Here is a 144179-nt window from a genome sequence, read left to right on the forward strand (position 1 = left end):
AGCAGCAGAGCATTAGTTATGGAAGTGCTGAAAGTACTGAGGTTCCCATGCTCTCTGCCATGGGCCACCTGAGCCTTAGTAATTTAATGAAGCAAGAAACTTCTAAGCTGACAAAACTTCTACCACAGGACACATTTGCATGGCCTCTGGCTCTTAAAATCTGACCAATTATTAAAATTATTAGAAACAAGCCTCTGCCTGACTAAAGGTGCAAGCGAGACCATATGCCAAAGGCATTAGTAGAGATTTTTATTTAACAGTAAATGTGAGGTAGAGAGAGATAGGAAAAAGACAGGTGGAGGAGGAGAGGGAGAGAAGGGTGAAAGAGAGACTGAGAACAGACTAAATATTGCAGCATTGGCTTTTGTTCTCCGCAGCTGCACGCAGCTCTTGGGAGCCCGGCTGTGGTGTAGCTTCCACGTGTTGCCGGGGTTTCTGCCGCAGGTTCCCGGACACGTCCTCCATGTCCCAGGCACGTGGGCTGGCCAGCCTCGGTTGCCGTGTGCTAGGGATCCGGTAAAGAAGTAAGGAATTGTCCATTTACTCCATGCTGGGCTGGAACGGTTTATTGGTCACGTGGCGCGGTTCGGTGGAAATGCGCGACCGCTTCCAGCACTCACATGGAGAAAATGGCGCCGGGGCTTGGATGGTGTAGGATTTTATGGGGGGGTGGGACAAGGTCCCTGGGCTAGTGGGGATGCGGGATCAGGGTGACTTGCGGGGAACTCTCTGGCCAGGGTGGGGAGTGGTCACAGGAGTGGCGGCAGGGACACTCCAGTGGCAGGCAGCCTCGGAGCGAGTAACTGCAGAGGGGGGAAACACAGGGGGTGCGTGGGATTACAGAACTTGGCTATCTAACATAAATTAAAAACCCCTAATCTAAACCCGAACCCCAGGATGCAACAAAATATCAGAAGTATCACCATAGGTTCCAATGACAGCCTGTTGGTTCTCTTACCTTGTTGGCGGTTGCAGTCCTGTTGCTGTGGTGGTTGCAGACTGTATCCATCAAGTGGGGAGGAAAAAGCCCAGGTCTATGGGGTTTATATTGGCTAAGGCTAGGTGGAAAGGCCCCTGTAATTCCCTTGGATGATGTAGTACTGGATCATGGGACATTTCATGACATCCAGTGACATCATCTAAGGTGCTGCAGATGTTGCTTACCCAGTATAGCTCAATTAATCATGGCCCATCAGCCAAGATAAATACCTTCATCCTATGGTACTTCAGAGGGGAGTTCTCACAGCTGAGCCATTATGTAAGGGAAGGTACTGGCATGGTAAGAAGGACTATCCCCACTTTGCAGGATTTGCCTCTTATCAGCCTCTTCCCTTATCTGGAAACCCCATTTGTAGCCTCATGTGCACACCCACCTGCAGCAGGGAGGCCACTCTGCATCACTGGCCAAGCACCCAGCTGATTGTTTGAGCCAGTCCAGTCTCTTGCAGCACCTGGGCAGTTACTGCAAATGGTCCAGTGTTTGAGTCATTCATCTGCAGCAGGTCAGTCTCTTACAGGGGGACAGGCAAGGTGCATCTGTGAGCACAGGAGAGCTCTGCAGAGTTCTATGAGCAGGGAAGGGGTGGAAAGCAGTGTCAAGAAGAGGAACAATAAAACAAAGCCATGTTCTAGACTACAAAGTTTATTAAATATCAAGTTCAATTAAATATAGTGTAATAGCTTCACAAAAATGTATTCATATAAAAAGGAAGAGTGTTACAGCAGCATTTAATGCTTTTCTCACTATCTGTTTACTCAAGTCTGTAAAATAGTGGGTAAAACCCTAAAATTCTTTCAGTCTTGATTCATCTCAGTACAGTCACTCTTAGTTTTCCAGAACTGGGACTTCATTCTTTACTCTGTTGGTGACTTTTGCAGATGGGAAATGACAACACACATCTTAATGAAAGACTGGTAACTCCCTGAAATAAGTAAAACTGCTTATATGGTTGCTATCAATTTTCCACCACATCTGGGCTACAGACACCGTATCATCAGCTGCTAGCAACAACAAAAAGATTGGGTATCCTATCACACAAGTTCTGTAGAGTACTGAGGAAAGTTGTTAATATTAACATTCCTTTTTTACCCCTCCCACTGGAAGTGTTTTCAGGTGTACCCTAAGTGTTTAAGCAAGAGCTGCAAAAGTCTGAAGCTGCAGCAATTTTTTAATACAGAAATCAACACCAATACCATGAGAGGTACTGAGTTTGAATACCCCTCATGATATTCAAGCGTATTGTGACTGTGGCTGATCATGAGGCCAGGTTGCCCATGGAGGCTTTGCAGTCTCCATTTCTGAAGTAATTAAAAAACCAACACAGACCTGGGAAACTAGCTAAAGGTGGTCCTCCTGGAGCAGGAGGGCTAGAACAAATAGCCTCCAGAGGTCCCTTCCAATCTCACTCATTCTGTGATACAAAATAAAAATACCAAAAAGACCATAAAACAAGTCTTGGCACTACTACACACTCACCGTCATTTTAAACTTAGGTTGCATAAAGTGACAACAATGTAAAGTGCCCTTTTCTCCAGCTTGAACACCACTTTAAGTTAATTAGCAGAACTTAGTCACTGCATCAGGATTGAAGCACTGGGCTCAAAGCACATCAAATGATGTCCTAAGCATTGAAATAATACTGGAGAACTTACAAACACATTGAGTGAACGGATTAAACAGAACAAAGGGAATGCTTTGTTAAAACACAGAACATGAATAATGCAACATAATGAAGCTACTGTAAGAGGAAACATTTCTGACAGTTTTGTCAAGCTCAAGAATCCAGATCAGTCAATCTGCTGGTCAGAAAAAAATGAATGTGGTTCTTACTGTGAGTGCAAAAGAAGCCAGCTATGCAGAAAAAACCCAACAGATGAGTGCACTGTGCTTGACATACATTTAATAGAATTTATACTCAGACTGCAATGAACAAGTTTTCACATCTGAACAGGGGAGAAGGGAAACCATAGATGTGCTTTCTATAAAAGCAAAAAATGTTCAGCGCCTTTCCACAGCATTTCACTCAAATCATGTAATTTTTGGTTAAAACATCACGGTACTCCTCTATTGCTCTGCAAAGGGGATCCTGGTCCACATGAAGATTTTTGGAAGATGCAGCACATCCAGTTTCAAGTTCAGCAGTGGCTGAGGGGAAAAGAGATGAGATTCCTTATGTTACTTCTACAGCAGACAGGGAGAAATAAGGCACTGTAAGAATCAAGAGTCTGCATAACTCGAGAGTCTGCAATCCTGAACAAGACTTTAAAATTTCCAAAGACACCTACTAAGGAAAGAGCTGGGCACAAAGGAAGAAACACATTTCGTGCACATTGCTCATCAGTCAACAGCATTTCTAAAGCTAGTGACAGACATTCCAGAGGCTACACAATGAACATCGTGCAGGACTAGCAGTGCTTCTTAATGTAGCCCGTGCAGAGCTCTTCAACCTGAAGTCTTTGCTTTCCTTTAACGTTCAAAGCTGTGCTTTATTGGAACACTGCAACTACATAGCTGCAGTCCCTGCAAAGCAGTGACTCTGGAGGACCAGCTATCATGAAGCAAGTAGATTTCCTCTTTGGATGCCTGGCCTCAAGTTACAGAGCCTGTTTTAGGCTCCATGTTGCAAGAATTGAACTCATGTTTGCCTAAGCACTACTGAACAATCTCTTCCTAAAGAAATGTTGCCTTTTATCCCTGATCATGTTCGTCTTACTTGTTCAAAACAAGACTGACTGCAACACCTAAGCTACAAAGATGACAAACCATGAATCATAGCAAGAAAAATCCAGATCTAACAGTAGAGAATATGTATGGTATGGTTCAGTACTGAATGCAACCCATGAACAGGGAAAAAAGGGATGGCTGAAGTCTATAAAGATCTATAAAAAATCTGGGGCCTTCTCTGATGTTTTTGCTGGAGATTAACTCTAGTGAATAGCAACTTCATCTTAAGTCAAGTGTTTCTGAGTGGAGCAGTGGGTGAATTTTCTTTTTGCTTGTTTTCTCCTAAGCAAGTGTGTAACATTCTATGTAAAATTTTGGGAAGCAGGTATTTTTCACATTCAAGTCTAAACTGGAGAGCTTGCAAAAAAAAAAAATCGCTGTTCTTAGCAGAATAAGTTGAAAATAATGGCTTGAAAGCTGTCAAGACTTAAAAACAATCACTTTTTTCCTTAATAACCTTACAAATGTAATTACACATTACCTTCTTTCAGTTCCTTAGTGATTTTTTCATCCAGTTCCTGTCGTACCTAGAATTATACATTAAATATACAGTTAAGACATCATATGACCTGCTAAAACTCCTAAAACATTCTTATACCCCACAGACAACGAGATAAAATCTAAAAATATCATCCCAAGTAGAGATGATGGCCTGTGATGGCCAAGAAGATGCTGAAGGCCCTGGACCACATGAGCTTTGTGGAAAGGCTGAGAGAGCTGTGACTGCTTCTTTCCTGGAGCAGACAAAGCTCGGGTGACCTTGTCTATGTGTATTACTTACCAGGGGGGTGGAATAACAGAGATGGAGCCAAACTCTTCTCAGTGGTACCAAAAGAACAACTCCCCCCAAACCTTAAATTTTTTTCAAGTGTGGAAATAAAGCCAACACATGTATTTCTCTGAAAAGGAAGGAAAAGGCCTTTGAATGAAAACACACCTCTGAGGACTGACAATGTCTCCACTGTCCTCCTGGCTCCTCTGGAGAAGGCATGAAGTACCAAGGCTTCAACAACAGGCCCTAATGAGGCCTGAACAATAGGCCCAGAGTCAAAGTTGACCTTATATGAACCTTCCAACCAAATCTTATCTATATATATCTGCTCATTAACAAAGTATTGTTATATGTGTGCATTTATTGGCAGAACATGTATTTACCTTTCCACACCTAGAAACTAGATGAGGCCACATCTGGCCTAACCAAGGGGGTATAGGATCAAAGACTACTCCCTTGGTTCCTCCTCGAGCCCTGGCCAGGCTTTGGGAAAAAGCCAACAGAATGAAATTACACATTATGTCAGATTGTTTGTTTAACAGTATAAAAGCTGGGCTATTTTCACAGTCAAGTTGGGGGAGCCTGGTGGCATGAAAGGTGGATGTACCACAGGAGTTCCCAGTTACCTTGGTTCTCCATTCCTTCACTGTGACACCTTCCCCTGACAGCTGAGGTATCTCAGACTTGGATTATGGCAAAGTACTGGAGTAATTGGTGATGTATCTTTCTTTATCACTATAGGCATTCTTTCGTAGTAATCATTAGGTTATCCTTTAGCTTATCCTTTATATTCTTAAATATAAAGCTTAGCTTAGCTTATCCTTTAAGCTTAGCCTATCCTTTATATTCTTTGCTAATGATTATATGCTTTGCTTAGCTTAGCATATCCTTCCAGAATTCTCTGCAGTTTTACATTATAGTAAATTCCACTACTCCTCAAGCCGGTGTCTGTGTCCTGAGCAGGTACCTCTCACTGCTTAGCTCTTCAGGCAGTAACATATGGGGTCACTTGCAGTGACCATCTCAGTAATTCTGTTTCAGGAGGTGATGTTGACTTACTACTTACCCATGGAGCTTCTTGAGCACAGAGTATGCTGGATCCTCTAATACACCATGAGATGATACTCAGGATCTAGGAACTCAACTGCAATACTGCTACTACACACACAACTGCTGTTGCTACCCAGAACTTTCTGACTGCCAGAGAAGGCAAGGGTGGTAAAGAGCCTTCTTCTCTAGTTTAACCAAGTTCCATCATAAGAGGTGAAATCCATACATACGGTGCCATCTTACAGAAGCTGAACTACCACAGAAGCCATAACTTCGCAAAGACATAAAGCACAGAACTACTCAGCAGCAAGTCGGTCTTTTACTCAAGTAAAACCAGCAACTTCAAAGTGTCTCCAGGTTTAGGCCAATGTGAAGGCATCAGTAAGTTTGAATCAAAACCTAGCAGCATAAATAACCAAAACATTTGCAATAGCACCCAAGGTTAAACAGTATGGGCTACAAACCTTGTCACATATCTGGCTGCAGAGAAGAGAGAGATTTTTGATTAAGGGTCTGAAGAAGAAAGAAAAACAGCCTTAAGTTCAAAGGTCTTCAGTGAGACACAAGAACATGGCCTACATGTAAGGAAAAAAGCTCACAACAGAAAGATCACTAAAATACAAGAAGGCATTTGGAAAATGAAACCAGAAAAGGAACAGAAGTTGAGAGAGCGTAGGGAGCTGACATTCCCTTTCTCACATTATGTAGGGAAACTGGTTTCATAAATCCACCAATTCACACTGGTTGCAGCTAGCAGAGTTCACTATTCTTTTCCATGTCAAGACACCCACATTCATTTGCAGCAGCTTTTGGCACAGCTGTTAGGATGGAAGCTTGACAGTTTGTAAATATAACAAGTGGCCTTGAGTCCCAAAATCTTCTTGAAATACTTGCAGCAGACATTCCCTGCCTTGAGCTATGTACTACATTTCCAAAGTCTGGTACACAGACCACTAACAGTACTTCCTACTCAAGACTCAGAGAGGGAAGACCAGGTTTTAAGACTTCCCTGAATACACTGAACATTGAGGTACTTGAGGCTACAGGTGGTGCCATGACAGTCTCAGTTGCTCCCTAATTGGTGATTTCAGGAAGACTTATCACAACAGAATGTGCAGCTCACTTTAGTATGAAGGCAGATAAATTCACAGCAGGAAATCTGAGTCCCAGACACCACCCTTCTGCTTTCATTGAGAGAAATCTGGCATGCTGATATTTCCATCTTTCTCTTAAAAGACCCTGGTTGAAATAGTAAGAAATAGGTAAGTTTTCTGTGGGTATAGCAGTTATTTGACTCACCCTTATTCAAGGAAGAAAACTTCAGAGTTTGATACAATATTAGAGCTCAAAGGGAATCCTAAGAAGACAATCTGTGTATAGTGAGAGTGAATTATTCTCAGCTCCTCTGGTGACAACAACCATAGGTTTTGATCAAGAGCAGAGAGAACTTCAGGGGACAAAACCTACCAACAAAACTGCACTAGGAAGGAAAAATGTTAGTATCAAAGAAAGCCCCCAAATTAAGAAAAAAATACTGGACATCAGTAATTGAAAACTGGGAAAACGTCATACATAATTGTTCAACAACTTCCTTGAGAGTATGCTCAAAGCTGTGAGACACACATGCTCTGGCAAGAAATTCTGTGAGTGCTCTTGAAGTCAGGACACCATGAGGGAACAGTATCACCATTCACAGATCTAATGCAGACTTGTCTTGGAATTGGCTCAAATGTTTTTCACATGTGGATTTGGAAGCATTTTTTAAAAAACATTGAAGAGGCCAACACAGCAGTTTGAACTATACATCTGTATTTATTAGCAGCTGTATAAAACAATGAGCCATAAAATAGCCTGGAGAAAAATTTAATTTCTGTAATTAAATTTCCCTACTTAGGGGAGGGCAGCAAACCTGTGAAGGTGTCTATCTTGATACTGACAAAACTTTGAAATTCTCAGAGAGTTCCAATGTCTTCTGGATAATGAAAATGGAAAGCACTACCTGAAAACTGCTGCTGCAATTGAGTTTTAAGAAGCACCAAGGACTTCCACTTTCTTTCCCTTCACTGTCTGTTTTCCTTTTCTTCTCCAAAAAGCCACAATTGTTAAGCTTTTCCTTTTAACCTAGGGCAGTTTTTTTTTTGCCTAGAAGAGGAATGGTTTCCTCTTTTGCCTTTTTTTTAATGTCTTGCTCCCATCTCTCTCTTCCCTCTCTTGTTCTATGCTCCCTATCCCTCCTGGTCTCCTCTTTATTTCCCTTTTGCAGTGGGTCCCCGAATTTTTCTTCCTTTCTAGTGCTTGTATGCAGAATAGCCCCTGCAGATGATAGCGTACTAATGTTCTCATGAGTTCTTCCAGTAATTCTGTCCACCTCTCTGCCCTCAAAAGAGAGGTTCATCTCTGTAACTGCCACAGCTACACCATTTCCTATGCTGCTTTGGCTCCATCTGCTCTCTTTGGCTTGTTTTTGTAAAACAGGTACTCTATGTAGACACATGGTCTAAATGGGTTCTTTCCAATGAGGGGGGACCATCAAACTGAGATGGACTTAAAAGTGAAGAAATACTTGTCACATTCCCTTGACAAAAGAATACAATGACTCAACAGAGAAGCTTGGCTGTGCCTCGATCCCATGTTAAGTGGGTCTCTCACTGATTACAACTATTGGTGTGGGGTTTTCACGGTATAATGTTCAGCCTTCTGTGAGGGATGTGCTATCACAGTGACTGCTAATTACAAGGCATACTTGGACCAGAGGTATTGCAGAGGTTGCAGCATTGCTGTAAAATCAGAAAGCTGTGAAGACTTGCCAAAGAGTAGGTAATTTTACCATTTTGTGAAATAACACATGGCAGGACCTACAGAACAAATGTCTCCTATGTGTAGTATGTGTTCTGCACTGAAGTGTAAGAGCAAAGTTATGCCATCCCGTTCATATAATCCTATTTTTGAAGCATCCTTTTGTTGGTATTAACATACTAACGCAAGTTCTGTGAAGAAACTGCTGGAGTGAAGAACAAGGAAGAAGAAAATAGTGTCTCAGATGTCTGATAGAATTTGTCACTCAACATAATGTTAGCCATTTTAAACAGGTTAGCCAAATCATACACTGAAATTTCATTATGAGCTTAGCTGGGAACTGCCTATGCCACAGTACTCCTTGTCACAGTTGCTCTTGTAAAAGAATATAACGACAAAGCTCACTGCTTTGACTTAAATATTTTATGGCCTTTTACCCCCTTGAAAATTTTTACAACCTTTATGACAAAAAATCTTCAGCCTTACAACATTCAGCTGTGCACTGTTCTGAGGATTAGCCATTCCTTTGGCCTATTAGACAATATGGCATAGAACAATAAATGGATTCTAACTTCAGGCTAAAAGGGAGAACCTAGCAAATGGCTACTCTTCAGCAGGAGTCAAGAATGGTATTTCAAAATGCTTACCTTGGCCACAAAGGCTGCAACCCTGTTTCTTGAGGATAATGTGTTCTCAGCTGGGGTGAGGAAGCTTCCTCCTAGACTGAGACTTCTGCTCAGTCCCAAATTGTTGCCAAGATGTCCCAGTGCAGTTGAATACAGAACTGGAGTTGCAGCCAGACCTCCACTGACAATGCTGCTTGTGATTAATGATTTGCTTTTATGGCGCTCCTGGAGGAGCTTAGCATTGGCTTCTTCAAGTCTCTCATTAGCTCTGAAACATTTAGAAACACACAAAAAGTTACCTTTGGTAGTAACACTTTCCCAAAGTTACTCTCCAGGTCCTTAACTATTATTTAACTTCTGAGATGAAGAACCTCCAACAACAACACATCATTTGACCTGAGCTTGTTTGGAGGGCCTGTGTCTAAGATGTCACACTAGGGGCAAGGAGCAGTGTCACCAACATTTAGGACTGCTCAGCATGAGGGCTTCAAAGCCATCTGTGAAAGCCATGTGTTCACATAGCTTCTTCTGGAAGGTACGTCACCTCTGAAACAACTCTGGGCTGGATCCCTCTTCCCAAGGAAAGCTCAAAGCTCAGAGCCACTGCTTAAACAGAAGCCAAAAAAAGATAATTTCTATTTTTTCTTCATAGAACAGAAATCTGTTCTCTGAGAGGCCTACCCTTATTCAAACAATAATGGACATGAAATTCATTTTTTTCTATTGTACAGAGAATGAGATTATAGAGACTGGCAAAAAAAGCTACCAGTTAAAACAATATCAACTTGAAAAGTCTCCTGTTATTGCCATGATCAGTTGTGTTCCTGCTGAAACACTAAAGAGAAATGAAGGCCTGCTAAACGTTTGTTTTCCCACACATGTCATCATAGAAGAGGAATTAACAAGAAATATGCATGAGGAAAAAGGAGTCTCTTATTACAAATCCAAAAAAAAGCATAGACTTACCTTTCCAGTTTCTTTGCTAGGCATCGTCTAGTTTTCACTTCTTCCAGATACAGCTCCTTGTACTTTTCCACTTCTGCCTGTACACATTCTTTTGGAAATGTACTCTCTTGTTGAGTATTTTTTATCTTGTCCAATTCACATTCAAGATCTCTAATTCTGTCTTTTAGCTGGTTTCTCAGAGAAGCATGATGACTTGCTCTGATGTGTTCTAGTCTGTCCTGGGAGGCTGCCTGTGCCTGAAGGAGACAGTGCACCTTCAACCACTGCAAAGAAAAAGAGAACTCTCCCCACCTGTCAATTGCATGTACTCAAGGTCATGGGCCCTCCTTGGCTTAGAGAGGCAGCTGTACCTCCTCAATACCAGCAGCAGTTAAGGCAGAACCCTGGAGCTACCACTAGGGTAAATAATTCTTTTCACTTAGGATGAAGCCCAAATCAGAACCACTATTCAAAGCTACTAGTGAAAGGGCATTATCTCTGTAGGACAGGTCATGGATTCCTCAAAGACCTTAGCAGAATGCCTCACCTGCTCCTGATCTCCACACCTACAACTGCAGTCACTTGTTTTCTGAGTGCTCTCCCCCATACAAGGACAAAACCAGACTTGTAGGTCTGGCCATGACAGCTGGAAGGTGCAAAACCACTTGAAGCATGAACAGTGAGAAGCAGACCAGCTGACAGAGACAGCCTCAAGCACTGCAAAATGGAAACCTACCTTGGGCAAGATTTTGATTCAGGGGCCTGCCAGCAAATTACACACTATAGGAGCACTCCTGCCCAACCATATACCCTTCTCCCACTGCCCTTAGGCACAGACACAAGTACAGCATTAACACACAGAATTGGGCACCCAAAGCCAAACACTAAAAAATGGTGACCACAACCAAAGTCTACGGAGTGCCTACAGAGACACATCAGAAAGTCACTCACTTGCAAAAACAGATTGACTTCTTGTAGTTTTTGTCTTATTTCTTGGCCTGCTCGTTCATCAACCTCTCTTTTATACTGTTCTATTTGGCTGTGATCCACCATGTTAGTCTCCAAGTGATGTTGGAGTTTTGCCACTTCTTCTTTCAGCTGGCATTTGCTCTTCTCCAGTTTTTCACAGGTCCCATGCAGGGTAGATAGCTCTTCTCGCAAATCCCGGTTTTGGGCTTCTAGCTGCATGCTTTTTTTAGACTCCATGTCCAGCTGCTGGGAAAGTTCAGCAACCTGTATGTAGGGAAAAAAAAAAGAAACAAAACAAAACAAAAACCCTCAGAGGCATCTAAAGGCACTAATTCTGTTAAAATTGCTAAAAAGGTCATCCATGAAGACTGTATTTATCATCTGCATACTCAGCTCTGATCCTCACCCATGGACATGACGTCCTGGTAGGACAGCAGAACTGCCCATCCCTCAGGCCCAGCCTGAGGATCTGCACTCTTGGCTGACTGGGCCTGCTGTCACCAGACCTGTTCTGTTCTTCTTGGTGAGTGCCTGTGGGATGGCTCCTTGGCCCATAAGGTCATAGACCCGGCCAGCCTTGCGGCCACTCTTGGCTTGCCCTTCCTCTGCCTTACAGTCTGCCCTTCTGGTGCCATTGCAGATGCTGCTTTGCACTTAAGGACTGCATCTTTATCCATAAGGACAACTACATCAGGTATTAGTTATAGTCACCTGCTTCTCTAACAGTAGAAAAACCATTGACAGAGACCAATCAAATCTAAAATACAGCCAAGGAAAGCAAATCATCAACATGACAAGAAATATAGGCAAGGCTTCACACAGGTTTGAAAAGTAGTAACACCACAACCAAACAAACCCCAAATTAAGCAGAGCTCACCTTTGTTCTCAATCTATCAACTTCACTGACCATTTCAGAATATCTGCTCTTCATTTCTCCCTTCAAATTAAGCTGTGACTCCATTTCTCTCTCCTCATACACCTTTATTTTCTTTGTAGCTCTACTGAGAAGTCTCTTCAACCTAAATAGCAAATCAGTTCGGAAAACAATGAAACACAGGAATAAGCAACCTTTTCCATATGCTCTCCAGTAAGGTGTACAGTCATAGCTTTCTTCATCTTCAACATACTTGAATGTACCAGGAATTGCTGATAAAAAACCTGCTGTTCCTGTGCTATCACTTTCTTGGGGTCGGGATTGAAGGCACTTGAGACAGTATTTCATGTTTGGACTCAGGTGTTTATTACCTCTTATCTATGTTACAGTCTCACTATCGTGAGTTTGGCAGCTTTTTCATTAGCACAGCACAAAATGGCTAACTATCTCTTGTTACAAGGTCTTTTTAAGACTAAACTATCCAACTAAGAAATGACACCTAGATTATTTTCCCTTTCAACCTAATAATGGATCCCTCAAAGTCCGCAATGTGGACTTTTCTGTCCAATCACAAAACATCACCCAAACCCATGAAGAAAAAGGAAGAAGAAGGTAAAGAACAACAACCTGCCTCTGCCCTAAAACCTCCATCTTGCTTCATATTTATTTCTATATTCTAAAATCCCAAACTCTAAGTTTTCCACCCTGTGATATTACACACTTATAACCAACTCCACACCTGTAATCCCAGTGCTATTAATCAATTTTAAAAGCCTGTTCCATGACCTCAGGTCAAATGCAGTGTTCTCCTGTGGGTCTGTGCCTTTAAGCACAGAAAGTTTAAAATTCTCAGCATCCAGGATTCCAACACTGTGCCACAAATCACCTGGCACATCCAAATTTCAGCTGAAAAGACAAACTGAAGACTTCCTTCCCCACCCCTGGAGAACTGCAGGGCATCCTGGACTGGCAATTCCTCTTTCAGATATAAGTAAGTATAGGCTCATGCACAGATGTACCTTGCAGGAACTAACACAAGACTTTAGTTTGCTTGCAGAGTATGTTTATCTATTCTTATATTACAGTTCAATAAAACTGGACTTCTCTTCAGGGATATCTCTTCACCATATCAAAAAGTGATACCTCTTAAAGTCTTTCTGCAATTCTAAGTTTCGTCTCATTTCTTGGTCCAGACGGAGTTCAACTGGGCGTTTTAACTCTATCAGTTTCTTCACTTTCTTTCTTTCACTCTCACACTTTCAAAACAGAAAAGACACATGACACACACAACAAATAAGAACAATAGCTATGTGCGATACGTGTCTGTAGTGTTCTCCATGGAGAAGCTGCAGTCCATCTCCATCTTTTAGCCAAGTTACACATTAGGTTTCACAGCAAACTGGGCTAATACTGAAGAACAAAAATAGATGCCTTCACTGAAACAAAGGTGGAAAAGATGCTGGACTACTTTCAGAAGTTCTCAACTCATAGTAAGGATTATTTAGGTATGCTTATCACGGAATAATACAAATTAATCTAAAGCTTTTACAGGATTTTTACTTAGCAGGCAGAGGAATTTAATGTTTGGGATTTTTTTCAATATACTATTCCCTTCCACATCTTCTTTGTGGCTACTTATGTGCTAGTTGCTTTATAATTCCTTTATTCCTCTACAGATGAAGAGGGAAAGACTGCTCCTTTGCAACTGTCAGTCATTTCTTGCTTCCCAAGCACTAGTTAATTTCCCCAGAATTCCTTCACTATGTTTTTCTGCAAGGCTTTTAAACATCACTACACTGAAAACATGCTGCTGCTCCTCCCTGCACTGCACTGGAAAAGTGAAATACTTCAACCCTGCCTGGAAAACAAGGGGTCAGAAGATGGCCAGAAGGAATCCAAAAAAGAACTGGGGAACTGCAGCCCTGCTTGATGTGCTTAACTGATGTAAACCATACTGGGAACTCTTTCAAAGAGAATCACTCCAGAACTTACACAAGATATCCAGATAGCTTTCCTTTGCTTCCTGGATGATCCACAAATCACAACTTATCCAGAGCCTGAATGGCAGGGGTAATAAAAACATGCTCTTTATCTAAGAACTTGACCAAAAGGTTAATGGGGTTCTCTCAAATACTGGCTTAGGTCTCTGAAGAATTTTACCTGGATTTACCTGTTCAAAGAGATCTGCCTTTTCCCTGTCAAGTTGAGCAACACGCTCTTCAAGGTTAGATCTTGATTTAAACTGCTCTTCCCATATGCTCTTCAAGTCCTTTGATGTCAGAGCCAGCACATTCTGCTTTTGCGCCTGTAAAAGCAACAATGGCAGAAGAAGAAACTAAGGTGACCGTAAAGAAAACACTGCAACTGAAAGCTGCAACTTAAATGGAAACTCTTCTCTCCCCATCCAATGTCTATGGTAAATGTTAATGTGGAATGTAAAACACAGCTTTAACCAAGAAGAGAAATGGAAGATGGTAAAAAGAATGAATTCTATAGGGGTGGTTAGATGAGGTTGAACTCTGGGGAAAAACATACACACAAAATTACCCTGTAGCTTTCTTCCAAAGGTTCTCCAGAGCTCATTACATACTTTCTAATGTATTCATTTCTAGTGCCCACCACAGAATATACCCTACCCTCATAGCTTCTGTGACAGCTGTATATCTCCTGCGAGCAAGAAAATGTTTTGAAATTGACAAAGATTTGCCTAACAGATGTATTTGAGTTGAACATAACTTGTTGATTCAGTTCAAGTATAAAGATTGGAAGATGACTAGATGCTTTTAGTGGCATTTTTTAAGGAAAAAAGAAAATTACAAAATCAAAAAAGGAAAAAACAAGAGATGTTTACTAGCTACAGAAAGTGACAAAACACTTCACACAAACTCTCAGATAAAAAAACAATCCTTAGGGTGTATGACTTTCTCAAGTCCTCACAGAGGCAGTAAAACACTGGGTCTCATGACAAAAACTGACATGGCCTCAACCTCTGACAAAATTACAAAGAAAATATGGATCTGTCAAGTCTGCTCTCCTCTCTCAGCTTTCAACCACAGATCTCCATGCTGCCCACAACATCCACTCTATCAGTCATCTGCTATGGCTTAACCCTGGTAAGGCAGCTAAGCATTTCACAGCCACTTGCTCACTCCCTGAAGGTGGGATAGGGAAGAGTATTCATCAGATGAATCACATTACTGAACACAACTATCTTGCACACCACAACACATACAAAACACAGCAGTAGGAAAACAAGGAAATTTACAGCCTTCTCCCTTGAGGGTGCCTTGCCCTAAAACCAGAAGGGTATTTAACAGGCTGTGTGCTTACAGAGCCCACATGATCTTTTCATCAATTACCTATACACAAAAAAATTCAAGACTAAAACAGTTGTTCACAGAAGCCTGTCACATACCTGCTTCTGGTGATCCTCTGCAGCTGCCTGTGCTGTCTGTAAGCTCATTATCAAGTCTTCCAAGCGGTTATGGACCTACAGAAGTATTACAAGATGCAAGAACACACAGTATCACTTTCTAGATTGAAGTTACACCTCACTGACAAAAGTATTACACAAAACCTCTTCATCTCTATTCCTACACTATTTACACCCAGCAACAATGATCAAAATGGCCTTAGTTTGATGCCACTGCAAAACTGTTAGCAATCATCACCTCTGCCATTTGATGCAGAGAGAGAGAGAAAAGACCACGTGGGATATAAAGAATGTTCAGTGAAAATAGGCAGAAGTAGCTTTTCTCATCCCCAGTACACTTGAAAATCATGCCCTATTAATCAAAGCAGAAGGATTTGTGACTGCCCTCCCACTTCTCTTGACAGTATCAGTACATCACAAAGTTTGAATATCATATATAGTGATTTTCAAAATACCTTCAGCTATAATTGACAACTACAGTTGTAACAAGCTCAATGGCTACAATACAAAAAACAACAACAACAACAAATATCTCTTCATTCAGGCCACAGGTGTTAGCACCTTATCTGAGCTAAAATTAAGCACTGTGTAAAAGCTGTGGTAAATTCAAAGGCTCACACAGAGTTTTGCAGATACCACAAGCAGTTCTCTTCACTGTTTCACAAGAACAGTCATACAGCAAGTAGCCAAAGAAAAAGCAATTCTGCACAGCAAAAGCTCTGGAACATGTAATTCTTGTTTCAGTCTGATGATGTCAGCCAGGTCTCTGGCATAAAGGGATTGGTATCAATATACCCTGTAGAATTTCCACCAGTTAACTTGATGAATACCTTAAATGGAACACACTGCAGTCCCCAAAGCAGGATCTGATGTTATGAAAGGTCTAAAGCAAACAATAGTTACACCGGTGTACTGCTGTCAAATCCTTACCTTTTAGAGTGTTATGTTTGACTTGCTCTAGCATGGGAAAATTTTCAAAACTGGATGGCTGGAAAGTAGAGCAGGCTGCTTTCTGAGCAGCCTCTATTCAGATAAATGCAGGCACTGAGCTTCCCTTGGCTCTCCAGGAAAACCTCACCATAAAATTTCCCCACAGAAATAGGTAACTAGGCTCAGGAGTCACTGAAAGTGAAATTTATGAGTAGCTTACTGAGGCAGAGGCTTGCAGGTCTCTCTGCAGGGCTTCAATCCTGTTGCTTTGTTGCTGGACAGTGGCTTCCAATTTGGTGTTTTCAATTTCAAGGCTTAAAAAGAAATACAGGTCTTATTATAAAGATCTGCCAGAGCACCAATTCCAAAAGAACAGTGCAAAATAATAAAAAACAAGAACGTCCTTCAAAATCTTAATAATTTGCTATGATGCAACAAGGCTACCTATCTATGCTGTGGTTTCCAGCCAATCCTGCAAATGACAGATACCTCGCCCCACTGTGTTCTCTTACTGTTGCACGTGTTCTTCCAGTTGTTTTATAGTAGTGTTAGTCTCAGAAGATGCCAACAGCTGGTCCTGCAGTTTCTGGGCAGAAGCTGTTGCTTCTCTTTCCTTACCATCCAAGGCAATCTTCAAGTCACGAACACAATGCTCAGACTGAAGATAGTTTTCTTCCACCTCCCGTAACTGTAAACTCACAGAAAGAATCCACAGTGTTCAGGTGAGCTTTTATACAGGGCAGTCAGCTACTGCCAAAGGATTCACATGCTGCAGATATCTGCCCATACCCACTGCCCAAAGAATCGTAGTCATCTTAAGTACTTCCAAAGCTTCTACTAGCAAATGAACACAAGCAGTGTTACTTCCTAATCTTCCACAGCAGCCTCTCCCATTCCTCCATGTGTTTCCTAGAGAATGGTTCTAAGCACCGACACTGCTACTCTGACCCTTTTGGTGACTTAGGATGCTCTTTATATTCAATTGTTTGCTCCTCTGTGAAAACATGAATTAGGAAGTTTATCTGTCTGCAGTAACTTCACAAGTCCCTCATAAGGATTAGATTTTAAATTATTTTCCTTTTAGAACCCCAAGGCCACTATACATTCATACCTTGGAAAAACACTGTGAAAGGTAGTCCCTAACTCAGAAATAGCTTATACTTCCCTCGCAGGAAAGCCACTTAAGGATGTTAAATTATAGAAGGGCCAAAGGGGAAAAATGCAGAATAAATTACAAAAGCATTCAGAATTTGATGTGCTACCTGGTGACAGGGCAGGGTGGGGGGAGTGGGGGCAGGGGGAAAGCAGGAGCATAAAAATGTCCAAACACAGCAGTCCAATACTTCTACTATTCTTAAGAACTCAGACAATCTGCTTGGCTAAACCAAAGGTAACAAGGCATAAACACAGACACTAATTTATTGTGAAAAGTATCTTCACAAATAAAAAATTTTGTCCAAGTTAGGGCATAATGTCTGCATGTCAAAGACATGGGCACCAAGTTTATAAAGCAATGCAATTGATTCACACATCATTAAATCTATCCTGTTTAATTTTTCCTGGGGCTTTAGGACAACATCCAATCCTACTTTTAACAGCCACCCTAAGATTTATTGCTATAACTACAGACATTATGTACCTTGGTTTTAGCCTTTTCCAATTCCTTTTGCAAGCGCAGCTTGTCTTCCTCCAGGTCACTGCGGTAGCGTGTAGTGACTTCAAGTGAAGCTTCTGACATAGATTGCTTTTTAAGAGTATCAGCAAGCTCCTGCTGCAGCTGTCTGATCGTGCCCTAATGAAGCAATCAAATGAGCATGAATAAAGTTGTAAGAACATGAAAAATACCTTTGACTTATTTGATTATAGAGTTAGACTTTGGATTGGATTGAACTCAAGTGAAATTGTCTGTCACCAGCAGGCATGTGCACAATCACCTCTCCATCTTTTTCAGCTGAGCACCCCCAAACTGTCAGCAGCAATTCATGAGGATTTCTGTTTCCATACATAAAAAAGATCCAGATATTGTTCTTCTTGAAAGCATGCATAAGCACACACTGCAATCATGGGAATTTTACTAACATAATCCAAGGAAATCTGTTGTGATGCAAGAGCCATAATCTGACTGCAGATACTATTTTGTTGACCAAAGGCAGGACTTGGTACCACATCATTCTCTGTTCTATTCCTACAATTTATAAATATAATTAAATTAATACCTGTATCTAAAAGCTCTCTTTAGATATACTCTAAGAATATGTTGAATCACATTCTCTTACAGCTGTCTTAATAAGTATGTTTTAGAATAACAACTGTCTTTATATTGACATATCAGGTTTACTAAAATCTGGATAGTTCATACCGTTATATAGATGTAGCATTTTCAGAGGGAACCTATTGTTTTGGTAGGAAGAATACACAGCAATTCACAGATTAAAATGACTGACAGTATTGCTGGAATTCTCTCCCCACACACACCTCACAGTAACTGATAAATGAAGAATAAAGCAGTTATCTCACACATATCTATATTTATCTCACTCAAAGATTCCGGACTTGTAATTCCGGAAGTGTAATTTTAAATCACTGTTCAAATCATTAAAGGTGACAAATCATACACCAGTGTGTCTAAATACTGACTTTTATTAGTTCCTATTTTCTAGAAAGTAAGGGAGATTAAACAGGGTAAGGCAATTTTAAAGTCATTACTCTACCTGAAAATGGCCAGAACATTATCATTACAGAATACCTACCTAGTCCTAGGAACACAGGTAATGATGCATTCTCTAGGTAGACCCCTTAGAGCCCCCAGAATATTCATAAATTAATACCTGGACACTAAAATACTCTTCAATTTTGATAGCAACTTAGGGAAAGGCAATGTTTTTCCTCTACAGGAACTTAATATAAGTCCATCTCACACAATTCACTCATCTGCATCTTCATTTCTCAACTATTACATATTGGATCATTCTTCCTTTTACATCACCCTTACTTATGTCATCAGTGCAATACTTTAAAAAATCATTAAATACCTTAACCAATTCTATAGGGCAAAAAATGGACTAAGAGATGAAAGGAGTTCTGGAGAAGAATCACCTTTCTTAATCAAAGCAGACTTAGATACCTTTTTTCACTGCTCAGATCTGAGCAGTAACAACCCATTTACCAAACCTTCCACAGTTTTAAGAGAAACACAACAAAGCAGAACAGATCATCATTATCTGGTCCCATGCATATGGCTTACATCTGATATACTTTAGAAACACAAAATAATTTCAAGAACTGGAAAACTCTAAATTGCTGTAAGTCTGTATTTTACCTCTCTCTCTATTTTGTCAGTCTCATATTTGAAGACTTGTTCTCTTAAATCAATACACCTGGCATTTAATTCCTTGTTTCTCTCTTCCACTAGGTAAACTTGCTTTTCAGTATCAGCTCTGAGTTTGTTGAAAATATCATTAAACCGATCTTGCACATCATTAACTACTTTTTCTTTGATGATCCCCTTGTTCTGCAGATCTTCCATTTGCTGACGGAGCAAAAGGTTTTCACTTTGGAGCTGGGCCAATCGCTCCTGCATGGATTCCTGCTTTATTATAAGTTTGTTTACTTGGTCTTTCTCAAGCTGTCGAGCATGATCATATTCCTTTGCTTGACACTGGGTTTGACTTAATTCTTTTTGTGTCATTTCTAAAAGCAATGTTTTCTCTCTGAGCGTTTGCCTTAACTGGTGAAGCTCATTTTCTAGACTATTAGCCTTGCTTTCAGCATTACTCAGCTGCTGAGACAAGCTCTTGTTGGCTTCTCGTACATCTGAGAGGTCATGATGGAGCTTGTCTTGCAAGCGAAGCCATTCATCACGTTCTCTCTGAAACGTTCGTTCGACATCGCTTCTTGATGACTGGTGACGTTCAAGTTCTTGAACAGTAGTGTTCAGGCGGGAACGAAATGATTCCATTTCTGTCTCTAGTCTGTCTTTGCTTTCTTTTGTCTGCTCAAGTTTGGAAGTTAGCATTGTGGATTCTGTCTTTAGTAAGTTCAGTTGTCCATTGTACTGAAAAACTGTCTGTGTTAAGGCTTCTTCATTCAGCTTAAGTTCTTTTTGGAGATCTTCATTTTTTTCTTTCAAGGTCTCAATTTCCTCTAAATATTTTCCTTCTTCCTCTTGGTGCCTAAGTCTTATTTGATCAAGTTCTAGTCTTAGCACGGCAATCTCATCTTGCAGTAACTGATTTTTGTACAACAGATCCTTTTCTCTCTCACTGTCGGATTCCTGAATGACAGGGAACATGAATAAATATCCAGGTAGGAAATAAATCTACAAAACCACTTCAGCATTAAGCTGCATTTTAGTATTTCTAACACTGCAACATGACTTCAAAGATGAGAGTGAAATTTCAGATAAGAAATAAGCTACTCTATGAACCAGTGTGTATGTCCAGTACAGGTATAGAATGAAAGCATAACATATCCATAAATAAACAAGCCAAATACATAATGCCTTTTTTTCTGTTAACCAGCAACTAAGTAATAAAATTATTTAAAATATTTCAGGTATAAAGGTTCTAAAATAACAGTGCTTTCTTGTGTGTGCATGCCTTTAAAATATTCCCTTTTAGATTAATTTAGCTGTGTTACTGATCTAGTAAAATCTCTGTTTACCAGAGGTAAAATCTCTGTTTACCAGGCAAAAAAAGGGTATTTTCCTTTTTAAATGTCTTCTTAACACTTTTTTTGGCATTACTCAAAGTTGGCTATACAGCTGAATCATCCCTAGAATGCAAGAGTCTTGTATAGTGCCTGTTTATTATACAGATTTTTTTATTCATATAAACATATTAATCCTATATTTATTGGGTAGCACAGCCAAGAACAAATAAATTCTTCCAAGAATTTCACTTTCTTAGTAAATTCATTAAACTTTTTAAGACTTTTTTTTTTTAATAGTGCTCATGATTGCTTATTCTCCTTCAATTATTTTAACTAGCATTGAGAGTTTAATTTATTGCTGATCTTCCTTCATAAAACTTTAATATGTGGAGGTGGAAAAGAACTTCATACTTCAAGTTTGATAAGGGAATAAATAGTTTAAAAAACCCCAAGTAATGAAAACACAGAATGAGTGTCAACTTCCTTTCTGGTCACACTGGATGTGGTAGCTAGGTGTTTCACTTAAAAAGTGATGATAAAATGTCAAGGAAATAAAAACAAGACAGTTTAAAAAATGTTGTAAATAGTGTTTTTCTTTCTACTTGTACATACAGCATTGATACTGCTTTCCATAACTTTTACAGACATAAGGGAAACCAGAAGAGCTATTTGCACAATGAAGTTACACTGGTAAACTGTAAATAATCCATCAAGAAGCAGATAAAAATATATATAAGTTTTATTATAACTTTAGAAAAAATATGGTGAAATTTAATTAATTAGAAAAAAATCTGCTTACATCTGAACTTTTTCCTATAGTTCTTCTTGTCTCTTCTTCTAGTTCCTTTTGCCTCCAAAGGTGGTTGTTCAAAATGCCTTCTTGCAGGGCTCTGGCACTCTTTTCCTGAGAGAGCTGTCTCTGTGTTTCATCACGCTCGTCTTCAACCTACAATAATACAATTAAATTACTTGCACCTTCAGAAAAATCAAAGCTAGCAATATCGTCCCACTCTCCCTTTTATTCTTTTACATATTTTTGCTTAAATAATCGATCTATAAATTTTAATTTTCTTCTGAAAATTAAGAAGAAACACAGACTAATTTATTTATTTTAATTATTATTTTGTAATAGTTTTGTAAAATAACCCAGAGTTAGGCTTTGAAATACAAACTAATAAAAAAGGGAACACACTACTTGGAAACCAGCTGCTTGCAAAATCTGACAATAGTTACCCAATTCCTCTTCCATGAACAAAGTACCTCTTCTTTAGGCATACTGGAATACAACACCAATTAAAAAGAAGAAGAAAATAAGTGTTTAAGTCATTATCTAATATACCTGTTTGAAGAGCTTTCTCAGTGTTACTAACTCCATTTCTAAATTCCTTGATTGTAATTCAAGTTGCTGTTTCTCCTCCATCTCTTTACAATGTTGCTCTTCTTTCCTTCTGAGTTTTTCTTTTGTTTTCTCATATAGTGTTTCTACTCTGAGCCTCTTTTCTTCTTCTTGTTTCAAAGTAAACCTGGGAATTAACAGTATAGTTGAGAAATTAAAGCACTGATATAAAAATTAGATATTCTATACTATGAACTTGCAGAAAGAACTCAAACCATAAAAATGTTAAATATTTTCAGATTTCAGATTTTTACTCTAATTTTTAACTTTTTAAAGAATTCTATCATCATTCCATTATCCGTGGTATCACATTTGAAGTATATGGAAATAAACTATTGACTGTTTTTATTACTTGTAAGTTCATCTTGGAAAATGTATGGTTACAAGGTAACACATGACGAGACCACAATATTACATACTTAAGGCTCTGGATATCACTTTTCCATTCCACTTCTTGATGAGCCAATATGGATTTCAAATCTTGAGTCTCTTCCGCTATTAATTTTGATTCCTCCTTTTCACTTTCTAATTTTCTTACTTCTCTCCAGACCGCTGCATACCGATTTTTTTCATGCTCTATTATTTGTTCATATTTAAGAAGTATGTTTTGAATCTTCAGTAAAATAACAGAACCTATTTTAAGATAGAAAAGACAAAGATGCACATATGCATAAATACTTTCTAATGTGTAAATTATTTTATTTGGTGTAAGTGATAAAGTTTTGGTAGTGGGAAGACTGAAGGAAGGCAGTGGGAGCTCTCTGTGAGAAGAGGCCAGGGGTTGCCCCATGCCAGACAGAGACAATGGACCAACTGCAGGGCACAGCTGAGCCTTTCAGCCATGCTGCTGGCACCTCATAAAAATATATTTAAGAGAAGACAAAACCACCACTCAGGCAAAGGCAACAAATAGGAAAAACAGCTGCTGTGTATACACACGGGTCAGCAATGAAGGGGATGGTGGGGAGGTGTTATCTTAAATATAAATGAACCAAGATACCTAGGAGCGCACACAAAGAAACCATGTTTTAAAAGAGAAACTTGTAACATCTGAGGGAAAAGTGACTTTAGAACATACCTGTATGATCCACAGTAAGCTGTTCTAAGAGCAACACAGCCTCTTTGTAGGTGGATGTCGGTAATTTGACATCCTCTGATGTTGTATCAGATGAGTGAGTTAAATCAAGGTCATCAGTTACATCCGTTTGTATGCTGACCTACAAACAATACAGTATTTTTTGTATACAATTATGTATGTATGAATTACTCATTCTTTCATTCACAGTCCATATATGATTGATCCCATCTGAGTGATTAAAAGCTGATAAAACTATTTATCAAGAAACGAATTTTACAGTACCTTGTTCTTTTCACTCGCTGTTTTTGCTGCAGGTCTGGAAAACAAATGTATTTCAGTTCTGGAATGTTTATCTTGCATTAAGAATAATATCTAAAGTTGTTTTGAAAACCTAATTTCAGTAGGGAATTAAAGTAAAATTTAATACAAGAGGTTTTTTTAGAAGTAGGTGAATACTGGAAAAAAATTATCATCCTTATTGGCAGATTATTTTTTTCACAAGATATTAAGCAAATAGTTGAATAACTGTTCACTCAAAGTGATATGAATCCTATAGCTACAGACATGGAGATATACAGATACATAGTTATGTGCATTCCCTGTTTAATACTAGAGGTTTAGTTCTCTTCAGTATTTAGACTCTTCCCCTTACAGGTCAAAGAACTGTAATTTTGGAGTCTCTAGTGTACTTAGGCTGATTGGAATGGAGTTATTTTCTTCAGAACAGCCCAAACAATGCTGTCTGTTACTTTTCTGACCCAAACGGAGTTGACAACACACCAGTGTTTTAGCTATTGCTGAACAGTGCTTGTACCCTGTTGACAATTTCTGTTTCTCATTTTGCCCCCTACAGTTAAGTTTGAGGTAGGCAAGAAGTCAAGAGGACATACAGCTGAAGAAAAAAAAATAAAAATAAAAAAACTCAAACCCTAAAGTGCATGTAATGAAATAGCAACTTTGTTCTTGTATAAGCCTCTCCTCTCCTTTTATAAAAGTATAAAATATATGTTTACATATTCACTGACCTTCAGGTAATTTTTCAGCACTTGTGCACATTGCCTTTATAATGAACTTGGCTAAGATGTTCAAAGCACATAAAGCAAAAAAGATGTTTTGGAATACAAAAATACTGTCACATGAAGGAACAAAAACCAATGTGCACATCAGCTTTACAAAAAACTTACCTTTAGCTTTAGGTTAATTTTTATCATTAAGTAAGTTTTAGTTATAACATTCCTTATATTCAGTACCTTCCTTCCTCTTGAGATGTTTCACTGAAAGTGCTATCATCTGGTACTCGAAAATTATTCCCACTGGAAGAGCTCATCTGCTGATTAGCCTTCTGCTTTGAAGTCTGTCCTTTATTTTTCTTTGCAACATCATGATTCAGGGCAAATTTGCTACATTAAACAGAAAAAAAATTACCTATTGAGTAACAGAAAATTACCTATTGAGTAACAGAAAATGTTTATTTGAAACAGACATAAGATGATGTCCAGAAACAACTGATATGAAAAATATCTCTGATAAAACACAGACTTAACTCCAAGGATTGTGGAGTATTTAAAAAACCTTGCCCTAGGAATGAGGGGGGAATGTGGAACCTGAACTAGATTCAGGCAGTATCTTATATCCACATTAGAGGAAGTATTAAGAGCAGAGATTCCTTTGAAGGACAGAGAGAAAAACCCTCCTGCTTAGGATTTCATAAAAAAAACAATGCCTCCTTCAAACCTTTAAGATTCATTGGGTAATATCTTTTCCCTCTTCCTAAAAAAAAAAAAAAAAAAAAAAAAAAAAGTGGTTTTCTTAAATGTTTGTGAAGCTGTGGCCTACTCAATATTGCTTTTAGCATCAAAGAAACTGCTAGTACAATATTCAAAAACCTAAAAGATGCTTAAGTAATCCTACAAATACGAATTAGAGATCATGTCTTCAGTTTCTACTTTCATTGGCATTTTAATAATTTCTGACCTCTCCTCAGGTGAAAAATTCTTGTTGACTTTTTCTTCTGTAGTGTTTTCATCTTCCATTTTCAAAGAGTCATTCTTCCTCAGTGTCAGCTTTTCTTTTATCTGCTGATTATTATTAATGTTGCCTGGTGGTGTATTTAATTTATCAAAATTTTCCTCTTTTGCCACTGTCTGCATTTTGAAACATATTTCTTTGCTTTTTTCCTTCTCAACCTACAAAAAGAAAGTTAAGTTTCAAGTATTAATCAGTCTTTCCATAAAAGAGAAACACAATACCCACAATTGAATAATTCAGGGTTTACCTCTAAAGAAATGTAAAATGAAAAAAAAATATAGACGAGTATTTTCAGAAAAATTACATTACAAATTATATTGTAATTGAAAGTACTTCAAATTCACTCATGATCCTGTGATGTAACAAACATAGTCCTTAGAAAGAAAACAACAGTGTATCTTAAAACATGAACAACAAAAATGTAGAAGCATTACTGATGGATTAAACAGTTAGAAGGACTGCACAATGTTTGTTATAAGAACAGAAATTTAAAAAAATCAAGTGGAAGTGTGCTTGGATACTGCTTCCTCCATGGAGGGTAGGCAGGGTAGCAGGGAAAAAGATTCCAAACCCACAAATAGAAACAACTCCACTCACAGCAAACAGGAATTTAAGGGAAGGGCAATGAAGACACGCCATGCAGAAATCACAGCAAATGAGAAGTTCAGTCAAGACCCTGTTCAGAAGCTATTTTCATTCTTTGTTTCAGAATCAAAACTGATTTAACTGTGTGCACTTCTTTATATGTCAATGGAGTGGTAACTTCTTACACTGAAACTGAGTGCCACATACTGTTAAACTGGAACAATATTGATTCTGTGTTTTCTGAAAAAGGGGAAAAAGGCAACTCTCCACTGCTCTCTTTATGAATAAGTACTGTATTTTCATTCAAATAACAACTAATTTGCACAAAGCATCTTCATTTAATGATGAATAGCTGAAGTGAACAGGACCATTGATATGGAGAAAGACTAAAAAATAAGGAGTAGCAGGTGAACTACCTCTTTTTGCAGCTGTACCTTCTCTTTCTCCAAAGCCAGGAATACTGTTTGCAGCATTCCTACCTTACTCTTAAATCTTTCCATATCTCGTTTTAGCTCTTCATCAAGACTCCTTTCCAGCATGTCACATGATTCCTGAGCACTAGTGAAAAGACTTTCAGTTTCTGTTTCTCCTATATTACTGTTGATATGGCAGTCCTTGGGAACATCATCATTAAATCCAGAGTACTTTTTAAGTTTCATTTCTGTTACAGAATGTGCACTTTCATCACTTGCACAAACAGGTCTTATTTTAGGAAGAATATTACAAATGTCACCGAAAATACTTGATTTTAAACTATGTCTCAGGGAGGAAGCAGGACCTTCCTCTGCATTTTTACTATCTCCATTATCATACTCTTCTGTTTCCATAGTAGGCATTTTCTTTTTCTCTCTTTTAGCTAGAGACACCCTTCTGTTATCTACATTGTTAATGCCAGCTTCTTCATCTGTATTCCAGGTATCTTCTACATTTGTCTTTAAGCTCTTTTGATCAGGAAGAACAGCACGACTTGGAAATACAATTTCCATTTTGGGTATTTTCCCACCTAGCTTAATACCTCCAAATTCACCTTGGGTTTCTAAATTATTACTTGATTCAGTCACAGGAGATGAAATAATGTGAGAACTCTTCAATTCTTCACCAAAGCCATCTTCTGGTATTTCTTCCACAAGGCAAGTAGTTTCCCCAACTTCATTTTCACCAAACAACTGCTTCAACTCTGCTGTAATGTTTTTAAAATTTGTTTTCAATTCCCTTTTCTCATTTTCAACCCACATTTTTTCATATCTTTCTTCCCAAGGTTTTAGATTTAACTCCTTGTCAGCACTGTACGATTCCTCATTTTTTGTTAGGGCTTCCTGATGTGAAACTTCTGCTTTGTCAGTCTGATTTTCATGTGCTGTTTTTTCTATCAAGCTGGTAGTTTCTAAAATATATTTATCCTTAAGTAAACAGGTACAGACAAAAAGATTACCAAAGAAAAAGGAAGTTACTGTTAATCAAGATAATTTCCATTGCAAACTCATCCTATCATGTAACAGAAATAACAGCATCAAGATATTTTGAAAGCAATTCTTATAATATAAATCAACGAATACTAAATTAAAGGTTCACTGACTCACCTTCTTCTTAAAAATAAAGGACTTACTAGCTACTAGGACTTATTAGAGACAACAGCTTTTCTAGGATTAAAGTTTTCTAGATGAGGGTTACTTTCACCTTTAGGCCTGCCTGCTTTTTGTAACCAGTGGCCTTTGTTAGAAAGCAATTTATCTTTTCATGTTTTATTGCTTTAATATCATTTTTCTTTGGAACTGCCCATGTTTCATCACCCACCTTCCTCCATGCCTGTCTGGAATTTTACAATTCCCTGCCAGCTAAACTAATAGAGTGTTAATGAACATGACAACCTTTTTATTGTCCATGGAGACCATGGAGACCACATGGAGAACTGGGCCTAATTCTTCACCCAAGGCACAGAAATGCTAAATTTCATTCCAAGATCCAAAGAAAAGCATTTATGAGGGAAATCTGTCCATTCGTTCCCTCATCCCGAAAGTCAGGAACCCAAACTTATGTGAAAACCACACCATGCCTACCTCAACGCCCCCAGTCTCCTCGTTTCCCTGACCCCACACCCTGTTCCTCACATGTTCCTTCCCCATATGCTTCCTAGTGCCTTCCAGGCAGGCCTGCAGCCTTAGTCCCAATGGTTTAAGACCATTCAACTCCTCTCTCTCTAGCCAAGCCCTTCTCTCTCTGCCAAAATTCCTGCTTTCAGAACAGGCAAGGAGCACCTCAGCCAGCTCCTATCTGTCTCAACCTCGCCATTCCCCAAGTTCATTGCCCAACCACTACCACTGCCAGTAGGCCTAAGTTCCATGCTCTGCCTGTCAATATTAAGCATGTGCGTTTTTCATCCTACCTGGCGTGGGGTAGAAGTAATTTGCTCCACTGTCCCTTGAGGTGCTACAGAAGACTCCAGACTCCTCTATCCAGCCCTCTCCCTTCTCCTGTTGTAGGCCCAACACAAACAGAATGCCTGCCTTATTCCTGTCTAAAATGCCCTCTGAAAAAAACCTTTTCAAACACTTAGTAACATGGCCAAACAAGCACATATTTTGCAGAGACAGGGAAAGCATTGAGGTCACAAAATTTAACTATTTTTTTGTTTCTTCTTCTGTTACAAAGTGGAAGACCAGGCATACTTAATCCAATAGATCAGCACACTATAGACAAATTTCCTTCTTTACTTGAATGTGCATTTTTCATAGAGAAAAAAAAGAATTTGACTGCACTGTTTCTCAGCACTGTGCAAAAAGAAAAACACTGAACAAAGTCTAAGTAAACCAGCTGGAAACAAATTAGTCCAACAACAAGTATCCACTATAATAATAGGGATTTTTCTCCACCATAAAGAGACTGCATTCCATTTTACTTCAGGCTGTTATACAACCTTTATTTACAGGATTCTCGAGAATTATTCATTGACTGGTAAGTTTCCTTCACTTTACATTTGTATAATATATAATTCTTTGCTTTACAGTGTATAATACAATTTACTGATTCAGACTCTTAATTCAAAATCTTGATTTTACATACCCACACTCCATAGTTTTCAATGGCATCCTTATCATCTTCTTTTTCAGCTGCTGACGACATATAAAAAGTAGATCCGGAGTACTCACCTACAGTGAAAAAACTGTATTTTGATAACCAGCATGACCTAATACTACTTATTTACATTTAGACTGCATCTTGAATCATATTTGTGATAAAAATCTTAACACAAAATAATGCATCGCCTCTAATTTGTGAGCTCTTATAGACAAAAATTACCATAAAACAGATTGAAGATGCATCTGTGTACATTGCTTTCTTACAGGGCATTTAAAGGAAATTTGCTGAAAATTGCTGCAAGTGGTCACAAATCAACCAATCCTGTTTCTTAAAGGTGCATTATCTTGGTCCTTCTCTTTGAAACGCTGTGTGCCATACAGTAAATAGTTACATGGCTCCAGCAACTGTAATTTCCCTATGTGCATATGTGCAGTACACAAAAAATCATGAAAAAAATCACAGCTTTGAAATATTTTAAGGCCCCAGCTTTACTCTATCCATGAAACAAATCTGTCTCTAGGCGTGAATCTGAACTGAGTATTTCAAACTGCTACCTTATCTGCTGCAGAAAACACAGATGGAAAGTGAAAGACAGACTTGTATCATGCTGAGAAACAATCCATAATCTGAACACTGCTTATACTGTTGAAAACCGGATTCTACTCTTCCCTCTCTCAGAATTTCTATATAGTATGGGCAGGTCACAAACTTCTCAGATGTATTCACCCAGTCTGGCAGCCTACCCTGAATCTCTGTTACACCAGAGAACTGCACTCCAGATAATCCCAGACACAATCTAGAAGCAGCATCTCACTGTCATTGTTCTTGTGGAAGGCACATTGTACACTTTCAAGTGACAAGTTTTCACAAAGAAACAAGTCTTAGCAACTCAACTGGGGAATCTAAAAACAAGAGATGGAGGTTTTTCACCCTTATCACTCTGCACCTCCTGTGTTGTCTCATAACGCAGTGGATTCTACACAATAGCCTTTCCATACACCTAGTTTCACTGCTAAAGAGGGACACAACATCCTTCCTACAAGAAAAATGAGCAAGACTGAGAAAAATAGGTAGGTATCATCACAAAAATACAAAATGGCACTACCTCACTTCTTGGCATTTTCCGCTTCGGGTGAGTACTTTTGCAAGCCTTCATTCCTTGAAGGGTTCTTAACATCTGATATAAGCTCAGAGTTACAACTTAATGTTTAAACTGGAGTATGAGCTCCTCAGTCAGTCATAAAGGTCTCCAGAGGTCAATTCTGACCCAAAGTTACACAGTGTGAAGTAACAACCTTTTCCTCCCACCTCACTGCTGCGTGAAATTTCTGAGATCTTTTGTAGATTAGATTGTTGGGTACAAGGCATTAGATTGTTGTTCAGTACAAGGCATTACACAGTCATTAATGGATTGACAGCACTTATTTCACGGGGTTGTTATGATGATCTCTTAATAACTCTGATGCATTTCAGAAAGTGTGATAAATACTAAAGACAATAATAACAGCAATAATTAGGGATTATCTAAGAATAATGTACTATAAGGAACACAGACCATTTTTCATTTTTCCCTTTTCTTTGTTTTTCAACAAGAGGAACTTTAGATTTTACTCATGCTTATAGATATCTCAGTACCAAACTGTTTGCTAGTGCAGATGAAGGCTCCAGCCAGCAGTAAAAACAGACAGATGTGCTCGTGGTCAAGGAACATTTGTAGGTAGCACCACAGAAATTACTGCAGAGTATATAATAAGTTATCACTATCAAGACTGCTGTAATCAAAAGCAACCCAAACTCCCATTTAGTCTCGCCCATCAGTGAAGTTTTCAACAGCAGCTACATTAAGTTTGAAGTCTCAGTCTTCAAGTAAGATTTTAGGATCTTTGAAGCCCATAAGATCTATTTCACATAGTGTTTAATCAATCTTGAAATTTCTGTTTAACCGGCAGAGAACAAAGGAAAAGGCAGGAAAGACACAAGGCATCAATGTTCCTCCATCTTCAGGACTACCTGAAAAGGGGAGATGACAACATGTATGCTGGAGGAAGCCAACATCATGGAAGGGCAGACTATAGGAGAGAGCAAACATGTACAGGTGTATATTTCAGTAGTCCTTCTGCTTCCAGAGCATCTTGTTAGAACCGTTAATTTAAAATTAAGAAAAGATTTGCAATTACAATGTGTCTGTCCATGAAAGAACATGACAAAGAGACGGTCATGAATACCTTCAATATCCTCGACATCTTCTAAATCAAATTCCTGCAATAGATCTGCAAAACATAAAACAGATGCCTTATTAAATACTCCTAAAAGATTATGAAGCTAAACCAAGAACCATTTAAGGTAAACATTACCTGATTTCTGCTGCCTGTTTTCAGGAGAAGTTTTGTTCATTTCCAAAGCAGATATGGGAGTCTTCAGCTATGAAAGAAAATTCAATGATAAAACACCAAATTCAAAGTAACTACAATCTATTTAATGAGCAGAATAAGTAGTTTGTCTAACATGAAAAAATGCTTACCTGTAAATTGTTGGGTTTCTCCAAAAAGCCTGGAAGTGAAAAATATTTTGGGAAATGTTATTTTTTTTAAATTTTGGGTACCTTTTACTCCATTCAACATCAGTAGTTTCTACAACTAAGTATTAGTCACAAGCATTATTTCATCAAGAGTACAATACTGAATATTGCATTTACCTCATAATGCAGCATATGTCTTAGTATACAAGAAAAGAACACCTTGGATTTAAAAAATAATTATCACAGAACTAGGACAATATAGGTGAAGCAGTAAGGTCATGCTTGTTAACATAACAAGATTAAACTATTTAGTCCTTTTGAGGAGCTAAATCCTGCTTTCTAAAAGGATTATTTCAAAAGCCAAAGCTGGTCTGCTGTAATGAATGATCATAAAACAGCACTATGACTATGATTGACTATGGCAACAATTGTCAGAATGAGAGGTCACAGTCTCAAGCTGCGTCAGTGGAAATATAGGTTGGGTATTAGGAAGCAGTTTTTCACAGAAAGACTGATAAAATATTGGAATGGCCTGCCTGGGGAGGTGGTGGAGTCACCGTCCTTGGATGTGTTTAGAAAAAGACTGGATATGGCACGTGGTACCATGGTTTAGTTGAGGTGTTTAGGGCATGGGTTGGACTCAATGATCTTGAAGGTCTCTTCCAAGCTAGTCATTCTGTGATTCTGTGTGATTATTCTACAAATGCTTAATATTGATGAGCATTTTGTTCTCCATTGATGGGACTAAGAAAGCATGGGCGCAGACAGAGAAACCTCATATATGTCTAGCAAGGTAAAATCAAGGCAGTGTTCATCTGATTGTTGTGGTTTAGCTTGCAGGGGAACAACAGAAACAAACATTGTCTGGTTTTAATGTACATTTAGAACATAGCTCCAAATATTTTTTAAAATTTTGTCCAATTAAATCATTTCCAAACCCACACAATCTCACCTATACTTCTCAAATCCTCTGCTTAAGTCATTGTACGGTTGTACGTGACTAAATAAGCAAATGAAAGAATACTTAGAATTATTAAGAATGGCTCCAGGACAAAAATTTTATATTTAAATACATTTTCTAATATTTTATATTAAAAAAACCCCAAACCAGAATTAAAAAACAAACAGTATTCAATTTCAGTAAACTTGGTGGTCCAGCAGTGTGGAAAGACCTTAGAAAGATTACCATAGCCACCTTTTACCATCTTTTCACACTGATCCTAAACTTGTCTTAGAAGAATTCTTGTCTAAGCAGAATTCCGTCACAAATAGTTAACAACTACATTTGAAACTCCTGGAAGCTTGTAAAGCTTTGCTCAAAACACTCAAGAGACAGTGTCACAAACCACAGGCAGAAATCCTCAGCAAAAATCCCTGTACTTGTAGCCCTACTTTAGCTCCTAGGCAAAGCAGAACCTAAAGCTATCAAAATGCTATCAAAGGTTAAGCTAGGGGTGACAAAAATGCTAAGCCAGATCATAGCTGTCTTCTGCTGCATTATCATCTAAGAATGTTAAATGCTGAGAAAGGTCAGTCCTAATAGACATACACTGTCATTGCTACGAAACAAGAACCTGAATAAAAAAACAACTAGATACTCACTGGAAGAACACAAAAAATACAAAGAATTTTCTTTACAAACTGGCCAGCAAGTGCTGTGATTACTGGCATTAATTAACAATAAGCACTTCATTGGTATGGTTTGTACTCACACCGTGACAGCATTTCTAAGACAGACACTGATAAAAGCTTACTTTAGCCTATAAATGCTTACAGACAAACATTAGCCCAGCAGGAAGTTACCATTGTCACTTTCCCCTGAAATAAACTGGGAGCATGCTCCATGTCTCTCTGCAGCTGGGAGCAGCACACCACATGGTATTTTTCTTGGCACTTCAGAATCCGCCTGTGTAACCTAAAACACATGAATGAGAATTGGTACAAATGCATTTTCGACTCATTTCTATACAAAAAGTTCGTGCTAAACCAATTTATGTACCACAGTATCAAGTATATTCTAGATACAAAAATGTTTGTAAGGCCCTTAGTAAGAATGTATCAAAACACGGTGTATTGGAAAATCACAGCAAGTGTGTTTGTTTTCAGGTCTTAAGCAAAAACTTCATACCACTAATCTGCCACGCTGACAAACTGGACAACCACAAACAAGAATTAACATGATAACTCAAGATACAGGTTGTGAACCAACAGCTACGTGTCTGCAGTGGTCCAACATTTGTACTGAACTTGTACATGACATTCAAGTTGGTACTGACATTCCCTAGGCATATATCCTGCGGTAGTGAATGAACACAGTGCTGCTCCCAATTGCAAGAGCCATTTGGACTGAACAAAGATTAGCAAGGCAGAGCTTAAAACTACCTTAAAAATAACAATGTTTGAGCCTTGTATTTTTAAGAAGGGGATGGAAAGAGTTCTTTTTTCTCAAAAGAAGAATCAGAGGGACTTAGCTACAGACTTTGCTGATTGCCACAGACAGAAAGAATGAAAAAGGCCAACAAGGCCAGCATGTGCAGTGCCTCTGTTGAACATGATTTTAAAGGTAGAGAGGATCTGTAGAGAGGATCTGTTCAGAAGCAGCTAGCCATCTAGCTTGAAGACCCCAAGGGCAACAGCTAACCAGGTCAGCAGACTAGGGCTGTATGGTGAAAGAGCAACAATCCTGCCAGCCTCTGTGAAAAGGTCAGAATATTTTAAGCAGCAAGGAACTTCACTGTTTCAGGAAGAAACCTAACTCAAAGGCCAGTTGCTGTGACACAAGCCATTAGCTCAACCTAAATTCATCCCAATCCTAACCAAGCAGCTGGCCTAGAGCAGAAATATTTCAAGGGCCCCCAGTTACAAACGTACGGCAAAAGAAAAAAAAGAGGAAATAAGCCTTATCAATAGTAGTGTCCTACTGACACTACCTACAGTAGTGTCCAAATGAAAAGGACGCTCTCAAGTGATTCTGGATTTTACTTCTACTTCCTGCAGTGGAAACCCTTGTGTCCTTCACAAAATGTACCTCAGAATCCCAGGGAGATTCAGCATCTTCCTCTTGCTCTGCTCCCATTGTTGGAAGGGCACCTACAAATAAGGTAAGAAGTGAGATGCTTGAGTGTTTGTATATCCTAAGATGCAGGTTCCATTGATGACGACAAATTAAGAAGCAAGTTTTATTCAAGCGTTTCTTCCCACCCAGACACATCATGTTATTTCCTTTATACTTCCAGCTCCTTTTGCTTCCTTTCTATCAGAAGATGGCTGTGCACAACAGCTAACAAAGCTACAGGCAATATTCAACATGCTTGGGTAACATTCAGGAAGATACTCCAGTATCCTGCAGTTCTGTTGTATACAGAGTTAAGGTCTCTCCACCCTACAACTCCAAATTTGGCATTTGCTATCACTTTCCACTGTACAGGGGGTACCACAGAAACACTATCCAAAACCTCCTCACACTAACATGCACAAAGTCACCAAGAAACAGTGCTCCCTTTGTTGTGCTACTAGGAAAGATCTTCCCTGACAAAGCTGTTACCCAGCCCCTTCCCAGAAGCTAGACACCTAAGCATTGCCATTTAAAAATAGAGGCTCACACCTCAAACACTTGACTCAAACACACAAAAGCCATTTCTGTCTTGGGAGGGTTAAAATTCAAACCCCTTCCCTACAATTTTAAGGTTCAGTCTCAGGGGGTTACTAGCCAGATTTTACTATTGTATTTCTATTTTAAGCTACTCCATTAGGAAAAACTGATTCAGGATTCAATTGTGTGGACACATACACATAAAGAAGGGGGAAGGAGCTGGATGCCTGTGAGGGCACCCACACCAGAAGAGGCAACTGCTGGTTCTAATCTGAACTCTGACTACCTACACTATGCCAAATACATACTTATGGTAAAACACATATAGGCAGATGAGCAGGTATAGGCACAACACCAGGATACAGCAGGTTCTGCCAGTGCCCCCTGTGCAGCATCTGTGCAGCAGCTACACATGCTCTAGTAACATCTACTACAACAAGCTACTCACTGGAGACAGACAATGGAAATGGTGCTTTGTCTTCCTACTGTCAGACCTCAGGTAAGTACCAAAGTGCTCTACTCTGACTAGGCTGGTAATGCTTCCAAGCACACACGTGTGGTGCTGGAGAGACCTTCCACATTTTAAAACTGGAAGCTGTTTTCAGTGAGGCACTGAAACAGCTTTCTCTCAGCTTGACTCCAATCCTTCCCAGGCTTCAGCCAAGAGCAATTACAGCCATTTAATGTGACAGTACTTGTCATAAAAGGGAATACTGTTGTCACTCAAGGCACTCTAGTCCTCCTTCTCTTTGTCATCTGTGCATTTTGTTCAAATCACTTCAGGGAGAACATAGCAACAAATCAAGAATGGCACTTGCTTCCTATCGCATTGCTTCATATGCAACGCTACAATTTCACTTCTTTAAGAATGAATGAAAAGCAACACAATCTGCTTTCCTTCTCTGCCAATGCCCACTGGGACTCACAGGGAAGAGAAAATTTTGCTATCATAGAAGTCAGTCACCATTTTAGTTCATTTTCTATGCATTAATATTTGTAGAGGAAGAACTTGGGTCAGGATTTACAAAGTCATTTCTCTCACCAGAGTTGTCCTTTGAAGCTTTGTGGACTTCATGCCTATCATTACAAACAGAATTTTTCACATCTTCAGCAACTGTAATTTGTAGCTTTTTGCCAGCACCTTCATTCTCTTCATGTTCAGATGATTCTTCCTAAAAGAGATCAACCAAAACAGCTGAAAAGAGCAGTAACAAACATCATCTTTGCTGTTCCTCCATAAGCAATTCCTCATGTCAGTCTAACTCCAGCTTCATTTAAGTTCCAACATTCTGGAGCATATTTATTTTTTTTCTCTACTTTGCTCCATGGAAAATCATTAGTTTCCTGCTCTCAATCTTATACAAAATTCTTTTTGTTTCCTCACTTTCAGCTATCACGCCATGAATTTTCCTAAATGGTAGTAAAACTTCACGGATAAAAACTGTAACACAGAACTGAGAAAAATCTGATTCCAGAATCTACTGCCTATTCTTTTTCCATACTATAAAATATTACCATACCATAGCAAAGAAACTTTTTGACTCCAAGTAAGACACTAACATCAAAAACGGATGATCAAAAGATGGATATATGTGAAAAATAAGTATTAAGAGAAATCTGGTTTAGTGTGTGTTCCTTACCTATCTTACCCTTAGAAAATACCCTTGTGATTGAATCATCCTTATATACTTACTTCGCTGCTTGAATGAAATGCTGCTCTCAAATTTTCTTCTTGCTTATTTAAGTGCAAGTTTTTACTTTCTTTTTTCAGTGGTTTACAGACTTCATCATCTACTCCTTCATATTCCTCTTCTTCAGTATCTTCACTACCCACACATTCAAGTATGACAGAGGTTGGTCTTTCACTTGCAAGTCCCAAGTTTTTTTCTGCTAACCAAGAATTATTGCCACTTTCAAAGCCATCACTGGAGTTTGACTTTTTCTCCTTAACACCACAACTATCTAAGAGAGGCTGAGGAATCTCTTTTTTCCAGTCTGTTACTTCAGAGTTTGGAAAACAGGAGTCAGCATTTCTGTGAAATTTCTCCTCAATCATGCTTTTTCTGTTCCTGCTTTCTTGCACATCTTGCAGATTATTTAGATTTTGAAAGACAGCTTGTTTTGGTACTGACTTGCAAGATACTTCATTATTCATGATCTTTGGAGACACTGCTGTTTTATTGTCTTGAAACCTTTCACAAGACGCAGCTATGAAAGACACAGGAGTATCAACAGATTCCTCTGCCTTTTCATTATGTTCTTTATTTATTTCATCATCATCACAGACATTGCCTGTTCCCCATTGAGCACCCCCTTCATACTTTTCTTTACTGAAATACTCTAATTTCTGATTCATTTCCCCTTCAGGTTCTGTTTTCTCCTCTTCCAGTATTTCATTAGACTGAGTTTCTTCATCCTTCAGCTCTTCTTCCTCCTTTTCATCTTCAGTAAAATCTTCATCATCATCCTCCTCCTCCTCTTCCTCCTCATAATCTTCATCACCATCTTCATTGTCATTTTCATCCTCTTCCTCCTCCTCTTCCTCCTCCAATTCTTCTTCATCCAGGTTGCTTGCAGCTGAGACATCTTGATTAAACAATTCTTCACTGTCCCCTTTGTTCACATTTGCATCTGATGGGATTCTTTGTTTGAGACTTTTCTTTGGTGACTTAGGACTTTCAATTCTAGAACCATCACCATCATCTTAAAATACAAAAAAAAAAAAAACGCATGTGAACAGAAAGAATTATGTAACTAGTAATAGGCATGTTATCAGATTAATGTACAAGAGAGGAGCCATTTGGAAACGTCCAGAAATTGAGAGGTGAGAGGTTAGGCAGGATGGAGGATGAACTTGATAAAGGAAAGGGGCTTAAGAGGATTAATATCTTCATTTTAATGACTTATTTTATTCTGAATTATCAAGTGCCATGTTTACAAAACACTACTTTTCTCATTTACTATTTAAACCCCCTTCCCCCAAACTAATCAAAAAACTTACTTAGCAAGTCTACTTTATGTATCAGTGAATCGTGCAACCTTTTGCAAATTAACTTACTATTTTTCCTGAACTGCTGTGAAGCATTCATTAACAGCGTCAGGTTTGGTTTCTGCAGCTTCTGTAAATAAAGATTTAAGGTTTTTTTTTAACATTAACAACAACAAATGCTTTGTTCACATCAAATCTTGAACAGTAAATATAATCAGACTGTCCTTATGGCAGTGCTGGCTCCATCCTATACTTCTAACTACACAAACAGTCCTCTCATATCAAGTTCAGTAAGTATTTCACACTGTGCAGGCACCCTTTTGCAAATTGTTTTGAAAAATGTTTATGTACATAACCATTCTAAAAATCTGTTTCTAATATTTGTAATACTTAAGTAAAATTCAATTATATTTAAAAGTGCATTTTCAGGATGCTTACTTGCAAATGTGCACAAGGTAAGTAACTATTAAGATCTCCACAATTAATACGTAAATTTATTCCCTACAAGTACACTTAAAAATACCCCTAAATTTCAAAATCATGGCAGAAAAATGTATCATTTCTATTTAAATCAATGCAAGAAAATAAAATCTAGTTAGAACTAAACATGCTTGCATCTCCAGCATTACAGAGTGGGTTGAACTACCACACTCAGGTTCTACATCACAGCACAATGCCAATGCAACAGAGTTGATGCTCCGGACATCACTCAGAAGTTCATAATTCTACAGATCATTAGTAAAAACAGTAAGCATGAGAGCTTGTATCTAACAAAAAGAGCATTAAAAAAAAAAAACCAAGGAAAAACATGCAGTGTGAGATCACATGCAAGTACTGAATGTCATCTTATAGAAGAAAATAGATGACCCATTTGAGTAACTCATCTGTTCATTGAGCACTCTTGAGGAACCTGCTGAGGAAAGGAGAACTAGGTGATGAGGATTTTTGTAGATCTTGATAGAGAAATGTCCTTTATCACTTAGGAATCTATCCCCAAATTTACAGAAAACAGTAACAATGATTGGACAAGAACAGAATAGGTTATAATATATAACTTGTAAGTTTTTCAAGTCTGCAAACCTGATTCATATAAACAAGAAAAAATATAAAACTATGTGGTTATCTTGTCACCTACAGCTTTTGGGCTTCAAATTACAAATCTGCTGCATACTCTGTCACAGCTACAGTCCTTTAGGAACATCTCATAGCAGAAGGAAGGCTGGCAGGCCAGAGATTACTTTAAAGAGAAAACAATATTGGCTGGAGCTGCAGTTTCTTTCAGTTCCAAAGAAAATTTGCCTTCAAACCCCTTATTTTTACAGGCTATTTTTCCTGTAAATGTACCATACCTTGGGGGTAAAATCAAGTTCCTCTTCCTCAGAGGTATGCCAACTGTCATCGCTCCCCTCTTTCTCAGAGCTTCTTTAAAAGCAAAGCAAAATGAGTACTGCGTCTCTCAAGTAATTCCTCAGGTAAGTATTATTATTTTTACAGCCTCACCTTATTGAGTCTCCTTGGGAGAAGTCATCTATTGCTGTTCAAACATTAATCAACATATTGAAATTAAATTTAGCATGCTAAAAATTAACCATTTAAGAATTAAACATTTTACATGGGCAACTCTACACATCATTATAGAATAATTACAGAATAGTAAACTCAGTACAAGGTGGCATAAATGACTGCATTTCCAAATCAAAACTGCATCTTCAAACAACACTGAATTAAAAAAAAAAAAAAAAAAAAAAAGGCCAGATCTATATCTCTTCTGGAGTCTTATATCTAGAAGTTTAAAAAACACAGAAACACACCTAAACTAAAACAAACAAACAAACAAGTGTAGCATTAATATCCTATATTAGTAAACAATTAACAAAATAGTGGTGGTTTAGCAAGACATTAAGAACTTCCAAAGTACTCATCTTACACACAAGTACACAGCACATGTACAGATTTATTATTTTATGCAGCATTATGTATAACATTATGCTAGGTATTGCACTATCTGCTGCTCTACCCAGTTACAGATTGTTTTGCAAAGGTAATGAAAATCAAAAAGCATAATCAAGCTCTAAAGCTGAAGTACAAGAATCACCAACACTTCTGTAAACTGCATCAAAAAGGGAATACAGCAGACAAAAGTGGCAAACCCAGGGCACTCTATAGCACACTCCAAGCTTTCACTGGTGTTACAAACATGACTTGCACATAGGATAATAGGATATACCAGGTCAGAAGGAACCTCAGGAATTCTCTTAGCCAGCCTTCTCAAAGTGGGCTCAGTTATAAGGTCAGATAAAGTTGTTCAGGGCTTTATCCAGTCTGGTCTTACACGCTTCCAAGGAGGGAGACTGTACAACCGCTCTGTTTTACTGTTCCCACATCCAATTAAAAACTATGTTGTTGCCATTTATGCCCCTTATATCTCGGCCTCCTGTCAATGTACCACTGGGAAGCACCTGGCTTTGTCTTCTCACATATACTAGAAGCTGCTGCTAGGTCCCCTGCAAATTCACTTCTCTAGGCTCAAAAATTCCAGTTTCCTCAACCTGTCCTCAAAGGGCAAATATCTCTGTCCCTGACAAATCTGATGGCTTTCCACTGAACTTGCTCACTGTTGAAAGACAAATCTCTCTTGCACTGGAGGCTCAAATTACACCCGGAGCACTGGACATAATCCAGAGAGTGCCAAGTAGAGGTGGATAATCACTTTCCTCAATCTCTTGGCTATGCTGCTCTTAATACAACTCAGGACACTGTTGCCAGGGCACCCTGCTGCTGGCTCATTCTCAGCTCACTCTGCCAAGACCCATCAGGCTTTCTCAGCAAGGCACCTCTCCTGCCAGGAAGTGCCAGCATGCTTTGTAGCAAGGGATTGTTCTTTTCCATGTGCAGATTTTGCATTTGCCCTGGCTGAATTTTGCTAGACAGCCTAAGAGTTCATTTACACAGTCTCTCAGAGTAATTGCCTCTGAATGACAGCACTATGGTGAAGGGCATCTACTGATTCTCCCAACTTATGGCTATTTGCAATAAACTCGTTGAGAGTGCATTCTAGCACATCACTGATCCACTAAAGAAAGCTTACCTCTAGGAATCCAGCTTCAAGAGTGCTACAACTTTCAACTATCAACAGCTAAGATTAAATAAAAGGGCTCTTCTTTCAATTCCCAAACAGAAGAGGAAAACAAACACAACTTCCACACAGTAGCTATTTCAGCATTCCTCAAGTTCTTGATAACTAATTCTTGTCAACTATCATAATAACCAATCCAAGGACTTTGGCAGAATCATTAAAGGGAAAAGAAAACAAAGGCATATCATGCCTGGAGACATCTCCTCCACTAGCATTAAACACAAAAGAGCATGGAAATTTTGTCTGTTTTAAAGACAGGGTACATGTGGAAATTTTGATGAGTACATCTCCTGATCTGTACTGTGCTTTTGGACAATGAAATACAGCATGCACGTCATGTAGAGAAAACCTAGAAGCTGAATCAAGGACAAGCTAACAGTTAAAATACCAACACGGTCTCTAATTTTTACTGTTTCCTATTGCAAATACACAATATTTAAATAATATTAATTAGTTGTACATACCACAGTTTCCTGTTAACTCAATCAGAACCAGCAGTCTAACCTACCTGCTGATTTCCCAAGCTGAATAAAAATGTCTCCACCAGTGTGGAGCAGTCAGTTATCACTCCTGATGGGTGACTTCAGTTATATTTTCAATTAGTATAGTTATAAGCAATCAAAAGGGCTGAGTAAGTTTTGTGGAATTTTGTTTCAAATGAATAGATTAACTCAGTTGGGTAGAGCATGGTGCTAATAATGCCAAGTTTGTGGGTTGAATCCCTGTATGGGCCAGTCACTTAAGAGCTGGACTTGATGATCTTTGGAGGTCCCTTCTAACTCTAAATATTCTCTCATTCTGTGAATAGTGACTTGAAGCATTGATCCAGAACGGGTCACATTGTCCTTTAGAAGGCAAGAGAGAAAGTTCATGAGCTGCCTCTCAGACAGAACTCTGATTACAGCAGAAATGGGGTCTAGAAAAGCAGTCTCTGGAGATTGCTTGTTTCTACTTTAATTAAAGCCCATTTCCATTTCAGAGTAACAGAAGGGCTTATTAAAAATTATTTACTATCACCAATGACACAAAGCAAACACTAAATTCAATAATAAAGAACCAAGGCAAAACATGCAAACAAACAATAAAACCGCAAAACCTACTCTCAAAATAAAACTAGTAGCTCATATAACCAGTACCATCAAAATAGGGGCCTCCAGGATAATAAACATCACAGATGTGTTGATATTTGTATACTGTACAACAGGTTTCATATTTTAAATGCTACTGTATAAAATACCTTTCCTTGATTTTCCTGTTCTTGATGTCTGGTTAGGAGATTGCTGCATTCCTATATCCATTTAGGAAAAGGCATGGAAAGGACAGATGGAACAATGACATCAGAATAAACTGGAATTTCCAGAAACTTGGAAAACATAAGCAGTACATCAAAACAGCTACAGCAATGGGAGAACACATTGTGACTATCAGCCTGTTCTACAGTTAGAAGTGCTGGAAACAACCCAACCACAGTCTGAAGAACTCTGCTCTCAAGTGACAGTGTCAAACAGTAACTTAATGTACTTGCTCCATGTAAAACATCCATATTTCAGTATTTTGAAACACTGAAACATATTATCAGAAACATACTCTCCTGACAATTTTGTATTTCCCTCAACTTGACTACTTCTTGTCTAGCAGAGATGCAAATTGAATTCCTTCATGGTTGTAGAGTGTCTTACACATAGAGCACACAAAATTCCTTATTCTAAGCATCTTAAAAATCTGTATGTGTCAAGAATCAAACTTTGGAGACTATCCAGAACTTTCAAATCTTGGGTCCCTGTACTCAGACCAGCATAAAACTTTGAGACATTATGTTAGTTACACACTCATCTTAAGTTACAGTTTTAGCATGTTTGTTATTCCTTGCTAAAAAAGGAACCCAGTAACTTGTTGCCTTAAACCAGCTCATCTTAAAAGTTGTGTCAGTTGGTGCCGGATACAAACATAAGCCACTTCTACCTCTGTTTGAAGTCCTGCTTATATTCATTTGACCATGCTGAACCATTCACATACAAAAGTTATACCACCAGCCAGAACACAGTAACAATAAGAGGGCAGCATGTTCCCCCAGGACTATAGAGCAGGCCACAACTGGACTGAAATGGGTGCATTCACTGGTGTATCATGCATATGTGTTTGTGTGTGCACGTCTGTGTGTTGTCGAACACAAGTTCAGAATACAAATCACTATGCATCTGCTCTACCCATCCCACTTCGTAAACTTTTGTATTTTAAGGCTACAATTCATTCTGTTATTGCAGCTGACACCAAATTTCTTCATGATTTAACATTTGTCTCAGAGCAGAACAGAGACAACTTTCTGTTGATTTTACCACATGGAACAAATGTGGCAAAATTACTTGTATCAAAATAAGATACATTTAAAGAGTTAAGAAAGGACCTCACCATGGTTTCTCATCCTTTCTGCATTTCTCAGTTTTCTGAAGGGATAATATAGGACAGCTTTTACTGACCTTGGGATATAGAAATCACTGAAGCACTAAATTCTTTTCAAAGAGCTTTATGATGGAAACCCAACAGTTTCCATAGGGACCCAGGAACACAAAAGGAACAATATCTCACAGAGTAAATATTCAAATAAACAAAATCAAACTTTTGAAGTAGGCTGAATTGCTCATTAGAGGAGAGTACTTTGAAAAATATTCAACAAGTGCAAAAGCAGCAAAAGGAACGAAGACAACACTGAAGATCCCAGAAAAACTGTATAGAAGAGCAACAAAAATGAAAATAATTCCAAAATGGGTTTCTCTGGTCTCCTGAGATCATTTCAACTTCTCCTCTAACAGAGGCTTCAATGTCTGTTACTGCAGCATATCAGAAGGACTCTCATGATACAGGACCTGTACTTTTTGTGTGCAAGCTAGAGACTGCAGAATTAATGCAGGTAAATATTCTCTTTATGTTACTAATCTCTCAGTAACAGTGTGCACTGTGTGGGCAAAAGCAACATGTTCCTGATTAAACCACCTGTACCAAAATCTTTAAAAAAGAAAATATTCATGCAATCTGTCAAGAAACTTTCTACATCTCTGACTAGGTCAAATCAAGTGTTCCTAAGTCAAGGCAACAAAGTCTGACTCTAAATTCCTGTATCTAGGAAAAGTCAGTGAGGAAAAACATCCCATATTTTGCTCATTTTTCTTGACATATTTAAAAATGGAATAAAGAATTGTATTTAAAGGAATAATGAATTGTGTTTGAGCAGTGTCTTCTGCCCATTTGCCACATAGTTACAAAGTAACACCCTTAAAAATTCAGAAAGAATAAAATCTACCACTTGTAGGACTTGAAATGTAAAGTATAAAACACACTATTTATACTAAGGTATTAATTTTCTAAGATTCCTCTAGGACTCTGAGCTCACAACTATAGACCGAATTTTTAAAACTCACTGAAGGAGTTAATTTTTTGGTCACAAGGCAATTTAATTTTTTTTCTGGATCACAAGGTAATAATTATTTTCTAAAAAAAATTCATTAAAGTGGAAGAAAAGCATTATTTTTATTGTAAATCAAACTACACTCTAGCCAATACAGCATTCACAGACACTGCAATGTTATTGCCAACAAAGTGACTGTTCATTATAATATTTGCTAAGTATGTCTCTACAGCACCTACATGGAAACAGTTATAACTGATTTTGAGAAACAGGATGTGCAAAAAGGACCTCTGTGCAGATGGAACTATTAACAACAAAATGAAGACACAAACTCCATGAAAATCAACATGACACATACCTTTCTGTTAATTTCTCTGCTGCTTCCCAAGTACAGAAAGAGGAACAACTACTCAGGTGGAACCCACTGCTTTTGTAATTGGATTTTCACAATCTGAGTTGCCATCTCTAGGCAGAAGTACACACTTGAAAAGTAAACACTTTTGCCTAGTTCCTTCCCTATCCTCCTCTCTCTCCCAAGGAAAACCCAAATAAGTGGACAGTCTGACAGACAGAAAGTAACAACCCTAAGAAGTGAACACAGAATGCAAATCAAATGCTTTCACAGCCTGACAAGCAGCACTTCCAACTATCATCAAATAACCACATTCACAAAGCTTGTGCTACTCCATCTGATGCCTCCACTAAAGCCAATGGTGAACACTGTAAGTGCTAACAACACAAACCCACTAAGAAAAAGCCACACTGATTCTCCTCGTGAGCTACTCCATGGTGAAGGGTCTTACCTCCTCTGTCCACAGCAGGTGCACCCAAAGTAAAGCCAGCAGCTGCTGCCCTGTGTGGAGTGCCAAGTGCTGTGATGCCTCGTACACCACCACCTGTAGAAGCTTCTCCTGTGTTTTCCCAGTCTGCATATTCTGCCAGTTGTTTGCTAAGACTGTACAGAAAAAGAGAGGAAATGCATTAGGTAAAAAATAATCCCATACCTGAACATACCATTTAATAGAAGAGTTAACAGCCACTTCTTATCCAACCTATTCTTATCCTATCTTTATCCTATCCATAGCCATATAGATTTATATACTCATATGCACTTACTGCATGACTATTACACACTTCAATATTCACTACAGTCATGTTCACTCTACAGTCATATTCAAACCTACAAAGGTATTAACTCCTGCTTGGTACCAGTCAAGTTTCACCTGTGGATAACTGTAGGATATATGTAAAGACATATTTTAGAGTTTATATTGAGGAAATGTGAGCTTAGCAGTAAAACTTGAAATCTAACAGAGAACTCTGGCTAAAAATTTTCCTCAACTTCCAAGTTAACACTAGACACTGGAACGATACATACCAGAAGACAGAAGGAAATGACCACAAGTTGTGCCAGGGAAGAGTAAATTGGTTATTAGGAAAAATTACTTCAGTGAAAGGGCTGTCAGGCGTTAGAAAAGCCTGACCAGTGAAGCTGTTGAGTCACCAGCCCTGGAGGTATTTGAAAGATGTTGTAGCTTGGCACTTAGGGACATGGTTTAGTGGTGGGCTTGGCAGTGTTAGGTTGATTCTTAGAGGCCTTTTCCAATTTAAATGATTCTATGAAGACATAACTGAGCACATCCTCAACACAAGTCTCAGCACACTATTAAACCTTGGTGCTGTTATCAAAAATCGTCAAAAACCATATTGGTAACTGTCAACTTACTCAAATTATACAGTTTTAAATTTACCTAGAATATCCATGAATAACAGCATAATCCTCAGCTGTCCATCCGTTAGTGTCTTTATGGGAAACATCAGCACCATACCGAAGAAGAACCTTTATCACATTAAGCTCTCCACCAGAAGCAGCAGTCATAAGTGGGGTTCTGGAGGATCCAAGAAATATGATATGAAATGGATTGCTTTACAGTCACCATAAATATTTTTGTTTCTGTTTGCCCTCAAAAAAGTATACTCTCCATTACTTTAAAACGAACAAAAGAAAAAGCATTTTTCATTAAGATAACAATAAAATGGGAGAGGGTCTCAAAACAATTAAATGTTTAATCTTAAAACAAAGCTTCCATACAAACAACACTTAGAAATTCTGCTACTAAGCAGGAGATGGCTTTTCAATTTGAGGGAATGCCACTGAGCTAGTGGCAGGTTTCCTGCCAGAAAAAGGCCATCACAGACAATAACATTTTGCAATCCTCAATGTGGAAAGCATTGAATGAGATATGACAGCAAGCCACTGAGGTATGACTATCTTTCACAAGTCACACAGAAGTAACTGCTTCCGTGTGGCTCCTTATTTGTATTTTTTCAAACCTCATTCCCATGCCTCTCTCAAGCCAAACTTAAGAATATTGAAAAGACTCATATAAATTTTGACAGCCCCTCACCTTTCACATTGATCTCGAGCATGCACGTTAGCTCCTTTTTTAAGGAGAAACTCCATTATTTCTTCATGATGTTCGGAGACAGCAAGAAAAAGAGGGGTACATCCCTCCTGAAAGGGCATATAAAGTTAAAAATCAAAGTTAAAACAAACAAACAAACAAAAAATCTTTAAGAAAAATATGAATGCAATTTTTGCAAAGCACTTTATTAAAAAATATAAAAATTTACCTTATTTTGGGCATCAATATTGGCATCATGCTGGAGTAACAGCCCTGCTACAGTAGTATAACCAGACAGGACAGCCAGGTGAAGGGCAGTGTTGCCATCAGCGTCTGCCAGATTTGGGTCAGCACCATGTTCTAGCAGAATAGCCGCACATTTTTCTTGCTGGCACTGTACTGCCTGGAAACAAAACACAAAAAACTTCCAGCATTTACAGTTTCGCTTTGTTGCAATTCCTCCATCTTCCCAATAGAGGAAGAATAGAGGGAATTAAGAGTACCTTCAAAGATAGGCTAACATATGTCCATTCCACAACAATCACAATATGCATGATTTTACAAAGGTCTACATAAAGAATACTGAAAAATACATAATTTAGTTCAAAATCAGTAAGTCTCACTTGCAAGAACATACCATAGTCCACGTACCTTCATCAGTGGTGATCTGTTATCACTGTCAAAAAGATTTAGCTTACACTTGTTTTCTACTAGAAATGTAACTACATCCACATGGCCGTTTGCACAAGCAAGATGCAGAGCTGTCCTAAAAATTAAATAAATTGAATTAGCACAGACAGAGATAATTTCAGGGTTTTTTTTGATAAACAGATATGACCACAAGTTTCACTTTGCAAATCTCAAGCTTAAGAACCCACTCCATTACCAGTAGCTGCACACCAAATGCTTGGGACTTCCTAGCAAAAACCCTCCACAGCATCTGCTTAGTAAGGGGACATTTCCTTCACTGTAGAACAGAATCTGCAGAGATTCCTATGCCCAGGTGTTGGGTATTGTTCTCTGTAGTGTGGGACTACACATGTGGCAAGAGAGACCAAAAGCTAGGGAATCTGAGGACTATGGCAAGTCAACTTCTAAATTTTTCTTTGATTGTTCACGGGCCAGAAGTGTATTGGAGATGTTAGAGATGGGTTGAATTGCAAGAATATTAGAGCTTCCCCTCACTTTGAGAATTTTTCCTTTTTCTCCAGCGTTTTCACTAATGAAGCAAAACCAACACATTTGCACCAAAGTGCCTCTAACAACATGTAGCAAACCAGAGAGCAGAACACTCTGATCCTGACTACAGGAAAGTAGTTTTTTACTTTCCTGTAATGTTTAACTATCATAGTCATAAAAAGCCTACTACAGATTAAGTCCACTCCAAGGAGGCAATACTGTGTTTCCACAATACATTACCAGCACAGAAAAACTGAACTTTTTTCTTCAATTTAAAGCCCTGCCAGAAGGAAAAGCAGTCCTTCAAACCACAACATCTTAGGTCTGATGTCAATTAACCAGTCTACTTGAACACAAAGACACAATCACTGAGGAAGTCCTTACATATGTTTTATCCTACAAATCCAGTAGGTGTTTTTAGGGCAATAAAACTAGATGAGCTTTATTGCTGCCAGAAGTCCAGCCTTCTGGACAGCCAGTCTAGATGGCTGAGCTACTCTGCTAAAACCAGCCTCCTCTTCAGAACATCACAAAGGATTTGACTCTGAGCCTTTTCAAAAAAGGTGATTCCCTTTTGCTTATGATAGATCTCTAGGAACTATGCTGTAGCCCAGGGCTTCTCCTTAAGGTAGGACTGTTAAGTACTTGCTGTGCTTGACTCAAACCCCCACACAACACCTGCCAGAAAGCAACAGCTTCTCCTGCAAGTCACTAACCAGCTATTCCAGTCCAAGGTACTGTTCAGCTATACCGAAGCCTCAGAGAAAAAATTAACTGCAACCTAAACCCACACTGTGGCTTAGGCTGCCACATCACACTCACAAAAGGCAACTACGCGTGCATTATCAATAAACAACATGTTTATTTTGCGTTATAAATCCTTCCTAACTGCAGTGCCCACCTTTAAGTTGCTCCCATCTGAGGCAGTGCATCCTTCGGGCTCAACTACTGAACCTGCACGCTGAGCCCTCAGAGGTGCGTAGAGACGGGCGCGATTACACTCAGACTTCAAACCCTGGCTAGAGAATGGCTACAAGGCTCCTCTTGCAACTCCCCTTTGCCAGGCTAAGAGCTCGCTTCCACCCCTGCGCAAGGACACAGGAGTCCGGGAATGAGGGCACTGAGGAGGCCGAGTCAAAAACGGCAAGGCGACAGTTGGCCGAATTCAAAGGGTTTTCGGCAGCCCAAGCCTGCTTCCCACAGCCAGCCAAGGGCTGCGCTGGGCTGCGGCGCCCGCACTCGCACTCCCACTCCTCACAGCGACGCTGCCGCTCCGCTCCTGCGCCGGGGAGCTCCCGGGGGCTGCTACAGCTGCACCTGGGGCTCCCGAGACCGCCCCGCGGCTCCCGCCCTTACCGCTCCGCCTTGTCCCGCCCGTCGATGCTGTATTTCCTCAGTCCCTGCCGCACCTGGGCCAGGTCGCCGCTGGCGGCCGCGCGGTGCAGCTTGCCCAGGTCCTTCTGCCGAAGCTCGTAGGCACCGGCGGGGCAGGGAAGGGAGGCGCTGCCGGGTGGCGGCTGCCCCTTCCTCTTCCTCCCGAACCCGAAGAGCCTCTTCATCCCGCAGCAGGGACGCAGGCACAGTCCCGTCTAAGGAGAGCGACGGCGGGGAGCACCAACGGGGAGCACCAACGGGCTGTATCGTGCCTCAAACGGGGACGGGGGAGGGGACCTCCCGGCAGCGAGCTCGACTCGATGCGGCTCCCGCGGCGGGAGCCCCAGGGCAGACCCCCCACCCCCGGCAGCCCCGTTCCACCGCCCCGCGCACGGCGAGCTCTGCGCAGGCGCGGGCGGGCCCGCGCAGGCGCGGCCGCGGGAGGCGGGGAGTTAGGGACGGAATAGTTCTCGGATGGAATTAATGTCCCGGGGCAGTTAGTGCGGCGTGGGTGCCGCTAACAGGCTTGGGTGAATGTGTGACGAGAACAGACAGCAAGGATTAACACAAGAGGAAGGGGGATGGAGCGGAGCTTCAGACATCATCTACTTACGTGCCTGACCAGATGCTGAGGAATACGTCGGGTCCAGGTAGCTGGGATCGCAAGCTGCCGATTGAGATGCAGGTTTAGCTTTGGGTGGGAGCCCGAGACAAGAGGCCGTGAACTGCAAACCTTCGGGATATCCAAGGGCGCGAAGACAGGTGACGCTAGCCAGGTGAACAGACTCTGGGAGACACAGCAGGAGCCGGGAATTGCCGACTTTTTGGGTAACAAAGGAGATTAAGACCGGTGACGCCAGCGAAGTCGTTGAACATGGAGAGTGGGACGAGAGCCGAAAACTCGGGCAGAAGAGCGAGACTGTCTCGGGGGCGACTGTGAGGCTGTAGAAGCCCAGAGGCTTCTTAGGGGCACCAGCTCGAGATGTTTCTGTGTTACTGCCCAGGAATAAATTGCTTTATGGAACGAGATGTCTGAGACTCTGCTATGGGAAACCGGGGTCGAACCGGTAAGGAAACCTGGTCTGACCGTGTGAGAGTCGGTGTGTGGGGAGACGTGTCAAGCGAGGCACCCTCACCTCACTGCAGCCGCCCGCCGTGCAGGGGCTGCGCTTCCAGCAGTGGAAGCCTTTGGTCCTGTGACACCTTTGGGGTATGTGACTGTCAGAGTTTTGTGAATGGTCACACCGGGAAGTTTCCCTAACACCCATGACAGACTCAGAAAGTTACCTTCTGGTAAATGGGGCTAAGTTGGCACTGACACAAACATGCATGTGAACGGCCTGTATGAAAATGTACTACAGAAAGCAAAATATTTGGTAAGTTTGGAATAATTATTGATATTGTACTGCTACACTGATGCCACTGGGTACTTCAGATACCATATAATTTGGGGGTGATGCCATAGTACAGTATACCCTAGGGTATTTGGCTAATGGAACACCTTGCCAGAACACTTCTTCCTGTCTTTATAAACTACTTTTTGCATATGAATTTCTGAAAAACAGATGGCAAACAAAACCGAATTCAAACAGAGGAATGCATTTCACTATGATGAGCAGTAAAAATATTTATTGCAACTGGACAGGAATATAGTACCACTTTTTAGGGAGGTGATTCAGCCCTTTGAAATATTTTCCTTTCCTTCATCACTAAGAATTGTACATATATTACAATTTTTATTTTCCTTTCCAGAATTAATCTTCACAGCTTTATCAAATGTGCTTCTGGCAGTATTCTTTTGTACTGAGGTGACTGTTGTACAGATACTTTCTTTAGTTGATTCTGAGTGTATTAGCAGTGTTCTGTTTTTTCAGACCTGATGTCTAGAAAGAAGAGCCAAAATAAGAATAACAATAATTTAAAAAAGATGGAAAAATACTGTTTTGCTGAAACCACAGCTAAGTAGATTCAGGTTGCAGAACCTAAATTTCTATGAGTATTAGGCAATAACTTTTAGTAACCATTTTGAGAGTGTCTCTGTAGTCAGTCTGACCATTTAATGGAAAAATGGAGAGCAAAGTGCATTTTTTAACTGGATATATTTGTTTTCTTCCAGCCATCTTAGAAGAAAAGCAAGTTTTTATTTACAAGATGGCAACATGGGATAAACATGAGTCATCTCTATGCTCTTCAGGAGGAAGTATTTAATCTCAACTTTTCAAGTGGACACATGCTCAGCCACAAAGTTTTGTTTTTACAGGTTACTTCCCAACTAAGACCAGGAGAGCCTAATTCTATGTCAAATATTTCTGAATGTTATCAATAAAAACCCCTGTGATTGCAATGTCAGTTTCAGTTGGTGACTTTGGTAGCTGAATGTGCTAAAATTTGGTTTCATGCTTTTGAAGATAAGGGGATGCTGATGGGGTCATAGAGTCACATGGGTACAACAGGAACTGTTCATTCCTTACTAGGCAAGAAAGATGCAAAAGAAATAGCTAGTCTCTGTCACTAAAGCAACTGTCAGCTGTTTTATCAATACTACTTCTTTAATTGTGTTGGCTCAGGGTGCTGTTGAAGATATCAAAATGTATGTTTTTAGTTTTGATCCATTTCTACTTTAAATTTCATTTTTATAGTTCCTTTTTGGATTTAGGTTTGGGGTTTTTTTTAAATTTTGATATTTCCTATTCTGTTGCTTTTCCTGTTCAGTGTTCTCTATGCTTATCTGTAGTTTTCTCAGTATCATCTAATAGCAGCTATTTCTTTTCCTGTCTGCGTGAAATGTTTCATTCCTTTTCCTGAATTCTTGTTTCATTACAAGACTTATGTACGACAGGAAAATTTCCAAATAGGGCTTAAGTGTGACTTAAGTGTTGCATAAGCACTGGTATTTGGATTAGTCTGTTATAGGTACACCTTTCCTTCAACATGATTCACTGTAGCTGGATAATTTAGCTCTCAATCTTTGTACAGCTGAAGTATAAAATGGCAGTCTGAAATTCCCCCTTGCCTGTATTGCTAATTCCCCTATTAGACACCTGGTGTTTTTTGTCTACCAGGAAGGAAGTGTCAGTAAAGAGTAAAGAGTCAGTAAAGGAAGTGTCAGTAAAAAGTAATGATAACAATATGCTGCTAAGAATCTGGTTTAGTACACCTGCTTTGCAACTGCTGTATTTATAGAAGGAGTCGTACAGCTTAAAAAAGCTGCCTGGGAAGATTGCATGTCTCAGTAATGCTGACTCAAGAGGCTTTGAAGGGATGGGGTAGTTAGAACACATCCTGCAGACAGTGACTTCAGCAGCTTTTGCTGTAAGGGCAGAGCCACAGCTGTGGGAGTGCTTCTGGTGTGCCACCTCTGGAGCCGTCCAGAGTCATTGGATAGCTGCTGAGTCAAGTGGGGACAGTTTTACTTGCTCCCAGTCCAGCCTGACACACCATATCCCATGCACATGGTAGGATTAACAGCTAGCTTTCCATTCAGAATGTAAAAGGGATTTCTTTTGGCTTCCTCTAAGTGATGAACAAGACATTTTATTTTCTTTTCACTACAGTAAAAGAGTTACTGTATGAGATTGGTGCTAACACCACCAAGGTTATGGGTTCAATCCTTTTATGGGCCATTCACTTAAGAGTTGGACTTGATGATCCATCCTTGTGGGTCCTTTCCAACTCAGAATCTTCTGTGATACTATGATTCAGAAGTGGCTTACTCGTATATTCAGAACCACACAAATTCACTGGCTTACACTTTCTGGGCTACCAATATACAGCTATCATGGAAATGAACTCTGTGTTACTATGGAGTCAGGTAGGTTGCAATTGGATTTGTTACATTTGGTTCATTTCAGTTGAGAAAAATGCAAAATAAGACCTTTGTCTTCTTTCTCTTTAGTAAACTACTTGGAAATTATAAACCATAAGAAAGGGAGAAATGTCTGCTGACAATAGGACTACAGTGCATTGAGAACTTATTTAAATTCCCAAATGCTGTGGCTTAACCTCAGACCAAAACTGAGGTACCACACAGCTGCATGATCACTACCCCCTGCATATACACCACCACCCCACCCCACCCCAGTGGGATGGGGAAGAGAATTAGAAAAAGTAACAAAAAACCCCAGACTTGTGGGTTCAGATAACACTTTAATAATTGATACAAACAAAAAGGTAAGAATTGTAATTTCTAAAAAAGGAAAAATTAACCCATAAGGAACAAGTGAGCCACAATACAGTTGCTTACCACCCACTGATTGATGCCCATTCCTGTCTAACTTGACCCAGTTTCCGTGGTTTGGGTAAGTTGTCCTAGCTATGTCTCCTCACAGCTTTTTGTGCATTCCCTCACTGGTTGAGACATGAGACATTGAAAACTCCCTGACTTCTGGTAAGTACTGCTCAGCAACAGCCAAAACACCAGTGTGTTATTGTGCTGGTTTGGGCTGTGGTAGAGTTAATTTTCTTCACAGTGACTGGTATGGGACTGTGTTTTGCATTTGTTCTGAACACAATGATGATAGTGTAGAGGTGTTTTTGCTATTGTTGAGCAGTGCTCTTGTGTCCCAAGAGTGCAGTTCTGGGCCACCTGCTCTGGGATAGCCACAAAATGTCAGGTCCTGAGAGCACAGTCCTGGACTGCTTACTCAGATAGACGATATTTGGGATACACCTGGGCTAAACTGGGCAGAACAATGCCAGACAATCAAACAGAAAGGTTTATTCATGTCAGCAATGATGGCGGAACTAATCTTTGTTTCCAATCTTATTTATTCTGAAAATTGCTGAATGTTCAGAATCCAACTGCATTAAGGCTGTACATCTGTACAATTCTTCTTCAATGGAGAGTCTATCAGTGATTCCAGTAATGGCAGTGAAATAATTTGAGCTAAAATGCTTTGTAGGGTTAGACCTGTGTTTGGGTTTGGTGCATCCACAGTGAGCTTAACACAGCAATTATTCTGAGTCTGCAGTGCAAATATCAGCCCTACTCAGAGCTGTGCTTGAGTTCAGAAAATGTGTGAGAAACACTCTGATGGAGAGGTATGGGAGCCTTCATCCAGCAGTGAACAACTATACAAATAAGAGAGTAGGCAGAAAGTTAATGATGACATTAGTCATTTTGTGGCCTGATGAAATGTTTTGTCGTGCTTAGAGTTTGTGCCAGCTGTCTTTTCAGATACTGATAAATTTGAGTTTGGAATAGGCTTAGACATGGTTTTCAACAGACACTGAGGGAGAGAACCATAATTGTTCCCAGAAAAGTCCCTTGAAAGCTTCAGTTGGTAAATGGTTTTTCTGTGACCCTCACATACTGATTATTAGCCTTTTTTTCAAGTTCAAGATAGTTTCAATTTCTTGAAAGACACAGACTTTCTGAAATAATTATGCATACTTGTTTAAAATCAAACCAGCATCAGACAGAAAGAAATCAGTGCTAAATCAAAACACATACGCAAGTGATTTGCTTATACTGCATAGTCCTTGTTTAAACTGCTAAGCAGCCAGATGTCACCAGCTTACATGGCATCACAGAGTTTCCTGCTGCTTCTTACATCATTTGCCTTTACTTAGAGTTTACAGTTGCTCCTTAGCAGGTCTCGTTCTCAATTATGTGAAGAAATCATGCAATGAACTGTTTAATTAAATTTGTTAGCCGCCAAAGGGCATTTGGGATTTACAACATATACATTTGCTAATATAAGTGACTTTCACGTGGATCACCTGGAGAGGAGGTGGAACATTATTTTAATGCACTTTTTGCCAACTGTACTTTGGTGTATGTGTGGAGAGTGTTGTCCCACAGTTCTAATGCCTGCCTTCATGAGTCTGAGGAGATAAGGACTGGTTAGGTGGACTTCCATAGATATCTACTTCCTAGCAAGACCTGGGAATGGTGTTTCTTCTCAACTTCTAGGTCTTGAACATATCACTAAGCATGAAAATAACACTGGAAACATTTCCAACACATTAAGGGAAAGGAAGAGAAAGAATAAAGGGAACACTTCATTAAAACACAGAACATGAATAATGCAACATAATGAAGCTACTGTAAGAGGAAACATTTCTGACAGTTTTGTCAAGCTCAAGAATCCAGATCAGTCAATCTGCTGCTCAGAAAAAAATGAATGTGGTTCTTACTGTGAGTGCAAAAGAAGCCAGCTATGCAGAAAAAACCCAACAGATGAGTGCACTGTGCTTGACATACATTTAATAGAGTTTATATTCAGACTGCAATGAACAAGCTTTCACATCTGAACTGGGGAGAAGGGAAAACATAGATGCTCTATAAAAGCAAAAAATGTTCAGCGCCTTTCCACAGCATTTCATTCAAATCATTCATTCAAAGTAAAACCAGCAACTTCAAAGTGTCTCCAGGTTTAGGCCAATGTGAAGGCATCAGTAAGTTTGAATCAAAACCTAGCAGCATAAATATCCAAAACATTTGCAATAGCACCCAAGGTTAAACAGTATGGGCTACAAACCTTGTCACATATCTGGCTGCAGAGAAGAGAGAGATTTTTGATTAAGGGTCTGAAGAAGAAAGAAAAACAGCCTTAAGTTCAAAGGTCTTCAGTGAGACACAAGAACATGGCCTACATGTAAGGAAAAAAGCTCACAACAGAAAGACCACTAAAAGACAAGAAGGTATTTGGAAAATGAAACCAGAAGAGGAACAGAAGTTGAGAGAGCGTAGGGAGCTGACATTCCCTTTCTCACATTATGTAGGGAAACTGGTTTCATAAATCCACCAATTCACACTGGTTGCAGCTAGCAGAGTTCACTATTCTTTTCCATGTCAAGACACCCACATTCATTTGCAGCAGCTTTTGGCACAGCTGTTAGGATGGAAGCTTGACAGTTTGTAAATATAACAAGTGGCCTTGAGTCCCAAAATCTTCTTGAAATACTTGCAGCAGAGACATTCTCTGCCTAAGGCCCCATCTTCCAAATTGTGGTACACAGACCACTAACAGTATTTATGACTCAGAGAGGGAAGAACACGTTTTAAGAGTTTAAAATTTTTACAACCCTGGTGACCAAAAATGTTCAGCCGTACAATGTTCAGCTGTGCACTGTTCTGAGGATTAGCCATTCCTTTGGCCTATTAGACAATATGGCATAGAACAATAAATGGATTCTAACTTCAGGCTAAAAGGGAGAACCTAGCAAATGGCTACCCTTCAGCAGGAGTCAAGAATGGTATTTCAAAATGCTTACCTTGGCCACAAAGGCTGCAACCCTGTTTCTTGAGGATAATGTGTTCTCAGCTGGGGTGAGGAAGCTTCCTCCTAGACTGAGACTTCTGCTCAGTCCCAAATTGTTGCCAAGATGTCCCAGTGCAGTTGAATTGACAGTGCCACTCCAACCCTTTTGGGTATCTGTGATGATGCTTTTTGTATTCATTTTATTTACTACTGCATGAACTGAAATGCTTTTATTCCTAAAGAATGAAGGAGTCTTGGAAGTGTCAGAGGAAAACTGCTCCAGTGGACCTGCTCTGGAGCACAGCATGGCAGCACGGGGAGTTTTCTGAAGTGGCAGAGACCTCAAATGCAGCACTGAGAGAGGTGCCCAGCTCCTGCTGAGCGGGAAGCAGTGGATTCCTGAGGAATGGCAGCTCTGCCTCAGCATGGTGGGACCAGGAGGGATGGCAGTAGTTATATCCTGGTGAGCGCCATTCCAGGTGAACTACGCCATCAGACGTGCTCTGGAGTGGAGAATCATGCCGGGGTGCTTGGGATGTACTCTTAAACCAGGAAGATCTCAACTGTAGAGCAGAGAGACGAATCCCACGCTGTTGTATTGTGTTTGCTTTTACTATTGTTATTACCCGTGTTTTTAAGATGGTTTGTCCCATATCCCTTTGGTTCCTTCCTTGTCACTCTTCCCTTAGACTGGCCCTTGACTCAGCAGAACTGCTGAGTCATTCCCGTGTCCCCTCCCTGGTGCCCTGTCCATCACTCGGCAGCCCATTCCCACCACCTGGAAACTTCCATCAGGGGCGTCGAGTGATTGGATCAGGACCAGGGACCCCTCCCCTACCTTCCCCTAATAGGTTGTCATCCCTATCTGTTTCCTCGAAAGTCACTCCCCGGTTTGACCCTATTGGCTGTTCTCCCCTTCCACTCCCCCCTTTATAAGTCGTTGCAGAGTGCCTCTCGGGGCTCTCGTCGGTCGGCTGGAGTTAGGTGCAGTTGGAGCTCCTGGAGCTATCAATAAAACCTGACGTTTGCCCCTGAGGAGAGTCAGCCTCGTTCCTCAGTGGTTTCGCCATCCCGTCGCTCCTCCGGAGGCACTCCTGGCAAGCCCTTCGGGGAACCCAAAGGGAGTGCCTTCTGCCGTCGTCGTGTCGCCCGGCCAGGCCACTCGAGCGGGATCCGAGTGGACACGACGGCACCACGCCCCTGATCAGGAAGTAGTGAAACCCTGAAGAGAGGCAGCTGTACCTCAGCAGGGTGGGGTGGAAAGGCAGTAGGGACTGAGGAAGATCAAACCTCAGTGTAACCACCACTTCCTTAGGTCTCTCTTCTTCTGGCTCACAGGATACTCTTTTGCCTTTTTTTTGTGATGGACAGGAAAGCATCAAGCACCTGTGGGTTTATTTCTGTAGGAACAGCCTTTCCATACCTCCACTTCAACCCTCTCCAACTCCTCTTGGAAGCGCAGATTGTCTTCCTCCACATCAGCCTCATGGCTTGTAGTAATGGCAAGAGCAGTCCTAAAACATCTAAAATTTGATAGGAAACATGTCAAATTCAGCATAATTTTTTCCCTGCTTGCTCCCAAGTCTACTCTTTCTCCCTTTCCTACATGTACAATGGAAGGACAGCCAAGTACATGGAAACTTGGAGAATTCAGCTTAGAAGGAACCTCAGGATGTCTCCAGTCCCACTGCCTCTGCAGTGAAGCCTTGACTACAGGGTAAGGCCATGCTGTTTAGTGCTCCTTCAACTACTCTTCAAAATCCCCCCATATGCAGCAGCATAAACACCTGGGGCAAGCTGTTCAATTGCCTGACCATCTACACGGCAAGATGTTTTCTCTTCATGTGTGGTTGGAATCCATCAATTGTTGAAATCCATCAAGTCCCCTTGGACAAGTTGCTTCTCTTTCTCCCAATGCTCCCATTCATAGCACTTAGGTCCTTTGCTTAAAACCCCCTCTCCTGCAGAGCAACCTTGCTGCTGATATAATGGCAAGTTTCCCAGTGAGTCTGGGTCTGTGTGAGGAGAGTGCACCACAGACAACACATTCTGGCAGTGTTCAGCAGGCAAAGTACAAGACTACCGAAGGTCTAAGAGCAGCCAAGAGCAGACCTGCATTTACCAGTCACACTGGAAGAGCCACAGGGCAGAAGAGAATGGGCGAGGTCTAAGCAGCTGTGAAACAGCCCTGCAGAGAGTCGATGGCAAAGCAGCAGGCCGGCAGCATCCACTTCCAACAGTGCTCGAGCCAACCAGGCCGCTTCAAGCCACGAAAAACGCTAGAGTTCACTCTCCCAGCGGACAGGACAAAACTCGCTTTTCAAGCCATTAGCTTGAACTCGATCCTACACACGGCCTTAAGGGCGAGTGCTTCCACGTGGCATCTAAAGCTGCTGGGGGTGGGAGTGGTCGCACCATGCTGATACTCTCGTTTTGCCTTTTCCTGAAGAGAAGCTTGCTGAGGACTAGTGAAGCTTGGCTCAGAAAATGCTGCTGCAGTGCCTGCCAGAAGCAGCCAAGGTGTCCCATTAGTGGTCCACAGAACTGACCGCCTCCGCTGGTCTCGCGGGTCCATGCCGACTCTCTTGAAATACCAGCGCCACCGCCGCAGCCTGCCAGGTCGCGGCGGGCAGCCGCGCGGCGCAGCCTGCCCTGGACCTTGTCACTGAGCTCGGAGGCACCAGTGGCGGCGGCACAGGGCTGCCCACACGGAATACTGGATGGCCACTGCTGTCGCCTACTGCTGAACAGCCACCCGACTCTCTTCTGCAGGGCGTGCGACGACATGGACCTGCTGAGGGCGATCAGCAGCTGGAAGCACCCGGCGGGCTGGTTGGCCCCGGGTGTGGATGGAGATAAAGGACAGGACGAGGATGAGGGACAAGGCGAGGATGAAGGACAGGGAAGCGAAAAGGACCAGAACAGGCACTCGGCAAAAGGCAGAAGAGGTAGCCCTGCGCAGTGGCGGCGGCCTGGATCCGCCGAGACGGCGCGGTGCTCTCAGCGTGGGACGTGCTGCTGCTCCCCGAGCGGGTTGGGCAGCTCTGAGCGCCCGCTGAGGGCACCAGCAGAACCTGCGGCGCCACAACGGCCGGTGGCACGCGCGGGGATTTACCGGGGGCGTCACAGAAGCCACAGCGCGGGCGGAGGAGACGCCGGGCAGGTGACGGCGGGGCCGTGCGGGTGGCCTCGGCGGGCGCCCCGGAAGGAGGCGGCCCGTGGCTTGTGAGGCGGCCAGCGGCTCGCCTCGGGCTGCCCCGGGGCATGCCCCGGGCTGCTCCGGCCGGGCCGGAGGCTGCGGCAGGCGCTTGAGCAACTCTCGCCTCATCCGCTCTGGGCTCTTCCCTCAGCGTATGGCCCGGCCCGCGTGCCGCTGGGCTCACGTCCTCGAAATTAAGCTCAGGGCGGGGTCTCCCGGAGCTCTCAATCATCTCGGAGATGATCGCTCCAAAGCTGCAATGCCGGAGTTGCAGGACAATTCTCCAACTCTTCTGTCTTGTTCCTCTTGAAGACCAGACAGACCCTTTATCCCCCTACACCATCGTAACTGCTGGCACTTGTTGCTATGCCAGCTGCCAACGCTGATTTTGTGTTCCGCCGCTCCACCAACCAAGCAACAGCATGCGGCCCGCTACAAACACGCTTGAAAACACATCCCTGTTGGTCCCAATCACAAGAGAATGTGAAGGCCCAGAGGTTCTGCACTTGCTTTCTGGGCGGCTTCAATTTGCTCTTTCTTGGGTTATTGTGCTTTGCAAGGTGTTGCAAAGTCTTTTTACCTTAAGAAATGTTGGAAAGGGGGTTTTGATGAATGGGCACTGTCTGTAGCACTGTGCTGGAACAAATGAAACTTGCCAATAATGTGGTCCTTTGTGGAATTCTCTGACTCCTCCCCCACAAGGAAGACTATATCATAGAGTTTTCCCCACACAGGCTGATAGAGAATACTTAAGCCATAATGCTCTGCAGCACTACAGCCAATCTACATTAGATTGCCTCCCCCGCTGGCCAGTTGACACTGCCCACCCCAATTATTCATCCCTCACCCCCCCTACAGGTTGCAGCCCTTTGCCCTGGCCTTTGCACACCCCTCTGCCCTCAGGTCATTGGTCACTGACTCCACACTTAATTCGTGCAGACCACATGGTTTGGTCTTTTGTCTCTGGTCCCTTTGGCGTGGTGTATGTAATAAAACCCTTGCTAGAATATATCATGCAAAGACCCTTCCTATTTCCTCTGCTGAGCTATCTCTGGCATGTGTGTGTGCATGGACATGAAATGTCTGTTCTCGTGGCCTTACTCTGAGTGGCTTCTGAAGGGGATGCCTCAAAGTAGGTTGCAGCATTTCTACCACCTTGCAACGCTACAACAGTTCTTTGTTTGTAGCAGACCTGCCAGGATGTATATAGCTCAAGTCCTTGCTGCCCTATTAACCTGTGACCCTTGCAGTCATTCAGCCTTCAGAGACATCTCAGTTAGTGTTCACAAAGATGCAATGACAGTAAGAGTCACTTCCCAGCCTAGTGTTAAAAGGAGGTGATGCTGTATCGATGAGGGAAATATGTTGGGAGATCTGTTCCCCAGTATGTTTGGAAAAGAAAACGTACATCACCATCATTGTGGTAATTAGGGTTTGGTGCCAATGTTTTCTCAAGTGACTCCCACAGTGTTGCCTGTCCCCAGGCTTAATGTAGGTGAGGTCATTTTGTGTTATTTAAGTCTCTGTTCACATCATGTGGTGTGTCCCATAATCACTCCACAAGTCAACAACAAGACTTCTGGAGTAAATCCTTTCAAATGGCTAAGGATTTTCCTATGTTCCCTCCTCCTTCACTATCCTCACAACTTCATAGTTTCTTGCACCCAGAGTTCTGAACTCTATTGTACACTGTCTTTAAAGCTTCCCTGAACAGCCTTTGGGGTTCAGCTGCAACTTTGTTGTATTTGTTGTTGTATTTGTTAGCTAGCTTTAAAACACAGCTTGATGCAACGGGAGGTGGAGAATTAGACAGCATTGGGACACAGTACAGCTTTTCGAAAGATACAGTATGTACTCAGGCAGGGCTTTTGTGCTGCCCTGTTGCCTTCCTACCTCTGTTTCCCTATGAGGGAGTAAACTCCTCTAAATGAAGAGACCATTAGTTGTGCTCGGAGAAATACGCTATTGCTTTCCATGGGCACTTTATGCCATCTAGTGGCAGCAACGTCTTCGTGTACTTCTTAGGCACGATACAAAACTGTTGGTTGTACGACTCCTCCATCAAGCAGCAAGGTGCAACTCTCCATCCATGCTACTGACTGTACTGCTGTGGTGAAGGGTCAGGAGACTCGATGGAATGGTCAGGTTGGGTGAAGTATCCAGTGTCAAGTAAAACCACGGGAGTGCTCAAAATCGGTGCTTTTCTGAAGCTTAATGAAGTTGTGAGATAATTAACCAAATACTCATTATGTGATCATATGGAAGCCTGCTTGCTGATTTAGGGATGTATTCTGGAAGGTAACAAGTCTTATGAGGAATGACTGAGGGAACTGGGCTTGTTTAGCCTAGAGAAAAGGAAACAACAGGGAGACCTTATCGCTTTCCAGGATGATCTGAAAAGGAAATTGTGTCCCAGGTAACAAGTCATAGAACAAAAGGAAATGCTTCAAGTTGTACCAGGCGAGGTTGATACTGGATAATAGGAAAAAATTCTTCACAGAAGGGTTTCTCAAGCATTGGAGCAGGCTGCCTAGGGAAGTGACTGAGTCACCATCTCTGGAACTACTTAAAAGATGTGCAGAAGTGGCACTCAGGGACATTGTTCAGTGGTGGACTTGGCAGTACTGGCTTAGTAATTGGAGTTGACAACCTTAAGGGTCTTTTTCAACCTAAACAATCCTGCAATTCTATGACTGTCGAGCCTCTAAAATGAAAAGCTGTATTTTGATGGGAGTGTGTATTTCATAAGTGCCTCCCATAATCATTAGGTATGCTGTGCCTCTGAAATTCAGCAGTAATGTTGCACATGTAGTTACTTAAAACAGCTCCACAACAGTGATGCCAAGTTGCTTTAGAGGAATTATCTTCATTGAAATACAGTTCTGCACATCTTAGGGGTTGTATGTGGCCATTTTTCTGAGCTTCCATACACTTTTGAACCAGGATATGAACTAGAACTAGGTTTGTCTTTATTGATGACTTGTTCTATCATCTGATATGAGGCTATGAAAATATGTGTCTTTTCACATACAGAAATTAGAGACCTGGTTTTTGTTGCTCCATATCTGAAACATGCTGTAATTCCACCAGTTTGCAAGCGATAAGAATAATATCCATTCATATTACTGCTGAGGAACTGAGTCCTGGCATGGGTGGTACATGCAAAAAATCCATTGCACATAAATCTGTGGTTCATTGGAATAGGTGTTTCACACAGGAGAAGACATGACATAAAGTGCATATATTTGTGGATTATTTTGGGCATGTTCTGATTTCCCCAAAAGTAACCTTGGAGTAGTCCAGATTAAAAAACAGGGGGCAACACCTAGGAACAATCTTGTAAAACCTCACTGAAATGGCCAAATACTCTTCAGGAGGTTATAATGTCTGAAAAGTACTATGCAACACCTACCTTTGGTAAGCAGGCTTTTTAGACAATAAACTTTGCTTTAAACCAAGCATTATTTCCCACAATGCAGAAATACTGTGCAGAATACAGTCCAGTCAAAAGGAATATTCAAATCACAGCTCAAAGTTGCATTGCACTGGAGAAGGGAAACTAAGGTTTCTAATCTAAAGAAATGGAGGGTTCTAATCTACATTACATGATAGGGTAACTTTCTTAGGATAATTAGATTATGTTGTTGTAGCTAGATTTGCACCCATAAGCATGTGAGCTTGTTTAGCAGTATCTTCAGCTTGTTCACCAGGACAACATGAGGATAAGACTCTTACCCCACCATGTTTGCTGTGTGACTACAGAGCTGTTTCCCCACTGAACTCTAGTGGCTTGCTTCTCCTGTGTGCGAAACTTGTTAATTTGCTTTACCCTATGGAAACTTCACAGATGGCTACTCCCCAGTTACTAAACTCTTTGCAGATGTTTAGTTGATATATGTTTGTTTAGCAAGCATATGTGGTGATATAGGATGATCCTGCCCCTGTGCTTTTGCTTTCCACTCAGAATGAAAGAGTTGCCCTTATTCCTTCATGGGTTTTCCCTTTTAAAGTGATTGACTGGTTTCCACCTGAAGCAGTTGTGGGAAAAAAACAGCCAAAACAACCCACAGGCTCAGGGTAATAGCTTTAGATATGGATATTAGCAGCTGTTTGCAAAGTTAATTGGTTTCCACCCGAACATGGTCATTTGTTCCCCCATAATTCTGAGACAGTGCCACTAAACAATACCTCGAACCAGCTTTACCAGTCTGGCTGAATCCAGGGGGTGTGAATGGTCCAGCCCAAATGCTGCACAGTATAACGAATTCATATGTTTTCCATGCATCTTCTTGGGATGAGCATTTTATTTATAGAAATGTATTACTTCAAGACAAGAACTTCAGCTGAAGTTAAAGAAGGCTAGAAAAGAAAAAAGAAAAAGAATACCAATAACAGGTATCTTGAAAGTGTATTTTGTTATTAGGATACTGACTTTTTCATAAGTCAAAGACTTAATGTGCTGATACATAAGGAGCCCAACAAACATCAATATTACAAATGTACTCACATAAATAGTCCCAGTAAATAAGCCAAATTGCCTGCTGTAGATCATCTGCCTTTTTTTTTTTTTTTTTTTTTTTTTTTTTTTTTTTTGTGGGTGTGGAATAGCTAAATAGTGTACCAATCTGGGGCAGAGCCCTTATCTTAGAGAAGCTGAGAAACTGTACCTGTAAGAGTGATATAAAGAAATGGCAAATTCTTCTCTTGAAGTCATACTTTTAATTAAAAGATAAGTAGCTAGAAATGGTGAAACAACTCTCCTCCTTCTGTGGTTAGTGCTCAGCTGGCTGGTATTCTCTGAGCTGGACAGTTACTCTGTTTTATTGATGTGTATTTGGTATTGGATAGTATGCTGAATCCAGTTAGCTCTTTCTTAACACCTTTCCCCATATTTTCAGTTACTTAACCACTCCTTGTTTCTCACTTCATTGTTGAATGGCCATGTGGCTCACTATATCTGTACAGACCTTGCTGCAAAAGGCATTGAGTGTTCCACTGCTATTGTAGAGTTATAATAGTTTAGGTTTTACAAGTCCAACCTGTAACTAGAGGAAAAATGGACATTTATAATTTTATGGGCCTACCAGTGATTACTGTATGGACAACCATCTTTTCAGTAACTGTGGTAAGAAGTAAATAAGCGACAAATACCAAGATGTCTAATGAAATACAATGCAGCATTTCCACAGATTGCAAGATTCTGGTTTGCCATTACATTTTATTAAAATGTAATTAAAGGGCAGAAAAGAATAGAATGACCCATACAATGTACAAGCTAGAAATCTAACTAGATGAATTTATTTTTCAGCATCACATTTCCAAAACCACCAGCTTCTGTATTTTAAACTCTAAATAATGTAATGTTATTGAAAGACAGGGTATGAATTTTACATAAGCTAATGAAAGAACTACTTTTGATGATGAAAATATTAAATGCGTAAGAAAAACATTTTATAAATGTTATGGAAGAATTGGGTATATTTCTTTGTTTTGTCTCTGGGTACTGCTGTTATGCCAGGTATATACTCTTGTTTTATTGGTTTCTATTAACAATATATTTAAGTCAGTAATCACAAATCAGTCATTTTCTTCTTAGTTACAAAGACTGGAGCTTTCATTGCATGTTGCTATAGATTTCAAATTACAGTGGTGTATTGTATACACTTTGTACTATTTGTGTCTTTATATACACAATAAATATGCACGTATGTAGTTGAGTAAGTATATATATAAAATACAATTAATAGTCTGCTGAAAAGTTGTAGCTAACTTTGGAATACAATCCTTGTTGTTTTTAAAGGAATTGTGGTGTTAGACTACTTGGGAAGAATCTCCTTTGTTTTGTTTATACAGCATACAAGCAAACAAGCCCCAACAAAAATGAAATTCAGTGTTGTGATAATTAATTCTAATTCATCAAGGATCAAATTCAGAAAAGAATATTTTTCTCCTTATTCCAAGAGGGGATAAAGAAGGATAGAAGAAGTATGTTTTCTTATATAAAAGCCGAAGAGATATATTTGAAGTGCCTCGTTTGTCATATGTGTATTTATCACGTCAGAAGGCTCTCCTCTGTGCCTAGCAGCTATGTGCAACATAGAGTGAGTGGGTCAGTAGTGAATACTAGTGCTGTTCCCAGAGATCTGATGGCTGTTGCTAACCTCTTTACGAGGCTGCTTTTGTTTGTTCTCTGGGAAAGATGTTACGGAGATTTTGATTCTACTTAATTTCAGTAATATATCTCTAGGCTTGACCACAGTGAAAAAAAAAAAGGAGTGTCATTATTACTGTCACTGTCCCCTAGGGACAGCTTACCTGTCTGTTCAGCACTTTGTCTGCAAGAGGCTTTGGCTTAGTTGTGTCCCACCCTAGCAATCAGGATGCTAGCTAGATAGCTGAATTCTTTCAGTTCCCACTGGAGATTTTTATTTGTATATTGTGCATTCCGTTGTTTTCAGAAGTCTTGGCGAGCTCCGGGTATGAATGAACATGAATGTTTACTGAAGAACCACTAGATTTCCATATTATTTGGCATTATCTTAATGCACCTTTGTGTTTCCTGGGGTTTTACTTGGCTGGCCACTTCTTCTTTGTCACAGAAATACAACATGTAATCATCAGTAGAGTATACAAATTTAATTATTTCTTCCTGATTTTTTTTTTCCACAGATCCCCAGGGTCTGTGATTTACTACTGAACTACTAGCTGTGCTATGTCTGTCAAACAGCTCTGGAGTAAGGGTTTATGGCAAAATAGCAAGCTGTACAGCAGATTATTTAAGATTAACAATACTGGCCTCTCATTCCTTGTATGTTCAAGTTCAGTTGAGTGGCAACACAAATTAATTAGCAGGTGCACTAATATGAAGAGAGCAGACAAAAACAGGTGTAAAGAAGGACTGTAAGAGAAGAAATTACATAGGGGTATACTCAAGAAAAAAAATATTTAAAAGAGACCAGTACATACAGTCTGTAAAATGTTCATAATTTGGATCAGTCTTAGCTGTAAAGATGGGGAACAGTGTGTCTGTATTTCCACACAGAGCAGACCTGTTTTGAATTTTAAGGGAACAGCAGCCAAACTTCTTCAAGGTCGACTTCTTTTGAAGTAAAACCTCAGGTACCTCAGACACACAGCAACTGGATGCAGGTTGAATATAGGCTTCAACATTTTTTGACTTAGTGGACTCAAGGACCATAATTAGTATGTCTAGGTTGGTCAATAGCAGAGAAAAAAGTCATTGTCCATAGACAGCATGGATAACTAGTGTGGTTATTCTGGTCCCAACAGTCTAAGAGACAGGCTACCCATCCAGTTTTCATTGAGATAGTTGGAATAACAGGTCTCTATGTCCTGATGTTGGTTGACACATCTAAATATTAAATCCTTCAAATCAGCACTAGCATCCTCTCTTTCTCCAAGACAGACTACCTGAGATCTGCAGACAGTACCTCTGATACAACCACAGGAATACAATCTCCTTGGTCACCTGGTGATGACTAAACTTCTCACTTGCTGTGGTCACGCTTTCTGCTTCCAGAAAGCAGTGCCACCCATGAAGCCCAGCAAGGTTTCACTTCCCTCTTCACTTTAGCAGCACCCTTCTCTCCCTCAAAAACCCTTAAGGGCTGTCACTGACTGTAAGATGTATGACATCACTGAACAAAACACCACTCAAAACACAGCAGTCTATGTGTCTATAGCAGTCTATATATCTCCAATATCTTCTGCCTTTGCATAAAAACAGGGCAGAAGAGTTACAAGAACTCCTATGTCAGCATTGCAAGAAAAGTCTTGTTTATAACACAGAATAGTCCGTGGAAGAGCACTGACTTTCTAACAAAACAGTTACTGTAAGACACTTTCTGACCATTTCCACAAGTCATTGGTCAAAATCTGTGGAAGGTTTTGTCCAGAACAAAAAGACGCATGTCTTTTTTCATGTACGGAGAGCACTGTGTTATCTTGAGAAGATTATTTGTAACCCAAGTTTGGAACCATTTTCACAGCTGCTGTATTGAGTAATGTTAAAACGTGCTTGGAGGCAGACAGCTATTCTGAGAGCTACATCACCCATTACCTGTGAATATTCAGAAATCTCTGCAGCTGGGTTACTAGAAAGGCAAACCTGCGCATTCATTCAAGGTGTTTCTTTGGAGCAGTGCAACAGAATTTCCACGTGAAAAATAACAACCAAGAGTTAAATTGTCCTGCTAGCAGGAGGTTGGGTTCTTTCACTGAGCTGGTAATTTTCCCCAAATATGTGATAAGGGCTAAGATCTCATCTCTGACCCTTTAGCTGAGTTTTTGGAAGATCTCAGATAGTTAATTATAAGTTCTTTCTGCATCGGTAGATCTCACAATGTTTCATGGAGTAACCAGTGGTAAACTATAGAAAAGTTGTTCCACAAACCTATTCCTTGTAGCCGGATAAAAAGGGAGGATGGCCACAGCTGATCAATTGGAAGGTGAGAGAGGTTAATTATTTTTGCCTGTTTGCTCAATACGAGCCTTTTCAGGCCTCTGGAAGGAGACACTGTAGAAAATTAAGTGTCACAGGAAATAATTTCCCTGGTGAATTAGTTTATTTACACTCCATGCATATGCCCTGTAACGAAGAGAGAGGGATGAGGCTCAGGGGCACTGCTTCATCTCTGTTGGAACAGTGTGAAGCCTTGCTTTCCATGGAGGCTCTTTTTTCAGGCTGGGGAGCACCACTGGGTAACCTGTGAGCCCAGACAAAGCACCACAATTTTTGCTAAGACAGTGCTGTCACCCAACAGAGAAATCTCTGGCAGAAGGCGTAAGCCAAGCCAGCCTGGGGCATCATTCCTGTGTAGTGACAGAGCCATGTCTGTTGCCACTGCCCACAGGTCTACATTTAACAAATATAGTTGTTTGGTTCCTGGGATGAACCTGTTCATGGCTCAGTAGTAGGGCATAGGAGGGAGAAGCTCAAGACAAGTCCGTCTGTAGAGACATCCCCCTCTTGACCTCCATGGGCTCAGCTTCCACTGAAGTGGAAGCTTTTGGTGTGTTTCTATAAGATAGAGCTGCTAGAAGAGCAGGTAAATTCAGTGGTGCATTTCCTTTAGAGAGAATTACGCAGTGATCATTTGAGCTCAAAATTCTTATTTAGTTAGCAGCTTCCTATTTTATATGTATAATCTCTGTTCTGACTTTTTGTTATCATGGCAGATTATCAATCATATTTTGGGAAGAAGTGTTAAAGCAAAATTGTACAAACTTGCATTTTATTAACATTTTCCATTTTTTACATAAAAGTGAGTTTTCTTCTATATTTCCTTTGTATTCAAATCCCTCTGGAAGATATATTTCCAATAAATACACTATCTGAAAGGTAACACAGATGCCTGATGCCAGATGGGAGCTGTTGCCTGCTCCAGTATATCCTTCACTATCCAGCTGGTAATGTTAGGGATACTCCTAAGGGAGAAATATAGAACACAGCCACATTTAGAAAATTCAGGTTTTCTACAATAGTAACCTTCAGTTTGAATTTTAGGGCTCAAGTGTACTGTTATTATTGTAACACATCATGCAGTGCAATTCCTGAAATTCTATCATTTAATGAGTTAAACAAAAATGAGTGGATTTTAAACAATTTATATGGAAAAAAATATTAGACTAGCAATTTTCAGCTTAGAGAAATGGTAATTAACTACTATGCTAATTTTAGAGTGGATGAAACAGTCCTGATCAGCCCTATGGACAGTACATGGTACCAAAATAGATATGAGGAAATCCTGCCATCACTATATATACATACTTACGGTAAGGGGATGCAGGAGATGCTTGCAGGCCTTCCCTGATCTCTACTGGAGATTTGATTAAGAGCTGCCAGGCTGCTGGTTGTCTCTTGGCATGCAAATGTATGGCACAAGGCTTTTTTGAACCAGCCAGGTTGGAAACCTGACACTCTAAAAGTAAGGCAGCATTGTTTGGGCTAGTGTGCATGAGCAGAGGTTTGTGTAAATATGGGCTGGGTACTGCATATGGGACCCAAGCTAAAATCTGGATAAACACTGACCTCTGCTCTGTGGGAACACCAGTTTATCTGGAGATAGACTCAGTGTTTCTTCCTGACATTAGTTGGAACAAAGCAGTGTAACCTCTGGTAGGATGCCAGAGAGATAGGGAGGTGTACACCTTTTCTCTGTAACTTTTTTTCTTGCATTCAGATGTTACTACATGATGCCTCAGATTTAACAAAATGGCATTTGCCACAGGGAAAGAATTTTTTCAAATAAATAAAAATAATCATAAAAAGAAAGAAAGAGTTCTAATTTACTCTAATCATAAATCATTGCGTTAAAAATGAATGAAACTGTTCTGAACAAACATATTAACAGACTTTTATTGCTACATTGCCTTGCTTTGTTATGTATTCATCCATTAGTCACTAATTTGATCCTCCTAATCATTAGTGTTAATTAATGAGGTGGGGCTGTTCCAGAATGTCAGTGAGAGATTTAAAATATTTATAATTGCTGAACTAGTACAGGATATTTTCAGCAATACTGAAACTCTACTTTTATAGAATCATATCATCAGAATATCCAGAATCCAGCATTCATCATAACAATAAGCTGTATTGTCTTCTTTTTATGCCAAAACACAATGACACAAGTCATGCAGGTTTTTTACCACAGATGATGTGTATGGGAGTGGAATTTTTTCTGTCTTTTAAGTCATTAAAAAGAGCAGTTTTATAACTTGATCACAGGTGATAGGTGGATTTTGAGACAGAGAAGGAAAGCAGAAGATAAGCATGACATCTTTCTCCATCTGTCTTTTGGGCATATCAGCTACTCATCTATAATAAGCAAAATTTTATGCTTCCTTTCTCTTTCTCTTGGTATGCTCCACTGTAGTTTTTCAGTTGGGTTTTCATTATCTCAGGTGATGAAAAGCAGGTAAGATAAAAACAAAGACCTTGATGTTAATATTTTTGATACTGTAATTTGGTTGCATAGGAAAGGCAATGCCAAGTTATTTGCTAATGTAGGAGGACTCTAAACAGAATGGAGTTCTTCAGATTTTCAGTCCTTTTTTCACAAGGCATATGAGTGGAAGTTCTCAGATTACCTATTCAACTTCAGTAACTTGCAAATTACTCCTGAGAGCATTGTAATGTGTTACACAAAAATTGATGGATAGAGAACACAAGGAAGGCTTTAACAGAGATCAGGAAAGTGCACATGGGAAGACAGTGGGGGCCAGGCAAGACCAGAATCTGAGATTTTAGGAAGTTTCCCTCCAGAAAGTGATTTTTTAAGGTGACAGAGTAATTTACTTGAGAATGGAGACATTTTAGGATTTGCTAATATTGGGAGTGACTTTACAATAAATTTTTTCTACTCAGACTGCTTCTTACATTGATACAGTTAAATGTTTTGATTCCTGTTAAATAGCCCTACTCAGTATTAGCTATCTCTTTTATTTCAAGCTACAAAAGCATAACATGAAACACATGCCCACAGGACAACTTCCTAAGATGGAGAACAAGACTATATTATGCACCCTTCAAAATTCTGTAATGATGTGATCTATAATACAAATTAGGTTATTTGTAGTACTCTAATGACACAAGTCTTATTGTTACCTTCTAGTGAGAAACGTATTTCTTTCTTTACATATAAAATCTTCTGCATAGATCAATTTTGTCTGATTTGGCAGACAAATAATATAATTCTATTCCTTCTTTACTCCTGCTGTATGTAAACTATTAACCCTAGCAATATACAAAGGCAGACTTTTTGTATTAATTATTACTCAGTTGCAGCCTGGGAACAGTATTAATCAAGATGAAGTCTGGTATCACTCCTTCCAAATGCATGCATTTTGTGTGCTGTATTGTTGAGATTAGGATCATACTGGATAGTGCTTCTCTATTAAAGTCTTATGTTGCATCATCTTCTGTATTTCATGGGATTATGAAGGAACTCACTGAAGCCAGGCAATCTTAAAAAGAATATGGTCTAGATGTGCTTCACTGTGGTGAAGAAAGAATTTTAGCTCTCTTATTAGCCCTCAGTCCTCATTTTCTGGTTTTCCTTTGCAATGCTGACAGCTGACCCAACCTTCGTTGCTCAGGGTGAGCCTTTTCTTTAGCTTCTCTTATGTGGATATGCATAAGTGGATGGCATGGCCCTCTTTTGCTAGGTCTGCTTCTATCCCTGCATTCCAGTGAAAGTGGGGAAGGGACCATGTGCAGTGCAGGAGATGGGTGCTTGGAGGGGGTTGCAGGATTGATACACTTCTATATAAAAGAAGGATGGTGTGGTGGTTTAAATCCTAGCTGGAAAATTAAACACACCCAAGCTTCTCCCTTTCCCCTTCCCCTTCTGATAATGGAGGAACACTAGGACACATTATGAATTGGAATAACAATTTACTGAAAATAGCAATAACCACAGCAATATTAATAACAAAAAGCGTACAAAAGAGACAGAGTGTTTTACCTACAGAAGGATATTCACCACCAAGCAAGCAAGAGCACTTCCCTAAGGTAGGGCCCTGTGTGGTTTTCCAGATGAAGGCAATATGGCAACTGGCCCTGCACTGGGGCCATGTGGTATTTGGGAAGACAGGAGCAATGTGGCTAATGAGAGCTTCCACAGCTTAATGCTCCCACTGCCCTTTCTGACAAAGCAACGGAGACCTAGGGCAAACAAACCCCCTCAGAAACAAGATCATCTGTACTGTGCCATGCTGCAGCCTCAGACTGCTCTGAGCAGCTGCCTCCAGCACTGGTGTCATTCCACTGGGGCTTGTGCTCTACACGGCTTGGCCCTGCACTGCCACCAGTGTGCTTGGGGTAGCATCTCTGGTTCACTATCATGCAAATGCTATTTATAGATCATATTTGAGCAAAACTAGCTTGGAGGTTAAGTAAGTGCAAATAAGTATTGTGGAAAAGTCTGTACATTTCAGAAATATATTTCTCATTTCCATTGTCTTATGTCATGACTTCAAATACATTATATTGTACCAGCTTTTGGAAGATGGGTAAATATTGCAAGAACACCTACCTCTTAGTCATGACAAGTTAATTGCATGAGATGCGTGTGAACTACAGGGCAAATGAATTTGTTGTGTTGATATTTTTGTGGAAATCCAAGTAATAACCAGACACAGGTATAGCAGCAGGGATGAGGCTTTATTCTTTCCATTAGGATCAGCTGACACAAAACATATTTTTCCACTGATGTCTGTACTGTACAGCTGCGTAGCTGCCCCCTCCCCTCTCTCTCCCCCTCTTTGGATCAGGACTCTTTTCATCCCTGTTATAATGCTGTAGGCTGCCATGTCCTGTGCTGAAGTTAAGTACATCCTGGCATCAAATGTAAGAAATAGATGAGGATACTGTCAGACATATTTAATTTAAGTCATTAGTATTATCCATTGCTGTAATCAATCTGCTGGGTTGTTTTTTGTTATGCTGCAGCTTGCTTGCTGCTTTTATTCACTAGCCCAGCGTAACACTGGATTTGATGCAGGTGCAGAGCCGTGCTGCATTTCCCTCACAGCGCCACTCTGACATAAATTGATGGATGGCTTGGAAGACATTTTAAACAGCAGGGAAAAGGCAACAGCTATTGCAGTTTAGGAGATATAAATGGGAGAAAGGGGTCAAAATATAATATTCTTCTGTAAGAGGGGGGAGGAAAGGAGATACTGTAAAGTAGTCAGGGAATGTTTAAACATTGTACAATTATATACAGTATATTTAAGCTGGTAGGTTGCTGTTAATGAAGAAACTATAGTGGTGGGGATGGGAAAATTTTAAAGCTCTTATAAAGCTATTATCTATTAAAAGTGATAAAAATTACGGAAGCAAGTACTTTAATATGCTATCAGACATCAGTGACAGTTGCTAGGTTCAGTAAAACTCTTGCTGATTCAGAAATTAGGCCACTGAGAAATTTGATGTCGGTGATTTGCATGAGCTTGAAGTAGATCAATTCACCAGTGTTTTTACCTTTGTTGATTCCTACAGCTGAATCAGACAGAGTAATACACTGGAACAGGCAACTGAATGAAATTGGGATCACCAAGTTATGTACAAATAAGGCTATTTTGAAGCTAACAGATTTAGAATAAACTAGTTTTAATATTAAACACTGTCTTTCAGTTACAAAACAAGCAATTTTGGTCCTTTGGGGCTAGGAAGTGACAACAATACCCTTCCACAGATTTTCATACTGTAATTACAGAATGTTCATACATCTGAAACATCACAGACATGCATTGCAAAGCTACTGGCTACTTTAAAGCTTAAGAGAAGAGGAATCTCAAAGAGTCAGAAAGCATGTATTTGCAATGTTAAAAGAGGATGGATTTATATATTCAGGACAGATAGAAGTCCTTTTTCCAACACAGAGGACTCAGAGGATTTAAGTACACAGCTCTGTGGCTGTGTTTTCCAGAGCCAATAGCAAATGCCATAATGAGACTTTGTGTCACTGACAAAATACCTTTTCAGTCTGAGGTCCCTGTTCCCATCTATACTAATGATGGGTATTTTTCTCCATAAGTAGTCCCAGGAAGGCTTTCAGGGGCACAAGGAGCCTTTCTTCCCTACCAAAGGCATCAGGCCCAGCACCATGTAGCCAAAGCACAGCTGTGCTTCAGCAGCCCTGTCTTCTATGCTGCAGTTTGTTTCCTTTGCCTGTAATGGCTCTAAGCTATGTGCTTGCTGCACCAGCTGCAGCAGGATGAAAGAAGTAGAAAAAGCTTGTGCTGAACCTGCCTCTTCCCAGATTTGCTTTGGGGAAGGTGCCTGTGTAGTTTCAGGACACATGCACTCAGCAGCATGCATCCGAGTCCTTGTAGTCTTACCCCATTTTATTGTTGTGCAGCAACACTGATTTCAGTACTTAAATGAGTTTTATCCTGTCTCAGCCCTAGAACTTCTGTCCACCGGTGAAGTCCTGATGGATATGCGAGAGACCTGTGGAAGAGAAGAGTTTGGTCTGCTGTAATGTAGTTCGTGTTTTGTGAACTCATTAGGCATGCATGTGCCCCACATCAGACTGATGCTACCCAGGCACCGCCCTGCTTTGCTTGTTCACCAGTGAGTTTGAGAGTTCAGAAGTCATTAAATTGACTAGAGCATTTGTAGCTCAGACTTAACCTGTACAGGAGCAGGAATTTGTTCTTTGATCCTCAGCAAATGATTTAAAATACTTGTGCCTCATTCCATCCACCTGTGAGAATAGAAACAGTGCTATTTCTCAGACCCCAAGATTTTAGGAATACATGTTCCTCAAATTAGAAACTGTATCAGTAGGAGCCAATAAGTATATTAAATAGACACTGAAGAGACTGGACTAAAAAAGTGCTGGTGGACCCAAGACCTATACTGGCAGCTCAGCATTTTCTGTCATAAATATAATCTTCCTTCCTTACAGGAGACAGTCCAAAGACTTTCAATGAGTGACATATAAATCATATAAAGTAATGCTTTTTGAATAAGCCAAATTATCAAATCAGCTCTACTGATCTGAATAATGCTGACCTGAGGGGTACTATTCTCCTGTGCATTTAATGTTGAGTTATCAAACTGCATTTGCAAGGTACAGTTTTACTTGGATGCATATATCTTGTTTTCTATAGCCGTGTCATCTGTTTCACATGTATTTGTGAAAAGGGGTGCTTGCTTCATGTAAGTATATGTTCTTTCACTTGCAATAAAACCTCAGTGGGGTGAGACTGGGTGATGGAGAAGAATATAGAAAGGAAAGAAAAGTAGATGAAAGGAAAAGAAAAATTCTTAAGAGTGCAAATGCAGTCATTACAAAGTTTCTTGCATATAAAATTTCAGGTAGCAATAAATGAATGCAGTAGATGAACCTGAATGAGTCACAAAAAGTCACAAAAATCTCAGTGGCAGGAATGCATTAAAAAACCTTTATAAAAGTAATCAGTTACTTACCCTTTAACAAGATAAAGAAAAACTAAGATACATGCATGAAAAGCACTTAGTTTCACCTAGCCATGATTCCAGGAAAAAAGAAGGAAAAAGGAATTAATGGATTTGCTTAATTTTTATCAAACCCCTTTATATTTTTCTATTTTATTTTTTCTGGTATATGTTTTCTAGTTTACTCAAAATATTGGGCAGCTAGAAAAAGGAAGCAGCATGTAATATTTGAAAAATGCTTGGTAACATGCATTCATTTTTTCTAATGCTTTCTGTCACAATGGACTGCAAACATCTTTTATGTTTTCTTACATTTTCCAAAGATTAAAAAAACATCTTGCTGGAACAGCTCATTGTCCCATTGCAAGTGAGGTCAAGATCGGGATGTTTCAATAGCTCAGTTGGGAGAGCATTAGACTGAACAAAAGAAAAAAAAAAAAAGACATGCTACACGCTTCTTTCAGCATATTAGATGCAAAACTGAGTTCTTAACTAAATGAGTTTATTCATGTCAATTTGGTTTTTATAACTTAGTGTTTTATAATGTTATTCCACTTATATTTTTGTTAGCATATGTTGGTTAGGTTTATGGCCTGGATGTGGTAAGTAGCTATTTAAATATTCAAATAATCTTTTCAAAGTTACTTGGACTGCTTGCAAACTTTAGATTAAGAGGAAGAAGCACTTGGGCTGGTTTTAGCCCCATCCCAGCAGTTATTTCTCAACATGAAAAGAATAACTAGATTACTTTTTGCAGTTTCTTTCCAAAGCACTTAAGGTTAAATACTGCAAAATGTCTAAGTTTCCAGTTATAAAGCTAGAGTTGCTGTTAGATTAAAACATTACGTGTTCATTGACAAAGGCATACAGAAAAGTTGCTGTTTATACATTTTGATGCTGTTTTATTTTTCCTCATGTTTTTTAAGGTGCATGATATTCTGAATTATTGAGTGGAAGTCTATACAAAGGACTTCCATTATATTAGATGTTCATACACTTAGAGCTATTTTAAGATGCTTTATGGGTTTTATTACTTCTGTTTTTACCATTATTGCTTTTTCCTGAGTATTTACTCTGCTGTCTCTCACTGATGCCCAAGGAGACCTGTAACCAACTATTTAATATTTGTTGCACTCTAACAAGAAAGTGGTCAGAAGTTAAATTCATGATAGCTACAGCCTGAAATTTGTCTTGTCACTATCATTTGAGGAAAGACTAATGCAGACATCTTCACTAGATTTATAGACTCACGTTAATCTCTCACTAGTGTTTCAAGATTTCTAGGAGTATAATACTTCCCTGATAACCAGAGAGTGGTTATTGCCTATCACAGTTTGTAGTTAAACACACTTCATTATTGCCTGTCATAGTCTATACTTCAAATGCATTCAGTTTAACACTATAAACCTGTGAATTATAACACAGAGAGATAGATCCTGAACTGAACTCTGGGTAATGAAATATAGTGTCATCTCAACATTGTTATGATTAAGTGTGAATTCTTCTTAAAGCCATGATTTTACCAAACGTGTCTTTTAAATTGTCAGTGTATTTTGTGGCCAGCTTGTGGCTCAGTGTGCTGGTTTTACCACCAGCAGGGAAATTAAACTCCAACTAAGCCATTCCCTCTGCCCCTTATTTGTAAGAAAGGGACAATAAATGAGATTATGAGTTGAAATAACAATTTACTAAAACCACAATAAAAACAGCAGAATTATTAAGTGTACTTGTATTCCAAACTCCAAGTGATGATTTTGCTTGAAGATAAAATTTCCCTACATGATGAAAGGTAACACTGTGTTGGATACACAGTAAAGACAAAACAACAATTTCCATTAGAGAGCTTCAGACTAAAAATATTTTTCAGGGAAGTAATTTAGGCAGGTGGAGAATTAAATGTACAAAAAAGGCCAGATTCTTATTTTGAAAAAAAAAAAATTCCTATTTTATATAACTCAAAAAAAAAAAAAAAAAGTGCATGTGTTTCCGGACATTCAATTCAATTGATAACTAATTGAGATGGAAACCGCAGTGTGATGTCATCTACTTGCAAAGTTTCTGGCCCCTACAACTGCTTGCCCATTTCTGAAAATATTCTGAAATGTTCATGACTTAATGTCTGAATACAGTAGTGCCTAGTTAGTCACTGTTGAAGGAAAGATCATCCATTTTTCACAGAGATAACACAGAAAGTGCATTTAATTCCTTCCAGGCACAAATCTTCCTGGTAAAAAGTCCCTTCCATTCAGTTCTCTTCATGTGGATAGGTCACGTTACAACGGTGATGAAAGGGACAGAAATGAAAAACTGTATGGTATGTATAACATCAAGCAGTATTTCCCCATCACTGTATTGCCCTTGGGACTAACATCACATCTTCTGGATAACCTGATAATATTATTTTAGATTTCAGTTAGAAAATCCATTTACCTGCCTCAGACTTTGTGTACTTCTGTCACTGGAGTATCAGAGTGCTTTCCAGGGATTTAAAAGTAGTAATGGCAATGATAAACTGACTTTCCCAGCCTCAAGAAAAAAAGTACTGAGTAAACTGATGTCATGGTTTAACCCAAGCCAGTAACTAAGTAACATGCAGCCATTAGCTTACCCCACTGCACATCCCCTTTGCCCCTGTGGGATGGGGTGGAGAATAGGAAAAAAAGTAAAGCCTGTGGGTTGAGATAAGTACAGTTTAATAATTGAAATATTATTTATATTAATAATGACAAAAACCCAATAATGATGATGTAATAAAAAGGGAGACAACAAAAAGATAGAAATAAAGAAAAAGTGATGAACAATGCAATTGCTCACCACCTGCTGATGCATGCCCTGCCTGTCCCCGAGGAGAAATCTGAGCCAACTTCCCCCAGTTTATATACTGGGAATGATGTTTTGTGGTGTGGAATATCCCTTTGTCCTTGCCATGCTCTCTCCCAGCTTCTTGTGCAGATCCTCACTGGCAGAGCATGAGACACTGAAAAGTCCCTGGCTTAGAGTAGCTACTACTTAGCAACATCTGAAACATCTGTGTATTATCTCATACTGAATACACAACACAGCACTGTACCAGATACTGAGAAGAAAAGTAATTCTATCCCAGCTGAAACCCACACATCTGATGAGTTTATTTTATTTTAATTACAGTGATGCTTAAGTAGATGCATCCTTGGACCTTTAAAGGTCATCTAGTCCCACCCCCTCTGCAATAAGCAGGGATATCTTCAACTAAATCAGTTGCTCAGAGGCCTGTCCAACCTGGCCTTGAATGTTTCCAGGGATGGGATATCCACAGCTGCTCTGGGCAACCCATGACAGTGTTTCACCACCCTCATAGTAAGAAATTTCTTTCTTACATTTGGTCTGATGTATGCATGTAGATAAACTCAGGAGACTTCAGCTATTTTGGAGTTCACACACTGTTATTCCAATATCATTAAAGATATGATATAATTTTCTGTCTTCTTTTAAATTTGATTATTGAGCTTAAACTGGCTTCACATTCAAATTCAAATATTATCATTTTATGTGACTGTAAAGTATATTTCTCTTTGACTGTAAGTGGAGACAGTTTCTCATTATTGTCTAGTGTGAGTCAGTAAACCAAAAGGGAACCACAAAAATTTGTGAAGCCAAGAGGAATTCTCTGTATCCATACTGATTGCTCAAATCTCGAGAGCATCTTATGAACAAATGTGTATTTCCTACTGCAGACCCCTACCATGTAATGTTTAGCATGGTGTATTACAACTATGAATACAACCTGTATTCTAGAAGCAAAAATAGAGACTGTAGTATTAATGTGAGGTCAATACCAGGTGTATCTCTGAAGACTGAATGGATCACATAAATAATTCTGCAATAACATGTTTTTCCCATCTAAGATACATGCCAGTGCAATGTGCACCAAAGTTTATTCTGGTTTTAATGACATGATGCAATGGTAAAAGTGTACATGCCACTAGTCCCTGCAGAAAAGGCTTTAAAGCCCACTGCATATTGCAGCACAGCAACTATATATGATCTACTGGATGGCAGCCAAGAGGCACTTGGAGCAAATGGTAAGAAGCGTGCCTTACAGTAGTTCAGTGAAAGTTGTCGTCTTTGTAGGAAGATAAACCTTTTCAATTATGTTGGTAGCTGTAAGAGTTTAACATGGGCCCCAGTGGTGAGATTTTGTTCCAGAGCCTGGTGCAATAGAGAAGCTCCTACTTTAAAAAATGCTGTGCGTTTCTTCCTCTTCACCTTCACTAAGAGCTGGAGCTTTTTTTCATTTGAAATATTAGCAATTTACATAGCAATAAATGTGAAAAAACTCCCGAGATTTAAATCTCAGTTGGTGCTGATTCTCTAATAAAAGCATAGAAACATTTCTAAAAGGCATTTTCTTCACTTGTTTCCTCTTCTGTAACTGAATTGCAGTGATGGCTTTACCAGTTCTTATATTCATTGTGACCTTTATCCTCATATTCACTGAGAAAACCTTTTCTTCTGTTGTATTTTCATTTTCATTGTTTTTACCTTCTTGTTATTATTATACATAACATTGAATTGTAAACTATATTCTCTTCAAATTGACATAGATAATTGCAATGTTGCTTGTGCTTTTCCCCACATTAACACCCCTGTGTCATTTACCATCTTTTGGATGGGATCCTAGTTTTTATTGTTGCCTCCTCCTCTGAATTGTTTTTAGTAACTAGACTCTGACAGGGACTGCATGTTTACAAACTGTCTTTTCAGAACAGCCGTGTGTGACCTACAAGATTCAGTGTTATCTGAGGATTTATAACATCTCTGTTGAGAACTGAATCAAGAATTTTAACTTCAGACCAGTAATAACCAAATTGGTTTGATAAAGCAGAGCTTGGGTGTAGTGGGTACCAGCAGAATTGCATTACACAGATAATTTGCAATTAGACATCAAAGAGACAAGTGTTGCTGACAGAAAAAAATGAGGGAGAGTGGGAGACATGCTCAGACTTCCTTCTAAAAATTACACAAAAGTACAATGTGATCTGTTTCCATAACTAACCACAGTAAACTTGTGACTAGTCTATTTGATTAATACATTGCTTGTCACATTCGGTGTGGTATGCCAAGTTTTTTCCCAATTAGGTTCTTAATTTTTGATGTTGGTATAGCCAAGAATATTGTCTTACAGAGTCCATTTGTTTCTGCACAGAGTCTACCACTCTAGTTATTTATAGCAGAGATGCCTGAAAGTGATGCATATAGTACACACAAAGTGTAATCAAAGCCAAACACACACCTAAGCAATATGGCCTATTACTGTTTGATGTATTTGTCTAGTCTTGTCTGGATTCTGTTTGCATGTACAAAAGTAAAATCTCAGTGATGCCACTAGTGTGATCATGATGGAAACTTGATGGTCCATGTAACATGGAGAAGTATAATTATAGTTCCAAAGCCACTCATTTTTCTATTTTTCAGAACACACATAGGTAATATGTTTTATATATATATATATATACAACTAAAAATCCTTTAATAGAAATAGTTTTCAAATAAAAAGAATTCTAATGCTGTCCTGTGTCTTTTCAGTATAAGTGAAGGGGTATCTTTTGAAATTTTTGAAGCTAGCTAAAATAAAACTTAGATATAGGTATATAGGTACCTAGAAGCAATATATCTAAAGGTATTGATTTGTTGGGGTGTTTTTTTAGCAAAAAGAATGAATGTCGTATTTTGAAAGAATGAAAATAGTATTTTGGAAAGTGTTCATGTTAGATCTTGAAATCAAATAATTACTAATTCAATGAAGCTCAGAGAATTTTTTTTCTATTTGTAATACCATCTCTGTTATCTGTTGTATATTGAATATGGAAAGAAAATCAGGATTCTTGCTTCACAGATAGAGTGACAAAAATACTCCTGCTGGCTTATGTTAAGAGATTTCCAATAATGAATGGCAAGTAAACACAAAACCCCCTACATGTGGTGTCTACCAATTCAGATGGCAAAGGAGAGGTTTGGGGTTTTTTGTTTCTTGTGTGTAAACTTCAGAGTAGTGATTAAGTTTGTGCTTCGAAGGCATATTAAAATTAGCAGAGATTTTTATTTCTGCTTATATATATTGGGAAGCCAAATATCACAATTAATCTTTCTCTAAGGTAAAAGATGAAATAAAGACTTTATGCAAGCAAACATTAGTAGCCTGTTTAAATATCATAGTGCTTTGGGTGTTAAGGATGAGAATAAATATTTTGTGGAAAGATGCATTGCTGAAATTTGTGGTAAGTGTGAACATGAAAACTTCCCCAGTTTCTAAATTTCCTATTTTTTAAACTTTAAAGTTGTAGAACTCTGGCCTTGAAAAAACAGAAATTAACTATATGTGATTTGTAAATCACAGCACACAAGTTGCACTACATGAAGAGCTGAGTTATGCCAGTCTATAAACACCAATGTCCAATAAATAATTAAGCAGAGTTTTCACCTATGTTCTTAGCAGTTTCTTTATTACATAATATCAGATTAATCTTCAGAGATATAACTAGAACAAAACAAGTCTATGCCATCTCTAATTTAGTTGTTTTTCCTGATATTAGATCTGTTTCCTCCCTGGTGCCTAACTGCTGTTAGAATAAGAAGGCATGATACATAATGAGGTATTGGAAAATAGCTCATCTGAGCTTTGCAAAAGATACTAATATTTATTGAAATATGTTTTATGTTTTCTAAGTTATGTAAAAGTATCTTAGAAAGTACCTAGTCTCTGTACCACTACACACAGAATAAGTTTTACCTTGTAGAAGTACCCATGGAGTCTGATAATGAATGCATTACTGCTCTAAGCACAATTTAAAAGGAAGATCCAGAAATAGCCTCCATCTTCACCTGGAGTGACAGCTTTAATATTCAACCCCTTTTTCTTCAACCTCACACTATTCTGTTCATACCACTGTTAATGTATGGGTTTTATGTCCTCTGAAAAACTAACAGCAATGCTTTAAACTGTTTCAGTTTGGAGACACTTACCACATGCCATAAAATAAACCATTTGCCTTGTTATTTGAAATGAGCTATTGTACATTAGTTGAACAGTATTGTTGCTGGAGCCCTGAAAAACCTTTAAATATATTTTTCCTTAATTTTATGCCTAGCACTTCAAATATAAAATAGCACTGTAAATATACTTTTCTATAACTCAACAGAAATAGGACTGATTTTGAGGAAGGTTTATATTCTCAGAGATCCACATCCTGTCATTTCAATTGCTTCCATGGGAAATGTGTTTCCAGAAAGATGGTTTAAATGGTTGACAGCAAAAACTTTTTTAAAAAATGTAGACTAATTAGACGGTTCTTATTTGTCATAGATATTTAGCTTCTGTTCTCTAGAGTGACATGCTTACAGGCATAGTGCCCCATTTATAGTCTGGTGATAAAAAATGCTTTTAAAACAAATTACAAGGGTTGGTATTTAGAAGATACTTCAATTCATCAAGAATTAACATTACTTTAATTTCTTAGGGAAAACATGAACTGTGTTCCCAGACTGGGCACTGATGGTTCTTTTCACATGTATCAAATTACTGTATGCTACAGTGATCAGTTGTTCTGAAATAGAAATTACATTGCTGTATCTTTCTTCTTACTCTCCCTCTTCTGTGAGAAGTACAATGAGAAGTCAACAGCTGAACTGAATTTTTCTTATTTTGCTTTTGTTTTGCATCATTTTAGGCCCATGAGGCCTCTCCAAACATGTGGTACATTTCCCTTGAGAGGACATTGTCTTGCTGAGCAATAGGCACCAGACTTCACTAAAGAGGTGTAAGATTTGCCTAGCAGTAAAAGAGCCATAGGCAGTTCCCAGGAGCTGTGGTTTGTTGACTAACAGAGTGGGCTCCTAGGCTAAATTAGGATCATACAGTTGGATGCTATGGATACCCTTTCTTAATATTTCTGTTTCTGCATTCACAAAACTCATAGGAACTGTGATTCTCCTTTGGTCAGGGTACTACATAACACTTTGTATGTGCTGCAGCTCATTAGCAGTGAAAGAAAAATGGACAAAGGTACACAAGAACACATGAAGTCAAGTTTGCACGTCAGGCCATCACCAGAGCTAGTTTGATGCTTAATGAAGTATCTTGCCTGCTAAAGTGCCTTATACAGAACAATTTATGTTTACAGAATTTTGCTTATGTGGTGAGACATTAGAGGTTGCAATATTTTTTTTCTTTACAGTAAATTGGCATTTTGTACAGACTTAAACCCTAAGATGGATAATTTGGGACCACTGAAGGTAAGCCCTTATCTCCCATCTTGAATACATTCCTTCTTCCCATAGAAGAATCAATGAAATCTGTAAATATGTTTGGCAATAAAAAAACCCATTAGGCTGAATTATTTGCCATCTTTCTTTATTTTCCAGTCTATGCAGGCAGAGTTGTTATTAAATAGCATGTTTTTCAAGTTCTTTATCAATCAAACTAAATCAGGATCTGAATTGAATATGCAAATGCGAGTCATGGGGAAAAATGTTCTGTTTGAGCCTGGATCTGAACATATCAATTCAGTTCTTGCTTCCAGCTTGAAAAACTGCCCACTGCCTCAAGTCATGGTCAGTTGATTTAAGGCAAGAGGATGAAGCTGCTTCCTTTCCACCCTCTTCCTTCCCCTCACCTTCTACTGGATAAAGGACTTTATGATCCTTCATTTGCTCGCTCTAACCACCTGGCAAGAAAGATGGATTCAGATATAAGCAAAGTATGTGCTTCAATGGCTGACCTACTTATGTCCTTAGTTTTAGCTTTTAATTTAGAAAATAATAAATGTATTAACTTTAAGTAAAATGTATCATTAGAACCTCCACATGTTGATTCAATATACCCATGGATGAGGTTCTGACATTGCAGAGTAAGAGCTGTGTTGAACTTGAGCGCTTGTGGAACATGGATATTTTTGAAGTTTAACCTGACTTGTATATTGAGTGTCTGCCAGTACCTTACTAGTGGAGCTTTTGAGCAGCACTTCAGTTTTCTGCTGGCTTACTATTACCCCAGAGATCCCTTGCTTCTGTGCTTTCTACTCTTAGGCATGTTTTCTTTCTTTAATATGACCTGTCAAGTTTTCCTTTTTCTACTTTTCTTTTACCATTTTCTGTGATTACTTTTTTGTGCTTTATTTATAGAGTGGTCCTTGTTTCTCCCTAATTTCTATGTCTTGCCACATATTCCAGGAATAGTTCAATCAAATACTCATAGGGATCTATTTTCCTTTGAAATGTCCTTGGAAATCTTCCCCTGCAAGTTCAGGAAAGTTCACTTATGTTCTGTATTTTAGCTGCCAGTTCTGTGGAGATGTCTAAAGTACTATAGAGTATCTCAAATAGCACTAAATGCCTCTCTTTCAGGAACTGAATTGTACTTACCATTTCTTTCTCATCCTGCTGTGATTTCACCACTGTATTCTCCTCCTCTCCTAATCTTTCCCAATTTTTTCCATTTCCTACAGTCCCACCTTAAATTATCTCATCCTCTTCCTCAAAGCATTCCTCCTAGCAGAAGTGCATCCCTCAGGACCTCATCTCAGACTTCTGCCAACAACAGTCTTTGTGCTAAGAATCATCATCTCCAACTTCTTCCTTTCTCAGATAGTCCCTCAGTAATAATCACAGCTGTGTGCTCCCATCAAAATTCTGTCTCCATGAAACTGGAGACAAATATAGGACAGAGAAAGAAGATTAAGATTTTTGTTCAAAGTACAGAGAAGCTGAGATTTTGAAAAAAAAAATTGGTATGTGGAAAAACATGAGGAGGATGCTAAGTTAAAAAGTAATCTTTACACAGCCATGTCCACTAGATAATTCTCTTTTGAAGTCTGACTAGAAGAAAGAGGTTTCTTCAAGGAAATTTAGACAAGCAGCCTGAAATAGCAGAGCCAGTGGGGAATAGGAAGCATACAACCAGTTGTTTGCTTTAGGAAGGAATGGAGGAGAATTAAAGACAATCAAGTTTGATACTGAGAACAGCAAACTAAAACCACATTGTACCTTCTCTCCTCCAGGGATTAACTGCCCTTGGCTGAGAACAAAAAGGAAGCCTGTAAACATTTTAGGCCTAAATGTACACAGCACTTCTCTACACTTCAGAAGCACTGAGCAATCAATGAAATCTGCTAAATACAGCTGTTGTCCATATTTAGCATACATAAGGGGGTAATTCATACAAGTAGAGTTATGGTTTCCACAGTGCTTAATGAATGAATGATCTGCTAGTAATGGGCTGTTTCAGTCCAAAAAACCCCAAAACATATTTTGCAGTATGCAACTCTGCTGTTAACAGGAACCACATAATGTTCATGAGGAAAAGATTATGCATTTACTATCTTTTCCAACATTTCTTTCCTACAATGATGCTTTTGCAATTTTCCATTCAGGTCAGTACAACACTTCTGCATAGTCAAGGGAGGTGTTGAGGGGGAAAATTTAGCAAAGATATTTGGGGGATATAAATTTTAATCTCGCACAATTTTAATTGCAAAACTGGGTGTGCCCAGTTTTGCAATTGAAAAAATGCAAACCAGAAAGAAATACCTTGGCTTAGTGTGTCCATGAAAAGTTTGCAAAAGGAAAACTTAAGCACCTTCATCTTACATATGGTCTTATGCAGTTTTCCAACAACTTCTGTTAGCAATTTTTAATAAGCTTTGCCTGCGACATGAGGACAGAAAGTTGTTAGGTCACAGCTGGGCCTTGTAATGAGTCTGCACAAGACTCACTTGTACTATGTCACAAACTCATAGCTCAGGGCAGATATTTCAATGCATTATTGCAGCCAAAGCTAAAAATAATGCTATAAGTAGCTGTATTGAGTATGGCGTAAAAATTACTCATTTTTGGAAGCAAAAGGCACCTTGATTGCTCGGCCACAGTGTTCAACCTCATCTGAGTCCAACTTACTTGCATGACTGAATGTTCTTTTTATTTGCAGTGACCAAGTTAGCAGCCTGCATATTAATTTTTAAAACTTTATTCCTAGGGTAAATTTTATAACTGCTATATTCGTTATGTGTTTTTATAATATGAAATATATGAGTCAACTAATAGCATAGTTCTTCATCTCTACCAGCCTGTTCTAAATCCTGCAATGTATAACTTTGTCATAATTAATTAAAAATGCAATTATTTCTTGGACTATAACATAATTATATAATAAAGAGAAATTTTTACTTGACTATAAAAGAGAAATTAAGATACTAGGTATAATCCTGAAAATTTTAATACAACACTTATCACTCTGCTTGGTAACATGCTTCCAGCAGATAAATTTACATTGCATATGCATAAATAATGCTCTTCTAACTCATTCTTATGACCTTTTATTCTGTGCTCATACCCATAATGAAAGGAACAAGAAGTTAGGCTTTAAAAACTGTTCCACTAACTTTAAATCCTAATGCACAACAAAACTCACAAAAAGTTCCCACTAACTTCAACACCATGTGCCTTCATTCAGGTGGCCTTATACTTCATGTAATTACTTTTCTTAGCAGAGCTTGTTAGGGAGAATTAGGGTGTATATGTTCTGAGCTGGGCTGGCTTCTGTGGAAATGGCTGTGGTGTTGATGCTCTTTACTAGCACAGTGGTTGCACTGGCGTGTGAATGCCCAAGCACAGAGACTGTGCCATTGGCTTTGTACCAGTCATGGGGTAACTCCATGCAGAAATTTTTAAATAGAAACATACAATAAGAAAATTGTCTGATAATAATGGAATGTTTCCATTTGCAATTTGGTAAAAATAAAATATGAAAAACCAACTGAAACATTTCATTGTCTAAATTATGTCTCTAAAGATCTTGTATGCTGATGTCCCTCCTGATTCTTCTGGCAGGCAGCTTATTTAAAAGCATTTGAGACTTTTTAATTCTTAGTTTATGGCAGCACTTCAGACAACAACCATAAGTAATTATGCTCACATACATGGATAAAGGAAATTGCTAGTTCTATTAGTGTCAGACAGTGATGCACATTTGAAAGTAAGTAGCGCTTTAGTTCATCTCATTTATGAGATGACAAACTGAGAAGTTAATGGTTCCTGGGAAGTATTATGAGATCTACTAATTGAGAGCTCCACCAAGCTTTAGATAATATTATTATTACTGTTGTTAGCATTAATTATAGTAGTAAAAACCATAACAGCAGCCAGTCAGGAGGAATGGCTGTATGTGACTAAGCAGGCAATCACTGTTGCATCCCCTCTCCAGAACACCTGTGCTCATGCCTAATAAGAAACAACATGATTTGTTCCAAATGTCTTGTGGTTTGCAGGTCTTCTAACTCTGAAAGCATCAGATTTCAGTTATAGAGATGACTCTCAAACCTCTATTTTATCCCCACTAACTTCTCCAATGCACCTGAGATTTTTTCAAAGAATAATCTGAAAAAGGCAGTTGACATGAGAAATGTACTGCTATTACTTCTACTAGCTAATTGAGGTACTCACAAGATAAGACAGCCTACTGACCTGAAGGAGGCAGAACTGATGCTCAGGTTCTTAACAACACATCAAAAAGAAATAAAATGAAGTTGCTAGAAAACATTTTGTTATTTGGGGAGTGATAGTTTTCTCTCCATCGTGGCAGGGAAAGTATTTTCAAAAGGAAGAGGGTTTTGGGTTGTGATAAAAACTCCAGGTGAAACCTTTAATCAATCAGACCTGGATCTCTTCTTACTAGCTCTGTGCCCCCAGACTTTTGTCTATACCTTCACTTCCTGGCTGAGGGAAGGCAGAAGAATCTCATAATTTGTCACAGAATTAGGAAAAATTTGGTTGGGGATTTATTACAGGTAGGGATGTGTGTTTGCATGTTTATCTGTCTGCATGTGGAACTTAGAGACATGGTTTAGTGGTGGACTTGACAGTGCTAGATTAATGGCTGGGTTCAATTATCTTAAAAGTCTTTTCCTACCTAAATGATTTTATGAGTCTATGATCTGTTTATCTTTGTTGTATTCCTGATTTTGTGCTATCTTGCATGAGCACATCCATGGCAGTGATGAGGAAGATAGCTCTTCTGGTCTGGGAGCCAGAGATCTTTTGGTACACAGTGTCTGTACTTACTACTTTTCAGGTGAGTTTCCATTAGGCAGAAGAACAAACAGCAGGAGGGGTCTTGCATTGATACCAGTGCACTGAGATGGAGACCTGCTGAGTGTCCGTGGCTGCCATGGAAAGGAGTGGAACAGCTGATACCAGAAATGGTGCACCCCCAGCTGCAAACCCCAGGGACATGGTGTTTGACTCTCTGTGGCCCCATTTCTGTTTTGACTGTGTTGTTCCCCATCTCCATTCCTTCTCGTCCTCCCCTTATATCCCTCTCTGATCACTCTCTCTTGTCTTTCCACTGAGCATCCCCTGTCAGCCCTGCACATGTCACTGTGCAATTACACTGTTTCTCCTGTTAGAAGGAGGGGATGTTTCTGAGATGCTGACCCTAGTGTTGGTCCTCATCTTACTGTCTGCCATGAGTGCAGAAGGCTGTACTGTGATTTGGAAAGACATTCAGAGAAATGGCTGGAAGCTGTGACAGCTGCAGTCCTTTCTGTGGGGTGTGCTATGGTGGTCATGGAACACGCAGCTTGCAGAGGGTTGTGGGGTGAGATGTACAAAATGAGTCACCTATTTATTCAGTGGCACATGTGACGAAAGGCTGAGTGGACATGACTCCTGCACTGAAAAGGCTCAAGCTCTTTCCTCTGCGCATGTCACTAGAGCATGCCAATGTTTCCAAGAACAAGGTATACTTGTCTCTCTGGTACAGAGACAAACAGCTTTTGTGAGTACCCAGTTTCTCCTCTCATGCTTTTTGACTTTTGACCACAATGAATGAGATTTAGCTGGGCATTCCCTGCATTTTTGACACTGATGAGACATAAGTTTCAAAAGTTATTGTTTAATGAATAAACAAGAATACCCATTAGACAGAATGGAGTACCTTGCCTCACCCAATTGTTAATAAATCAGTGTACACTCCAGATAACATTGCTGACTAACACGGTGTTCGACATCTCAGAACACTGTTTTTGCCAGAATAATAATGATTTTTTATTCTTATCATGTGAAATACAATGCCAGTATGACTCATTGCACAGTTTTTCTTTGAACATTTTTGAGCAGAGTGTTTAGAAAGTGTCAAATGGCCATATTTTTCCCAGAAGCAATAGTGCATATAAATGGTAAAATGATTTTATAATTTCTGCTAGAGGTGGGGAATATGATCTGCTTTGACACTTGAACGATTTTGCCAGCATTAATTAAAGAGATTTTAATTAGATTTTTAGGAATTACTTCAAGCTATAAGAAAAATGTAATTTCTTGATTAAATTTTGCATAATTAAGTTATATTTTGCAAATCTTTGTAACCTACACCTCTTCACTTGTAAGTTAAAAGCATGGAGGAATAGTACAAATAAGAAACTGAACTGGCTGTAGAAATGGTCTTACTAGTTTTCAATGTCCAGGAGCCTGAAAGTACTACACCAAATGTAAAGTCTAATCCTAAATGTATTCTGTTGTGTGCCCAAAGTCACTATAATGCTTTGGGGAATAAATAAATTAATTCTGAAGAACTAGTCAAGAGAAATTAAATGGCAAAAGGATTATTAATGTAACATGTAGGCAATGTAATTCAGGACACAAGTTGTTAACAGTACAAAGCAGAATTAACTTTATTATCCTTGCTTACAGCAATTCAATCAAAAGTAATTTCAGTGACATCTTGAGAGGTACAAATAACTTTAAGAACTCAAATTTTCATAGGCATCAAATGGAAGTTAACCTCATCAAGACCCCTTTATATTTCTGAAAGATCACAATCTTATGGACAAATCTGCTATCAGGAAACAATACAAGATGAGAGAAGTTGAATGGATGTAGCACTAGGCAGCATAACCCTTTATCCTGCATTACTCCATATGACCCTGGTTTTGTGGATGCCCAGCCTATATACCCATCTGGCCCCCCAAGTAACACTGAAGTTCTATCAGTCTTTGGGACATTATACTGTAGCTATCATTGCAGTAATTTGAAGCTGCATGTCTGGAAGCCCTGAGTATTTCATTTTCATATTGTATCTGGCAGATCCTTGTAGTGCAAAGTTCACTTGGACTGCAGTTTTTGGAAGGACTCCGCAGAGGTTGTTCTCTGAAGCTGGTCATCCTGAGTGCTGCCTCTGAAGTAGGATGGGGTGCTTGGCTGCTAACGTGAAGAAAATCCTTCCCTCTCAGTACTACAAGAACCAGAATTGTACTTGTTCTTGAAAGAATAACTTAGTATTTCATTTAAGTAGTCACTTACACAACTTGTTCATACTGTAATCCCCTCTGTAGCCTTCCCCTGGCCCAGGCTGGCACTGGTGATGTCCAAGGATCCCTGGCTTTACTTTGCATGGGCCAGATGCATAACCCTGGCTTATGTTGCCAAAGAAATTGCCTTATGGGAAAACCAGCTTTGAGAGGTCTACAGAGAGATAAGGAATGTGAAATTGCAATCAGATGTAGGGTTGTTGCGGCAGAGATTAAGAAGAAAATAAAAGCCATTTTGAAAATATATAAAATCTCAGAGGAGAAAAATACAGGGGAATTTTATGCTTTTTTTGGTCAATAAACAAATCCTTTTTAGTTTAAACAAGGTATATGCTTGCAGGGTCTCTCTGCATGTGGCTAAAGGTGTTAGCTGCCTGAATGGGAGTGCCAACACTTAAGAGCTGTCCTTAGGAGCTGTGACTTGCTAATAGTCTGGGTACCTCAAGCCATTCCTCCCATGGATCACTTCCAAAATTTTCCCATTGATAGGCACTATTAATCTTGGGACTTGGCATTGAAGTCAAGCAGTATTGTTACTGCTTCTCATTTGAACACCTGAAGTTTTTAGGGGGCAAATGGATGATGAGTTATAGGTACATAGTTTGTTGTAATTGGGAATGGGGCTGCTGCTGAGCCTCCTCCACAGTGGGTACAGCTGTGAAAAGCAGGTGAACAGCATTGACAACAGTGAGCCATGGAGTGCCCAGGTGCACTGACCAGCCACCAAAGGGAACAGAGGGCAACAGGTGCAGTGTATGAGCATTATATATGTGTAAGTGTTGGGCTAAAGAACAAGAAGGGCAGATGGTTGTAGCCTTCTGAAGTGGGAAGAAGTTACTATGTACAGGTTGAAACTTTCTGAAATTGTATGGTGATGCTCTCTATATTGTGGTTGTCTTAACTGTGATATATGCTGTGGTATGTGCTGCAACAATGAGTAGCTGGATTAGTAAAACCAAGTACTGTATAAAGAAGAGTGAGTGTTCTTTGTTGTGTGCAAGTTTGTTTTGTTAGCTTTGGTGAGCATTTGCTAGGGAAAAATCAATTGCATTATTTCTGAAAGCACTTGCCCAGTCTGAGCTTATGTTTGCTTGAGACTAAGAATGTGGCCTTTGGAGTTTTCATAGAAGTTTGCAAGTAACTTTCTGATTGTATCAGTCTCTTCTATTCCTTCCAGAATGGACAATAGTGATCCTTATGAATGCTATCAGGGCATCTGTACAGAAACTGATATGATCACTGTCAGTGGTTCCAGATATTGAGTTATATCTGTAATTTTTTTCTAGGCATGCAAAGTTCCTGTGACTGGGATCTGTAAGCATGATATTAAAAAAATTGTTATGTTTATTTCTGCTCTTTACTGTTTTACAATTGTGTTTTATATGGAAATGCTCAGATTTCTTTGCTGAATTCTGAGCTTGTGACTGAGTTTATGATAGTAGTGGTAAATAAGAAGGGATTTAACTACTAAGGGAATACTATCTGTGACTTAAAATTAATTAGCCCAGACATTTATTAATCAATGGGAAGCTTTAAAATTAATGAATTTCACGTAGCAATCTTACAGTCAGCTAGGCCATCATTTCTGCAGTGAGATGCCACCTTTGGCAAAGCAATATATCCATGTAATGTATGAGATAGTTATAGTGATGTCATCATTTCTTTACTGGTAGAGTGTCCATGAAGCAAAGAGTTTGTATGTACTCACTGAGAGAATTGAAGAATTGGGTACACCTATCACCTTCACTGACAGATTTGTTTCTGTATGCATCCATTCCACTAAACTGTGTTGAAGTATGATAATTTCCCAGATGTGCAACAGATGTTTTAAAATCTCAACTAGACTTTTATAAATTATACAGATCAATTGTAAATCATGTTAGAAGTACTATTTCTGCAGTGCTAAAAAGGATTTATGTGACCAGGAGTAAATAACTAATAGAACAGTTGATATGTAGGGAAGGTTACTCTGGTTAAGGGTACATGAGAGACGATACCAAACTAAACTTTTCCTGTGGACTTTGTGTTGAGAGCCTTTGACATTGGTTGAAAGCTTTCAAAGGCTGTCAGGGGTGAATGGGTTCTGGGTTTAGCTCTTAATTTTTGATTACATCTACTTGTCTTCTAACAATTCATCTCTGTCAAATAGACGTGAAAGGTGCATCATTAAATTGAAAATATTGGGAACCAGCTGAGTCAGTGTCTGGCACAGGATTTATTCCCCTTTCAGAAATATGACTTTATTTTGTTGTGATTCCACCTACAAGGCAGGGTTTGTATAGTTTATCTAACTTGAGGATGTACACAAAAATGCCCCAGCTGAAATGAGTATTAAAGCCTAGCTAGTGTAAAGCATTGATGCAAATCTGTTTCTAGCCTGTTCCCTCCACTCTTATCTCAAACTCATTCATGCTACTGGAAAGCACTACAGGAAGAGATTGTTCTTGTGATGAAAAGAACTAATTACCATAGTTTTTCTTCTTCTATATTTCTGTCACATCAACATATGTAAGTGTCTCACTGAAAAGCTTTCTGTTCTGTGGAATGTTAGATAGAGGGCAGATGTAGTGCTGTCTTTTATTGATTGGTTTTGGAGCAATGTGTTCCATCATGGTTAAAAAGAAGAAAGGACGGCTCATTGAAAACATAAGTTGTTGGCTGCTCTTCTCCTCAGGAGGCAGCTGTAATAGGTCTTGTTTGCTCAACCAAGTGTTTAACTTGTGCAGAAGTTATTATTCAGCTGGTGCAATTTTCACGTAATACTTCTCGTTAGAACCTCTACTCATTTAAAAGTTGTGAATAACTAAAATAAGTTTAGATATTGAGCAAAGCTGCCTGCTTGGCAGGTATATGGTGCTCAATGCAAATTCAGTCTATATCTTAGCTATAAAAATGAAATAATTTTTGGGATACATCCAAGCATATTCTAAAGCTTGTGATAAGTTTTACCTGTAACATTTTTACTTGAGATAGTTCTAACACAGCAATTAATAATTGCTTTTTGAGAAATAGGGTTTGGACATATTTTGGCCAGTGAAAGTGATTGATGATTTAATGAGCAGTTTTCAGCAAAATACCTGTCTTATGAAATAAAAGGCAAAGTTAATCTGGCCTACTGTTTTGTCGGCCTTAATTTACCATAATTTTAACAGTTAAAAAGAGTTATTAAAGACAGTTTAAATAACCAAGATGTGGACTGGACAGTCCTTTCTCCCCCCTACCCTTTTTCTGTCATTCAAATGTTATTCAAAATTCTCTCTGAGGAGAAAAGTTTTTCCTTGAAGTGTTTGGTGATACTATATGCCAAGAAGGCCACCATATAAAACCACAGCATTATGCATATCAGTGGGTGGCCTGTTAGACAAATTGTTCTTAGTTATAAGACAGATTACATTACACATTGTACATATTTTTTCATTATGTATGGTGAAAAAAATGGAAGTATTTTCTAATTTTGTAAATTAAAATGTAGCCTACAAATCTATGTACAAGTATCTGTAAAATAGGCATTGATGGTGACACAAATCCATCTCCTAGAGTTCCCTATGCATCTGTTATTTCTCAGCACTTACAGCAGCAGCAATGGCTTCTTTGCCTTTGTGCAGAGTAAGTCCATTTTCTCAGACTTGACTTCTTCCCTCCCAAAATAAGAAACCTAAATGATGTTGTGAATGGCAACTCATGTCAAAAGACCTGTCAGGCTCTCTGGTCTTTGTTGGTGATCTCATGTAACCTTGTGATAGCTTGATTCAACACTGTACATTTTATAGATAAAACCAAATGGAATTTTGTTGCTTGACTCTATCACATCTGCCCTCCATTAAAAGTGCTTGATTAAATGACGAGCTATTTTCCAGTTAATGAGAGATGAGAAGAGACATAAAGATGGTCTGTTTGTTTTTCCATATCATTCATAGACAGTGGATGAGTACATCTTCAATACAGAAGAATGATATTCTCTTTTCCATGATCCTTTGCTTGGAAACTGTACTACCAGTGCAATGGGAGAGGCAGAGATCTTCAAGCAACGCAGTAGTTCACTACGTGATTGAAAAATGTCATACTATGCAGACATAAAGGGAAGAAGGTATTGTTGCCAAAATAAATTTTGGTTCAAATTCTTTAGCTTTTCCATGACTAATTTTACTTCCCTCACCCCAGTCTGCTCAAAGGTCTTCTTTCTCCTGTACTTTAAAAATTGTTTCTTCTAAGTGTGAAATTTATATATTTCTATGTTTATAATGGAGAATTATTGGAAAGTGAGCAACCTCTCCAAACTACTTGCTTAGTTTCCTAGGATTCTTTTTGGAATTGATGGAATGAATTAGTCCCCTGAATCTAAAGTTAATATCTCTGAGTAATGTAATTATATCCATATATAATAATATATGTAATTCTGTATCTTTATCAGTCTCTTTTACTCTAAATGTGTGGGCATAAAATTCAGCAAGTCAGGAATTAAGTAAAAATATGCTGGATTTTTGAGTATGAAGGCAGTTATGAAACATCAAAGTATTTTACTTAAGATTGAGTTTAAGTGATGTGGTATATCTGTGTGGGTATCATCATGGCAAAAATGCTGATATATGCTTTTTAAATAAAATTTCTTGCAATTTCAGATTAGTCTTTAAGAATATTTGGTTAAGTAATTTCAGCCTGTTTGCAACACTGGGCATAATTGTTCCTTCTGTTTTAAGTGTGGTACCAGCTATGTTCTTTTGAGATTAAGAAAATTGTTGTTGCAGACAACACAGACAGATGGCTTTCCATTGTGTACTATTTTCACTGTGCTACTTAAGTTTCATCATAATTTGATATCATAGTTCAACCATGTCACTTTTTGTTAAAAAAACCAGGAACAACCATTCATCTTCAACTGTCACCATATGGTGGAGATATTGACATGCAAGAGGGCATTAATCAAATTAGCATTTTCTGCAAACCATGCTCATCTGTGTAACTGATTCAATAATTGCATGCGTTCTTTCTTCTCTGCAATGAAACTTATCATCCTTGCTAACTGAAAAGGGCTCCTTTTGGCAATTCCATGAACTCTAAAGCTATTTTGGGGAAGAAGCTTTTAGGTTTTTCTTTGTGTTTTTTGCTGACAGGTGCTTTTTGGCGAGAGAAGGGATAATGTAGTACTATCCCTTAGAGAGTATGATAGAGAGAAGGAATAGGATAATACTAATATTGCATGTTACTATACAATGATCAAGAACTTCTTGTTACTCATGGTACAGTGAAGGCTGTTTACTATTTTAATCCATTTGTTCAAGGATGGGGCTACTGTTAAGATCCAGGAGTTTCTCCTTCTTTCAGACTTACCCTTGAGGGACTTCTAAATTTTTATGTTTAAAATGGAAAAAAACCCACTTTACTTACATATTTTGCCATTCTACATTTTTGTTGAGTTTCTGTTTGTTTGATTTGTTTGTTTTGTCTTGTTTTTTAAAGCTAGCATCTTTTGAGCAGTCTATCCTATGATGTTTGTGGTAACATAGTGGATGCATGACTTTTACAGTTAACTTGCTACTCCATTCATTAAAATTATTTCATTACCTTCCATGGCAAATACTGTCCTTCTTTTAAAAAATTCTGCTTTTGCACCTATGATCCCAAAATCATCAGGAATGTGGTCTGAAGCATACAGCCAGCAACTGGAACTTCTCTATGTTAGTTCTGCTGTTATATGTTAAAAAGTCCTCAGCTCTTTGTCATTACTGAACGATGTTTTAGATTGCTGCTCTTAAACATCTTTTTTTTTTTTCCTGTGAAGAAGGAAGATAAAGTAAGTATCTGTCTTCCTGGGGCCAAGCCTTCACATTTAGCAGTGTGCATCATTTATTGAATATAAATGTCTGCAGAAACTAGTTCTGACCTGAGAAGTCCCAGGTCCTACAGGGCTCCAGGGAGACCCCAGAGTGTCAACACTCAGGTGTCTGATGGTTCTTGGAGATTCCTCATACTCCCCAGCCTATGGATTATGGAGGATCCTCAGCTGATTCTGACATTTAGCTAGGATGAATCTAGATCTGAGATAATGTGGTTTTCAATGCACTAGATACATTATCTTTGCTAGTTTTCTATCTTTTTATTTAAGATTCTGATTGTAGCATGCAGTACTTAACAAAACCTGGGTATTTTAATGTATATTTTGTGCTTACCTATAAGCCAAGACTGATGGCCACCACCTGCAGAGAATCTGTGGGTGGTACTCTAAGTTAGAGACACATGAAGACACCATTTCCTCTGCTTTTGGAGTTGGTGGTTTTAGGCTCACTTAGGAACAAGCTTCATGGACTTCTTGGTGAACAAGTCCATGAAGCTGGATTCCTCCATGAGTGGTCCCAAGGAAGATGGACACATTCTCTTTTGCTCTGATCTCTTGATCCTAAGGTGTAGTGGGTACAAACTGCTGCATGTCCAGGAAGTCAGTGTATTTTGCTTTCTTTCCCAAGCTAGCCATAAGTTAGGAAATATAGGTAAACCAGAAGGTGAGCAGAGGAGGATTCACAAACCTACAGGAGTATATAGCATAACTCAAAAAGATACCTCTCTAGAAAGAAAATCTCCAGTATAAAGAATGGGGGTTTCTCAGTCTTGTTTTGCCATTTGAGGAATTTTAACTCTCCTGGCCTCCAAATGCCAGTATTTTGCATTGCCCTTTAGTCTTCTGCTTAATAGTCTCCGAAACTTACAGAATCCTTAAATGTAAGTTTGATGCTGAAGTCCGTTTCGCAAATATATTTTTTCCTACTCTGGGATTGTGGTGACTTTTAAAATTTTGTGAATGTTTGTTGTTCTGCAACCTTGCTGTGGTTATCTGGAGTCTGTAGCTGGCTGAATGTGCATAAATAAAGCTCACCTGGCTATACCTTATTCCTCTTAGTAACAAATTCCTCAATTTCCCTCTCATTTATATTTAGTCCAAATATCTTGTAGTCCTTCCTTAAATGAATGGTTTCATTTAAAGGGCAGAACATAACATAAAATACAGCAGTCTGTTACAGCCTTGCCACTTTGCTACAGATTTATCTACTAAGCAGTTTAGTTTCTATTATAACTCCACTCAGGAGCTTCACATGCCCAGTTTCTCCTCACTTATCTTTCTGAGAACATAAGGCACAAAATGATAACTCACTTGCCTGCTGTCTACCTCCTTCCAGGCTGTACCTCTAGGTGTATCTTTAATGTCTCAAAGAAATTTGGTGGCCAATTGCATTTATTAATGTATACATAACAATCATATTTGTTTCCTGCAAAACACTGCGTATTGAATTCATTGCAGCAGTTACACAAATATTTGCTCAAGGCAGGTTATGGATCAGCTGGGCCTCAGTGTCTGCCCTGCCCAGGGTGAAGCAGTACTGGGAGCAGTTTTGCTGAGTTGGCTGTTGCAAAACCTCTGAAGAAGGTCCCTTATCAGATGATAATGCTACTTTGGGGTGATAACTTGCCCAGCCCCTCCCTAGCTCTGCTTCTTCTGACTGCACGGCACTGTGCTGCTCTCTGCCTGCCGTTTTGAGAGGGAATGCAGGGGAGAGCCCTCTCCTCCTGCCCTTGGCTCTATTCTCCTTCTGTCTCTTGTCCTCAGGAGAAAGGACTTCTGCTGTTTGGCAGCCCAAACAGCATTCTTTACCACCTGTCTGTCCCTTGTGAAGACTGTTCTCCATGTGAACCTGACTTTCTTTGCTTCCCAGCCCTCTCCTAGGAAACTCCGTTGTAGACCACAGGAGAGCAGCAGTGCACAGCCACCTGATTCCCTAACTGGTGCTCACTTAACTTGTATGTGACTGAAAGATCTCATTTTCAGGCAGTGCTGAACAGTCAGAGCTCCTGCGACAGTCAACATGAATGCTGGCCTTAAACCTCAGGGAAAGTCAGATGCATAATAATTCTTTAATTCTCAGGCTGAAGGTAGTTTTTATTATCTGTAGTAAACGGTGGCATACAGTCAGAGCTGAAAGCATATTTATCTTAATGGAAAATTAAAAATATATTCCTCCCTCTGTTGATTAAATATCTTGTGTGCTACAAACCTTTCCATGGCAGCTACCCACTATTATTGTCATTACAGTTCAGGTGCTTTAGAACAATTAAAGTAAAATCAGGAGGTGTCTGCAAATCAAGCAGTTCTATAAGCAACTGCTTGTATATCAACTCAGCTGCTTCTGACATTCAAACATCTGACAGCTGCAATGTGTAGCAAGGCTTAGTCCCTGTTTCAAATAAAAGAAACTTCTGGCATGAATGGTTATAGCTCAGGGTTCTGAAACTGAAAAGACAGTACTTTCAGGTCCAGTTGTAGATGACAGGAAGGTTAACTGATATAGCCATAAATAAAAAAAAAAACAAAAATCCTGTTCATCTTTCTTAGCTCTGTATCTAGAGCACTTCATGCACAGAATTTTCCTCTCCATCAAGAAAGATAATTGGTAGGAATTTGGTGGTGGGTGTGGGTGGAGCTGAGAAGGTGGCTGCTTGGCATTTAAGCACTGAACAAAAAAAAAAAAAAAGACATATTTTGAAACCTGCTAATTTTCAGTATGCTTTGTGGGCTGTGGTGGCAGAACTGACTGCTCTGGAGCTCTGCTGCTGCAGTAGTGTGGCTGTGTCAGCCTGAGGATAATGAGGGCATGCAATACCAGGGGACATTTTTCCTGCACCCCAACAATAACAACAGTCCAGGGAACAGTAGTCTTGTATCTTATGGTGCAAAATCCTTGTGGACACAACACCTTCTTCATGCATATATAGGCAAGCTGCTGCTGAGTTTTGACATGGAGACGGGGATTTTTTTCTGTGTGTCAAACACACTGCCAGTTCTCATCCAGACTGTAACTGAGCCTTACATCCTTGGAGCTGGAGATTGCATTGCTGGCTGGAGAGGTGCAGGCTTGGTTGTGAACAGCTTGGCGGGAATAACAGTAAGTCAGCAGTAACACTGTCACTCTCTGGGAGCCCAGGAGACTCCTCTATCCCATAGATAAATCACCTCTCAGCTCACCACAGATTAATGAATCCCTGGACTGTGAGATCTATCACCATATGCTGTAGCCTATCCATAATGAATGAAAGGTGTAGATTAAAGTAGTGACTGGAGGTGTTATTTGTAAATAAGAAACATTGTCCTGTTTTGAGAATAGATTTAAAAAAAGTGTTATTCACCCAACACTGCATTAAAGATTGTCTCACATAGAAAAATTGCCTGTGCCGATCTCACTCATACAGTACTTGCTGATCTGATGGTGGATAATATTGTATATGCTAAATTTAGGCAGTATGGATGCTTACAAGAAGCTGTGCTCTCAAATACAACACGACTTCCATACTCAGCAAGCCTGTTCCCCTCTTTCTGTTCGTAAACATGCCTGCCAGCATTACAAATAATTTTTACTAGTTTTTCAGTCCTGCTAGCACTTCAGAAACAATATAACTATGTGGTGTCAGCTGAATTTTATTCACCTGAGAGCATTGTTGTTAAAATTGTGCACTGCTTTCCATTGCAGGGACAAACAGGACAGGGTTGCTGCAGTGCTGTAATGGGTCATGAGGCACAGGGCAAATTCCCTCCAGCTAAACCTGCATGTGCATCAAGGACATGCTGTACTCTAACTTTTCACACTTTCCCTGTCCTGGCTTTGGCCCGTGCCAGCTGTGCCTCTCCAAACAATGCATGGGCACAGCTTGTAGCTGTGCCTATAGGGGAGGATGCCTTCTGTTTATGGCTGAGCTGTTTTGTTGATCAGCAAAGGCAAAGCTTCTGGTGCTGCATGGTTGTATGCAGCTGGGAAGCCTTGGAATTTCCCCAGAGGTGGGGATAAGTTACCTGACCTCTCCCCAGCTCAGAAACATTCCTGTGATAAGCCACTCTTTGCCCTGGCTGCTGCTGCTCTGAGAGATCAGATTCAGGGTCATGTAAGTTTTGTTTAGGAGATGAGATTTAGGGTCACCTGTGACTTTTCCTCTCTGTCAGAACAATTCCAGTATCAATTGTTAACCAAACAGGTTCATACCTCATACAAACCCATTAGCAGAAAAATGCAGGGAAGCTTATCAATACCCATGTAGCTTAACAGGACTTCTATACATTTTCTTACATGAAACTTTACTAAAGATGCTCTGTTAGAGCCCCTACCTTAGAGCCTGCACTCAACTTTAAATATCTTAATTTTCCTTTGGAAAAGATTACAGGATCATAGGGTAATCAGCCCTGCACATGTCAAGAACACTTCTATTTTTTGGTGCAAATATATTTCTGGCCAATTAATGGACAGTCTATTTTGTGTCTGTACTATTTATTATCCTTTAATTGGGATAATTTTCCACCCTCTCTAATACTGTTTTTAATGTGTTTATAAAAGCTTATCATATTCCTCTTCTAGGATGAGCAGATAAAAGTAATTTAACTTGTATCATAAGGCATATTAAGGGTTCTCAAAAATTCTCTATTTTCATAATCATTGTGATAGTGCTTCTTTGAGTCTGTTCCCATTTGGATTCCTCTTTCTTAAACATAAGTGAAGGGATATTTTGCCTTTATAGAGGATTTTCTCTTTTCCTTACGTTACTGTGAAATGAAATGCTTCTTTTCTCTCAACTACTCTTGTGCTCTTCTTCTTTTTTCCTCTTTTTTAATGCTATTTTAACTTCTGCTTCTGTGTCCCTAATGATCTATCCTATTCTGCTTCCTGTCTTTTTAATGTGAGGCATAAGCAAAGCATCTTATTTTGAGAAAATACTGCTGTAAAAAGTAAGAAAAAATATATCAAAGTACTGCTTATTTGTGTCATACATGCAGTGACAGAATAAGGACAAAACTGAACAATTTCAAGCTTTTTTTCACATTTTCAAAGTAACCTGAAGCATTTTGTTTTGGCATAGAACATCTAATGAGTATCGTCATGGTAACTATTTGAAGAGACTACATTGTGTGTTGTTCAGTTTTACTGGTATCGCTTCAATGCAGTGATAATAAAAATAGTGAGAAGTCTACCCTCATTGCAAAACTTGAATCACTTTGAATGATTCATGATGGAATCTGGAAATAGATTCTTTGCTTGCTGATCTGCACACTCTTCCACTGAGAAGAGCAATGGGTTAGCAATGGCTGCTGTCCTCAGCTGCCTGAGGATCTAGATGGTCTCCCACTTTTGACTCTGAGTGTTTATTAACAAACCGTTGTGTAACTCTGCAGAAGATCTAGTGTAATAACAAGATTTTGTGTTCTGTCATAGAATAAAGTATCCTTGTGGCAACATAACCCCTCATCTAATGTCAGAAACATAGGCAGAACAAGAAAGTTCAGGATCATTCCTAATTTCTGACTGAGCTCAGTTTACAGGCAAATTGGCCCAAGTGGGAGGTGGCATGGCAGGAAATGTGGTCAGAAATATCAAAAGCAGCAGATGGAGTGTGGAAAGAGGCAGCGGTGTGAGTCCATGTATTTTTACAGATATGGATTTACATGTTTTTAAAGGTATTGGCCTACTAACTTTGATAAAAGCCTTGGAGAGATTAACTACAGAGTGGAAAAGTATAAAGGTCATTGGCTTGCATCAGATGAGATATGCTTAAATGTCATACCCAAATTTTTGCAAAAAATGCAAAGATGAATATAAAGCTCCACTGATTTTTCTGATCAGTGATTTTGTATGATGGGCAATTATAAGAAGGTGTGAAGGATATTGGCTACATCCTTCAAATTCAGGTGCACATGATGTCATAAACTCCCAGAAATCTGATAGAAATTGATTACTTGCACAGATTTGCAGGATTTGTCTGCATACACATTAAAGTTTCATATCAGATTTGCATAAATATGGACGATGTTGTCATCAGGCGTGGTATCTTCATCACAGAACTGTTTTGCAGGCTTCTTTTATGCTTCATGATATCAGAGATTTCTTTGATATTTTGAGAACTAATACTAAAGCAATGTTAAATTGTTTTCATCTTCTTGAGAATAAGACTATACTTGCTATAATCTAAAAATATTTAAAATGTTTTCAGCACAAATTCATTGCTGTAACTGTCTTGTTTTATCCCTTGCAGGTGTAACCTTCTTTATTTGTCTACTCCCGGCTCAGATGATGTCAGCTGGGGATTATTGTATATACGAATGACAATAACAGATTGGGTTTTATGGGTGTGTTTGTCTGACAGGCTAGGTAAAATTGAAAGGAAAAATGGGGCTTAGTAATTGTTGGTAATAAAGAAGAGTTAGAGTCTAGTTCAGCATGATACTGAAGTAGGTGCTTAATTTCAAGCATGTAAGAAGCTCTGTAAAATTTGATTGCATGAGTAAGTGTTTGAAAGATCAGTCCCTGAAAGGCTTTTAATGTTCAGGGCATAGTGTGGAAGAGCACAAGCTTCTGATAACCTGTCCTATTTGGTCTGAAAATTGATCAATGAATGCTTTACATTCATGCCCACATGTTGTGAAAAGGTAGCTGAAAGTGGCCTTAAAGAATAAAAATGTCTGAAATGAAGGGGAGAAGGGAATGTCGGTCTTTGCCAGATGTGCTTAATTTGGACATCATAACTCACTGAAAGAGGGGGAAAGAACAAATACATCTCTGTTGTCAAAAACAATTTGATTGTCTCCTTATGGAGTTTAATTGCCTTCTTGGAATACAATGAAACAAGTTTTCAAAATTTAACTGCATGCAGATCCTATGAAGTGAAGAACTGGGACGCTGAATTTTAGGTCATTCAGTGATTCTTTATAACTTTCACATAGACATTCTTTATAACTATCACATAGACTTAGCTGGAGACCTAAAATAAGAACATACTGTAGTTTAAATAGTCTAAAAACTAGTCAAGAGATGAATTCTTGGAGAACCTGTCTGTAGATTTCTGAGAGTAATTGTAAATATTCTAGATGTATAGATGGAATAGAAAAACATTCTGATCCCAGAACTAGTAAGATGTAATCTCTGCAAAAGTTAGGTTGGAAAGCAAAGAATAGATAAGAAAATGGAAACTGAGGTGAGGAAAAAGAGTTACATAGCTTCCATGAAAACGATCTGAAAAAATATTGGGAACAAGTCACAGTATGTCAGAGATTTCTCCATAATGCATCTTGTAACAAAGAGTGTTACAGGATGACACCTCTGAGACATCTTCCATGTAAATTAAAGTAATCATTGAATCAATATCTTAGTACAAAGTTCTACTTTCTCTTTCATAGGATGAGATGTAATTCAATTAATTTTATCCACTGATGTACAGAAATTATGGAGAAATCTGTGTTTCCCATGTGACATTAAGGCTATGCAGTGCTCACTGTTACATCAAGTATATTAACTAATGGGAGAATTACTAAAAGAAAACATCACAATGACTCTTTCTATGGTCACATTACATAGTTCAGATAAGTTACTCTACTCTCTTACGTGTGTTACTTTAAAGCATCTGAAGTGGTATTCCTGCTCCTGAATACACAGACCCTGTGGCTTTTGAACATCTGATTATCTTATCAATCTCAAATACAAATTTTCCTGAAGAACTAGAGCAGCAAGGTCTCAGCAGCTAGAATATTATTTCCATTTTTGGAAATAATACTTCTGCTTTTGCTTGAGAAATTCCATAGGGGAACCAAGACATCTCATTTTCTATCTTATCTGAATCAAAACATATTTTTGTATGTGTTATGTTTTAGACAAAATAAGAACTGGGACAACAGAAAGAACTGTTGTTTCTTTCATTCATACTATGGCTTTCAATCACTTAGTTGGACTTTTTCTGTTAATGGGACAAGACAGGCTACTCATCTAGGTAGTGAGCAAATCCAGCAACGACAACTGGGAAATGTCTTGCTGACCACTACAAGCTGAAATTTCCCCTCCATTTTGAATTGAGAATGATATATTTGTAAAGAACAGAATGAAATGCAATTATCAGTTGTCTTGTTAAAAGATCAATGGCTATAGTGTAAATCATTGTGAAATACAAGTATATAAGCCTTGGGAATTCAAATTGGAAACATATGATATCAATCAGGCAATGACTGAATGAATACACCTGGAAGGTGGTATAAATGTCTGCACAGAATATGTTTAATCTAGTCTTGACCCCTGGGTTTGGCCTGGAGAGGATGATTATGCTTTCTTTTGCCTCTCTGTGTAAGGCATGGGGCTTACCATCTCTTACATGTATTTCTGACTGTGAAGTCCTCCTCCCTTGCTCAGGTATTAGTGAGGCAGTGACCCTCAGCTCTTTCAGGAACCCTGGTTAGGGATTCTGTAGCTGTGTCTTAGGGGTTCAGTACAATGCAGGACAAGCTAAGGGTTAAACAGTGTAAATGGCATACAACTACAGCCATAATGAGTAACAGTGGCTAGCTGAATGTAGCTGGAGAGAAATAAAGTATATAATATGTACTGTATCATTAATTAGTATTCCAGACAGAGTCTGCAAACAGATTTTATAAAATGGGAGCACTACATAATTAATAGGTACATGTATCACACTGAAGAGTTGATTCATTGCTAGACATAGGGGCATTACATCAATCTCTTGTATACCCTAGAATGTGCTTATCAGAATTTTCCAGGTTTAAATGAGGAAAAAAGGATGCTACAGCCTGCACAAATATATTCTTGTGTCACTACCTCTGAAGTGAAGGACAAATGAAGGAAATGAAGGAGAAGCCAGAACAAGATTTTATATTTTTCATACAAAGTACACATGCAGTGTGGGATGTTGGATTAGGTAGGAGTGTATGTGCACATATGCACACATGTAAACACATGGGCAGGGTTTCTGTGGATTTGCAGAGCAAAGCACAGAGCTTTTGGCTTTCCTATCAAAGCCTGCTGGCTCCATGCCATAGGTGCAGTGTCTTATTCTTGCATGTTGCATTGTCACTTTGCCATTTAGAGTGGGGCTTCTTTCATGCTTCTGCTGCACACAAAATAATACTCTTTTTTGATGGGTTGTTTGACAGGGTTTGACTGACCTACTATTCAGCTCCTTATTCATAGATTGGAAGATGGAAGCACTTATTGGTTGCACACAGCAGTACAAATATTAAATTATCATTTATCATTTCATGGTAATTTAATTGCTGGAGGATTAAAAAGTAGCAGGATACTTATTGTACTAAGAAGAAATCCCCTCCACCAAATAATCACTTGCATGATGGATTTCTTAATCCTAGTTACTACTGCATTTATTAATTGACTTTATGTTGGCACCTACAAGCCCTAGAAACATCTGCCCTGCCATATTTAGGTTAAAACCTAAGATGAAGCAAAAGCACTGTCTGATTTTTGGTTTAGACTGTTGAAGAGCACTTTGAGTATTCAAGACACAATATCTAACACAAAGTAAATCAGGATTAAGATATATAATTTTCCTGGAAATAGTTTTAAGAAAAATAAAAACCATAGTATGGTTCATTTTTGTATGGGTGGGGGTATAAACTTCTACTGCTAAGTTCATATTCATTCATGACTTCTGAATTTGACTATTGACATCTATCTTTCTGGGGCATGATTCTACTGTCCTTGAACTCAGTGTCAAGACTCCTACTCCTGTCTATTTTAATGGGAGGAAATTGAATCTAAGCACTACTTTTTCCTACTAGCATGAATTCTAAGCTGTAAAAAAAGTTTGTTCAACTCTACTTAACCACAGTAATAACCCTTCTTACTTTGAACATGTGTGCTAATTGTGCTGCTTCTACTACTGATTTTAAATTCTGATTGCTGAGAATTGGATAAATATTAATGAACTTACTCTAATAAATCTTTACAGTTAAAAATAAATTACAAATAATCTGCTAAGCAATTTTGGATAGTGACTGAGAATGATTTTTCCATGAACATGTCCCTGTCCTGCAATGTTAGTGGGTGACTGATTTGTTGCGCACTGAGGTCAATATATAGGATCAGGTCAAGTGGTGTGACAGGTAAAATCAGATCTTAGTTAAAATAATATTTATTAATATTTTAATTTATACACGTTGTAGATGTAGAAAATGTTATTAATTGAAATTAAATTTAATTGGAGACTGCTTTCTGTCTAAGTGTTTTCCCTCAGTTTTCCCAGCCTGAGGAGGACCCAGCAGCTTATAGCAGTTTTGTACAATGGCTTTGTAGATTTTACAAAGAAAGGAGAGATTTGTTTTGGGGGCGGTGGCAGTCTGAATGTTCTTACCCTTCTTTTTTAAAGGAGCAAAAAAATCCCCAGAAATTCCTTGGGGAAGACAGCTTGCAGAACCGAGATAGCATGTATTTAAAGGTAAAAGCAGATTCAGAGAATTATTAAAGCTAGCATCACAGATCAAACTCATAAAGACATGGTATTAATGATCAATCATGGTCTTACTGCAGAAACAATGAAGGCCACAGCAAAGAACTGTAGCAGTTAAGAGATGAAATGGTATATTAGGCTTTCTAAAGTTGGGATTTGTGCCAATTCAGGGTTGATTCATGCGCTGCAGTTTGTTATATATTCTGTGCAGCCTAATTTTGAGTTTTTAGCAATAGGAATGATATCACTTCTTACCAGCAAGCAATTTCTAACAAGCAACTTAGAGTCATTAAAGGCTCAGCAAGTCTCTAGTAATAACAAGATTCATCTATATGTATTGAGAAGTACTACTGAGCTTGCTCAAAATACCCAAATCTTGTCTTGAATAGATGTAAGTTGTGTTGATATGGCTGTTGCATGTAAGCCCTGGTGTCATGTTAGGCACTGAATAATTCTTAGACTTCAACAAGCTTAATAGTGTTTTGAAACACAGTGTTAATTTTTAGGCTTGTAGCAGAACCTTGGATTGATTTTTAAGTGGTTTATATTCTGCTTTATCTGTAGCAAGTGGATAGCTACTGTCTTGGAACAGATTCTGATATTTGGACTGAGGTTGCTGAAGGGTGTATTTACTTGCATGCCACTTGCAGCCACCACAGAGCAAGGAGCGACTGATGTCATCAAAATAACCACCAGATGTTACAAGCTTCCCAGGATCCTTGTCCTTGATTTCTTTATAATGTCTCATAGTCAGAGAGGAGTTGTTATGGATTAATAATATCCAACTAAAATTTTCTTTTCTTATTGAAAGCATCTGTACCCACACTTTATCTTCCTCACACATTACTGTTGGCCATGGCAAGATGATAATGTCAGGAATTTCAGGTTCAGTGAACATGTGGAAGGGTGCTGCACAGTTGATGACTCTAGTGATATGGGGAGCCATGAGTCTTGTGCATGGGTACAGCTAGGTGACATTTATGTCAAAGCAGGCACTGCACTCCTGTTGTATGGTTGGGTAGATCAAAGAAAGTCCAAATCATTCCCAAATTAGATTAAATAGTTCAACTGAAAAAGATGTCCAAGAACCATAAAATATACATAGCTTCTGTTTGGCATCAATTAAATGGAATGTTTTGACCTTTTCTTTGATATATGGTAAGATGAAATGTAGCTAAACTTAATTGCAAAGCATAAACAAACTTGTGTGTTTTAGGAATTAATTAAAGGAACAACTGCTGTCCATACATGTTTTACTTCAGCCTGTGTATCTTATAAATTGAATAATACACAATGAATTTTTATAAAACTTAGAAACATTTCAAATATTGGCAAGTGCAGAAACTTATCTTATTCATAATTTCTAATTGTAATTAAAAGAATACTTTAAAAATTTTGCAGCTGGCAAAGCAAAAGCCGCAGTACTTTGTAGAAAGCTCCTGGTGAATTGGTCAGTAAACAGACATAGATAAAATGCAGTTTGCTTGTTTTCAGAGAATTTAATGAGTAATAATGACATGTCTTCAACAGTATTAGTATTAAATATCTGCCTTGAATGGGCCAGTAATTTACAGTAAGCTTTGTGGTCAGGAACAAATTGTTTTCACTTTTCTCCATCCTATTGTGCTCTCACTTCAGTAAATTAGGTATTATCAGGACTAGTAAGAGACAGTCAGCTGAAATGCAATCTTATAAAGTTATTTGTTGCTCTTCTCCTGGAGGGAACACAATTGTAGGAAGGCCTTCAGGTACAGCTGAAGCAAGCAAGGCTGAAATGGAAACATCATATGTTTCATTACTGATGAAAAAATCCTCAAAAGTCTGTTTTCAAACAGTGCCTCCTAATAGAGCTTGAAGGTACTAATTCCATCACAGCCAAATCTGTAATTCAGATGCATAAATAAGGCATGTTAGTTAACCTCTGAAGGTACCCAAGTTTTAAGGTATTTTAAACCCTTAAAACTTGATACTGTCTTTTTTTTATTAGATTTAAGTTAATATCATGTAAAAGGTGTTAATTAAAATTAAGAATGCTAACTTTCATTTCCCTTTGAAAAATAATCCTGATGTTAAAATAATCACTTCTGTTGATTTTTTTTTTTAAATCAAAATAAATGTGTTATACTAGTGGACACAGACAAGGCTTCCTCACAGACAAGCTGATGCAGTATGGGCTGGATGAGCAGACAGGTTGAAAACTGCTGGGCCCAGAGGGTGGTGACCAGTGGTACAGCATCCAGCTGGAGGCTGGAGATTAGTAACTTCTGGGCAATACTTTCACTGATGATCTGGATGATGGGACAGAACGTACCCTCACCATGTATACTGATGGCACAGGGAGGACTGACTTACATCCCAGGGGGTTGTCCTGTGGTCCAGAGCAATCTTGTCTGGCTGGAGAATTGGGCTAATGGGAACCTCTTCAAATTCAGCAAGGGGAAGTGCAACACCCTGCACTGGGTAAGACACAAGCATCAGTAGATAGGGGCTGATCAGTAGGAAAGCAACTTAATCCCAAGAGGCCCCTTCTAACCTCAGCCCTTCTCTGATTCTATGTTTCTGTAATGGCACTTCTTTAAACTCATGATTTAGGAAAAAAAAAAATAGAGGAACCTGAGAAAATTAATGATACATGTTTTTATTCCTCCTTTTATAAAAAGTGAATCCATGTTCAGTTTTGCAAATTTGTCTTAAGCATTTTCTAATATCCTGATTCAGAAAATATAATAAAAGACAATAATATTGTTCATTCCTTCTTGAATTATTTATTGGTGGGAGAAAAATTTGTCTTTCGCTAGTTACTTGTGTATATATTACTTACCCTCAATAAATACGGACTTCAAATTAATTCCAAAAGGAGCAAAACCCTGTACTTCTTGCATTCTTCTAGTGTGACAACCTGTGGGAGTAACACACATATGCAAACTTGGAGAACTAGGTAGAAAAATGTTATATCAGAGAAATTTTTATTTATTGCTGGTTTTGGTCCTGAATACATGTGGAACATTTGTTCCCCATATTGTGTTTCTACAAGCAGGGAAAAACTGCTATATATCTAAAAGTGAGTGACCATTTAAACGGACAAAAGCAATGAAGACCATGCAGAGCTTAATGCTTTTCACTATTTGGATTGAATCCCAAAAGATGAATGTATACACCTTCTTTTTCTCCACTGTTTTATCACCAATTTAGTGGATACATACATTTAGTAAATTAGACCAAAATTTCATAGTAGGAAAAAGATTCAGGTGAAAAGAGATGGAAGGAAAGAGAAGGCACATAGAGATGAACAGTGCATGGTGGCTGCAGACAAACTCCAAAGCAATGGAGAAAGTGAGTTTCATGTTCTTTAGTACAGGCAGAAATGAAAGCACAACAGTCATGACAGCAGAATGGGGCTCTAGAGTTGTTTTCAAGGTGTTCTGGGCAACAAGAGATGATACTTTTTTTTCGGAGTTCGGGTTCCAAGGTTTTGAGTCTTTGAACTCAGTGAGCAGTGTTGCACTGTCAGATCAGGGAGGTCATATGTAGACCTCAAAGCAGTATGGTGATCTGTGCCTGTAGGAATTTGTACTAGTCTAAATTTGGAGAAATGCACTCTAAAGGAGCTGTAATTTTAAAGTGAGCTGAAGTCAAAACCTTCTACAGTCCAGTTTGGAGGTAATGCATAAGAACAGGTGAAATTCAAAAACCCTACACTGGAAAAAATAATGAAGCTTTCTGGGAACTTGGAGGTTATGAATATCGAAGCTGGTTGCCACTGCTGGTTTTGAATCTACTTTTGCTGTGGATTTGACTGAAACTTGACTCAGGGAATTACTTTAGTTGCACAAGCGAAAGCATTCTGGTTTAACTTATTAGAGTTAATTCCACTTTTGTACATCTAGGCTTTTGGATGATCAATTAAACTGAAAAATAGACTTGAAGAAAGATGTGTGTAGCTAAGTATTCTTGAATTTTGATAACTGTATAGACTTGAACCTCTCAGTTTCCTCTTTGTGTCTTTTCTTTGACACTAAAATGGGGAGGTGATGAAATGAAACCCAGTGAAATATTTCTGTACACAGGTCCTTGGACAAATTAATTATGCCAAGTCTTCATATATGTATTGCCAAAAAGCACATCTGTTCCTTACATGCATATCTGCAGTAAACAAACAAGATTTGTGTAATTGCATTTTTTTTTTAAGAGATCCCAGAGGAAGTGATTCCTTTTAAGACTGCAGTAACTTGTTTCATTCGCTGGAATAAGAAGCATGTAGATTACTGAACTGCAGCCATTGTTTTCATTCATTGTGTCAAATGCAAGTTACAAGAAGGAAAACATCTTCCCTTGCTTTCTTTGTTTCCTCTCTACCAAATAAAAGTGTATTTTTTTTTCTGAGATAACTGAAATGCATAAGTGAATATAATCTACAAACAAAAGAATATTAAAAATAGTAAAGACATAGTCAAGAAAAAGAAAACCTCCATAAATACAATTTTCATATCTTGATGGCTTTTCTAGACCTCCTCCTCATAAGATATGGAATACTCCCTGGCAATTTACTGGGTAATGACTACAGTGACATTTACTGAATATTTGGACTAAATGATTTAGAAAATTATAATGTAGTCTTCTTCTTGAGGCTGGATTATTCAGTGTATCTGTCCGGCTCTTTATTAATTCATCTTTGCTCCATACTCTGCATCGCAGAGTACCTGCTTTTGGTGAGGATATTTTTTTATTTTGTTACTGTTGTTAGCTCATGTGTACTAGTGGCATCAATAAATAATCCAAAGTATTAGATTGTAAGTCTGCCTCATAGGACTTTTCTCATTTTGGTTGAGCTAAAATAGTGTATGTCTTTAAATGCACAATCACCTTTCTATCTTTTTTTTTTTTAAATTTTGCTGCAGACTGGTACCTTATCACTGGGGTTAAATACCTCTTGCCCTAGTTAAGATGCTTCCATTTTGTTACAGTTCATTTTCCCTTTTAATTTTATAAATATTCTGATATTACATTCTTTAGCCTGAATATCTCTTAGAGATATGTGTCTGTATTTTAACATTTAACCTCCGTTTTGTTTTTCTCAGTTGTTTTAATTTAAAATGTTTTGTATTTTATACATGAGCAATTAAGCATGTAAGACAAATACGTTGTTGTCTCTTATAGCATTTTGTATTAATGCACAGGTTCTACTTGTCCCAGTTACATAGCTCATGAATTTGGAAAGGTTACTTCTTTTGGGAAGAATTTTTGCTTCATCAATGTCATGGGTATAGAATATATTTGACTGTATAATTTCTATCACTTTACTCATTATTTTGCTAAAGTCAAATTGAAAGTGAAATGATTCTGTAGTAAACACTCTTCCCTTGTGTATGATACATTTGAGTGCAAGGTGAGGATAAGGAGAAAACAACTGTTCTGTGTCAGGATGATTTAATGATGGATATTAAAATGACATTGCACAAAATGGCAGAACAAGGATTCATTGCTGAGAATTAGTATAAAGCAAAGTACTACACCTAACATAGAAAAGAAGGATTTGAGTGAATACAAACTGGTTTTGACTAAACAGCACAATGCTAAGCCATTCACAAGAGGCGTTGTTCTGGGATATGCTAATGCAAGTTTTGTACTGAGGGCATGGCAACTAATCATTCTGCTAAACTGGCAGGCAGTTGCAAGGTTTCAGCTGGAGTTTGATCACCATACTGGGCATTTCATGCTAAAGCAGATGCTGAAAAATTGCAGAGAGCGGGTTAAGAGAGTAATAAAAATAATCTGAAGTTTAAAGTATAAAATATAGGATGAAAGACTGAACATCTGAGTTGTTTTCTTCCAGAAAAGAAATAATGGAGATTAAAAGTGGTTGCAAAAGGAAACTAGAGAGTGACCTTCACATGTCCATTGTGTGCAAGAATTTAACTTCCTTACTTTTCTCTAAGGGAGAGTGGAGATTGGGGGTGATTTCTAGTTTTGAGGGTTCCTCAGGAGCAAGCTACCAAGGCATGGGGTGCGATTCCCATTAATGAAAATTTCTGAGAATAAATCAGACTGACATCTCTTAAGAATGGCCTAAATATATTTTTTTCTCACCTTGGAGTGAAGGATTAGAACTGATGATCTAAGATTTTATACCTAAGGAATCTAAGCTGCTACTGATTATGTTTTACCTCTGCATTTCTATGTTGCTAAAAGTTCAAGAAGCTAAAGTGATGAGAGATCATCTTGCTATATGTTGGAGTATACAGGTTAAGTATTGAAGATTAAATCAGTTATCTTTGGCTTCCAGATATTATGGAGAAAAAAACAGGTGCACAACAGGATTCATTTGATCTGCCCTAGAGCCTTTACAGTGGACTGTTCTCTGATCTGCCTCTTTCCTCTGGCTCTGAAGAGACCCCCAGCTGATTAGAATATATTTAGCTTGATCAACTTGGGCTTCTGTGACAAAGTGACCCGATTAGTAGATGAGGGAACGGCTGTGTATGTAGTCTATCTAGACTTCAATAAAGTGTTTCGCACTGTCTCCCACACCATCCTCCTAGAAAAACTGTCTGCTCACAGGCTGGATGGGTAGACTCTTTGAAAAAACTGGCTGGATAGCCAGGCCCAGAGAATTGTGGCAAATGGAGTTAAATCCAGCTGGCAGCCAGCTGCTAGTAGTGTTCACCAGGGTTTAGTTTTAGGGCTGGGGGCTGGTCCTGTCTACCACCTTTATTGATGATCTGGATGTGGGGATTGAGTACACCCTTGTAAATCTGCAGATGACATTAAGTTGGGTAGGAGTGTTGATCTGCTCAGAGGTAGGAAGGCCCTGCAGAAGGAACTGGACGGACACAATCAGTGGGCGGAGGACAAATGCAAGAGGTTCAAGAAGGTGCCAGGTCCTCCCACTCATGTTGCAGCAAGTGGATGCAGCACTATAGGCTGGGGGAGGAGTGACTTGAAAACTGTTTGGCAGAAAGGGACTTGGGGGTGCTAGTTTACAGCCAGCTGAACATGAGCCAGTGTATGCCAAGGTGGCCGAAAAGGCCAATGGTATCTTGGCCTGTAGCAAGAATAGTGTGGCCAGCAATATCGGGGCAGTGATCATCCCCTTGTAGTCAGCATTGGTGAGGCTGCACCTCAAGTACTGTATTCAGTTCTGGGCCTCTTACTTTTAAAAGAACATTGAGATGCAATGAGGTTTGAGTAAGGTCTAGAATGTGTTTTATGAGGAGTGGCTGAGGGAGCTGTTTGTTTATTCTTGATAAGAGGAGGCTCAGAGAGGAACTCATTGCACTCTACAACTACCTGAAAGGAAGTTGTTGTGAGGTAAAGGTTGGTCTCTCCTGCCATGTCTGCAGTAATAGGAAATAGCCTTATGATGAGACGGGAAATTCAGATTAAATATTAGAAAAATGTTTTCATTGTTAAACTGTTGTACTACCTGGGCTTTTTATGTCAATAAATAAAGCTATACACCAGCAATTTAAATTTTTCAAGGATAAAAAAATTGTTCTTAAATTGGGAGTGCTAACAATTCTATCATATTGTGTAAATAGAAATGCTAATAGTTAAGATAGTGTGGGGAGTATTTTCTAACAGAAACTATCCCAAGGTTAATGCTGCTCTAACACTCATTATTTGAATTAATGAACTAATACCCTGAGATAAAGCTGGGGCATATGTGCACACTTGCTTCTGCTGCCGTGAAAGTGAACACAGTGAATGTTAAAGTGCAGTTTGGGAGATAATAATTTCTAGTAGCTAATATTTCTGCCTATAGAGTAATCAGTAAATGTAGATACATGTATTAATTTCTTAATTTTTCTAGGCTTACCTCTCATCAGCCACACAATTTTCTCTTACAATATTCCTTTATATAAAATAATATCTATTAAAACCAGTTGGTGCAACTGCTTCATGTGTGATATATACACCTGGAGACACATATAGTTTCTGTGATCAGGAAACTGTAAAAATGTAAAATATTTCTCTTTCATAGAATTTACTTAGTCTTGTTTTAAGGTTTGTATGCAGATACAGGAGTGTAGCAAACCAACTACATTGTAGGCACATTTTTTTACATATTCTGTGTGAATGTCCTCAAAATAATAGATTTTTTAAAAGCAAATAAAAGAATTCCAGGGACTCAGCTGGTGCTCAAAGGCCTTTTACTCCTGCAGTCAGCTTTTGCTGCCATGTGTCCTGCTGGGCATTTGGAGTGACCTGGCAGGACTTGCTGTATTGGTGACTGACAGAAGCAACTTGTCTGCACTCCACTGGCACCATTCCATATAGGCTGCAAAACAGAATTTCAATTCAATGATAAGCAGGAGTTCACTACTTGGTGGGCCTATTCTGTCATACTCCTGAGTAGTTCAAGAATTCTTCTGAAGTTATGTTTTGAAGCAAAAGCAACACTATAAAGTAATATATAAATATCAAAGTTCAAAGCCATGTGTGCAAGTTCTTTAGAGTATCCTTTCCTAATAACATACCAATTAGATACAGACAACTATTCCTTGTGCTCTGCTACTGTATAATGAATAGTTCAGTAATGCTTGACTAACTTTTGCCCAAAGTTTTCTGTCAGTTTCTCTTAATTTATTTAGAAAATATATGTATAACTCAGTTGCAAACATCTTCATGATCTTAAGAGCTCCAAAGTGGTAGGCTGTCCTCAATGCCCAGAACTGAAAAAGAACTTCTGGTGGTGAGGAGCTGAGATGAAGCAATATGAATTTCTTGATCCAGTCAGTATATTTTTTGCCAAAAGCTTCTCTCCAACAGTCTCTTGAGGCTGTGGTTGTGAAACAGATGTTAAAGCTGCTTTCCACAACTGTTTCAGCTTTGCATTTTCTTTTGCTAGAGGCTGGAGCCACAGGTCCTGTGCAGTGTCTTTTGAGCTCTTATTTAAAAATCTGCTCATTGTGTACAAAGATTTGGGTTTTTGAAATTATATTGAGGCAGTAGCATATTACTACATCTAAGAATTGGACTCCTCTGGTTTATCAGTATCAAACTCTTTTAGTTTTCAGTATACATTTGTTTTTTGAATGTAGTTGTGCCTGTGAAGTTCTCCAGGTTAGATTTCTTTATTTTTGGGTATGCAACAATTTATCGAAGACTTGCTGATTTTATATTAATATAGAAGATGATGAATGTGTTCCTCAGTGATTACAAATCTTCAGTTTTTCTATTGTGATTTAGGTTTTCACAACTAGCTTTACTGGTTTAGCAGGCTAGGGCATGCATAAAACATACTAATTTTTCAAACTCACTACACCTTTTAATTTAACTCTAGTGATAATAAATTTATATTCTGGCTTCTAAATATACAGCCAGTGAACTGTACTGGTTAATGAGTAGATACTTCAGATGAATGTACCACAAAGGCTTTCTTTTAAGTCCTTAAAAACATAGTATCATGCTTGTTTTAAAAAATTCTCCTTAGAAATAGTTCTCTAGTGACAATCACATATCTTTGTTGTAAGTATCAACTGGGTAATGTAGTGCAAACTGCAAGATTTTAAAAGCCTATGGATCAGTAAGAAGCAAAGATGAACTAAATTTTAGAAGTTGGTGCAGGTGTTTTGTGGTAACATGAAATGTGCTGTCCAACAATTCATAAACATTGGACTAACTGGGATATTTTATTGGTTTTAGGTCATTAGCCTAATGTGTTTGTTTCAGTTGGTGGTTACAATAAAAAGTTCCATTGGTATTTTTTATTTCAACTGAAGAACTGTGACTGCAGGGCAATCATAATATGCAGTCATATTCTGCAAGCTCATCAGCATCTGCTTAGAAGGTTTCTTTTCCATACATATTAAGAAACTAGTTCTTTACATCTAGATTTTTTTTCTATGCCATGCCTCCTTTTTTTGCTAGACTTGTGTGCCTGAAGAACTTTTTTCTTCAAAAGCATCTCTTCCTTGCTCACCCCTTGGACCATTCGCAGACCCTTTATGGACTAGTGTCCCTAACAAAACAGACTCCTGAGGCTATTCCTCATCTCAGCTCTTCTGTTTCCTGTACTTGCCTGCATCATGTTGCCCAAACCTGTCCTCAGAAACCTGCCCTCACATCTTCTCCCATCCCAGAAGCTGGCCACTTCTTCTGGCAGTTTTCTATCATGAGGTGGTAGAACTAGAGATCCTGCATGGAGGAAGCAAAGCATTAAACAGGGCTTTTGGATGGACCATCAAAAAGTGTTTGTGCCCCTTCATGCAATGGACCTGTAGCAGCCAAGTGTTAGTGGATGTTGGGTTTTGCAGTCCTTTTGATCGTGTGGATAGGGAGCACAAGATGCCAGGCTTCAGGAAGCAAGTGCTGAGCTGTGACAATAATTTATTTGGATTATGATATGTTTTCTGCTTGCATCTGAAGGACACAGGGAAAGGATCTGGTAAGCTGGTAGGCTGCAAATGAATTGTTCAGGCAATATTGTAGATGTAGGACATAAACTATAGGTAGTCTACCTCAATCTTAAAACACTGCAGCAGAAAAGATTAAATGAATCAAAATGTCACAAAACCCCCATAGTCTTTTAATATTATTAAATATCCTTCAGAATTTCCTCTGTTTGGGAAATATCTATACATTCCTTGAACAGATTCAGGATGAAGTTGATATAATTTATTATACAATTTCTGGTGGACTTTGTTTCTCTGTGATGGAGACTCTAGTTCTTGATAATCTCTTGCGATGGAATCAGCAGCCTGGGAATTGACAGGAAAACCTTTGCTGACAGGATTTTGTTCTCTTGATCTAAAATGAAATTCTTGATGACAGCTAATAGCAAAGGCTCATATGGTTTTCTTTGTGTGTTTTAGTGCATGGAGGAGCAAATCAGATCACTTCTTTCCCCCTCTCCAAAAGGTGACATTTAAAAACATCATAGCAGACTTCACAACAGTGAGTGCAAAAGCACACAATACTCCTTGTTTCAGAGGGGAGAAGGCAATATTTTCTTTCCTCTTTTAGCAGCAGTAGTGGTGAAGTGTGTCTCCCAAGACCTTTGTTGTACCTGATTTAGGGGAACTTCTCCTGTTACATAAATAATCTCTTCCATAGATGAAGCAGAGATAATTTCTCCCTCAAAATATATGCTGTTTTAACAGGAAAAAGACTCTTCCTTCTCAGAGTTTGATTCTCTTACACTAGCACAGAAGAGTTCTGCTTCCTATTTTTTTTTAAAGGGCTCCTATTTAGTGACACTTTCCCAGAGACTGGGCTCTAGTGTGTTGGCCTGCAGCACCTTCAATCTGTTGATTGTTCCTTGTCTTCTAATTAGACTATAGTCTACTATGGCCCATCATTTTCATGGTCTGTGTAGTGCCTTCTGTGATGGATTTCTGGTACATGATTAGATCTACTACATCCCACAATAGCAATATTAATAATAAGATGCTTTTAATCCCACTGGCTGCAGTTCTGTTTAATAAAATGTGGCACTGTGAAATATCCTGATAACTCCCAGAGCAGTTGTAGAGTGGTGGTGATAGCTTTGACACCCTGTAATTGCTATTTATGAAAACTTGTGGTTTTCTGATGCCTGCAGCCAGGGTAGCATAAAATGTGACTTAACATGGCAGCTAATTAAATGCCATACTTCAGCATGGACTCAATACCTCTTAACTCAGGTCTTGAATAATACTTGCTAAATGTGGACAGATACAAAGAGAACCACAATGTCATTTTCATATTGCTACTGTTCCTGCATTGAATATTTGCTGGGAACAATTTTAGTATCTCTGAAAGGCCGCCAGATGTCAGTATGACCTTCTGCAATTTACTGTGGTATAATTAACTCTCTTTTTATCAAACAGAATCAGGAGTTTTTAATCTATTTTTTAAAGAAAAGTTCTATTTGCTGTGACTGAAAGAATAAAGTCAATTATTAAATACCTTCTCAAAGTTGCAGTGAGTCTTTCAGTTATTACAAAGAAAGGGCAAAAATTAATACTGGAGAAATTCTGTGCATTTTATGGTGGATTTTTGCAGAAAAGTCAGAATGGCTGGTAGAATGGTAAGAAGCATAAAGTTGAATGCAATTTTCTGAACACAGAGTGGTTCATGTTCCTTCATCTACCCAACTTAGTTATGCTAAGTATGCTTAGTTACCACAGTAGGGCTGGGGTAGGGGAAGGTGACCTCCTTTTTTTAGCTCCTACTAAAACCACTGCTGGGAAGAATCAAATCAAAATACTGGCAGGACTCAAAAAAGGCTTGATTTTATTAAGTTATAATTTCTTTTTCCTTAATAGTTCTCCTATTATTGCTTGCCAAGCCAGATGTCTGTGCTTCTATGACTTCACCTAGGTTATTTGGCCTTGGAGACCTTCCTAGGTCTGTATTGGAGTGTTTATCTGACCATTATCTATTGGGAGATATGAGAACTGGGAATGTATCCCTTTCAACTTTGTCCATGCTACTTCTCATGTCAAGGAAACCTTATTTCTTAGAACTGGTACCAATAGCAGTGCAATCCCAAGGTCCTCCGGTTTGGTGGATTTCAGGAGCAGGAACACAGGGGGTGCCTTGACGCATTTAGGAGGTCGGTCAGGAACCCAGTCTGTTTGGAAACAAAAAGTTTGGGAAAATATATACAGCTTTTTTCTCCATATGAAACCAAAAGCAGAAATTGTCTCATTCATCTGTCTTCAGTTCAGATGCCTTGGTTGTGTTTTGAAGTCAAAGAAAAGAACAAAGGTGCCTCATGATAAAATTATGAGAGTTCACAAATCTGCTAAAGTTCTAATATCTAAGTAGATGCAACATGATTATATTTCCTTGCTCTTTTGTTGTTTCAGTTAGCATGTTAAAAGTAGCCTACTTTCCAATACTAACTTGTCCTTTGCATGTTTGCATCTCAAATTCCTTAACCAGGTATCCTAAGCATCTTGCACAGAGGAGACATAAGTGCTAAAATCCTTTTAGTGTACTGGGAAAAGGTGTTTTTACAGTGAGAAGCTTTAATTTTAACCAACTCATTGACTTCTGCAATCTAGAACAATGGATTAACATTTTATTGAAACCAATACAACTGGTGATTTATTGTTCTATGAAATAGATATATACAGTTCTTTAATAATGGATAACTGCAGTAGTCACATACAAGAGTTAATGAGGACAAACCATGTCAAAGCTAAGGAGAAATTTTTGAAAAATGCTAAAGTGATAAAGGTAACTTTAGCAATAACAACCACCTCTATGACAACATAAATGCTCAGTAACCCAAATTTCTCTCATTTTTTTTTCAAAGATTTTCAACTATTTTTGTCTCAGGTGACTATAATGTCCTTTCTGTGCTTTCCATGCCTTCCCGGTATATATTCTGAGTGCTCATAGTTTGCTATACATTCAGTTACCTTAAAATGGATTTCAAGATGCTCAAAAGCATTAGCTAATGTTTTTACAGCTTAGGAAGCACAGCATGCATGGTACAAGTTAAAGTTTTGGGCCAAGTGAAAAGCCAAAGACTGCAACTATCTACATGATAGACATTCTATTTTCAAAAGATGCCAAAATTTGTCAAATTTTCTAAGGTGAAATATACTCTCAAATGTCAAAGTTTTTCATAAAGGAAAAAGAAAAAAAAAATCCCACCTCAATATTTTAAAATTCATACTAAACATTTAATTTCAATAAAGTAGAAATGTTTCTCTTAATATTTGAATTTTTAAATATTTTGTTATGTTGCAATGTAGGGTAAAAAACAGAATAAATCTATTTCAAAATGAATTAACAAAATATTTGCATTTTATTCTCTTTGTTGAGCATATCTAGTTTTCTCAAATAGCATATCCCAGGGGAGTTTAATTCCATCTAAACCTTCACTCACTTCTGCTCTCTAAAATTACTGTTAGAAAAATCTTTCAATATAAACCTTGTATTAATCCATTACCAAACTGCCTTAGCTTGAAAGTTGCCAGATTTATTCTGACGAGAAAGATTAAAGGTTTCCAAATTGGTTTTAAATAAAAAGTAGTTCTCAGATTTTAGTTTCCTGTTTTGGCTTCTGTGTTTTACTTCTTTATCTCCTTTTAGCTCAAAATGAGCTTGTTGTCTTCCTAGACTGAATGGCACCTTAACACTTCTATTTAAAGTGTTCTTATTATTCCTTAAATTAGGGGAATGTGAGATACTGAAGTTAGTAATGACCTTTGTTTTGGATAATTTTGGCTTGCTTCTGGGAAGAAGTTCCTTACTTACCTTTCAGCTTGAAAAGAATCAGAGAGGGAAACCTGAAAACTCATTATTAGTGACATAATCCCGATGAGAATATGTGTTTGGGAATCACCACTTCCTGTCCAAAACTACCTGTTAACATATCTGAGTGACTTAAATGCTAATTGGGTGCAGGAGGCGAGTGCGATAGATGTTCCAAGAGCTGGTGTCCCATGACATCAGGAACGTATTCCTCCTTGAGGTTTCCCAAAGCTATTTCAAAACTCTTATATCCTGTGTCCAGCTGAATGACACCATAAGTTAAGCAGCTGTAAGCACTTTCAGATGGTTCTCAGCTGTTTGCTTATAATTCTGGATTCTGTTTACCCTGAGCAGTGAAAAAAACCCAGTCATCATCAAAAAGTGGCTGCATGAAAGATCAAAAAGAAGCAAATGGATGGGGGTGACTGTGGAGAGCAGGACAGAAGTGGAAGGAGACAATTTTTAATTCATTGCATACTGCAGGCAGGCAAGGGTAGTGGCTGAAGTGTGCATCTGGGTTGGAAGTCATCCGTAACCCACAGAGCAGGAACTCAGTGGGATCTCTTGGTGATTCTGACTTCCTGCTGGTGTCCAAGGCAGATGTTCCCTCTTTCCCTCTGTCCCTTCCAGTGTGATGCACAGCATGAAAGAAGACAGCACACTAGAGAGTTTCATTCTGCTTTTCAAGCACTGAAAATAACCAAAGCATGTAATTTATGAAGTTCCCTTCATTACCATACTTCTCAGTTTCTTCTAAAGGACGTATTTTCTTAATTCCCTACTGACTCTATCACCTAATTCCAGTTGAAGTCTTTGATCTAACTGTAGTTGTAAACTTTGATAATGACTTGGAAGTTCCAAGGGATGCAAATTTCTATTATTTCTTGCATAAAATATGGAAACAATTGGATTTGTAAGCAGAAATTACATTTTCTGCCTGAGAAGGGAGCTGGAAGGAAAGCTGCACAAAACCATTCACACAGAGACTGAAGGATGCAGCTGGTTTCTGTGATTCTCACCCAAAAAATGAAGTAATGAAATAAAAATTAATCAGTCATGGAATTATCATGGAGCTCGCAGCCATACTCTGTTGTATTGGCATGAAAGGTATATTCTTCTCCTTCCATCCATTCTTGTTTGTTGATTGAGATTAGTAGCTATTTGAACAAGGATCATTTCTCATCTTTAATACCAGTATTCCGTAATCTTGTAATTTTTGGCTCTTAGCCTGTAATAAGTACAACAAGGAATAATGATAATACATAGATTGAATTAATTTTAACGTCCTAAATAGAGTTTTAAAATTAATTTTAAAATTATATTTAAAGTAAAATTCTAAACTTTTAACTTGTGCCTTAAGAAGGTTGACACCAAATCTGACAAATCTGAGTGAGCCCTCTAAAAAGACTTTCAAAACGAAGAGTTAAAGTAGTTGTAATACACCACAGGATAAATGGAATTTAATATTTGTTCTCCAGTTCGCTGTTATGATTCTAGGTATGATATTGTCTGCAATGCATCAAATTGAATTTCTAGAGCAGAATATATGTTGAAAAAATCTTTTTACAATTGAGCGTATATGAAAAATGCAGTCTCAGCACAAATCTGGAAATCTGAGCCTCCTTTCCACGATGCATCATTTAGTGTTTCTATCAGGTGCTCAGCAATCTTTCCATGGCTCTCCTGTGATATTATTTACACATCTGAAAACAGCAATAGTGATTCATATCCATCTTTGCAAAGAATGTGGACATTTATTTCAGGTGACAGAGTAAAAGATATGAGAAGAATGTCCTTAAAATGGATGAATCTTATCCATTTCTTTAGTACATATTCCTACTGCTCAGATAAGGAAGTGTTGATATTGAGTGGAACTATTCTCTGGAATATTCAGAAATTAAATGTTAGTGAGCTAATTTTATTGACATGATCAATGTAAGTCAAAATATAGATGTGGAGTGGTTCTTAGAAACTGCAAGAATGGATTTTTTTTTTTTTTTTTTTTTTTTTTTTTTTTTTTTTTTTTTTTTTGCTTACCTAAAAAGGAAAGATAGAATTGGGTTTCTAGGGGGTCTAAAAATGCACTTGTAGTTTCAATTTCAAGAACAACAAAATATGCTAAACAATTTTACAGCTATTCTTCCTGGTCAGATTGCACAATGCTCAAGTGTTTTATTGTTCTTATTTCCCATCAGTCACATTTATTTAATCATGGAATAACCACCAGGTCTCTGGACACTGTTGAGACTATTCATGAAAGACTGCTCTGTTTAACAAAAACTTAAATGATGAAAGCAATTGCTGAAAAAGTCTTTGCTTGGTCCTAACTTCATTCATTTTTAAATGCGTACTTTTGTTTCTCTGGAGAAAAAAAAAACAACAAAAACGCAAGAAGCATAACTAGGAGTTCCAGCATAATGTAGGCTGTTCTGGCAGGCTCTGCTGATTGTCTGACTGTAGGGCTGTATGATGTGTTTATTAAAGTTTTGATTTCATCAGAATTAGTAAGTTTTGTCTGTTTTTCTTACAGTGATATTGACTTGTAGGTAATTTACTTGTTTCAGACACTGTAGGAATAAGTTAAGAGATGCTTAGTCTCCTCTTCAAAGATTTTGCTACTGACTGAAGCTCTAGACAGAAAATGAGGAGTTTTTGTTGTTTTTTGAAACTGTATTTTAGGAAAACAAATGAAAACCAAAGTATGATAGTATAGGATTTCCGAGAAACCTGGAAACCATCTGTCTATTGTATACGTTTTGGTAGGACAAGAACTGGATAATCCCTCTCTGACGAAACTACTCTCTCTGTGGTGGCTTTTATATGCTTTTGATGAAGTTTCCTAATGTTTATAGGGAACAACTTCTCCAAATTTTGTTTGGATAAACAAGAACACAAGATCAGAACTGCAGACTAACGTTTTCTTATGCTGTTTGGTGATGAAATCCTGTGCTCTCAGTTTTCCTTGATCTTTTATGAGGGAGGTATTTTTCATAATATAATCAGTTATTCTTTGAAATAGATGTGTACAAGATTAATGAAACAATTTTAGTTCTTCCCCTTTTCTTGATGATTCTCGAAGTTCACAATCTTCTTGGGCTGTCTATTCACTATGTTCCTTAAGAGATCTCCTAGGCAGGTATAATTTTTCCAAAGCTGCTGAAAACACCCTGCAAATTGCAAGAAAGGGAAACCACTTATGTCCACTCACCGACTGTACTCTTTCTCCTTTGCCTTGAAATTGTGACAGGGATTGCCACAACGTTCATATTGACTTCCAGCATTTTATCAGTTGGGTGCTACTGCTATTGTGCCAAGTATCAGATCTCCATCGGTGTTCCATTGGATAAATATGTAAATGGGAACCAAGTAAACTTTTCAGAAGTGCCTCAATATTAAATTCAACTGAATTTACAGGCAGTACAACACCATGCTTTATGGAAGAATGGTGTGTTATATGCTGGGCTTCTCTCTGTAAAAATTCTTCATGGCTTTGCTTTCACAATCTGCTCTTCCCAACCTTCTCTTCAACTCTCATCTTAATTTGAATCTTCATTTGATCTTTCTGCTCTCTACCAGCTATCTTTTATCTTAAAAAATGCAATAGAGAACTTTTTGCCATCTGATATATGAATTACTCCTTCTACTTAAATAGCTTCTTAAAATGCTCCTTTTCTAGTTAGTCCCTAACTGATTGGGTCTACAAAGCACTTTTTACCTCAGGTATGAAGGATAATGTAAAAAGGTAAATTGTGTTGTCTCTATAATTGTATTTATTTCTTATGTAGTTTGCTGCACAGTTGAACAATAGTACTGGGCTTTACAGATAGATCTAGTACTTTAGGTAGATTAACAGCAAGGCATCAGGCTGGTTGTATATCTGAAATTTAAGAATACTGGTAGTAGGATACTAATTCAGCACATGATTAGAAGACAGATCTGAAGCTGAGACAAAAAAATATAGTAAAAGTGGAGTTTTCTCTTTTCTTTACTTTGTGAGCACTTAGTCCCTTGGGGTTACTTTACTGGACTTAACAAGAATGACGTTTTCTCCACTCTTCTAAATCAATAATAATTTAATTGATGTATTCTTTCATACAACCCTATAGCTAAAACTAGTCTAACTACCATTTTTTGATTTTAAATGTAATTATTCCATCTAACACCAGACTGGTTATTTTTCAAAAGTTCTAAGTAGAAGCTCCCAAGAAATAAGAAGAAAAAGTAGTGCTTTCAGGCTTTGAGAAATAGAACCTACAGGTACAAAGCAATGCTCATTTAGAAAACAAAAAGTACAGAAGAAATTCACTTCAACACAGGGAACTTACCCTATTATTTCTCTATTAAGTATGAGATTTTTCTAGATTATATATGACTGATCTTCAAGTATATTTAGTAGAGGAGTGGTTCTTATTGACTGTAAGATGTTGATTTTCCCAGTGTCTGTTTCTAAATGTTGAAACAATATAACATAATTAGCATTATTGATCACATTATTTTATGGTATTAGCCTTGAATGGATAGAGGCTGGATGCTTTCTTGGGCTACAGCAGACCTAAGGGCTGGATTTTTTGCAACTGAAGTCCCTTTCATAATGTAAAATTGAGATTAGAGAATTTTAATTATATAAAGAGCAAATGAACTACTGTAGAGGGCATGATGCTGACAGCTATTCAACACAGAGTATCCACAGAGATGATAGTTGAAAACAGACCAGTATTTGAGGTTCCTCTTTTCTGATTTAGTGAAGGAGCTCCGATCTCTGCCTGGTGTCTTCTTCTTGCTTTCTTTTTTTTTCAATGACATTTCATCAAGAAGCTAGATTCTTACAGATTCTACAATGTCCTTGAAAAAAATAGCCCTGAATTGCTAGGAGTTTGGCAAAAAAGCTTAAGGGGGGTTGACATAATTGAAAATTTTTGTATGCACTCCCCATCCTCCTTTCTGCGCAGTCATCCTCTAATGGTTACTTTCTCCAATCATGGGCCGACTGTAACACTTGGCATTGTCCCTCCCAAAGAGAACTGGAATACTCATCTTCTTGGCATAGATTTCTCACAGTTCAAAACATTTAAGAATTATTAACTTCACTTGTCTCTGCTCTATTACAGAAAGGATGAAGAATCTCAGAGTTAACTCTAACCATATCAAAGGGTGGGACTGTACCTCCCCCCTGTGTGCAGCTCTTGTGGCAAGGGGAATAGGGTAAGTATGATAACAATCTTTTCCACTGGGCTTTGGACTAGTTCCTAAATGGTTTGTACAGTCAGTGGGAGATCTGGATATGTCAGGGTGGCCAAGTCTCGGAGAGATCCCAAAGCAAAGGCATTCTGCTTAGAAAGAGGTATACACAGCAGCATATGGCCTACTAATTAAAATCAGTTTTTTCCAAAGCTTAGAAAATGGGGCTTGGGTGCCAAAGCTGCAAATGCTTTTCTAATCTCATCTCAAAATTTTACAGGTCATATATAAATGAATACTTTGTTAATTGCCAGTTTTGCTAAGAGATATTTTATCAATTTTGCCTTTTTGTTTTTTAAACATAGTTTCTAAAGAAGTGCCTACATATGCCAAAAACTGTTGAGGGCAATATTATAGTTATGAAAAAAATAAAAGCACTTCTACCAAAAGGGAAATTATTTTTGGTAATGTAAAAACCTTAAAATTAGGAAACCCCTACTCATTGTATACTTGGAAATTTAAAATCAGTTTCTTCCCATTCCCCACCCCCCCAACCCCTGAATACTAAATAATTTATACCCACTTCACAGTGGCAAAGACACACAACTGCAGTGAATGCATCAGCTGCAGATTTATGGATAAATAAAATTTTCTTGGATTTTGTGCTTTTGAAAAAGTACAATGCACAGGTTTCAAAAACAAACATATGACAAAGTTTTTGATTCATACTGGGTGAATGCTAGACTTCTTGCTACTCCAAGCTGTCATTATAGAGACAGAATTATAGTGCAGAGTCAGCTCTGACTGTGGCTGTCCCAGGTGGTACTGTCTTCCTGGGAACTATCTTCACCTGCAGAACCTGCTGTCTCTACCTTTTCAAAGTAAATTGATGGATGTCCTTAATGGGCTTCTCAAATACGAGCTGCAATTCACCTCAAGGGTTTTTGGCAGCTGTGAGTATCCCCGGCCAACCAGTTCTCCTTTCCTATGTGCTGCTATTCCTGTAATTGTATGCATCACGAACAAAATGTTGAAAGTCAGTGTGCAATAGTGTAATTCTTCTTACAAGTAGGATCAAATTCAGGAAGAAGATGTGATAAGTGCAATGTTATTTAGATTTCTCCTTAGCCCTACTTTTGGCTTTTTCCTCTGGCCTTCTAATACTGGCATCTTACCTAGTTCAGAGGCATGTTGCCATCAGAACAGATGGGTATGAGTGTAGGTGGCTAGGAGGACATGTTTGCTCATCAAATGTGTTTGTCAAAAGCAGTATTATCAGCCAGATATATTGGTTCAGCTGTTCAGCCTGGGCTTTTAAATCTATGTTTAAAACTGCCACTCTGATAAAAAATGCATTAAATCATAAAATAATTAAATGTTTACAACCCTTTGAAATGTGGTTTTTTTAGTTTGGGAGAGTCAGCATTTTTATTTCTTAAATGCCTGGGTTGCAATGGAGAAATTATAACCAAGTTTCAGCCACAAAGTTAAAAAAAAATCCTCTGAAACCACAGAACTGTACCTGTTGGAGACATCTAGATGGTACTGAAAAAGCCTATTGTAACATTTCATAGGTGAAGAGGCCATTAGGTGTATAAAGCACATCATTAAATCCTATTACATTTTTACTTTTGTACCTTAGACTCAATTACTTAGTACTAGTAGTAGAGTAATTTGTGGAACTATATCTAGTGAAATCTACCTTAATTAATGAGGTATCACAAGATGGGCATTAATCAGTGTTTTTAAACTGATTTTCCCCTTTTTGTTACAGTAAAATGTGTCAGAGAAGTAAAAGAGCTGAGTAGTCTTTTTAGACAGCACATACTTAATCATTAGCATTAATGTTATGATTTTCTCATGTGAGATACTTCATCTGAAGTTTTGCTGAATTAATGCTGCACTGCATTAGAAAATATTAAACAGGGCAGTTGGCTATGTGAATTAAATCTGTGTTGAAAGGTGTGGCTGCCTCATGGTTTCTGTCTCAGCTGTCTTTTCTAGTGGAGGTTTACTAGTGCTTCAAGATAAACCAGTGGCTCACAGAGCTGGAAACCTACTAGAAGCACACAGTTAAAAACATGAGGTAGCAGCGTTTATGCATATCATGTAGTAGCTAACATCCTCTCTTCAGGTTGCATTATTTTTCCTGCTGTCTTTTCAAGGAAGAGCTGAAATGCTGGAAAGATGTGTAGACAGGGGATAACAGATTTCTGTCCTCAGCTGAACACTTTTAGTTTTAGATTCTATGATTAGGCTGTGAATGAAATACAGTGATTCTTACAGCTCTCTACATCTCTTATGTTGTCCATGTAGCAATAATCAGAATGTGGCCCCCTGACATGCTACATCCATGCAACAAAAAGCATGCAATGACAGAGCTTGCAATAAGGGCCTTTTAACCTGAGGAAAGTTATTACAGAAATATACCCCACACAACTGACTCTGTGATCTAATTTAGATAAAAACTTTTAACTGAGTCTTAGAAAATGTAATTTTAATTTTCTTTTACAGATTATAAAGGTATAAGTTGAATGGTAAACTGAGGTCTACCCAACACAATAAACTGTGATATACAGTGCTGTAAATCAGTTCCTGAAGATCAAATTAGTCCTATTTTTAAATAAAACTTCAAGACCATGTCCTCAGGAGTGTGCAGCCCCTTGACTTCCACTGTTTGGACAAACCCTATATTCCCTTTTCAGTGTGACACTTATTCTTTTTGAAGTCTCTTTGAGTGTACATGGCTAGGCACATGCTGAAACAACTTTGATGGATTGTGATTATGATTTTCTTTACAAGTCAATTACCTGAAGTGTAAAGCTTGGATAAAAATCGAAATATGTGAAGCACCTGGGTACCTCTTGCAGCTCTGAGGCATCATAATTGCCTAGCTCAGTACCAGAGGAAATAGGAACCCACTGGACCCTTCCTCTGAAACAGAAGGTGAATTAATGGACATTAATGAAACTTTTCTTTTGAAGCTGATTCAAATATGGTTTGAGCAAGTACAACCATTTATTTTCTGGAGACATGCATGAGTAGATTTGTTACAGATATTGTCTACTTCTTTAAAGGAAAATGGAATATTTGTCATTATTCCTGACCCGCATTATTTTTCTTCTTTACTGGAGTCTGGACTTTGATTTTCTGCAATTAGAAGTGCTAGCAAATATTTCTAGAATTTCCTTTCCAAATGGAGCAAAGGGTGAATAGCAAATGGGCAGAAAAATCCTGTTCTTGTAAGCCAAGGGGTTTATAAGTTCTCTGTCTGGAAAAAGTCAAGGAGCTACACCAGAAAGTGCTTTGAGGCCTCTTTCTCCTTTGGCATGTACCTTGAAGTAAGTGTTCTTTTTCCCCTTTTAAGTTGCCTTTGACATGAAAAAACCGCTACACTTCTGAATCACTAGGGATTGTTTGGATCTCTGTTTCATACTTTAAGTACAGTGTCTTAAAAATCCTGTGTGCTCTGCAGGCATTTACTCTGCAGTTGGTAAGACCATAAATATGGGCTATTGAAGATATATTTTAACAGTTATGAACCACTGATTATCTCCTGCATGATCATATGCCATGCAGATCATGTTAGGAAAAGGTGAGAGAAGAACTATTGCTGGAACCACCCTTTTTTATAAAATGTTTAATTGCCTGTGTCCTAAAGTTTCAAGGTCCAGCTTAGGTTTGTCTCAGCTGCACAACCTTGCTCACACTGCTGAGGAAGACTTAAGAGAAATTCTGTTGAAAGGTAAGAAAGATAAAGTTATAGCCAGCAGTAGGAGAGTTGAGACCAGATTTCCAAGTAGCTTACAGATTCAAGACCATAAAAAGCAAGATAGGCAAAACCCAAAAAAGAAGTGGCCAAGGAGAAAAGGAAGCTAGCCAGAATCATCTCGTAATTGGTTCAAGTCATTGGTGTTGATGGGGCAGCTGGATAATGGCAGCTTGGCACTGCAGAGGAGCCAGTCCCAGGGCTTTGCAGGCTGACCTGGCCTTACTGGACCAGTGCCTGTCTGGTCAGCAAAGATCCTGAGGGCCCCCATTGGGCTGGGACCCAACTAATGTCTGCCCTTATGGCTCAACAGTCCCAGCTGCCTTTTGTGTGACTTAACCAACAAGCCACCACTGCTTGCTACTTCAACACTGTGTATCCTGCTCTCAGAGTATTTGTATCTGCTGCTGTGTAGGTTGACACAGGCTGGCAACCACAAAACCATGGCTGAAATACAAAGGGTAAATTTATTTTATTACCTCAATAACCTTGCTAGGATCCTAAAGCAACAGCTGAGTGGAGACACACAAGTGGGAATGCTGGCACCATCAGGTTTACTCATCCTGGTGATTGGTGAGGCTGGTGTTTATACCCATTTGTCAAGGGCCTGTCCAGCCCATGCTGTGATCTCCCCTGTGGTCTTTTATAATTTCTGAGCTTTGATATTCTCTTTCCCAAGACTGGGAGCTCAAGCAGGTCTGTGAGAGTGCCTCCAAGCCTCTGTAAACACCTGTGTTATCTCTACACAGAGATCCTACTCTTCAAAACAGTCAGAGGATCCACAGCAAAAGGTATAATATATGTGGTTTTCCACACTGTTATTCTCCAGGCCTTGGCATTCCCAGCTGCAAGGTTACTTGAATGAATCTACGATCCTCTTCACCATTCTTCTGCTTTTAATGCTTTCCTCCCAACCACCAAAGGTGCTCAAACATGCCAGCCCAGAAGAAGGACTGGGACAAAGAGACTTCTTATTTAACCCAGGGAAAGAAGAAATTAAAGAAGGTGCTGAGCTGGTGTCAGTGTACCTGGGGACCTCTGTCATAGTGTTCCTGACAGTTGTGCTGGTCTCTTCCTTTCATGCACTTCCTTCTCTTCCTGGTGTCTGTTGTGTGAGAAAGGACCAAGGTTGCTTAAGTGCCACTTTCTGAGAGAGTATTCACAAGTCCATGTCCTGATTAAGGCAGATGTGTCCTGCCTGATGGAGAGAGGGGCTCCAGCTCTGCTGAGAGACAAGTGAATGAGGCACATGCCCTACTTCCCCGTGTATCACTCCCTGTGATGCCATACAGGGTATGTAGAGGCTGAGACTACTGGCATCCTCAAATTCCTTTGGAGAGTCTGAACTTCTGGGGACCACTGGCATCACTTCTTGTGCACCGTAGGGGCACACCCATTTTTTCCCCATCATTTTCACCCTCTGAAGAATGGATATTTTCTTTTTCTACTGTAAAATAAAAACTTCTAGCTTTTAAGCACATATTTTCTGCACAAATTTAATCACTTTCAGTGGAAAAACACTTTATCCACATCTTCTCTCAAAAAAAGGTGACACCTGAAGTAAAAAAATACCACGGTGTGTGCTGTAGACTCTGAGATGAAAAATTTGTATAAGAAAGCTGCAAACCCCATAAGTATTGTTTTGATTCCACTGAACTGCTCAAAAACATTCAGCCTTAGTAGTGATGTAATCTGCAATTTAAAAAAATAATGAAGTGATAAAATAGAGGGAGGGTCATAACCTTGTATTAGTATTACTTATGAAAAAATTATCAGTTGTTTTGACTTTGTACAGACTAATAACTATCTGTTGCCACTGCATTCTTTAATTTTATGTATTTTTGTTGTGATTGCAGAGTGGAAACTAACCTCCAGAATTCAGGGGGAAATGACTGCTTAAATGCTTCTGTGAATCATTCTAAGCCTCATTCAAACAGGGATGCAGCTAAATGAATGTAGATATTCAAACCCTGTTCAGAAACCCCTGGCATACTGGTAAATTAAAATTACTGTCTCATTCTCTTTTATGAATTAAATTATTCAGAATAGCTAAAGGGAAACGTCATTATGTGAATCAATTCAACACTTCTTGATTAATCTTGCCTCTGGTGTTAGAGGTTTTCCCCTTTCATGTTATGCTGCATCTCGTCCCCAACTTCGCAGGAGCAGATCTCTTGCCAGCCCCGGCTAACTCTTTCTGGGGCGAGAAGGGCAGCGAGAGGCACTCCCTGCTGAACCCAGCTGGGCTTTAGAGGGCGCCTTCGTGGGTCCGAGGACACTGCTGATCCCACCGGCAAGGAAGGAGGCGACACTCTTCTGGGGATAGGTCCAAGATTTATTGTGACTCCGAGGAGAGCCCCAGAGCCCAACAGCACTCGAAGAGGTCCCAGAAGAAAGTGAGCTCTGGGCCTCCAGCAGGCCCTGATATAGGGTGGGTAGGGAAACCTGATCAGCCAATGGGAGAAGCCATGGGCGTGGCCCTCCGAGGGAAGGACACCCGGGGTATCCACTGAGCAGGGAGGAGGGGAGGGACCCCAGGCCATTGTCCAGTCACCCAGCGACCCCGGCAGAAGCTTCCAGACAGAGGGGAAGGATGGACAAGTCACCTGGGAGGGGTCAGGGGCATGAGTCAGGGTTTTTGGGATTGATGGACACACAGGTGCTGATGGGAAAACCTGGGATGAACCAAAAAGGCACAAGGGGGGTACAGAGGGATAAACCATTTTGAACATACATACAGTGGAACCTAAAAACACAACTCCACAATGTTAGAATACACAAAAATCTCAATAAATTCTAAGACATTCTTATGCTGGTAGGGTTTGAATCAGTCTCTAAGTATTTGGAACACAGGACCACATTTTTGCTTAAGACAGGATTTTGGTAATCACTTTGTAAAAGTGTTTGCTGTGTCTCAATGCAGGAAAATGGAATTTCTTAGAATAAGAAAGACCAACCTGTAGCCAGCTCTGAGATCCACTATCTCATGATAGCTTTGGCTTTCAGCAGCCATGGCTGCTAGTTTCAGTGCAGAGTATCAACAGGCATGAGGACATGACACCTTTCTCCCAGCTTAGTGCTTTTTTCAGTCTATAAACCATGAAGCAACTGATGTTTCCACAAAATATCATCTTTGCATTTGGACATAAGGGAAAGACAACTTTAAGCCTGCCTCTGAGATAGAAAGAAGGAACTTTAAATCAATAGTGGACATATCTAGCCTGCAAAGCAATCCTTTCTGACAGTTATCCACCATATACTTTGGGGACAATATCCTCTTTCCCTATTTATAGACCCTTTGAGAGGGCAGGAGGGGACAGCATTTGCCCTTTAGAAAAAAATCAGTTTTTGTCTGATACTGGCATTTCACCATCTTCTGCATATGCAATTGAGAGTATCAGCACTTATCAATTTCCTCCACCATTGCAAATATGTGCACCTCATTGCAGCTTAGATGATGCCAGACTGAAACTTGCCTTTCCTTCTCTGCAGTAGCACTGTCAGGGCATATTTAACCTTGCCTTTTCATTGGAAAATGTTAATGTATGGTAAGACTTGGACTCTGCACCAAAGTAATTCCAAAGCTTTGGTGAATATTAGGGTTAATTTCATAGCTGTATCCTGTCCCTATAGATAGCATAAAAGCCAAGCATCTTCAGGCTTTGAAACACTTTGCTCTGTTCAATAAGCCGTTCTGAACAGATAATGCATTTAGCAGAAGACTTAGCTTCAGATCAATACCAAACAATTACATCTGATTTTGGAATTTTACCAGTAGTTTCCTCCCTCTGATACTCTATGCCCAACACCCACAAGTAACCTCAAAACAGCAAAATTGTATTTTCTCAGCACTTTTGTTTTGCATATTGAGGAGATTATTTTGAATTAAGAAATAAAATCTAAAAGTAGACTTTTGGTGAATAGGAACTAATTTTACTTCAGTTTTTTATGGTGGATGTTACTTTATTGCTGAAATTTTTGGGTTGGCTTGTTATATTTTACATTCTGTTTATTACACAGCACATTACTATGAAGTTTTTGACTAACATTAAGTTAATAAAAATCTGCCTGTTGAAAGGAGATTAGAGTGTTTGTTAGATCACAAGCAGTTTTTTCCCTTCTACTTTATCACCTGCCTCTCCCTAGTAATGATCAAGTACTGAGTAGTAGTTAAAGTAGTAATAGTAGGAGATATACCCTTAAAAAATCCCAAACAACCCCCAAAAAATCTCCAAATAAAAAAATACCCTCTCAGCATTTTAAAGGATGTATGCTGTTTTCCTGAATGTGTTGTTCTCTGGTACCCACCACAAGTACAATGAACAGAAGTGCCTCTGGATTTATTAGTTAGTCTGGCAGCTCCTGTAAAACTACCACAAAATTGCTGAAGAAACCCTGTCATGCTCTCTGTGATCTTTGCACAGTAAAGCTGAAGAAATGGAAGTTAATCCTATTGACCCCAAGGTTCGCCTCCTTGCATTTGGAAATGCTCCAGGTTCTCTAATACTTAATTTGTTTCAAGAGCAGATTACAAAGGTTTTTTTTTTACTATTACTGCCATACTGAATAAAAATGAAGGTGATTCCATTAGTGCATTTGATATTGGTTGGGAAGACTTTCTGGGACTTGTTCTTAAGCCTTGATTTTTAGATTAGAGGGGATCTTGTTTCAGTCAAAGGCATTTGAATGCTTGTTTCTTTCCTAAATCTGAGGAGGTGATGCTGTCTTGTTTACCATACCAACTCAACTCAGAAATTTTCTAGTTTTTCAGTGTGTAAGTAGTTAATACTTGGCAGGTTGCAAGATTTGCTAGTGTCAAGTTTTCCATGTTTTCTCTCTTTAAAATATTAAAATGAAAAAATTATTTCTCACTTTCATTTAATTGGCTGGCTTTTTTTTTTTTTTAACCTGTTAAAAAGAATGTAGTACGGGGCAGAGATACTTGTAATTTTAGCATCTTGTTTCAAATTTTGTAGTCTGACAAATTTTTGCAATATGGTTCTGAATCTTTCTATGAAAAATGTCTGTATCCAACTGGATTTCCCTTTTGGATGCTTCAGCCAAGACAGCAAAGTTATTTCCAAGAACAACATTAGGAGAAAATACCAGGGACCTTTCCTTAGATGCTGTAGATTCCCTGTGGTATTAGATTAGGTAATAGATATTTGGTTTGAAGCTAGCCTTTGGCTTAGCCATGTGAAAATCCTCCCAAATGTGGCCAAGACACAAGCTTTCAGATCTTTAAGGACTAATATGAAGCAGAATAAAGTGAACTTGTAAAACACTAGTCATTGTCTGCCAGACTGTTTTCCCTTTCTGAGTTCTGAAATTAAGCATTCCACTCCTCATGCTTTCTATTTGTGTCTCACATAACTGATGCATGGATGCATGTTTTTTTTTGGTTTTTTTTTTTTTTTTTTTTTTTTTTTTTTTTTTTGTGTTTGATTTTTTTTTTTTTTTTTGAGTGAATAGTGTTGGTTGATATTCTCTGATATAAGGTTTGGGTAGGTTCTCTCCTTCTCCCTTTCTTCCTTTCCTGTCTAGTGTTATGAATTATGGTTGGTTCTGAGGCTGACAGATAAAGCACAGTCTCCATCCCTTCATCTTTCCTTTACCCCCTTGCAGTGAGAACCTGCAGAGTGTCCACCTGAAGGAAACATTCTGTTGATATCTGGTAGATAGAGAAAAATTTTTCATGGAGTGTTCACTTCAAACACTGTGCATCAAAAGACATCTGAAATACAGGCTGAAGATTCAAGTTCTGTCTTCAGCAGATGTCTTCTAGCAGGGAAAAGTCACCTTTTTCGTTATGAAACTAGTCACAAAAACATGCTGTCAAAAAGTTTCCAGAGAAGTTAATTTTCTCTTGTCCAAAACCTGTGAAGCAATAAGTGTATTAACCAAACAAAAATAAGAAGTTTCCAATTTACAAAGAAAGAAAGAAAGAAAAAAAAAAAACCCTCCTCAAACCCCCACAATGTTAGTTTAAAAAAACCCCATAACCATACCTTACCTGTTTGGTGTGCCCTGGATAGCTGAGAAAAGGCGAAGCATAGTTTGGTCTGTCCAAATGTGATTGAAATTTGTCAGGTTATCAGTTATTTGGCAACCTAGAATTACGTAGTTTAACCCAGGGTTACCTAGGCCAACCTAGGACATTAAAAGAAATCAGATAAGAATTGTTCAATTGAAATTTGAATCTATATAGCTTGTTTCTTTAAAGGTCTTCTCAGTACAATGTATTTATATGATTTCTTTGCTGTAAATGAATTCAAGCTCCACCTATAACTTTAGCTGTCTACCTGTTTTGTGTCTCAAGACAAAGTTGTTTTGTCAATTACATCAATCACATGCTTGTTCCCATCTGTCTCAGAGGTCTCTTTCAATTAGGCTATAGCATCAGTTTTGACATCCCCTGGTTACAGAACCATAACCATCATCCTATCCCTAGGCTTTGTTTAGAAATATATTAGTCCTGTGAGACCTAACTTTAACCTAAATCAAACCAATATCTATCTTAATGTCAATTCTGAATACCTGTTTAAAATTAACTTGCTTCTGTGTTTTTTTTATTTTCTGAAGCCACCCTAAAGTTTAAATGAAAATGATGATTCAAATGAGTTCAGGAAATCCAAGGATAAGACTGCTGTCTTGTCCTTGTCTGAAGTTCATTTGTAAACCAAATTGGAAAACAAACACCCCCCCTGCCCCCAGCCAAAGCAACCCCCCGCCGAATTTTCTGTTTGATTAACTTTTTTGTGTAAATAACTCTTTAGCTGAAGTTCTGTAGTTTGGAAGAGTTTAGGGCTATTGAAAGTCCATTTAGAAGATAAGGGAATGAAATGTACTTTTAGCAATGTTCTTAATATGACATCTGTTTTCAGCTCAGCCTAAAGGTCTTTTCTCAATGAAACTTAAGACTTTCTACCTTCTGTACCTGATACCCATGAGAATTGCTCAAGCTATACCTGCTTAAGCTTTATCCTGAAGTATTATTTTTTGTTGAAAATGCAATTTAAGAAGATTATCGATAATTCTGAATCCTAATGCTAAGCTTTACTGTAAAGCAAGATCTGTTTTACGTGAGGATCCAGACTAGTCATCAGTCCTACTGCTAACAAAATGGTTCAATTCACAGTGCTCTCATCTCTACCTGAAGGGCTGCTCTTTACAAAGTTTTGAGGGTTAACCTCAGTAGGCACAGCCTCATACAGCTATTTACACTCCCTCCTTCTCCCACAAATGGGATGCAGGAGAAAATCTGAAGGATAAAACTGAGGAAACTCATGGGTTGAGACAAAGGCAGTTTAATAGGTACAGCAAAAACTACTAATGCAACCAAAGAAAGGAATTAATTCAAACTCTCCTTAGGCAGGCAGGAGTTCAGCCATCCTGAGGAAAGCAGGGTTCTGTCAGATAAAACAGTGACTGCAGAAGACAAATGCCTTAACTTCAAACTTTTTTTCCTTCCTTCTTCCTGCAGTTTTTATTGTTCAACATGATGGGATATACCTCTGATCACCTGGGGTCAGCTATCCCAGCTGTGCTCTCTCCCAAGTGCTTGTGCACTCCCAGCCTCCTCACTAATGGGTTGAGAGGCAGAGAAGGACTTGGCATTTAAGTGCTGCTTAGCAGTAGCTAAAGTATCAATGTGTTATCAACCCCAATGTGCTATCAACATATCTTCGGCATGAAATCAAAAACAAAGGCACATATATACTATGAAGACAATGAATGCCAGCTCAGCCAAAACCAGCAGACAAGGTTAATATTAGTCTCCATGTGCATTTATGTGACTGAAGCCTAATAAATATCGGTCAGCCTTTTTTTGGCAGTAAAATTTTATCACCTCTGCTCAAATTGGCTCATTCAAAACAAGCCGGACTGAGGAAATTCCAATACACACTTTGCTTGTCCACACTTAGCCTGAAGCTAGCTCAACCAGGCCTAGCCTGAATGGTGGCCTGATTTACCAGCCGTGTGTCTCCTCACTGGCTGGGTCTTCTAGTAGGGTTTAGCTTCTGATGTTTTTTAAGTTACTGAAGTTCTTCAGTAATTTACGTAGTTCCACAGGATTTCTGGGATTAATCAGAAGAATAAAACCCCTACATTCAGCCTGTTTTTCTGTCACTAAGACCAATGCTCTCATTGATCCAAACTGTAAACCAAGATTTAATACAATGCAATCTTTCCCCCTGTACAAATGGCAAAAATCTCAGGTAGACACAGACATACCTTTTCTTTCTGAAATATTCCATGATAATCTTCACTCTTCACAGATCTAAGTTACTGATCAAGCAGTCAGACCCATGTGTGAAAGAGCAATAAGTGTCTTATTATCTTCTCTTATATTGCTATAAAAGACCTTCAAAGATCAATCAATAAACACAAATCTCTCAGCTTCTGCTTTGTCAACTTGTAATCTCAGCACAGTGATGAATTTTTTTCAAAGGCCATGTAACTGCACCCGGTTTGGAAAATAATATCTCTTTCTATCAGCCAGCATTATATCTGTAAACTTTAATGGACCCACCGCTGAATTAGGAAGACAGTCTAACTCTGGTTTAAAATTTAGATCAAAATTAGGGTTAATCAACTATATTTAAGTTAATGCTAGCAATATTGCAGCTGCTCCTGCTGCCACCATTCCTCATCTCTCTTTTCCAGTTTTTGTAGAACAATCAGTAATATATTCCAAGCACAAACTGAAAAATGTGCCTTCCTACTTGAGGCAGTCTTCATTTCACCCTGGAACCATCTGCAGAACTAATTAGCCAACAGAGCCCAGGAACCTTCCTCCTAGGACTGTGACCTTGGACCTTGATGTTTATATTAATTACAGTTAAGATATCTACACACACAGCAGGACAAATAACTGCATGTTACTGTTAGGTCTTTTTTTTATTACAGTAAGATTCCTAGAATAGGTCATACAACTAATTATTCAATCTAAATTTTCCCAAGTCCTAACCTTATTTCTAAGACTAACATGGATATAAAACATAAAATAGCATATCATAAGAAACATTATTCACCTTTTGTAGGTTCATCACTTAAAACAGCATTTACATATGATTGCAATTCTAAACTGAGTTTTAGTTTGTAACACCAGCAGAAACAGTAACAAGAGTTCAGTTCTTTGACCTGTGTAGAAAATGATTTAGAAACAACAAAACATAGCAACTCACACTTGTTCGTTCCTTTAGTTTTATCCTGACTTATAACTAAAACAAAAAGTATATAGCTTCAGAGTCCACTTTATTATTACGAGTCCCTAATCTATACTTCTCCAGGCTCTTCAAAATCCCAAAGAGAGACAATTCTTCAGTTTACAATCTGACTTTCAGTCCTGTGCTAAATCCCAGCCTTAGACACTGACTAGGCAAACCTATTAGCATTGGACTGTCACCAGTAAGTCTCTATGGATTTCAGCCTTCTTTTGCTTGGAGTCTTGGGGATTCAACATTAAACTGGCTTTAGAACATGCCATTACAATTGCTCTTATTCAAGTCTTAATCTCAGGACTCTCCTTTATGATGAATTGGTGATGTCAGCTTGTTTAAATTGGGACCTTAATATGCAATCTTTTCAGAGGCCAGGGCTCATGTTGCCTTTCATCCAATCTATAAAGACTAGGCTAGCAATTATCCTTGTTTCATCCCTACAGATTTTCCAAGTATCATGACCATCATACTGAAGACTTAACCCAAATTTTAGTTTTAGCAGTGGTCTTAGTCATTCATCAGATTTGTTTACTTAGCCACATAACCCTTTCTTTCTTAATTGCTGTATGTAGGCAACTTTTGCAGTGTGCAGAGATATGATAAGCAGGAAACATCTTTGAGATATTACTGGTTGGATAATGTGCACAATAGATAGCTAACATGAGTAAACTACTGGTGATAAGCTCATGATCCTGGTATTTCCCAAGCCTTTGCTAACCAGTGCAAATGCTGGCACCCCTCATGCCTTACAGTTGGCTGATCCTCACTCTTTTTGAGCTTGTATCTTTAGATTCTCTTTTTTTCTTTAAGGTTTTATACCTTTTGGGCCAGTAGTTTTATTTTCACTCCTGAGCTCCTGATCTGCCGACTATTACTGCTTGAGCAATTATATTTGGTTTTTTTTTCCCTTTCCTTGCTGGACTTCATTGCATACTTTCTCCCTTTACAAGACTTTTCTCAGTAAAACTGAGCCAAGGTCATGCTGCACTGATGTTCCCAGATAGATGTTGAATCACAGACAGTGAAGTCGTGTTTCAGCAGAAGGTCAGCAAGATCTTTGAGTGTGCCATGAGGAGTCAGTGTTCTTGTGGGAGCCCTGTTAAATGTGTCAGTACATATAAGTCCTTGATGTGACTGCTAGACAGTAATTCTAACCCTAAAATGAGACCAACATCGTCTCAGACAAAAGAACCAGAGAACTTGTTGACATTTGCTCTTATTGAAAGCTGCCAACATTTCAGGCTTCACCAACAGAGTTACTCATATTATTCTTTCTTATATATTACTGACAGCTCTAAACATAATGATAAATCAGGAATTCTTTCCACTTTTGTACCAACATTATATAATTAGTTCTGTTCACATTATTTTTCATCTTAAATATGTATTAGCTATCAGTTAAAAAGATCTTCAGCCTGCATTTTCTCAAATTTTAATGCTAATCCCAGCTATCAGCTATCCTTGACCTTCAGGATAAGATACCTGAACCAGCTGGGATCAGGTCTTAACTTGCTCTTTGAACCCAGGTCTTAAATTTCTTTAACTTGTCTGAGTGCTAGTTCTAACCCACACTGATATGTAATCTGGGAGTGGATCAGGTTATCTCATTTGACAATTATTAGTACTGGCATAGCAAGGCTTGGTTCTGTAGAAGTCAGCTGTAAAAACAATAGTTCAGCCCATTTTGCAAATCCTAACTCTTACCATAATGTAATCCTAACTCAATTTGCATTTCAGAGCATGTTTTGAAATTAGATATAAAGGTAAAACTTAATGCTCTGAGAGCTTATAAAAAGATGGTTCCTGCAAGGATTTGACCAAGCAATGATGGAGCACATGTGAATGTGGAAGGTTTGCAGATGACCTCCAGAGGTCCCTACCAACCCTTACAATTCTCTGATCCTGTATTACGGGTGTCACAAAAATCAGAGTCAAAGTGGGCAATGCTGGTGTGTGGGAAAATGGAGCTCTGTCACCATTGTGACCTTTTCTGTTACCAGATGATGCTACCTGATTAGAATACCATTTAATACAGTTTAATCTAGTAGAGAGGTTTTAAAAAAAAAATCCTACAATTCTCTTGTCTAGATAAAAACTTCATTATGAAAATTTGGCTTTCCAAATTTGGTAACTGATAGTAGTGGGAGTACTGGAGTCTTTTGTTTGTTTGGATTTTTTGTTGTATTTTTGTTGTTGTTGCTTTAATATTTAAAAGACAAGAAAAGTCTTGACTATTTATAAAAATAGAATCAATATAAAGTAAAATGGAAATAATTATAAATAATTTCTTAACTCCTGAATAAGAGACTTGACGTACAAGAACACTTGGAGAATAATGTTTCCTAGCCTCTAATTTTCAGCAATTCTATGGACTGTGATCAGTATGGACTGCTGAAAAATATTTCTGTCCAAGATACATTTCTGGGACATGTGACTGTCTCATGACTGCTAAATTTAATGCAGCATTTTTTTTCCAAGGGAAAATCAAAGTATTTTTTCTTTCCTCCAAACTAAATATACTGAAATATTTTTGTTTTGTAGTCAGTATTTCAACTTCATTTCTTTACTATAGTTGTATCGATATTGACTAAACTAATAGCATGCATTATCAGCAAAATGGCCAATAAACAAGGAATCGATAGGTTATTCTTCAAGAAGCTAAACTGATGAGAATCAAGTATAATTATGGTACAATCTTATTTACATACAAAGAAGGAGATGAATTTCTACCTCCTGAGCCAAGAAGCAAAAATTAATACAAGCTAGTTTTCTTGTTCAGAAATACAGATATAGCTTGTAGAAATCTCTGCTTTCTTTCTGCTTTCTTTCTCTCAGAAGACTGATACCCATCGATTGTGTGGAAGATCTGAGTAAGAAAAACAGCACTTGTCTCCCTTCCTTCAGACAGTACAAGGACTCCTAATACAGCATAATTTATCTGGTGAATCAGTTGTGAAATAAGGGCTGGTAGATCATTGCTCCAAAGTTCTCTGAAAATGGAACCAGCTTTAAACCTGGAAACTGCAGAGTGTTGGTTTACCATGCTATAGATTGCAAATATACAAATTAAAAAATATATATCATCAGTAATGTTCTTAAATAATTATTGTAGAACAAGATGAGTAAATAGGAAAAAGCAAGAGTGGAAAATTGGGAAAGTTGCAATATAGTCATCAGCTGAGGAAGACCCTTGTACTAAGTGACAAATTTGTAGGGCCCGCCTGTGACTTTCTGTGAGTAGGCAGATGTTTATATATTTTGTAAATAATGGCACTATGTAAACCGGGCTATTTGTTCAGATTTATTTTTAATATTGTCCTTTTTATGGTTGAATAAAACCTAAAAAATAAATAATAAATACAACCCATGGACATTTACCTAGCTTCCTTGTTCATCATCAGCCACCAAGATCTCACTTTCTTTTTGTCCTTGAACATATCAAACTTGTAATTTCTTGAGCAACTTGCATTGTAACAGAAAACAAGCTAAGAATAAAATTCTTAGTGAAATAAGGTGTTTATTGGGAAGATCCTATTTGGCTGTAGGAAATTTAGAACCCCAGAGGCTTATTTTAAGTCTTGTAGGCCTTCACACATGGTGTGTTTATATACATATACATATATATATATAGCTAAAAATACCTATTGGATTGGTAAGTCATTGCCTCCAAATATGAAAAAGTTGTTCACTTACAGTTTTCCTGGTTTTATATTTGACTAGCAGTAGCAAGTGATTAGTCATCTGTGCAGCATAATGTGAGCTTTTTGTAACATTATCTAGTGTATAGCCAGAAGAAAACTGGTATGTCTGTGAAAAAAAGAAGAATTTTTGATCTTCCCAGTTCATGATCTTCTTTTTTGTAGTTAGATATTGGTATAGAATAGTTAAACATGCACCCTTAGAAAAAAAATCCACCAAAAACTCAAACTGACCAGGAGAAACAACCTTATTGCTTTTTATGTCTATAAAGTGGCGGTAACATTCAGTTCTCAGGTGCAACAATGATGTAGACACAGAAATATCATATAGAACAGTAGTTTATTTAGAAAAGGTCAAATTCACCCCAGCCAAAAAGAAATAGCCTAAATGAACAAATGTACGATTTTGTACAAATTTCTTCATTTTAGGATTGAGGCATTCTGAATTCAGATGTAGTCAACTGAATCCTAAAAATGGGATACTTAAACTGCCAAGTTTGGTATTCACTGAATAACTCAAATTCTCACTAGTGCAAAAGAAGTTATCTTTATGTTAAGTCTGGCACACTAAACAAAATAGTAATAAATTGAAGGTGACAACTCCTTTTAGATTAACTGAAAGCAGACTATGAG

At 38.8% G+C, this 144179-nt stretch overlaps 1 protein-coding gene and 1 long non-coding RNA gene across 10 annotated transcripts; one reads left to right on the forward strand and one right to left on the reverse strand.

Annotated features, from left to right (window-relative positions):
* Positions 1-227: 227 nt before the first annotated feature.
* Positions 228-49759, reverse strand: ANKRD26 (ankyrin repeat domain containing 26). Of its 9 annotated transcripts, XR_008437220.1 has the most exons (41): positions 49513-49759; positions 47629-47743; positions 47207-47380; positions 46981-47087; positions 46324-46461; positions 45376-45527; positions 42407-42457; positions 39534-39567; positions 39383-39455; positions 38103-38163; positions 36738-37747; positions 36087-36216; positions 34481-34542; positions 33256-33367; positions 31456-31484; positions 31289-31355; positions 31160-31204; positions 28917-29002; positions 26273-27256; positions 25218-25429; positions 24494-24643; positions 23526-23559; positions 23244-23382; positions 22585-22798; positions 22109-22292; positions 21569-21715; positions 19439-20392; positions 17759-17911; positions 16632-16807; positions 16340-16433; positions 15172-15246; positions 13927-14061; positions 12900-13012; positions 11760-11901; positions 10865-11146; positions 9935-10170; positions 8990-9236; positions 4206-4251; positions 2327-3145; positions 1374-1565; positions 228-803 (listed from the first exon to the last, which is right to left on the reverse strand). XR_008437220.1 is itself a non-coding variant. In XM_053978152.1 (40 exons), the coding sequence occupies exons 1-39, from the start codon at positions 49713-49715 to the stop codon at positions 3024-3026; spliced, it is 7488 nt and encodes a 2495-aa protein (XP_053834127.1). In that variant the 5' UTR covers positions 49716-49759; the 3' UTR covers positions 1627-2411; positions 3006-3023. The 9 variants fall into 9 exon arrangements, 6 of the variants coding, with proteins under 6 accessions (XP_053834127.1, XP_053834128.1, XP_053834126.1 ...); XR_008437219.1 differs by having other exon boundaries at positions 228-1565; XM_053978152.1 differs by lacking the exons at positions 228-803; positions 1374-1565 and having other exon boundaries at positions 1627-2411; positions 3006-3145.
* Positions 49760-50081: 322 nt separating this feature from the next.
* Positions 50082-51874, forward strand: LOC128807645 (uncharacterized). Its single transcript, XR_008437223.1, has 2 exons — positions 50082-50906; positions 51647-51874. It is a non-coding gene; the product is annotated as an uncharacterized LOC128807645 (long non-coding RNA).
* The last annotated feature ends 92305 nt before the right edge of the window (positions 51875-144179 follow it).

Source organism: Vidua macroura, chromosome 5 (genome assembly GCF_024509145.1).
Source record: "Vidua macroura isolate BioBank_ID:100142 chromosome 5, ASM2450914v1, whole genome shotgun sequence".
Classification (NCBI taxonomy): Eukaryota; Metazoa; Chordata; class Aves; order Passeriformes; family Viduidae; genus Vidua; species Vidua macroura.

What these genes read in the sequence shown, in the direction of transcription:
- ANKRD26 (XM_053978152.1), bottom strand. Translation starts at nt 49,715, where the DNA reads ATGAAGAGGCTCTTCGGGTTCGGGAGGAAGAGGAAGGGGCAGCCGCCA. An exon ending in GGGCGGGACAAGGCGGAGCG is followed by an intron (nt 47,744 to 49,512) that starts GTAAGGGCGGGA and finishes TTTAATTTTTAG; the next exon opens with GACAGCTCTGCATCTTGCTT. An exon ending in AGATGTCGAGGATATTGAAG is followed by an intron (nt 29,003 to 31,159) that starts GTATTCATGACC and finishes TTTTCACTGTAG; the next exon opens with GTGAGTACTCCGGATCTACT.